Source organism: Armigeres subalbatus, chromosome 1 (assembly GCF_024139115.2).
Source record: "Armigeres subalbatus isolate Guangzhou_Male chromosome 1, GZ_Asu_2, whole genome shotgun sequence".
NCBI lineage: Eukaryota > Metazoa > Arthropoda > Insecta > Diptera > Culicidae > Armigeres > Armigeres subalbatus.
This window is the reverse complement of record NC_085139.1, coordinates 106,247,232-106,363,729: the sequence shown is the minus strand read 5'-3', so window position 1 is coordinate 106,363,729 and position 116,498 is coordinate 106,247,232. Positions and strand designations below refer to the sequence as shown.

General features: G+C 40.4%; 4 protein-coding genes across 4 annotated transcripts in view; 1 reads left to right on the top strand and 3 right to left on the bottom strand.

The window, feature by feature from the left end:
• Positions 1-23,954: 23,954 nt before the first annotated feature.
• Positions 23,955-82,410, bottom strand: LOC134204382 (unconventional myosin-Ia). Its single transcript, XM_062679200.1, has 20 exons — positions 81,998-82,410; positions 61,935-62,277; positions 61,254-61,369; positions 52,297-52,597; positions 51,665-52,237; positions 51,541-51,604; positions 51,450-51,463; positions 51,301-51,385; positions 51,145-51,239; positions 50,932-51,079; positions 50,527-50,870; positions 50,217-50,470; positions 30,752-31,084; positions 30,323-30,689; positions 30,174-30,260; positions 29,726-30,106; positions 29,514-29,666; positions 29,127-29,186; positions 25,178-25,305; positions 23,955-25,112 (listed from the first exon to the last, which is right to left on the bottom strand). The coding sequence occupies exons 2-20, from the start codon at positions 62,037-62,039 to the stop codon at positions 24,989-24,991; spliced, it is 3,732 nt and encodes a 1,243-aa protein (XP_062535184.1). The 5' UTR covers positions 62,040-62,277; positions 81,998-82,410; the 3' UTR covers positions 23,955-24,988.
• A 1,632-nt stretch (positions 82,411-84,042) lies between these two features.
• Positions 84,043-85,775, bottom strand: LOC134204371 (uncharacterized). The gene is made up of 2 exons (XM_062679193.1): positions 84,524-85,775; positions 84,043-84,395 (listed from the first exon to the last, which is right to left on the bottom strand). Exons 1-2 carry the CDS (start codon positions 85,641-85,643, stop codon positions 84,316-84,318), a joined length of 1,200 nt encoding a protein of 399 aa, XP_062535177.1. The 5' UTR covers positions 85,644-85,775; the 3' UTR covers positions 84,043-84,315.
• Positions 85,776-100,929: 15,154 nt separating this feature from the next.
• Positions 100,930-101,759, top strand: LOC134205032 (small ribosomal subunit protein uS3m). Its single transcript, XM_062679901.1, has 3 exons — positions 100,930-101,088; positions 101,162-101,342; positions 101,408-101,759. The coding sequence occupies exons 1-3, from the start codon at positions 101,062-101,064 to the stop codon at positions 101,695-101,697; spliced, it is 498 nt and encodes a 165-aa protein (XP_062535885.1). The 5' UTR covers positions 100,930-101,061; the 3' UTR covers positions 101,698-101,759.
• A 7,892-nt stretch (positions 101,760-109,651) lies between these two features.
• Positions 109,652-116,498, bottom strand: part of LOC134204348 (CCR4-NOT transcription complex subunit 6-like) — a 642,731-nt gene continuing 635,884 nt past the window's right edge. The window contains exons 5-7 of the mRNA XM_062679178.1: positions 111,995-112,101; positions 111,724-111,929; positions 109,652-111,660 (exon numbers count right to left, since the gene is read on the bottom strand). Of these exons, the coding sequence (XP_062535162.1) occupies positions 110,880-111,660; positions 111,724-111,929; positions 111,995-112,101 (1,094 nt within the window). The 3' untranslated portion in view covers positions 109,652-110,879. The remainder of the gene's footprint in view (positions 111,661-111,723; positions 111,930-111,994; positions 112,102-116,498) is intronic.

The following is a 116,498-nucleotide window of genomic DNA, read 5'->3' as shown; positions in this document are numbered from 1 at the left end:
TCTCTTCATTGAGTAGGATGCCGTATTCTGAAAATCTCTCAAGCAGGGCAGCCAGTCGTCGGTCATGCTCTTCAATCTTGCTGCTGTGAACAATTGCGTCGTCCCCAGATATACTATTGCCCCATCTAAACCCGCACCAACAGACTCATCCAATGCACAAACGAATTTCATCAGAGTCCTTCATCACTGGCACAAAAGGTGATACCCACGCGGATGGCCCTGGTGCCGGCTCAATGATGTCCATTCCAATAGGGAACGCAGCTTTTCCTCTATTTTTGATTCCCAAGCAATCGAAGGCCTTCTGTACACTGGTTGGATGATGTTAGCGATTCGTATCTCGATAACCACCACAAATAACAATTTCCATGCTTGTTGGATTTACTTAATTCTTATAGGAGATTTATGACAGCAGTCACCATAGCTAGTTGCTCAGTTTTATTGGCGATCTTATTGCTATCAATAAACCTCTAATAAATTTGCTGAAAAAGCTTTAAACGTCGATCTTGAAAACCATTCTGTCGTGACCCGACCGAGATTTCTATTCTCGACTGTTCGTCGTAACAATACTCAGCAAACTGATTGTCATTTCGCTCTCACACGATCATCCCGAAAAGTTTCTTGCTGGATGGAATCCAAATATCTTACACACCCGTTTCAAATCACTCAGAGACTGAGTGAAATTTTATTGCCGTCTTTTTTTTCTCACAGAAATCTTACTCAATTTTCGTAAAAAGTGGAACTACTCAAAACAACAACAACCGCATGATAAAATCCGTGTCATGAAAGCCTTGGTTGATTTGGCAGACCATTTGATTCAAACTCCAGGACAATTTGGAGATCTTACAACATATCATATGCCCATATTAGAGACGCAAGTGAAAGAACAGATACTCGGATAACATAATTGGGTTGATACCGCGGCCGTTGACATCTTAAGACAAATACTCGGAGGACATTAGCGGGTTTTTACCACGGCTAGGGAGATCAAGATCAAGTCATTGTTGATTCGGTAGACCATTTATTTTAAGCTCTAGAACAATTAGGAGATTTTACAACATCTCATATGCCTGGATTTGAGACGCGAGTGAAAGAAAAATACTCGAGGGGCATAATTGGGTTGATACCGCGGCTGGGAACATCATGAAAGCCTTGGTTAATTCGGCAGACCATTTGATTCAAACTCCAGAACCATTTGGAGACCTTCCAACATCTCATATGCCTGGATTTGAGACGCAAGTGAATGACAAATACTTGGAGGACATAATTGGGTTGTTGAGGTAGCCTCACACCTCGGGAATTTGGTCCGCGGATTTTTTCCCCATGTTTTTTTTTTACATATGCGATGTTTTCAGGATTTGGGCGCGGAAAATCAAAATCCCTGCCCCATTTAAAACACACGGGGCTCAAAATCCGCCGGAAAATTTTCCCTATGTTTGAGACTACTTTACCGCGGCTGGGAACATCAGGAAAGACTTGGTTGAATCGGTAAACCATTTGATACAAAACTCCAGGACAATTTGGAGATCTTAGAACAACTCATGTGCCTACATTTGAGACGCAAGTAGAAGACAAATACTCGGAGGACATATTTGGGATGAAACCGCGGCTGAGGAGTCTAGGGAATTCTTGGATGACCTGGAAAGGAATGGCTGCTTCATGCATATTGAGTTTGGTTTAATAGATCATATAGGGCATGAACCGTTTTTAAAAATAGATAACAGCCTTTTGGTTACGCAGGTAGATATCAAGACCTATACTCAAGGGAATTCTTGGATGACCTAAAACGGAATTTTGTTTAATATATCAAATAGGACATGAACCATATTAAAAAGAGATAACAGCTCTTTTGTTACGCTTGTAGACCCCAGGAAATTCTTGGATGACCTGGAATGGAACAATTGTTGAAGGCAAATGATGAATATACAAAGCATCTACTTCGTTCTTTGGGTTTCTAAGAGTGGCTTCTTATAGGCTTACGAAATGACGTATGAAAAACTGCCGTAAAAAGATGGTTGAGTGTACCACCTTTCGAATGCAACTTGTTGCGCGAAAATCGGTTAAGTATTACTATATGAAAAATTGTCTAATGTTTTACTTAGCTTTTGTGCACACACATACACACATACATACGCACGGACAGACAGACATGTGCTCAGTTCGTCAAGCTGAGTCGATTGGAATATAACACTATGGGTCTTCGAGGCTTCTATAGAAAGTTCATTTACAGAGTGAAATTATAACCTTTCTGTAAAACTTTGTTGCACGAGAAAGGCAAAAAGCAGTTCAAACTTCAAACTTTAAATTGCATTGCAGTTGAAAAAAAGCGGATTTTTTCATATTTCGCATATCGCTTTTTTCCATTTGAATTCGGTTGGTTCGATCTGTTGGGTGGACACTGGACAGTCAGAACATAGAAATTTGAAAAAGCGGAAGGCGAGCGGCTGGTAAAAACCAAAGCTGTGACATCACCAACGAGTTGGGAACCGGCTTCATAGTGCTGGGTAATTTGTGCTGCAATTGGCAGCCAATTGGCGCAAAAATGTGCTAGCTGAGGCTGATCGTCATGTCCCGGGATTTGGTCTCCCATGGGAATGGGATTTGCGTTTCCCGTGACAGTAGAAAGTGACTAATAAGAAGTGATAAATGAGTTGTGAGAAGTGAAGAAATGAATAGTGAGAAGTGAGCAGTGGGAATTGAGAATGAGAAGTAAAAAGAGTAAAGTGAGAAATGAGTAATAAGAAGTTAGAAGTTTTTTCCTCCTTTATTTAAGTGAGAAAAAAAGAAGTAGTGAGAAGTGAAAAGGGAAGATAAATTAATTACGTAACGCAAAAATTGCCCATTTTCGAGCCTTCCTCCCCCCCTATGTAACACTTTTTGTATGGAGCATCTGAAAATTTTGTATGGATCGTCACACATCAGGAAACCCCTCCCCCCTCTGAGTGTTACGTAATTTATGGATGCTCCCAAAAAAAGCGGTGAAATTGAAATTGAAATTGAAAAAAGTTTGAACGAGAAGTGAGAAATTATGAATAGACGGCCACCTGTCTCTCTCACTAACTCGCTCTACTGTACCAAACTGACTATCTGCAATACGCTCATTAGACGCGAGACCTGGACGAAGCTTGTGGATCACCAACACGCACATGAGTTTTTCGAAAGGAAAATGCTGCGTACCATCCATCGTTCACAATGTGTAAGTCGGACGACTACGGTGGACCGGACACCTACCCAGAATGTCGGACAGTAACCCGGGGAAAATGGATCTCGATAGAGATCTGACGAACATAAGGAGGAAGATGCATTGCGGACCCTCCGTAGACTGCCTGGAAGGCAACGTACAGCCACTGCGAAGGTCACTCCAGCCGTGGTCTGAGTGAACAATACCTTTGATAAACGAACCATTCCACCATCCCGGCTCCCCGTCGAACGATTGCAGTCCTTTCACCGTAACATGCATGACAGCGGCGGTAGCGTCAAGCTCCAGTTCCACATTCTATAACCCTCAACCTTCGTCCTGGATTTCATCTGCAGGGGGCGAACGAAATTCTCCCGGAAGAATCTGCTAAGAAGCAACCGATTTTCACGCAGCTCGCCAGTCGCCATCCGTCTAAGCAGTTTAATAACTGTCTGTCAAAGCTGATAGAGCGTTCATTCAAACAAAAATAGTCTTCTTCAAATGAAAAACTAACTTATTTAGCTTAAATTGTTTGTTGGGAGGTCGCGTTGGAGTTTTGTCACTAGCGCTCTGATCACTCTACCTTTGAAGACGAGGGAGGGGTTATCGGCGAACAGCGGCCGCATGCCGCCTTCGGGAGGTTCTGACATGTCGGAGGTGAACAGGTTGACCAGCAGGGACCCGAGGATACTGCCCTGGACGACATCGAGTAAGGCCGTGGCGACGGTTCTACGATACGCCCGTCAATGAAGTAAAGCTATATCGATAAAGGTAAGCACTACTAAGCACTGGGGCATTGGGATCAAAGTAAAACCAGATTTCGAAAGACTTCTTTTTAACTTATTTATTTGTGTCCTATACTGGATCAAATTTTACCCTAACAATCTTCTCTACTTTTGCGATAGTTTGTGGACTTCTCGTTTTGGTTTCTCCTCATAGTAATGCCATGAGCTGGTTTTTATTACTATTTTATATCTGTTTGTATGCGAATGAGATATGTATTGAATAACTGGAAAGGAAATATCGGCTTTGATGATCTGCTTTATTTTTAATTGGTGAAAAGTGTTTCTTTTGCTTGTGGTACTAGGAATGTTTGGAGATTTTATAAAAATAAAATAAAATATTTACTAGAATTTCGGTCCAACTCTTTTGCGTTATTGTATTGATGATTGTTAATCGTGATATCTATGTTTTTTTTTCGTTATTTAATGTGTTCATTTTTCTCGTTTCACGGTTGTTGAATTGATGATAGTGAAGCTCATTTTGATGAAGATACTGCTTCATTTTCAGTTTCCAAATGCGTTTTATGATTGATGTGTTTATTTGTATTCCGTATTCTTAGTAAAATCATGTATTTGAAAGGGTCTGATTTGAATCATGCATGATTATGTTTTGTTATAAGAAAAAAAAAATGTATCTACTTAAATGAAATAAAAATGAGTTGATCAATGGCCTGTGTTCGTATCCACATAACGTTGTTATATTGTGTATCCGGAATAAATTTATACCGCTTTTTATACCGAAGTTGGATTTTTCTCCAGATACAGGCAACTTTCTCAACTTCGGAAGTAATGCGCTGGATTCCCCTAAAGATGCGCTAAACAACGCATCCATTAGTTTGACAGATAAAACTTCGGAAGAAAGTTCGGTTCGGAAGTCCGGACTTCCGAATTCTAAGTTGGTGCTACGCCGACAATAGTTTCCGACAGGTTTATATGATATTTCCTCTGCATGCAAAAAAAACGTTAGTACAGTTGAGAAAATCACGAAAAACTAAAATAAAGATTCGTATGGGAATTTCGCATGGCCAGTTCACGACGCGCAATTTCGCTTACTATGCAGGACAATGTCTGCCGAGTCAACTAGTAACTTATAAAAATTTGTTGTAAAAACCAAAACTCACATTAAATAATTGAAAATTTATTAAAAATACAGTTTTATGATTGTAGATGACAATGGTACAAGTGTCTTAAAAAAAAACGATTTTTCTTGTACATATTTTTTTCAAACAAGCATAAGGTTGCCTTTTTATGCAAATCGTGCGTACAATATATGAATAATTTTATCTTAATTTTGTAGGCATACATGATTCAAAACAGACCCCCTCCCATAAACATACGAACAAAATTGAAATTATGCCAATCTAGTAGTACAGCACTAGCAGTATTAAAATATTCATCGTTTGATTTTCATACACAAATTTTCTTTCTTACCATAAATAACACACTGAGTAAAGAATAGTTTTAACATTCATTTCTATAAGTAGTGAGAAAACTATTACAAAGCCAGAACAAGATGATTATTGGCGTTGAAAAACGTCTTAGCCGAAGGTACATACTGGGTGTCAAATCAAAATCTAAAATTGGAAACTATCCCGAAATTAAGCGCCTTTTTGTTCCTTTCTGTGGATTTTTGAGATTTATATGTCAATCGACTCGGAAACTCTCCACCTGTTTGCCAATTTCATTGAGACTTTGTGCTTTGAGAGACTTTGATTTTTTACGTTAAACTTTTAAAAGTTTCAATTCTTGACCAGCCCAGTAAAAATTGAAAAAAAAACAGCTAATCCCGTTCATGCATTCTCAACACGAACATCGGATTTATGTAAGTTATGGGGCTTTTGGCCCATTCATTTTCTCTCAGCATAAAAATACCCGTGTCACGCGCGCGTGTCGTTTTCCACGGAAAACGCTGGCGTCGCGTCCGAGCTCGCGTCGGCAGAGCCGTAGCGTGGACTCCCAGCGCCCTTGGCGAAACCTTTTTTAGGCGCCCCTCACACAGATGTTTAAAAAAACGTGCTATGAGCAGGGAGATTTAATTTTTTTTTTTTGTGAGGAGGGTCTAATGAATTTTTGCTTTATGAATCCCCCAAACCTACATAACCTGCATATGTTCCAATAGGTAGAAAGTAAGGGTTATTAAAAGACCAGAACATTTCTAGAAATCCGCTGAAGTTTAACGATTTTCTGAAAGAATTAATAAACTAATGCAAGTAAAAAAAAGATCCAGAAGTGTGTGGATTCACGACAAAATAAAAAGGATTCAACTAGGAAAATAAAATAGCTCTCAATTTTCGCTTGCTATCTAACAAAGTCACATCAAGAAGAACCCTTATATGAAGTGGATGACCATTAGCCCTTTCGATGACGAAAAATTCAATTTCGGAGTGGCTTGGTTTGCAAAAACTACTGATCATTCAATGAACTTCAACTTTGAAGTGAATTGGTTGATTGTGAGAATAGCGATTGGTCCAAGTCGTATCAAGAACAAAACAATTCCGGAGTGGGTTGATTGATGGCCAGAATAACCAACGGGCTCTATTCAGATCAAGGTATATGAGTTTTTGGAGTGGGTCTGACGGTAGTTTGGTGGCACTGTTTGTTTTGGATGAACCAATAAATTTCTACTTTAAAGAAAGTCGGTTACTGATATCCCTCCCCACTCCCTAATCTGATTTAGCCATCGTTACTGAAATCCCTCGATGCATATTCTCATATCCAGCATACCATCATTTCGAATACTCTTTCCCGCTAGAAGCATTACCAGTTTAGAAAAATTACACTGGATCAAATGCGATCGCATAGTTGTCGGCATAAAATGAGCGAATTTATCTCAAATTCACACAAAGTACTTCCGTACATCTATTATCAGATAACGGTTTGAATTTTTAAGTCGCGAACAAAAACTATATGTATTTGATTTACGCTTCGCCTTTGGCTTATTGAAGTCCTTATCTGGGGCTCCTTCCCCAGAAGCTTGTTTCATGCTCCTTTCCATTTGCATTTCCTGTTCCTTCCTTTTCCTTCCACTTTCTATTCTATCAAGTAAATAATGAAAAAGACATTCCCAAATTAGGGGAGAACGTTGACATGCGTTCTGATACATTGAAATGTTATGACCCCGGGAGTTCCCAGTAAGGGACTAGCCTAGACCCCAAGCTGCTGGTCTGACCAATGGCAGCTTCCGGGGTGGGCGCAAAATGCCTCCTTCCTCCCAGGTCCCAATGACTTTATTCTTAACACTTTACCTTTTTGGCTTATTCAGCGGTATGGGCGGCAATGAGATACAGTGGCAATGGCTTGGTCAGTTAGCAGTGGCACTATCGCAGATGGCGTTAGGTACTGGCGCGACGTGTAGCTTGATGGTCGTTAATCAGATGGTCGTCGAATGACCCGGCGGCGTCCACGAGGTGTTGCTTCTCGACGATAACACTACGTTAGTTAGCATGGTACGCGAAAAAAGCTCGTTATCAGGACTTCGTATGACAAAATGGCGTTCGTGGCGTGGTAGGGGAAATGGGGGTAGCACGCCCATAGGGGTTAAAACGCGCCACCCCTGAATAAGGTTAAATATCCCCATTTTGATTATTTTCAATAGTCTATACGATAAAGCAATGAAAAATATTGCCATTGGATACATATATTTCACGATTTTTCTCTAGTTATACATGAAAAACTCGAAAAAACGATTTTTGCGTGTTTTGATGCAATTCTAGCTCGGTGGAATTTAGTCTTTCTGTCGCTGTTATACATTGATAAATTAATAATTGAGCCATGAGCCATGCTGCTTACTCGTGTTCTTTATGTTCTACACGAAATCGTCGTCAAAAATGGTTTTAAAACGATTTTATGGGCCTTCAAACTTCTGAGGTCGGTGTGGGGCATTACGCCCATGCTCATTTCGTATGACCGAAACAGCTGAAACATTCGGTTAATTGCCTTAATGTAGGCAATTAAAATGAAAATCAGTACGATAAGCACATGCGCGTTTTAACCCATCCACTGGCGCATCTCACCCCGCATGGTTTCAAAATCATTTTTTTTCGGGTGCTTTTTAAAAATCAAATTTCTGTGCAATAAAATGGACAATTAGATATCTGTTATCGGTAGTCAGTCGCAGATATGCTGTTCTTCAGTATGCGCTGATGAAAACTGGCTGAAATGGTGGTTTTCATTGATAAAAATGACATTTTCCTTAACGTGGGCGTCCTACCCCCAGTTCCCCTACCACCCGTCGGTCCGGGCGAGAAAGTACCTTCAGAAATACGAGTCCCGGCACCTCTGGGCAGAATGTTAACAACCTCGGTGATTCTCACTTGGCAAGTCTTGCCAAGCTCGGGGACGATCGGCTTCTTCACTACGCACCGCTCACTGGAAGTCCTCTGCCGACCGGATAGCTTTGGTCAACGGAAGTCGTCTCGCAGTACTAGGGCCAACAGTTGTCAACCCCGGAAACCAATAACCAAACGTTGGCCAGCCATGAGTAATTCCTCGCTCCGGAGGTGCACTTAGGCATGCGGAAAACTACCAGCAACAGGACGCCGATTTGCAAGATGGCGTTCTCGTGTCAATAATACCTACAGTTGGTGAGAGGCGTCAAAAAGGCGCAATCACCACACATGCACGTAGCTGGATTCCCACTTCCCGAACGTCAAACTATCGGACTGACTGTTTGGGCTGATTTACCACTTATCATCAAATTCCGAGTTTCACGAGGAATGAAATAAACTTCAAAGATGCGAGTTGGCTGTAGGTTCTTAGTATCTCGTACCTCGACCGATCACATTATTCCTTTCTTCAACGAAGACTCTGGAGCACATAATTTCGATAACCGTATTCATTTGCCACCCGCTTTGCCTGTTTTAAAATTACGATTAGACACTCACTTGACAAATTATTTCCCTGCATTCCAACACCATACACAAAGTGATACCATTCGGTAACAACATGTATCTGTTATTGACGGAACAGGGCCTTCCGGAAATACGTCAAATAATTGATTATATTATGTAGTCCCCGAGAGAATCGTAATAAAAGGTTAAATTTGTATCACTTTGAACCAGTAAATTTTTGAATAATTTTTAATCATTTCCTATAGCGGCATTCTGAATTTTGGCGCCCCCCTAAGGCCAGGCGCCCTTGGCGGGGGCCAACCCGGCCAACCACACGCTACGGCGCTGCGCGTCGGTATTGGCGGCGACAGAAGGTTGTTGGTGCCGGTAGCGAAATCGGAAGGAGACGCTGCGATATTTTTTTCGCATGGATGACATAGGTAGCAGTCAAGTGAAATTTTATCAATATTCTGATTTTGGTTTTGTTGCTGTTCGTGATTAGGGAATGAGATGGCGCATTATTGAAAATAAATCGGTTCTTTCCCGGACCACCATTTTACATAAAAGAAGGCTAGGGTAAAAGACCCAATAGTGGAGGAATTAAGCACGTTCCAACACTAATTTCTGAATTACTTCTAGTCTTTATTTCATTTTCCTTACCTTGAGAGTGCATCCGAAAGCTCATTATTTCAATTTTATACAGAACGTGCCATAATTGTATCAAAATCTTTTTTTGTTACCTGAAATCAATCCTCCAATTATTGGTGCAGTGTTCCAATATTTGCGGTATTCTGTTATTCGTGTTCCTATAATTGCGAATCCCATAGGTTTTATATGGGACTCGCAACTATTGGAACACTAACGCAACTATTGGCGCAAGGGAGAGAAAAAAATAAAGTATTTTAAAGATACTTCACCAGTTTAAATGGAATTCCAACGTTGTTTCTGTCTCTATCGTGTTATGACAGTTTAACTTGACGGGTAATGTGGGTTACTGCGTTAAATTTGTTGATTCCCTGCAAACCGCACTATCGCAACTATAGGAACACCCACGACTATCGGAACTTTTACCCTATACCGAATCAAATCTTAAAAATCTTAAATGTTTTCGCATGGATGACTTCTATCCGTTCCAGTGGCAAATCATCGAGTGAATGTCGTTGGCGTCACTAGATTCTGCTTTCGTTTTTTTTGCTATTAACCCCCAAAGCCAATTCTGCGAAACGGCGCACAGAGGGACGAATACTTAGAAAGAGGGTCAAAAGGTCATTTTCCAAAATAAGGTATTCTATTTTTTTAAATATTTTTCTCGCATTATACAGGTTATAAAACATTGTAACTTACTTTGGTTGAGTCAATTTGACGATATTGTGCCCATTGGGGTACCTTTGAAGTTGGCATGAAAACTGTTTTTAACACCATTGATAATATATAAAAATGAAGTATGATATCTTTGCAATATTTTTCAAATTTGTTATCCAATCATTTCAAACTCAATACATCTTCAAAGATAACATAATCAACTATCAATTGCATACATTGTATCACAAATTCATGAAATATTAACCCTTGGCTTATGGAGTTGAATTTGGGCTTATATCGAAATTTACTCATTTCGTGGTGTTTTCATGTGGTCAGAAAACAATTTACCCATCATTACCCAGCGCTGAAAATCGCATGGCTACTACTTTACATAATATATTTTCAAACTAAACGAAATTTAGGGCCCGCCAGGGCCCGCAGGTTTTTTCCGAGGCATTTGAAAATGACGTAAAATGCATGAAAATGTATGTATATGTACTGAATGCTACAATCACAACACTCGTTATGAATGTAGTTGAAAATGATAAAATTTCATCACAGTAAGTATAATAAACCCATTTGTTCTCATTTTAAGCCATATTTGTACTTTTGACCGTCTTTTTTTCAATCCGTCCCACTGTGCGGCGACGGAAATGACAAGATTGGACAGAATATATATGAACTAACTAACAGTCAAATCCTGCCGTTTCCGTCGCCGTTCCGCTGCATTGCGTAGGAAATTTTAGTGACCAGAGTTCTTGTATAATGGCGGGGTACCAGCATTTTTGCGTTAGGTATTGATTCATTTATAAATTGAACCGTTTGTTTGAGAAACTGCATATGTAACATTTTTCATCAAAATGAGACTTTTATTTATTTCGAATCCTCGTACAAAAATACGCATTCTGGTAAAAAATACAAAAAAAAAATGTTCAAGAATGTATGACATTTTTTTTCGTTTGTTTGAGAAACTACATATGTGCACCCACTTTGAAGAGCAATTATGGAGTACTGCTTGTAGTTTTCGAACTGGAAGTGCCCCAGGATGTTGAGCTTTTCCAAAAACTATTGAGGGGCTGTTCAAAAATTACGTCCGCGGTTTGACGGGGGGAGGGGGGCAGAGTTTTGTGACAGTTTGTGACAGGGGGAGGGAGGGGGGTTCGTCTTATGTAACGTCCATCCACAAGAAAAAATCCTGAAAGCATTTTAGGACCAACTTGCATTTTAAAAACATATTCGAACTGTTAGTAAGGGACACTCACTATGTTATTGTAAAAATAGTAAACGATAAAGAAAAATCAAAATAAACGCCAAAATAAAAATGACACGTTTACGTACAGGAAGAAATTTGTGAAAGTTTGTGACAGGAGGGGGAGAGGTTTTTTTAAGAATTCCTTATGGAATTTTTGAAGGTATTTCTAGATCTATTTGCGAAGGATTTTTGAAGAAATTCCTTCACAGAGTAATTCACGATGGAATTTCTGAAGGATTTTTCGAAGGTATAGGGGGAGATCCCCCAGTGCCGGACACATAAGCCTTTTAACGAAAAACTGGACAATGTATTTTGATGATGAATTTTGTTGAAAAGAGCTTATTTAATTATCCAGCTCATTTTCTTACATCCTTTTCAAAATTCTCTTCATTTCCAAAGACATCTTCAAGTTTTGTTTCTGCCTATTTCTGTGGCTTTCTGATACCTCAGCAAGAGAAAACAATTGAATTGAAGTAAGTTTAACAAAACAGGTGCAAAGAATGGCTATTAGATTTTTTTTAGAATTAGAATTAGAAAGAATACTATTATAAGGAATATCTAAAGAAATTTCTAGATTTATCTCCTGTACAATTTCCGGAGGATTTTCAGAAGAAATCCCAAGATATTCCAAAATAATTTTTGGAGGAATGTCCAAAGGAACTACTACAGAAATTAATTATGAATAATTAAATTTTACAGAATTTAATTTGGAAATTTCGTTCGGAATTTCCTCTACGAATTCGTTTAGACATTCCTTTGGAAAATTGTTTGGAAAATTGTTAGAAATATGGAAATTGTTTTAGGAACTGTATTAGGAGAAATCCTTTAAAAATTTCTTCAGGAAATCTTTGGAAAGTCCAAATTATTTTGGTAAATACTTTGTTCGAAAATTCCTTTAGAAATTTTCTCGGAAATTTTTCGAAGATTCATTAGAGAATTCGAAAAAAAAATCTTCTAAGAATTTCTTGCGAAAATCTTCTAGAAATTCCTTCGGTAATTCTTTAAGAAATTTGAAATTCCTAAGGAAACCTCTTCAGGAATTTTTGAATTTATTTATGCATTGTGTTTGACTATTATCGGCCTTTCAGTTTTATAAATCAGCTAGAACGTTGTTACGTCTATTTTTCGACGTTTCGATGTATATTTTTATATTTTTATTTATGAATTCCTATGAAAATTGCTTTCGAAATTCCTGCCGAAATTGAAGAAGAAACTCCTTCGATTTATTTAAAATGATTTTCATCAGCAACTATCCCAGGATTTTCACAAACAAATTCTTCCAGTAATTCCTTAAGAAACCCCTTCCAAAACTCTAGGAAGAAATTCTAGGAGTATCTTCATAATTTCACCCAGGAATTCTTGAGAAAATTGATTTAAAATTCCTCCGGAAAATTAATTAAAAATTCCTTAAGGCTTTCGAATAATCCTTCAGAAGTTCTTTTGGAAATCAAAAATTCATTCATGCATTCTTTTAGGAATCATTCAGAAATTACTACAAAAGTTCCATCGGAAGTTTTTTTAGAGCAATTTCTGTAAATATAATTAAATTTCAGTAAAAATATCCGATTTGGTGGGTCACGTGCCCCATCGTGCCTCAGCTTAGCTCCGCCAGTGGCTGTGATGGGTGGAAAGGCGCATAATCTAGAATAAATCGGTTATTTTCAATATCACCATTCTATACAAAAAGGAAGCTGACCCAAGAAAACTATTCTCCAGAGTATAAAACACATTCGCTTGCGGTCGTGTTGTGTATACAGTGCTTCTGTTTTTTTCTTCAAGAAATCTTCTCGTTTGGGGTTACATTCTCCCAAGCAGTGGCGCCGGGAGTGGGTAGGACAAGTAGAACATGTCCTACGTACGATTTTTTCTGGGTGGGACAATCAAGACATAGTCCTACCCATGATTCTGCTGAGAACATATCCTTTAGGTAATTATTTTAGTTGCAATACTGTCTGGTAGGTCTAATAATGCTAGTTCTACAAAAATATAATCAAATTTACGGAGTTCAACGTTATTTCCTTTAAATAGATTTTTTTTGTAGAAACCTGAAAGGATTAATATGACATCGAAAACATCCTAAAGCCCGCATGAAATCTGGCCCACTAGGGGTTTTGGTTCTGATCCCCAAAGGATTGATTGACGATCCTTCGATTTCCTGGGAGTGGATCCAAAGAATTTTTTGAAAGTTTCTGAAATAGAAAGGACATCAGTTCAAATGAACAAAATTTAAAAATCTATGATTTTATATACATGATGACTGGAACGACAATAATTTCAGAAACACATTCCCAAAGAAATATGTAGTTTGACCAGTTTCTCCTTCTTTATTTGACTAGCAGTTTTATAATGATTATACTGAGCATATGCAGCGTCCACCGAGCGAGTAATGTGTGGGTTATTTTTTCCTAAGTGACGAGACAGTACGCCCGGATAAAAGTGTACCATAGGCTCAACAGTGTAAACAATTGAATTACCATACTCTCTACGGTATACAATAGAATATATTGTTTCTTGAAGGTTGTCCATATTGTATCAACACCGTGGATATAATACGACAACATAGTTTTCTAATATAACAATACTTCCAATTGTTTTTACAACATTTAGTGCATAAATTTTAATTATTGATAACTCCTGAAAGTTTTGTTCAAATTGCATATAAGCAATATAACAATATTTATCCCATTGCCGCAAATATGCATTATTTTTCTTCAAATTTCATTGTTGAACGGTAAAGCCGTCATAATTAAGAAATCCAATATCGTATTGTTTTACTATAAAAATACAATTCAATCTAATGTAATTTGAACGGTTTTCTTTGGATATTTCAACAATATATTTACGATACACTCTATTGTTTGACAAAAAAAAGTGTATGAAAAAATCTCAGATTTTGTATAGTTACGATACTTAACAACCCGTACGTTCTAATGCGAAAACTTCATTTACAATTTAATGAATGATTCATAACAATACATTCTAATGTATTTCTATTATATCATCTACAATAAAATCTATTGTAAACTTATTGTGTTGTACAGTGATGTTACAATAAATTGTATTGTTTTTCTATAATATTTTTTATTCGGGCGTTCATGCCTGGCTATGCACTTCTAGAACGCGTCGTTTCTGTCAAAAAAGCGTGATTCTTTACATGCCGTTGGAGCGTGTGAAGTACACTAAAAAACGAGTTTTCTGTTTGTCCTACCCACGTCTTGGAACGTGGATGCGCCTCTGCTCCCAAGCATCATATAATTCATAACTCTGTGAAAAAAAAAACAGATTAATCCACCTAGCGTTGGTAATGCCTTTCTCGCATTAAGTTAAGACACCAACCTTATATGGGGTTCTTATGGTCCGATGTACCATTTTCTTCATAACTTTTTAACGCAATGACCGATCGTTATAAAATTCAAGATCAACAAGAATTTGTCCCCTGTCGAATGAAACTTGTTGCAAGAAAATCGGTTAAGGATTACTATACGAAAAGTCGTCTAATGTTTTTTGTAGCTTTTGTGCACATACATACACACACACATACACACATACATACACACGGACAGACAGACATGTGCTCAGCTCGTCGAGCTGAGTCGATTGGTATATAATACTATGGGTCTCAGAGGCTTCTATAAAAAGTTCGTTTTCGGAGTGAAATGATAGCCTTTCGGTACAACTTAGTTATATGAGAAAGGCAAAAACATCAAATCATCTTAAATGACTTCTGATTTGGTAGTCCTGAATACTTGAACTGAAGAAATCATTAAAAAAATAAAGGAATTATAAATTTTTCCGTTCATACCGTTGAAGACAGACAGACAGTTTTCCCGTTTTCATCTAGTAATTGGATTTTCCCCGAATGGTTGAATGTGAGTCTTATAAAAACCTTTGGTATGATGAAGAAAGGGGGCATTATTGGTGACGCCATTCTGCATGGGTTTTCGGTAAATTCGGTCGAACTGTCAAATTTTAACTAAAAGTTAAACGAATCGGTGGAATGGTTCACAGCCTAAAGCCCCAAACGCAATACAACGGAACGGCGACGGAAACGGAAAATTTGACAGTTAGCCCATATATTTTCTGCCAAATTTGCCGTTTCCGTCGCCGTTCCGTTATATTGCGTTTGGGGCTTAAGTCCTGGCGAAATAGCTCTATGAACTGTCAACCTACGTCATCATGCACTGGTCTATTGAAAGTGCCCTAAGTGTCACGTGTGTCCAAATTAGTGAACCTGAAAAGGAGGTTCATCAAGAACATGAGTAGCAACAAAGGACAATCAACGATATGGACAACTGAATAAGTGAACTCGTTTTTGTTTTTATCTAATTATTTTTTCTTTTGATTTAATACCTTTTGATGTACCTTAAGTAGAGGTGTGCGCCGCCGCCGCCGGCAGTTTTTGGCACGCCGCCGCAGCTGACAATCTTGCACCGGCGCGCCGCCGTTTAAAATTTCTCACGCCGCTAATCTACACTGAGAGCAGCTTTACAGTCGAAAATACTATATTGAGGGGTTAAATTAAATGCACAGCGCCACTAGATTTGTGCAGACTACATACCACATTTATATCGAATACATTGTGTGTTGATTTTTACTATGGCCACAAAGATGTGCAGGGCAGTAAGAATGACCACGGATTGCAATTATTTTAACAAAAAATTTGTATTTGATTATACTATGCAAATTTTTGAAATAAAAATAATTTGTAGTAAATTTCACTGGCTTCCAATGTTTTTGTTTGCATTCTAAAAAGCGAGATTTTATGCCAAAACTGCATTTATTTTCATAACTTTTTATTTACTGAAAATTATCATTATCAGACAAAGAAGAATGTCTGGGGGTATAGCTGAAAATTGGCCATTCATTAGCTGCTTAAAGTTTTAGCCGTTTCAACATCAGGATGACAAAGGTACTCAAATGGACCGGGTCCCTCGGAAGCCTGTTTCGTCGCCAATAGTTTACATTCCGTCAAATGAAACGAACCCCTCGGGAGCATCCTTCTCTCCGTCTTTACGGCAGCGGCAGCAGCTATTGAAGTGCCAAATACTAATTCCCCGATGCAATGTTGGTGCCCAGATTCTCAACGTTGATGTCCTACAGAGCGAACTTTCGGGTCAGTGTGAATCGATGTCGGCCTTGAAAATTTTCGAGAACTTCCTACGCAACCGCAGCACAACGAATCCGGCATTTCATGTCTGTAGGGCAATAGGGAACAAGAAAATTGCGGATTTTCATCCAGATATGTTGCCAATATAGAGCAGTAATGAATACTAACCTTTGATAAAGAATTTCCAATTCTAAACGAGCTAAAACCTAACTGAAACTTTTCAGCAAATCGAATGCAAACCTTGTTGCAAACTCAAGATGGCGATTCAAATATTGACAGCTTTGCAAATTTTCATCACTATAATTTGTTGTTGTTTTAATCGCACGTATGGTAAAATTATCAACATTAGTGTTCATTCAACAACATATTTATTTATCTCAAATACATTTTAAAATAGTAATTTTAAATGCTATCCTGTGGTTAGAAATACCTCAACATTGTTTTCAGTGTACAATTTTCCACGCCGATTCAATATTGAAGAAGTCCATAAAATTTTCTGTTTGATCTTTTCAACATCTCGTTGAAACACCAGAGAATTTTTTGAAGGGAATACCAATGATTATATTGAAAACTTAATACAATTTCTTATCCAGCTTTCCACGCTCGGTAATGGTGGCTTGTCGGTATGTAAAAACCAATCGCTCACTGTACTTTTTGACTCTAGCTGGAGGAAAAAGGCTTTTTTTCCCTTCCCCTCACCCAGGAACGCCTGTGAGTTTTCCTCCAGCTAGTGTTAAACAGTACAGTGACCGATTGATTTTTACACACCGAAAAGGCGCCGTTACCAAGCGTGGAAAGCTGGATTGAAATTTCTAAAAACTCTCTGTGAAAACTAAAAAAAAACTCGCGTTAAGCACCGAGATTTTTTTTATTTGAAGTCAGAAGTTGTTTTGTTTTACATGAGAATCTCATCAGGATATTGTTGTTGAAGTCAGAAGTTGTTCCAAATTTCTACAGAAACATATTATGAATATCCGCGGAAAGTTTTTGTTGAGTTTCTTTTGAGTACTCTTCAAAATTAGGTCGCAATCTATTATTTTTGTTGGGTGAATGAATTGACCAAAGTGCCCTAGCACTGCACGGACTGCTTTGTCTCTTTCTCGCTGCAAAGAAATTAGAAAACAACAAGGCCAGTAAACGTCAAAATTTATGAAGAACGAAAGTCCGTGCAGTGCCCTATTAAGAGCACAATCATTATCAAAATCAGAATCAATTAGGTCCATTTGAAAAAAGTTCCAAGTTCCTAGATATGGAAAAAAATGGCCACTCGTTGGCGAAATTGTCAAATGACAGTTGAACATAATTACGTAACCTTTCTATTTTTTAAGCCGATACTGGCCGTTAAGCCAAAAGTCATCTAACCAATTTCCATTTAGCCAAGCCGAAGTGAACGTTAATCTAAACTGATATCAGGTCGGAAATTGTTTGACCGGAAATGTAGTTTGGCCGAAAGTAACATACAGCCGAAAGGAACATTCGACTATAAATGCCGTTCGGCCGAAAAAGTCTTATGACCGAATAGATCATTTGACCAAAAATGCAATTTGGTAAGAATTAAATTTTGTAAGAAGTCGTTTAGCCGAGTAGGTCATTTGACGGAAAATTCCGTTTGGCCAAAAGGGTTGTTTTGCAGAAAGGACATTTTCGGGTCAAATGGGTTTTTCTGCCAAATGAGTATTCCTGTATGATAACTGTATTTTTTTTTTGTTGTCTTTATTAAGGAGACTTTCAGCCCGAGGCTGCTCGATAACTGTATTTGACCATAACTGTATTGTATAAATTTTGGAAGGACGCATACTCTCTCTATTCTCCATATTTCGTTCAATTGACATTACTACCTGATAGATCGCAATCAATTCTTTCTGTTGGGTGTATTAGTTGTGCAAAATATTTTGAATTCAGAGCCCAATCGCCATTTCAAAAATCAAGGACAGAATTAATTGGGCCTATTTGAAAAAAGTTCCTAGAAATGAACTATTAGGTCTAACGATTTTTTCGGCCAAACTACGTCGAATGTCCCTTTCAGCCATATGTCGTTTTCGGCCAAACAACATTTGCGGACAAACCATTTTTGACCTAAGTTTCAGCATTTTCAGATATCCGTTCAATTCGGCTTAATGCGATTTGGTTAGATATTTTTTGGCATAAATCAGCTTACAAAGTAGAGAGGTTGCGAAATTTCATTCAATGATCTTTTGACAATAAGGGCATTTCGCCGTAAATATCATTTGGCCTAATGGGTGGACATTTTTGACCATATTAACCGTTCAGTAATTGACATTTGGCCATGTGACTAGTTGGGCCAAACAACATTTTCGGCTAAACTCCCTATTCTGTCAAACGACCATTTCGTAGAAACGGCATTTCGGGCTGATGGCCTATTCGGTCAAATGACCATTTCGACCAAACGACCTGTTAGGGAAAACGACTTTTTTGATCAAATTACCAGTTCGGTCGTATTTTGCTTTCACCCTATGGAATTTCCCAAGAATTTCTTAGGGACAACATACTAGTCGTTAAACAACTGCAACATGTTTACGTTTATGTTATGTTTACGTTATGTCGTTCGATAACTGCAACGCATTCTAGACATCAAACGGTTGTCAGTCGACGTCAGATGCAATAGAAGTGCACCTGTTTGTGCAGCAAAATGCAGCTATCATCGACTTTGTTTGAAATCGTTTTGAAGTTCAGAGGTCCGAAAACTGCAAAACTGTTGCAACTATCGAATTGCAGTTGAAAAGACTTGGAATTATCGAACGTCTGCTGTGCAATGAATTTTCCTTGGAAATCCAACGAAATTCATTAAATATTTTATTATTGAAATCTCCATTTTGAACAACTTTGCGCGGAAATTTTAAAGAATTGTCCATTCAAATTCCGAAGAATTTCTTGTGAAAATTTTAGAGAATTTCCTATGAAAACTAGAGAGTCTCCCGCGGATATTCTGAAGAATTTTCTGTTTTAACGATGGCCATGCCAAATTAGCCGTCTTAATTTTTCTAGACTGAGCAAGCTAACGTTAAAACACACATTCTACTAGCCGCACTCTTCTACAATTATAAAGAATTTTCCAAGTAAATTTCGAGAAATATTCAACAGAAACTCAACAGGAACTTTCCGCGGATAATCCGAACATTTTCCTGTAGTAATTTGGAACAATTTCGTAAATTCCAAAGAATCTCCAGCTGAAATTCAAAACAATTTTCTTTAGGATTACCAAAAAGCTTCTGTTGGTAATTCCGAAAAATTCTCTAAGCTTTGAAGAATTTCCGTGAACAATCCGAAATTAATTTCCAAATGAATATTTTGGAAAAACTTAAAGAATTTTTTAAAGAAGTTCATCAGGTTTTTAGGCGAAAGGCGAAAGTCAAAAGATTTGTTCCGTTAATGTATTGAAAATATGTTCCCGAAAAAAAATAAAAAAAAAATCTCAAAGGAACGTATTAAAAAATCGCCACGCCGATGCACGCCGCCGTCGCCGCTGGCTAAAACGGCTTTCGGCGTGACGCCGAAAACGCCGCCGACCAAAATTCGGACCAACCCCGCCGCCGCTGAATATCGGACCGGCGCACACCTCTAACCTTAAGAACATGCAGAATTTGAATGGATTACTGCTGTCGGCATATATTTTTTCATTGTTTCCCACGCAGAGATATGTTTGAAGGGTTTTGCGTAGCCTTTTACCGTTTTATGTCAAGCAAAACATGCCATATTCCATGTTATTCTTACATTTGAAATTTGTCCATCTTTTTTCTGCATAGATATTTTTGGATCTGAGAATAACTTGCCTCGAACAAAATCGATTTTGTGGATTGAAATAAATTTGACATTTTGCATTCGAGTTTTACCTAGATATCTCGATCTTACAGCTGTAGGGGGAAGATTTTATTTCATTTTCAATTTGTGTCGGGTGTCACAATAAGTTTGAAGCAATAGGTAGATCCGATGTTTCGATGTAATAATCTCCGAGTGCAACTAACTTTGATTGAACCAAAGTATGAACTGTTATTGGTTTTCCTCGATATTTCTATTTTCCCAATAAAATTTTTCGTGATTGTACAGTTACATAATGATTTTCGCTTATTACTAAGGGCATATATTATTATGAATCAATAATTTCAATTGGGATCGCATAAGGGGAAGGAAAAATAATTATATTTTATATTATTTCTCGTTTCAGAGAGCGAACAATGGCGCTTAAACCTAGGCTAATTAGCCGAGCAGCACAAGTCAGATTAAAATGGTTGCAGCAACTTGATAGTGACGAAATCTAGCATATCCGTTGCAGTAATCTATGTGGGACATGTGTTACTGCAACCATACAACTCCTTGACATTTATGAGAGCGTCGGTGAGTCGCTGACCTCTCGTTAAGTAGATGTCATATCATCATTTCCTTCCCTTCCTTAGTAACAGAGAAGATGGGCGTGGCCGGCAATGGTAGCTTTCATGCTTTATCATTTCTGATCCCCAATTAGGTTGCTATTAAATCCCAAATAGTAATCCATAAGCAGTTCAATCAAAGTTAATTGCCTATTTCCGGGGATTAAACCACCCGACTTGGACGTTAATTTACAATGTTATGAAAACTCATATGTGAATATGCACGTTATGTGGAAGATATTGATTTGGAAAATGTATTGGAGGTAACCACTTTCCCTTCGATGGGACTCGAACCCGTGCGGTAAGATGCGCGGCTATAAAGCAAGACCATGCTGAGGGTGGCTGGGTTCGATTCCCGGTGCCGGTCTAGATAATTTTCGGATTGAAAATTGTCTCGACTTCCCTGGGCATAAAAGTATCATCGTGCTAGCCTCATGATATACGAATGCAGAAATGGTAACTTGGCTTAGAAACCTCGCGGTTAATAACTGTGGAAGTGCATAATGAACACTAAGCTGCGAGGCAGCAATGTCCCAGTGGGGGATGTAATGCCAACGAAGAAGAAGGGACTCGAACCCATGACCCTACAGTACGCTAGACTGGTGCTTTAACCAACTCCATAAGCGGTAATACCAATCCATTGCAGTTGGGGTAAGAAAGTTAAAGAAAATACATGACAGAAATTACATGAAAATACAATACATCAGTATGCAACCTACGAAACACTCTATTCCAAGTACAACGCAACGCAACAACAATGTCAGAAACGAATGCCTTATTCGATGAATCTATGTATATAGAAAAACTTGCATGTATGATAATCAGACAAAATATTTCGACATTGCTAGTTTACTTACTTTGTTTAAAACGTATCGGGTCAAAACTACAAAATGCAAACCGTGTATTTGGCACAACATTTCTTTACTTTCTCCTCACCATTTGCTCCACCATGTTGTTAACTGTAGTATTTTGAGTTTATTCCATATTTGTTTAGACTAATCAATTGAACGCTACTCCTCTACTTTATTAAGATACTTTCACTACTGCTATCGCGAACATATTACCGTAGTTCCAAGTGTACGTTTAATATCCAACAAAATTATACCGGATTTAAACACTTTCTCTCATCGTAGCGACGAAAAATTATTTTAGTTGGAAACTATATCGAGTTTCTATGAATGAAATATGAAGGTTTCCATTTTTTTCCTTCCGTACATATCAAGTTTAAAAAAGATATAAAGAACCCGCTCTGTGTGAATTGTTGTCTTTTTTAATTTTTTAATTTTTCTTGTATAAACTAATTTGTAATTAGCATGTTCTAATATCTCATATCCATTCGTTTCATTTTCTATATATTTTTGGCACATCATCCACGCGTTTTGTTTCAATTTAAATGCTCTGTTAGGATTCATTTTTATTTCATTCCGCCATTTTTTTTTTGTTATTTATTAGCCCCTACACACTTCAATAATACACTTCAGACGCCAAACAACATTGTTAGCTACGTAGAATGTCTTATTCTACGACCTGTATTGGTCACTCTTGTAATGAGGTGAAATTTTCAACTAAGGACAACATACTATTCGACAAAAAATAATCAAATGATTGTGTGCAGCTAAGAAAGCAAATGCTTTTTTGTGACAAACAAATCTTTTTTAATTAACTTTATTCCACTTATTTCCAACAAGGCTCTTATCCTGGCTCTAATGCAGGAATTTAACCTCATTTGTTGAAGCTGCCACACAATTATTCACTGAATAGACACTACACTACTATGGAAATAGATTTTTGACGTTAATACACATAATCGTTATGAAGATGAAAAAAATACACAAGATCACGCTGAAATCTAAGTAGGCGTTTCATGAAAACGTAAAATATTTTCAGTTTTGAAATTTAATGAAGTGCGACAGTGCGGCCAAACAAAATAAGCAAAACCTGATCAGTTTAGCGTTCATGTAAAGAAATTTTAAAATAATGAGAAAATTGTTATGGCAATGTGCATGAAAACGATTCGCGAGGTTTACAATCTAAAACCGAAGATTGATGTGATGTGTTTGGGGACAAAAAATAGGTTCTTCGTGCGCCTGAGGTATTCTATTTGTATTTTACTTACTTATGTGTAGTAATCGCTGCCGACTATTCATAAACGATTGAGGCGGTACATATCTACAGATTAACATGAGTGAGTGGGAAATTGATTCTTCATCTCTAGTTTCGTGTGTATGGTTTCGAGACGTTATAGTTTTATAATCCTAAATGGGGTTGTCCTAGAAATTTATGCATAATTTCATTGTTACATTTGTTCGCTAATTTTTCGTTTACTTCCAATCTATTCTTCTTGGTTTCCTCAATGAATATCGTTCATTGTAGTAAGCGTCTTCGAGTTATCATCATTTATCAGTTTTATTCACAACTGCAATGTTTAGTATCTTTTGTATGTGGTTTGTATTCTTTGTGGTAGTAAACACTAGTTAATTGGATTAATTGGGCCTATTCATGTCTTCCATATTTGCATAAAGATTAGACTACTTAAAAAAACAACATTTCCGTATGTCTATCGCGTATATAGGATTGATAATTTATTTATTCAAGAAAAATTGACTACCTAAAGGATTAAGTATTTTCATTATGCTTCGGTAGTCTGCGGAAGTCAATAAACTAACAAGGTATCTTCTTTTTTATTCTAAATTGTTTTGATTCGTTCAACGCAGACAAACCACAATGGCATATACACTTTGTTATATGTAGTCCCGTTTGTATTTTGATTTTCGTTTTTTTACTTCAAAATATCGAAAATCTTTACAATTTGAATGGATGATAATCTAATGCCTTCAACGCTGTTTGATGATCTCTCGAAAGAAGTTGATTGTTAAAATCAATATCAAAAATAAGTTCTAGGTTAAAATTCAATGTTGGCGTACGTCGAATCGCCCCTCACGTTAGGGAGAAAGTTATACGATTTGTTAGATTATTCAATTATTCAACTTAGATAGATTTATAAAATTCTTTCTATTATTAAATTCCAAGTTTTACTATTGCTAATAGGTTTCCGTAATTGATTCATTTTTATACCAAATCACCCCCATTATAAACAAGATAAATACAACATATCAGGAAGAACATAGTGAAAAATCCTACCAGATCATTAAAAGAAATTAGACTTCTATCGAAATTTGATCTTCAGCAACTGTTAAAACACCAATCTGTGGTTAGTTTGAATTGTGAGCGTTTTTGCCAACGGCAACCATGGTCGTCGTGGTTAACGTCAAGCAAACAATAGCAATCAAATATTTACTTCAAGAAATCTATTGGGCAATCCTCATGTAATCCAAATTTAAAAATACTCGCGCGTCGCAGCATGCGTGAAATAATAAAAATGACAGTTGTGCATTGCTTCCGTATTCAGTGGTGTGCCCTTGAAAACGCGAGAACTTTTAAATTTGGATTCCGTGAGGATTGTCCTTAAACGTTTGAATTTGTTAAAAGTTGTATCGTTGGATTACTGGCGAATTTTGGTAGAAAAGCTAAAACCGCAAAAACTGACTGATCGAAAAAACGAAACTGACAAAGACGGGTGGCGTTTTTGGGTCGGGCATCAGCGGAACGAACGTTTTGATAAATTCAAGTGGTTGTAAAAGTAAATATTGATCCATATTTAAGAGAACATAGTCAGCCATTGGTTCCAAAAGTAAGTAGTAGACGGCCTTTTTGTTCCAATGATCGCTTGAGGGTAGAAAAACGAATAAGCCAATGAACCACTAATAGAGACTCTTTATATTAGCTAAGCAGGTGCAATCAGTGTTATATAATGAGTGATGGATCATTTACAATGTCCCGTACCTATGTAAACTTCCTGATATGTTGTCTACAATCACCCAATACTATCCTGTTGTACTGAACTGATCCTTGAAACACTATTTTGCGTGCCTTGCGGCTGACTCCTAATCGTCCCGAATATTGTTTCAACAACAAACGAACTAATATGCGTACCCAACCACCCACGGTGAACATCCATCCCGCATGTACGAACCTAATCAAACTCCAACCCACGGACCCCGAATTCCAAATTGCCATCCTCATCGTCGTAGTCGAACAACGGTATCAATTCCATATTCCTACCAGCACCGGTAGCGCGCTCCGGTAAGGCCCTCTGTTACACAATCACCTCCATGCGGTTGCCCTTGCGCTGAACCCGGGTCTGGTTGTACGGGTTGTCCACCAGACCGCCGCACTTGAACGTGAACACCACCGTCTGTTGGCCGAAATTGGCCTCAAATCTGTTGGGCAGTCCGAACAAAGTTAGAAACTCTTAAATAAAACATAAATATACTCTTAGGCTTACTCTGTACTGATTACGATTTCGGGTGATTTGGCAGTGGCATTCTGGATCACCAGGAACAGCTTTGTCACAATCTCGATGGAATGGGCCGTCTGGAATACGAAGTCGCCCTTCTTCTTGCCAATTTCCGACTACATGGGAGAATGTGTGGTAAACATGAGTAACAATAAGAAAAATGTATACCAATGCTGAGCTTTTATCATATTTTTTAATTTGTATAAAAATTAGCCATGTCGTTGAAAACTTAGAACTTTAAACTATGAATGTGCAATCCTTTTCAATCTGGCGAAGACTTAACGCGGTATTAATATTAAAATGCTTTGTTATTATTTTTTTTAGATCTAGATCTAGGGTCCCCCAATAAAAGTTACCTGATATCTGAGTATGGTAACAGTAACTGGAGGGGCCCTCCTTAGTCGTGCGGTAAGATGCACGGCTACTAAGCAAGACTCGATTCCCGGTCCGGTCTAGGAACTTTTCAGGTTGGAAATTAGGACCAAAATGCATCTATTTTCCAAACTATGAATCATTCCCAAAATCGTTCAGACCATATCCCGTAGAACCAGCCTTTAACACTCTTTTTGATGGCGTATACGTCACTGTTGCAGATTATGGGGCGCCCCTTTGAAAAGCCTCTTAAAAGAAGGCTTCTGAGCATTTTGAAAGAAGGCTTCCGAGCCTTTTAAAAGGAGACTTCCGAGCCACTTGAAATTTGGCTTCATAGCCTCTTGAAAGGAAGCCTTTGAGGACTTGTGGAGGCTTCCGAGCCTATTGAATGGTATTTTCTGAACATCCTGAAAGTATGCTTCTAAGCCTTTTGAAAAGAGGCCGTCAAGGCTGAAAGAGCTTGAATTCCGAGCTTTTTGGAAAAAGGATTCGTAGCCTCTTAAAACGAGGCTTCGGAGCCTCCTGAAAGAAGACTCCCGAGACTTTTGAAAAGAGGCTTGCTTCTCAAAAAAAAAACCTCTCGAAGAAGGCTTCCGAGCCTCTTGAAATGAGACTTCCAAGTCACTCGAAAAGAGAGCCTCTTGAAAGGAGAATTCCGAACCTTTGAGGACTGTTGGAGGACAGGAACACAGTCTTCGACCAGAGGTCGTACAGACTGAACACTTAACTCCTAGCATGAAAAAACGGACGGGACACGTAACACCCAGTGGACCGACCAGTGGAGAAATTTTTCGATTGGAAAAATATTCCTCCTTACCGGAGCGGGAATCCAACCCACACTCAATAGCAATTACGTCTAGATGCTTGACGCACGGATCGGCCACGTAGCCCACGAAGAATCTTAAAAGAAGTATTCCGAGTCTTCTGGAAGAAGGCTTCGTAGCATTCTGAAACGAGGCTTCGGAGTTTCTTGAAAAACGGATTCTAAACCTTTTGAAAAGAGGTTTCCGAGCCTCTTGAAAGGAGGCTTCCGAACTTCAAAGAGCGATCCAAGCCTCGTGAAAAAAATTTCCGAATTTCTTAAAAGGAGGATTCCGAGTCTCTTGGAAGGATGCTTCTGAGCCTTTTTAAAGAATGCTTACAAGCCTTTTTAAAGGAGACTTCCGAGCTACTTGATAGGTGGCTTCCGAGCTTCCGAGCCTTTGAGGACTTGTGGAGGCTTCCGAGCCTATTGAATGGAGGTTTCTGAGCACTTTGAAAGGACGCTGCTAAGCCTTTTGAAAGGATGCTTCCAAGTTTCTTAAAAGAAGATTTTCGAGTCTTTTTAAAGGAAGTTTTGGAGCCTCCTGAAACGAAGCTTCGGAGGTTCTTGAAAGAAGGTTTCCGAGCCACTCGAAAAAAGGCTTCCGAGCCTCTTGAAAGAAGGATTCTGAGCTTTTGAGGGCTTGTGGAGACTTTCGAGCCTATTGAATGGGGGTTTCTGAACGCCTTGGAAGGACGCTTCAAAGGCTTTTGAAAGCAGGCTCCCGAGTCTCCTTAAGAAGACAGGAACACAGTCGTCGACCAGAGGTCGTACAGACTTAACACTTAACACCTAGCATGAAAAAACGGACAAAACACATAACACCCAGTGGACCAATGGAGAATTTTTCAATTAGGAAAATGTTCCTCCTTACCGGAGCGGGAATCAAACCCACATTCCATAGTACCTGCTTGACGTCCCCAAACGCACGGCCACAAAGCCCACCAAGAATCTTAAAAGAACTCCGAGACTTCTGAAGGGAGGCTTCGGAGCCTCCTGAAACGAGGCTTCAGAGTCTCTTGAAAGAAGTATTCCCAGCCTTTTGAATAGAGGACTCCACGTCGCTTGAGAAGAGGTTTCCGAGCCTCATGAAAAAAGCCTTCTAAGCCTCATGAAAGGAGGCTTCCGAGCTTCAAAAAGCGGTCCAAGTCTTCCGAACCTCTTCAAAGGAGGATTACAAGCCTCTTGAAAGGAGGCTTTTGAGCCTTTTGAAAGTAGGCCTCCTAGCCTCTTGAAAGGAGACTTCCGAGCCACTTGAAAAGGGGCTTCCGAGCCTTTTGAAAGGAGGCTTCCGAGCCTTTGAAGATTTCTGGAGGCTTCCGAGCCTATTGAATGGAGGTTTCTGAGCACCTTGAAAGGAGGCTTCCAAGTTTCTTAAAAGAAGAATTCCGAGTCTTTTGAAAGGAGGCTTCGGAGCCTTTTAAAAAGAGGATTTCGAGTCGCTTGAAAGGTGGCTTATTCCATGCCTCTTGGAAGAAGGGTTCCAAACAGGGTTCCAAATCCCTCGAAAGGAGGCTTCTGATCTATTTGAAAGAAGGCTTCCGAGCCTCTTGAAGGGGGTTTCCGAGCCACTTAAAAAGAGGCTTCCGAGCCTCTAGAAAGGAGGATTCTGAGCCTTTTGGACTTTTGGAGACTTCCGAGCCTATTGAATGAAGGTTTCCGCGCACCTTGAAAGAACACTTCTAAGCCTTTTGAAATGAGGCTTCCGAGTCTCTTTAAAAAGACAGGAACACATTCTTCACCAAGACGATCCAGTGCCATGAACTCAATCCTACATTCCATTAAAATTCCACATGAACTCGTGGTGCAGAGGTATACTCGGCTTGCACTGGACGAGTGACTGCATCATTGATTCTATTTCATTTCCGACAGACAGTGACGACGTGGTCAGCACCGTCATTGATCATTTAAAATAGTAGAGCTCGCGGACTGTGCACATTAAGGTTGGAAAGCAAAATCCCATCCCATCCCATGGTATCGGATTCCTTGTCATTGTGGCATTGAATGCAACGAACGAGCTGATATGCTGGCAAGACTTGTTTCATCTCGACAATACCTAGGTTCCGAACCTATTTACGGTGTATCTGCGTGCTCTCTTAGAATGGAACTAAAATTATTGGAACATTCTAAAATACAGGACACGGTAGTCCTCAACGGACACGAAACCTGGACGATGGTCGTGGAGGACCAAGGCACACTTGAAGTTTTCGATGGTGGGGTGCAGAGGGCGGACGGTACAAGGAGGAGGAGGGGAATGAACCACGAGTTGCATGAGCTTCTGGGAGAAGCAACCATTGTTTACACCGCGAAAATTGGACCACTGGGGTGGCCCGGGCACCTAGCCAGAATGTCGAACAGTAAACCGGTGAAAATGGTTCTCGACAACGTTCTGACGAACACAAGAAGGCGAGGTGCACAGCGGGCAAGGTGAATCGATCAGGTGGAAGATGACTTGCCGACCCTCCATAGACTGCGTGGTTGGCGACGTGTAGCCATGGACCGAGCCGAATGTAGAAGACTCTTATATACCGTACAGGCCACTTCGCCCTTAGTCTGAACAAATAATAATAATAATTGGTAAAACACATGTAGCACAGAAAGTTATAAATGCAAAATGTATTACGTAACTATACATTTGGGCGTTTAAAAGTTCAAGTTTTCAAACAATGGCCTTCATATGGTAGATAGTGAACAGTGCAATCAATTTATCATATAATACCTACTTTAAAGCTACTGAATTTTACTTTCGAAAATGTTAGTTACCTGAAACAGACACCCCGTGGGCGACTCCGATCGGTCCGACATGTTTGAGCTGTAATTATCCTACATAATGGGCGAGCGAGGGAGTCAAGGTTTTTGGCGGAGTTATGGCAAAAGCGGCATTCCAGGATCCAAAGGTTCGATGATCGTGGTGTGGTTGTGGGTGTGACGCAGAAGCATTTACACACGGTGGATGCATGGTAGATGAAGGGAAAAAAAGAAACCATTCGAGCACACCAAAAGAAGATACTACTGTTAGAATAATTGCTAGATTACAACTGATGATGATGGTGTCGATGTAGTTTGCTAGCATTTCATAAAATCTACTTTGCTTTGACGGTATCTACCTTTTTACATCGAATGGTGCAGAAAGCAAGATTCCTAACTTACCGCCCTGATGTGAATAACGGCAATATCGTCGAAGTACGGACTAAGGGACATTCGGTAGATCTCCGACGCTGGTATCCGATATTTAATTTGCATGGTTTTCTGGTCCAACAACAACATTGAGTTGGTTGATATCACCATCAGGATCGGAATGAACTATGGAATGTTAAAGGCTTATTTTTCCAGATTGGATTCACTAACAGCTAGATACAAACCTTCCCACTAGATCGAGCGATCTTGTTGATAATGTCTGCAAAAACAACATACTGGTCGTTGTGCTCGCAGCTGACACGTTTCCACTGGATGTTCTGTCGTAACCGAATGTAATCACCGTGGAAGGGATGCGCCACCGTTCGGGGGTAGGAGATCTTCCGATCCTTGAATATTATGCTGGCAGTGACTTTCTCGCGCATTCGATTCCGCGCCGGTTGGTCGAAGGATTTCCTGTATTTGTAGCATCGCCATCGATGGAATATGTTGCGCAACAGCTGCGATGTTTCCGTCAGAAAAGTCGGAGCCGTTGGCCAATCGTGACAGATAGGACTCATGTTGTCGTGTGGCAGTCGTAGCAGCAGAGTAACAAGAAATTCACGGGTCTGCGATTTATAAATTTTCTTCAGATATTGTGTAATGCAATTTGAGTATGCAAATAAGAAGGTGTACCTTGATAAGAATCAGGAACCGTCCAATGACCTGTACCGCCCAATGTGCTTGCTTCTTGAACTCAGTTATCCGCACCTTCTCTCGTTCCTGAAATGATTAAATTTTCTCATTTGAATTCATATCAAATGATAAGTTTTTTTTTACCATACCTTCCAACTTTTCCAGTGCATCGCTATGATCGTCTGACTTCTTCGCAAAGCAAGAAAATGTTTTCGTTTCGTGTAACTTCGGTACGTCTTCTGAATCAATACAGCTAATTCGTTCAGCCGCACTTTGCGAAACTCGTCCAGCTCATATACGGTCCGGGGACTCCGGATGAACACTTTTTTCCGTCCAATAGTGAACTCCGCTCCAGGCAGTGGCACGCTGCGGATAATGAGAGCTACACCGTCGATAGTCGATCCACTGAAATGCGGCCACGTGTACTGACAGAGAAGCTTATAGCGCTGCACGAAACGGGAGTGTAGCATGTTGAAGTAGTGACCGTTCCGCCATAGGTTGATCAACGGTATTAAACTGCGGTAAAAAAAAACCCAAAAAAATAAGTTAGAACAAGTTTGAACCCGAGCACATCTTACCACATGTATCGGACTTGGTGCTGTATCAAACCTAGCTCAAGCATCTTCGGTTGTTTCAGTTCGTTAGGTTTAATGCAGAAGATGTAATGATTGTAGCGTTGTTCCAGCTGCTTCAGCAGCGTTTGTAGCGAGGTACGTAGATTTGTACTAAGACTAGTCGGTTTTCGACCTGTGCTGTGCCGTTTTGGGTTACCCTCCGGGAAAAGGCTGGCCACGATCGGCAGTTCACAGTTTTGGTACAGGCAGGCGCTTATGTGCTTCGGTAGCAGGTCCAAGTTTTTCTCGATAAACCCAAGACTGTTGTATAGCACTGGTCCCTCAAAATGACGAATTCTAGAGAGAGAAAAACGATCGCATAGCTGTTAGTTTACAACTACTCGTAAATATAATCTAACGTATTTACATCAAATCCTATCCTCGAATAATAGGATACACATAATAGGATAAATAGAATAACACATTACAGAAGCTGAATTTCAAAATATGTTGTATGGTGGACTTCTAGTGCGAAGGTTTTTCTACAACTTTGCCTAATGGTTCGTTATTAGAATTCAACTAATAACGGAGCTAGAGCGCTAGTTGCAGTAACTTAAACTAAATGATTGGAATTTTGTTATCATTTAGTCTAAGTTACTAAAACTATAGCTATAACTCCGTTACTAGTGGAATTCAAACAACGAACCATTAGACAGAATTGTAGAAAAACCTTCGCACTAGAAGTCCACCATACAACATATTTTGAAATTCAGCTTCTGGAATGTGTTATTTACAAACTACTAAATGATCGAACGCAAATTACTGAATGATCATTAACATCCTTGAATAGGAACAAAGCGCCTCAAAAATGTATCAGATACAGATACCTTGTATATCTGGACAATCCCATAACCCATTAGTAGGTAATAGTTAGTTATTCTTATCTTAATTTTCACTTTGGTGAAAATCATATACCTACCCTATTCGTAGTAGGACATTCGGGCATAACATTCCAAAAAGAGCGATGAGAATTTGAAGAATGGCTGTTTTATCTTTAAGTAACCAGCCGTGACTCATAAATGGCACATAAGTTATCGGGAAATACTCATTATTGAGCGTAAGTGAAAAAGTGACTAAATAGGAAATATAATATTTAGAGGTTGTTCATAATTGAACTGTCATGGCCCATGAGTAAGCAGAAGTGGTTTCTAACAATCCATTTAAACGTACTTTATTCATCGAAACTTTAAGCATTGTTTATCAATCACATTTATCAATCAACTTTTTTTATTTAACTTGAAGACCAAGGATATTTTTGATCTTTTAGTAATTTAGTAGTTTATCAATTTATCAACTCATTCCAGAGGCTGACTTCTAAAATGTTTAGTATGGTATACTTCTAGTGTGAATTTTTTTTTTCTCCAACTCTGACTGCAGACTGCCTGGTTGGCGAGTTGAGAGTGGAGACGACTTCTGGCGAGAGAGCTGAGTGGAGATGACTTCTATACACTGCAAAAATAATAAAAATACTACAACTAGCACTTTAACTCCGTTATTAGTGAAATTCAAACAATGATTTGTTTGAAAGAGTTATAGAAAAAACTTCAGACAAGAAGTCCACCACACTACACGTTTTGTAATTCAGCCTCTGGAACAGGTTAATATTGATATACTTAGACATCTTTAGGGTTTCCGGGCTTATAAAGTGCCTAAAGTCTAAAGAACAATCAGTAGTCTATTCCTTAAGGATCACAGAAACCTCTATGATTATTCCAAAGACTCTGATTAACTTTGAAATCACCTTTTGATAACACAAAGAACCTTGTCAGCTAATGACTTCATATGCCGTGTGCAGTAAAATTTTTTTTTTTTTTTTTTTTTTTTTTTTAACTAATTTTATTTGCTAATTATCTAATACATGCATTCATCTCTTAGACTAGGTGTTCCGTGTTTTCTTAACACTATCATCCTTATTTGCTATGTTACGCTTTTAGTTATTATTAATACATTTCAATTGCCTCTGGCAGTTAGAATTTTTCCTCTGGTTGAATTGAACCATGTAGGAATTACAATGTTTTCAACTTAAACTAAACTTAACCTATTTTATACTAAGGGTACAAGGAGTTAATCGTTGCAATAGAAGATTGCAACGATTTTTGTCTAAAATTGGAAATTATTTTGTTGGACATTTGTTGCAATGTCTCAATATAAGAAATTCTATGAAGTTCATTGGTACTATACCACGGAGGCAACTTCAGAATCATTTTCAAAATTTTATTTTGAATCCTCTGGAGTGCCTTCTTTCTGGTATTGCAGCGACTAGCCCATATTGGCACAGCATACAACATGGCAGGTCTAAAAATTTGTTTGTAAATCAAAAGTTTGTTCTTGAGACAAAGTTTTGATTTTCTGTTTATAAGTGGATATAGGCACTTAATATATTTGTTACATTTGGCTTGAAGGCCTTCAATGTGATTTTTAAAAGTTAATTTTTGATCTAGCAGAAGTCCTAAATATTTAGCTTCGCTAGACCAATTAATTGGAACCCCATTCATAGTGACAATATGTCTGCTAGAAGGTTTCAAATAAGAAGCTCTCGGCTTATGTGGGAAAATTATAAGCTGAGTTTTGGAAGCATTCGGGGAAATTTTCCATTTTGCAACTAAGTGGAGAAAATATTTTGCAATCTACTACAAATGACACGAAGGCATCGCCCTTTGGCCGAGAGCCCTGTGTCATCTGCAAACAAAGATTTTTGACACCCTGGTGGTAAATCAGGTAAGTCAGAAGTAAAATGTTATACAATATGGGCCCCAGTATGCTGCCTTGGGGACACCAGCCCTTACAGGTAATCTATCAGATTTAGTATTCTGATAGTTTACCTGCAGTGAGCGATCTGATAAATAATTTTGGATCAGTTTAATGATGTACAGAGGAAAATTAAAATTCATCAATTTTACAATCAAACCTTCATGCCAAACACTGTCAAATGCTTTCTCTATATCAAGAAGAGCAACTCCAGTCGAATATCCTTCAGATTTGTTGAGCCGAATTAAGTTCGTAACTCTTAATAACTGATGAGTGGTTGAATGCCCATGGCGAAAACCAAATTGCTCATCAGCAAAAATAGAATTGTCATTAATATGAACCATCATTCTATTTAAAATAATCTTTTCAAACAGTTTGCTTATTGAAGAAAGCAAACTGATTGGGCGATAACTAGAAGCCTCAGCTGGATTTTTGTCCGGCTTCAAAATTGGAACAACTTTGGCGTTTTTCCATTTATCTGGGAAGTATGCCAATTGAAAACATTTGTTAAATAAATTAACCAAAAAGGATAAAGAGCTCTCAGGAAGTTTTTTGATAAGTATGTAGAAAATACCATCATCACCCGGGGCTTTCATATTTTTAAATTTTCTAGTAATAGATCTCACTTCATCCAAATTGGTTCCCAACGAAGGGTCAAACCATTCTCTTGATTGAGAATGTCTTCGAAGCTCCATGTAACCTGATCCTCAATTGGACTAGTGAGACCTAGACTAAAATTATGGGCACTCTCGAACTGCTGAGCAAGTTTTTGAGCTTTTTCGCCATTAAAAAAAAAATTCCCTCTTTAAGCGCTGGAATTGGCTTTTGAGGTTTTTAAGAATTTTGTTAATTTCAAAAGGGTTTCGAACTGGGGTTCAACTTCGAGACATTATTCTCAAAGTTGGTATTTCTCAGAATAGCGAAACGTTTTTTAATTTCATTTTGCAAGTCTCGCCAAATAACTTTCAACGCGGGATCGCGAGTTCTTTGGTATTGCCTTCGCCTCACATTTTTAAGACGGATCAGTAGCTGAAGATCGTCGTCAATAATAATGGAGTTGAATTTAATTTCACATTTAGGAATTGCAATGCCTCTGGCTTCGACAATTAAATTTGTCAAAGATACGAGAGCATTATCAATATCACTTTTGGTATCGAGAGGAATATCAACATCAAAATTCCTATCGATATACGTTTTATATAAATCCCAATCAGCTCTATGATAATTAAAAGTAGAGCTGATTGGATTATAAATGGCTTCTTGTGAGATTTCAAATGTCACAGGAAGGTGATCAGAGTCAAAGTCAGCATGAGTTACCAATTGACCACACAGCTGACTTGAATCCGTTAAAACTAAATCAATTGTAGAAGGATTTCGACTGGAAGAAAAACAAGTTGGTCCATTGGGATATTGAATAGTATAATATCCCGCAGAACAATCTTCAAATAAAATTTTACCATTGGAATTGCTTTGTGCATTATTCCATGAACGGTGTTTGGCATTGAAGTCACCAATTACGAAGAATTTTGATTTGTTGCGAGTCAGAATTTGAAGATCAGCTTTCAACAAATTCTTTTGCTGCCCATTGCATTGAAAAGGCAAGTAGGCTGCAATGAAGGAAAATTGTCCAAAATTTGTTTCAACAGAAACTCCCAAGGTTTCAAAAACTTTGGTTTCAAACGAAGAAAATAATTTATGTTTGATACGTCTATTAATGACAATGGCGACCCCACCACAGGCGCTGTCAAGACGATCATTTCTGTAGATAAAATAGTTTGGATCTCTTTTAATGGAGAGTCCTGGTTTTAAATACGTTTCAGTTATAATGGCAATATGCACATTATGAACTGAAAGGAAGTTGAATAATTCATCTTCCTTACCCTTTAGAGAGCGGGCATTCCAATTTAGAACTTTCACACAATTATTTGGATCCATTGAAACGGAGTCCGATAACAATTTTTGTGTGTACTTTATACCAACCTGAACAGCTTCAGGAATGGTATTTGCTTTGAACATTGCATCAATCATGTGATGCAATTGTTCAGTTAAAAATCAAAATCGGAAGCAGTCATGCTACCTGAATCGGCAACATGACCATTATTTTCCGTTGGGACATGGGTATAAACCTCATTTTGAGAAGAGAAATTTTGTCTACCAGCAGCGATGTTTGCATACGTAGGTACATTCGAAAAATTGGAATTTACTGAAGTGCTTGCTACCCGTTGACGAGCGGCAAAATTTGTTTGTGAATTGTGGTGGGTATGAATTGCTCGACCGGTAACCGGTTTCGAAATTTGAGCGTTTGAAAAATTTCTACCCGTCGAATCTGGGATCCGATTGGAATTTCCGTCATCAATTTTGCACGGGAATTCAAAACTTTTTGCGTGAAGGGCATTCCCAGAAATTGGATTTATGATTGCCCCCACAGTTTGCGCACTTAAATTTATTGGAATCTTCTCTCACAGGACATGCATCCTTGGCGTGAGAGGTTCCACCACAAATCATGCATTTAGCATCCATGTGACAATGTTTGGTTCCATGACCCCACTTTTGGCACTTACGGCACTGGGTAGGGTTTTGGAAATTTCCCCCAGGCCTGCGTAAATGTTCCCATGTAACACGGACATGAGACATAATACAGGCCTTTTCCAAGCTTTTCATATTATTTAGTTCACTTTTGTTAAAATGAACTAAATAAAATTCTTGAGAAATGCCCCTCTGGGAAGTACCAGAATGGGATTTCTTTTTCATCTTAATTACTTGGACTGGTGATAATCCAAGTAATTGAGAAATTTCAATTTTAATCTCATCCAGTGATTTGTCATCACTGGGGAGACCTTTCAAGACGACTTTGAACAATCGCTCAGTTTTGTCGTCGTATGTGAAGAATTTATGGCGCTTCTCAGTTAAATAGTGAAGAAGGCGTTTGCGATCGTCAAAGGATCCCGGCAAAACGCGGCAGTCACCCTTCCTAGCAATCTGAAATGAAACCTTGATCCCCTGAAGGTTACTCAAAATCTCATTCCGGAAGCCAGAAAACTCGGCAACAGATACCACAATTGGCGGAATCCTTTGCTTTTTCGCATGAATCGAATCACCTGGGCTAGAGGTAGATTCGATTTGCTCAAATTCATCATTAATCAAATCGAACTGATTGCTCAGTTCGATTGGAGAAGAATTATTTCCGATATTAGAGTTAGAAGGAATATCTGAATTCTCCAGCTTCCTTCTATTTTTTCCGCGCTTGGGCAGGACGGTCTTGAAACCTTGTTTCTTTGAAGGAAGTGGAGAATTCAGAGACTCCCCCTTCCTCTTGTTTTTGTCAATACTCATTGCTGAGCGTGGAGACGTGACCTTCTAAGAGGTTTTTTCCCAGAACGGTGTCCCTGCAGGATTACCACCGCTTGTCGGAATTTTACTTCCGCAAACGGGTCCAACGTAAAACGAAGGCACGGGTCCTTGCAAAGATCGTAACGGGATCAGTGGGTACAAATAGCGCTAAGAAGCACCGTTGAAATTAAAATAGCTTCGGGTAGTATTAAAAACTTCCTTCCGCAAAGAGAGAAAGAACCGCACAGCACGAAAGCACGATGCGGTCTGTGCAGTAAAATTTATAATGCCTTACACTCGCTTGTATTATTGAGACGGTGTACTCCCCAACATATCCGGATTCAACTGGTCAGGTCTCTTTTAGTTCCACTGTTTGATTATGGTGATATTTTGTTTGGCCTTGTAACTAAAAAACACGAAAAACTAAATCAAGTATTCAACGCTGCTACACGATATGCTTTTAATCTGAAAAAGTTTGATCATTTATCCAATTATAGAAAGGCCATTCTTGGAACTGATTTTACAAATCATTTAAAGTTTAGAACCTGTATCCAAACATTCAAAATTATTAACAACTCTCAATTTATCTTCGAGATTTTTTAGATATACTCGTTCTTCGCGAGGTTCGTTACTTATCGTTCCTAGATGTTTCACAAACAGTTTAAGAGACTCCTTCCGCCTACGAGCTATAAGAATTTGGAACGATTTACCTAGGAATCATAGGTGCGAAAGAAGTTTTTCTTTATTTAAGCGGAATCTAAATATCTTATTCAGTATGTAGTTATTGGTATTAGATGTTGCATAGTAGCATAAGCATTGAAAATCAATATGTGATTATTTATGTTGCTATACGGTAATTGTTAATAAATAAATAAAATAAATAAATAAATAAATAAATATGTTCTTACCACAGATCATGTAAAGGACAATACTTTAATTGTCACCTCCATGAAAATGGATTCGTAGGACATGTCCTACCTGTCCCACCCTCTCCCGGAGCCACTGGTCGGGAATATACGCTCGCTATCGGTACACTCAACCAGCAGGTGAGAGATTTCCTATTACAACTACTTTTCAAGTAAACTTAATTGATTGGTTTCTTGAACTTCATTAGTTGTTTTTGATTGTCCCGTGTTTCCCGGGATGTTCGGGATTTTAAGAAATAATTTCCGGGATTCGGAAAATCCCGAAATATCACAAATCCTGGGGTTGTTTGTCCCGGGATAAACTCTAATATCTTCTTGTTTCTTGACATTACAAAATATTATGTCTAGAGCCGTTCCTTTTTTCGTAAGAGCTGTGAAAGTAAACCAACGGATTGAGAAAAATAAAATTTTGGGATATACTGATTTCTCGTTACCGAAAATCATATCTATCCATCCAGTAATAATGGAAATATTGAAATAATATATGAAAGACATCACCTGGACTGGAACATGAGAACAAATTTAGTGTATCCCTATTGTGCATACGCGTGTTAAAGAACTTGGTCATGGATATCATAATCTTGTGAAAACGAGGCCTGGAAGTCTGACATTATAAATACCTCTTAGTATAGTCGGATGACACTGACTTGAAACGGTGAGTGGGCTAATGGCTAGGCTGTCTTCCGTCTTCTAAAACCGTGGCATTGCAGCACCAGAGTCTCCCCAGCAGTGATGGAGTATAGCCCTATCAGCACGTCCGGTGGGCCACTATCCGGGATGCGGGTGGTCGACGAGCAGGTCCTTGATATTATCGAATTCGTAAGCGAAAGGCTAACCATCTGAAACAGAACCTCAGCTCCGCCAGGCTTCGAGTCGCAAGACAAGAACAGGGGTGGCATTGCGCACCTCGACTCAAAACGAACAAGCCATGCAAATTTGCATACGAAAGAGCTCTCGAAAGAAGATGCGCAATGAGGTTGCAGGACGCTTTTACCAGGCGGGTGATGGGAAACTAGAAGGTCGACAAAGGTGCCCAAACCAATGCCTTCTCCTTCCTTGAATGAGCGACTATGGTCCTGACCTGACGGCCCTGAGGAAAAGGCTGCGTCTAACCGAAACGGCCCAGCCATCAATCCAGCGAAGGCGCTCAGAGCAAAGCCAAACGACGTGCGACTAAAAAGGTCAATATGTCTGGACGGAGCAGACCAAGGTCCCGGCCGGTGTCATTGACACAACGGATCGGAAATCCCTGGCAGCTGGTCAGTAGGGCAAAGCGGAAGTCAAACGCATCTCGACACGCAAAGAAAGCTAAGGACAGAGGCGAGGCCTTATTGGTGAAAACTGATAAGGATATGGATGCCGAAGTCCTTAGATCGATGCGGACGGCCAAAAAGCTTTAAGCGCCGGGTCAGGACGTACGAAGCGTCGGACGCATCAAGATTGGTGAAATGCTCTTCGTTCTGAAACGTAAAGCGCAAGTTAGCAGGACGGACTATAAGAAGCTGGCCCAAGAGGTTTGCACACTTAATTTTATTACCGGGATCTCAGCAATTTGTTCTACTTTTAACGAGATTCGCACAGCCGAGCCCCAGTAAACATGATTTTTGCCGAAATTTCTGTCAAAATTAATGAAAATCAGCAAATAATTTGTCGAGAATCAGCTAAAAAACGACATATTTGCCGGGATATCGGTTTATATTCTTCTGGGCACACGGCTGTGCTAGTTTTTGCCGAGCTGCAGAAATTAAAACTGAGTGTATAGGGTGACGGCGTCAAGGTAAGGTCGTTCAGGCGGAAGTTACCCTCTAGTGCAAGTAACTGTATAAGGCCACGAATGCTTTCGACGTCGACATTGCCTGTAGCGGCCGAACGTTAGAATCGTGGCGACTAGCTGTCTAGATTAAATCGCTTAAGTCTGAGGGAACCTTTATTCCTAGTCTGATTCTTTCTGCGTCACCTTCTCTGGGTCCGCGTTGTTTTTGACATCATCTACTCGTCTCTTCCTATGGGCGTTCAAGATAGTTCTGACTCCGAAGTTGGAAATGGGATTCCTTTTATTTTCAATGGCTCAACGAAGAAAAAAAGCAGAGCCAGCGAATCTCGAAAAAGCCAAGTGAAAGTGAGCCCTAATCAAATATGGTCAATTGCACAACGGGTGGAAATACTCAAAAATGTGCAGCTTTTGTGATTTCACATCAGGATGAACGAGATTTTTCTTACTCTTATGGGAATATATAAAATCCCAGATGCCCCATTTTTTCGATTTATTAGCTAGAAAGGGAGCATAAAGAGCAAACAGAACAACCTCCAAGCGCTCATGTGGAGCTCATCCTCAACTTCTTTAATGCTTTCGACACCGCTGTAAAAGCTGTTCTTCCTAAATCTGACTCCTCTCCTGAAGCAGTTTACTTCAAACATACACCTCCTGGAGTATTCTTCCAAAATTAGACTTTTTTAAATTTTTAGCTAACAAATTATAATGCAATGTTTTTGCTTTATGTGAAACATGGCGAACACCAGATGTAAACCTTAATTTTTCTGATTTCAAAATAATCCGCAACGATTGGACAAATCGATATGGAAGGGTGGTTTTCGGGATAAAAAACACCACTCCTTCTACAGAGTTTATGATTTTTGAAATCCCGAAAATCCCGGGATACCCGGGACAAAAAATCTTTTTTTACTTCAGGCTTACTAATAGTGTTTATACCGTTTATACTCACAATTTATATTTGCATTGAACGCCCAACGCCAAGGGGAATTTCTCACAAAGAAAACACAAGATTAGAGTTTTCTTTACCCTGTGGCGGTCTACTGACTGATACTTCTGCCAGCAACTGCAGCTCTCTTATATTTAAACAACAATTATCTACAATATATCGCTAGCTAACAATATTCCTTGATATTACAAAAGAGCAGATACATCTAACTGGTGCATTATTCCTACTTCAAGGTGCGTCTATGGGGAAACATTATTTTTCAAAAATCAGTATCTCTGAAACACCCACCACGTGAAAGTAGATGCTCTCCTCTTTCATATTGTAGTGGGTAAACTAAAATGTTCTATCGGGGAATCTAGAACAATTTTTATTTGTTTCACTATTTTTGGTGCAAATTCCATATAAATCTCAAATGATAGCCGATTTAACCCCCCCAAAAATGTATGGAAAAATGACCTCCGATAGAACATTTTAAAAATGCACCTACGTGAAAGAGGAAAACCTATACTTTCGCGTAGTGAGTGTTTTAGAGATACTGATTTTTTGAACATAAGCCTCTTCGGACAAACACATCGTGACTTATCTTCCGTCTACAACTAGGAGTCGCACACTATCCGATACATATTTCTGCAATTCTCTACACAGCCTGAAATATTTTGTAAATTTACATTCATTTTGATGCACATATCTGAAGCATAAAAAAGGTCTAAAAGTAAACATTTAATTTTAAATCTTATTTGATTTAATTTATTGATTGATGTGAAAATAGTTTTAATACATCAAATAAAGTTTGTATCTGTCTTTCTATTTTATTTTATTTTGCAATTTTATTTTACGCGTAATTTAATTTTCATTACATAGTGTGCACGCCTCCTTCATCTCCTCGGCCCTCCTAACACCAAGCTATTCATCCTGAGCTCTTTGTCCCCTATGTTTATGTTTTGGTCCGAGTTCCTTCAGGACTTCTGCTGACCAGCTTCTGAAAGTTTTGGATTAAAACTCTTCTTCTTCTTCTAGACTTCTAGACTTCTAGACTTTTGCTGACCTGCCCCGATAAATTCGGTACGACGCTACCTATGATTAACGCAGCCAATTCATGAATGGCACCACGCGACTTATACAACCGATTCATGGATCCCGTACTGCGATTACGTCAAAGATTAGTTATTGTCGTCGGGGGTGACAATGGGTCACTGTTTCAACTACATAGAATGCTTGTAGAATAGATTTAATATATCTGAGGACAAGAAAACCCTCCTTCGCCGTGCGGTAAGATGCGCGGCTACAAAGCAAGACCATGCTGAGGGTGGCTGGGTTCGATTCCCGGTGCCGGTCTAGGAAATTTTCGGATTGGAAATTGTCTCGACTTCCCTGGGCATAAAAGTATCATCGTGTTAGCCTCATGATATAAAGATGCAAAAATGGTAACTTGGCTTAGAAACCTCGCAATCAATAACAGTGGAAGAGCTTAATGATAACTACGCTGCGAGGCGGCTCTGTCCCAGTGTGGGGATGTAATGCCAATAAGAAGAAGAAAGAAGACAAGAAAACTTAATTATATGATTATAATTAAGTTTTCTTGTCCTCAGATATATTAACTCTATTCTACAAGCATTCTATGTAGTTGAAACAGTGACCCATTGCCACCCCCATTGTCACCCCCGACGACAATAACTAATCTTTGACGTAATCGCAGTACGGGTTCCGTGAATCGGTTGTATAAGTCGCGTGGTGCCAATCATGAATTGGCTGCGTTAATCATGGGTAGACCTTTTTGAACGATTTTGTCATCCGACCTCCAGACTGTCGGTGAAGGCTCTGACCCATTCTTACTCCCAGACCCATTGTCCCCCTGACGACGGTACTTTATTAGTTGGTCTTTGATTAAGTATTTGGGACTAGTTTATCGACAATAAGTTGTAGATCTGGAACCATTTCTGGGTCTATAACCCGTTGATGAATAGGGGGAGCTGTAACTGCTGGTAGAAGTATCGGTCAGTAACCTGCTATGAAGTATAGGGAACTCTACTATTGTGTTTTCGTGGTGACTCGTGAGCTTATGGTCCCAGTGCGATTCCACTGTGCATCTTCATTTTTGTAGAAAACCTACTTTCTGATACAAACGCAAATGCTATTTGCTTTTTGAAGTCAGACCAAGGATCGATTTAAATTGAAATTGAATTTAGTTTTAATTGGAATTATGTATCATCTAGCCTTCCTAAAATATGAACTTTATCCCTAATTTCGAAAAAAAAACTTTTTCAAAACAAAAGATAATGTTTTTAAAACATCGAAAATTCCTGGGATCCCGGGATATACAAGAATTTTCATCCCGAATCCCGGGATACACGCAGAAAAAACTATTTTAAAAACAATAATATTTGACATAAATTCAAAAAGAATTTCGCATTGTTTTGGCGGTAATAAGAATTATTGTTGTTTCAACAATCCATTATTGTTGTTTTCAAAAGAGCTCCGTAAGCTCGAACTTTATAAAGCTCTTATGAAAGCTTCGATTGATAAAAATAGTATTGTTGATTCAACAAGAGATCTGTTTGATTCAACAAGAGATTGATGTTTGATTCAAAAGTCATATTTTTTTGAATTAAACAGATTTTCTATTTGTTTATTTTGATAGATTTTAATAATCATTTATGTATTATGTTTATTTTTATATTTTCAAATATCTAGAGTCTATAAATTTTACAATATTTTTTCACTTTTTTTAGCTTTCAATTTCCACCTCAGTGCCAGAAGGGTAGGGATGGAACCAACATTCGCCAAGCTGAAAAAACAATTTTTGCATTTGTAATAAGGAACATAATACACATAATTAATTTGCTTGATTGTGAAGTTATTTCACTTACCTTTTTAACATGCATTGAACGATTTTTTATTTGTTAATTCCTCATGCATTTAGGGGTCTTGGCCTTGCGAGCAAAGGCGTAGAATTCCACCACTGCGGAAAGTAGTTTCTCTAGACCTTCAAATTGCTGCAATAGTAAAAGAAATAAGCAGATTTAAACATTTTCCTGCATTGCTAGAAAAATATACAAAACGTACCTTGATATAGGAAAATATCCCTCGCAATCACTATAAAAATTTCGAAATTTTTTCAAATTGTGTCACGCGATTGTTTACACTTACACTAAAATCAAGTCGAACATTTCAGAACGCCTATATTTTTTTTTCGAAACATATATATTTTATCATCTTATGTTTGACGGGAAATTGATTAGACTGCGGCCCTGCGGCTACAGAGCAAAAATATGTTCGATATTTCTGTAAGAACCATACCGCGAATCGCCACTGAATCTGTTGGCACCCCGCCCCAATATAGATCGTAAATCGAAACATATGACAGAAAATGTATTTTGCGCGGTAAAATCATTAATGTCAGTGATAATTTAGGATAATAAGGGGCCCTCCTTAGCCGGGCGGTGAGACGCGCGGCTATAAAGCAAGACCATGCTGAGGGTGGCTTGGTTCGATTCCCGGTGCCGGTCTAGGCAATTTTCGGATTGGAAATGGTCTCGACTTCCCTGGGCATAAAAGTATCATCGATCATCGTGTTAGTCTCATGATATACGAAAGCAAAAATGGTAACTTGGCTTAGAAACCTCGCAGTTAATAACTGTGGAAGTGCTTAATGAACACTAAGCTGCGAGGCGCCTCTGTCCCAGTATGGGGATGTAATGCCAATAAGAAGAAGAAAGAAGAAGAATTTTCACTGGCTAGGAAGTGCTTCTTCGTTTCCAATATGGCTATCATTAATCCCGTTAAGAGAAATGCTGCTCTTTCAAGTATCACTTTTAGTTTTATTACGGCGATGAAAACCATTATTTGCTCTACATGAATTTTATAAAACCAGCATAAAACTAAAATGCTACTGGGGTTATTAAACACCATTATAAACACTTTGCGAACCAAATATTATTATTGAGCTTATTGACACTTCCCACATAAAGGATACGAATCATTATAATTTTGGAAAAGATTATCTATTTTTTACACAAAAACGTACATGGCCAGCCGACATATAGAATTGTATTTTTTTCGATCAGTTGTCAAATCTCCTGTATATAATGCCAACTAACAACCTTTTTTTAAACTCAATTGATTTCAATTGACTGGCAAAAAGGTAAACATGTTCAACTTTCTTTTTATTCAATTGAGCTGTGAAAAGGCGTTTGAGCGTTCAATTCAAGCGACTTGTCTAATTCACTCGCCTTGTCTTAAATTAGCACTGTCGTCTAAAATGCATTACAAACGTTACAACCATTGAACGGTTAGTGCAATTTTATATCAAAGAAACCATGGTCAAAAACATCCACAAATAAATACCTACTGAGGATCTTTTCAAATGTGTGAATTGACATAACTTGAGCTTTCTCAAAAGCTCATTTCAAACAGTATTGTTGAAACAATAATATTTCGTTATTGATATTATGTTACCAAATCTTGTTAAAACAATAATATTTGTCATATTTTCAATTAAATGTTAACAGTTAAAGCAACAATCCCATTTTTTAATTCAATGTAAACAGTTTTCTGTCCGTGTATAAACCTCTATAAAAAGCTGCATGTATCCGCAAGTAGGCCCCACCAAAGCGACCGTGTGCCGCTCAAAGCGCACAAGCCCAAGTCCTGGTGTTAGGTGGGACACTAAACAGCCCTGACACGACGGCCCTCCGACGAGACAGGAGGTTTGCGCAGGCCCAATAAGCCGCCTAGAAAACCAATCATTACGAACAATATAAGAGATAATGCGACTCGATATAATCGGCAAAGACCTAGGCGACGAATAAAGGATCACGATTGGAAGCTTGGAACATGGAACTGCAAGTCGCTAGGTTTCGCAAGTTGCGACAGGATGATCTACGATGAATTACATCCCCGCAACTTCGACGTCGTGGCGCTGCAGGAGATTTGCTGGACAGGACAGAAAGTGTGGAAAAGCGGGCATCGAGCGGCTACCTTCTACCAAAGCTGTGGCACCACCAACGAGCTGGGAACCGGATTCATAGTGCTGGGTAAGATGCGCCAACGCGTGATTGGGTGGCAGCCAATCAACGCAAGGATGTGCAAGCTGAGGATTAAAGGCCGTTTCTTCAACTATAGCATCATCAACGTGCACTGCCCACATGAAGGGAGACCCGACGACGAGAAAGAAGCGTTCTACGCACAGCTGGAGCAGACATACGATGGATGCCCACTGCGGGACGTCAAAATCATCATCGGTGACATGAACGCTCAGGTAGGAAGGGAGGAAATGTATAGACCGGTCATCGGACCGGATAGTCTGCACACCGTATCGAATGACAACGGCCAACGATGCATAAACTTCGCAGCCTCCCGCGGAATGGTAGTCCGAAGCACCTTCTTTCCCCGCAAAAATATCCACAAGGCCACATGGAGATCACCTAACCAAGAAACGGAAAACCAAATCGACCACGTTCTAATCGACGGTAAATTCTTCTCCGACATCACGAACGTCCGCACTTACCGCAGTGCGAATATTGAATCCGACCACTACCTCGTTGCAGTATGCCTGCGCTCAAAACTCTCGACGGTGTACAACACGCGTCGAAGTCGGACGCCGCGGCGTAACATTGGGCGGCTACAAGACGGTAGACTAGCCCAAGAATACGTGCAGCAGCTGGAAGTGGCACTCCCAACGGAAGAGCAGCTAGGCGCAGCGTCTCTTGAAGATGGCTGGAGAGATATTCGATCGCCATTGGTAGCACCGCAACCGCTGCACTTGGCACGGTGCCCCCGGATCAGAGGAACGACTGGTATGACGGCGAATGTGAGCAGTTAGTAGAAGAGAAGAATGCAGCATGGGCGAGATTGCTGCAACACCGCACGAGGGTAAACGAGGCACGATATAAACAGGCGCGGAACAGACAAAACTCGATTTTCCGGAGGAAAAAGCGTCAGTAGGAAGATCGAGACCGTGAAGAGGCGGAGCAACTGTACCGCGCTAATAACACACGTAAGTTCTATGAGAAGTTGAACCGTTCACGTAAGGGCCACGTGCCACAGCCCGATATGTGTAAGGACATAAACGGGAACCTTCTTATGAACGAGCGTGAGGTGATCCAAAGGTGGCGGCAGCACTACGAAGAGCACCTGAATGGCGATGTAGCAGACGAAGATGGCGGTATGGTGATGGACCTGGGGGCACGCGCACAGGATATAATTCTACCGGCTCCGGATCTTTAGGAAATTCAGGAGGAGATTGGCCGGCTGAAGAACAACAAAGCCCCTGGAGTTGACCAACTACCAGGAGAGCTATTTAAACACGGTGGTGAGGCACTGGCTAGAGCGCTGCACTGGGTCATTACCAAGATTTGGGAGCAGGAAGTTTTGCCGCAGGAGTGGATGGAAGGTGTCGTGTGTCCCATCTACAAAAAGGGCGATAAGCTGGATTGTAGCAACTACCGTGCAATCACATTGCTGAACACCGCCTACAAGGTACTCTCCCAAATTTTATGCCGTCGACTAGCACCAATTGCTATGGAGTTCGTGGGGCAGTACCAGGCGGGTTTTATGGGCAAACGCTCCACCACGGACCAGGTGTTCGCCATTCGCCAAGTACTGCAGAAATGCCGCGAACACAACGTGCCCACACACCATCTATTCATCGACTTCAAAGCCGCATATGATACAATCGATCGGGACCAGCTATGGCAGCTAATGCACGAACACGGTTTTCCGGATAAACTGACACGGTTGATCAAAGCGACGATGGATCGGGTGATGTGCGTAGTTCGAGTTTCAGGGGCATTCTCGAGTCCCTTCGAAACCCGCAGAGGGTTACGGCAAGGTGATGGTCTTTCGTGTCTGCTATTCAACATCGCTTTGGAAGGGGTAATACGAAGAGCAGGGATTAACACGAGTGGCACAATTTTCAATAAGTCCGTCCAGCTATTTGGCTTCGCCGACGACATAGATATTATGGTACGTAACTTTGAGAAGATGGAGGAAGCCTACATCAGACTGAAGAGGGAAGCCAAGCGGATCGGACTAGTCATCAACACGTCGAAGACGAAGTACATGATAGGAAGAGGTTCAAGAGAAGACAATGTGAGCCACCCACCGTGAGTTTGCATCGGTGGTGACGAAATCGAGGTGGTAGAAGAATTTGTGTACTTGGGCTCACTGGTGACTGCCGAAAATGATACCAGCAGAGAAATTCGGAGACGCATAGTGGCTGGAAATCGTACATACTTTGGACTCTGCAAGACGGATCGAATAGAGTTCGCCGCCGTACCAAACTGACAATCTACAAAACGCTCAATAGACCGGTAGTCCTCTACGGACACGAGACCTGGACGATGCTCGTGGAGGACCAACGCGCACTTGGAGTTTTCGAAAGGAAAGTGCTGCGTACCATCTATGGTGGGGTGCAGATGGCGGACGGTACGTGGAGGAGGCGAATGAACCACGAGTTGCATCAGCTGTTGGGAGAACCATCCATCGTTCACACCGCGAAAATCGGACGACTGCGGTGGGCCGGGCACGTAGCCAGAATGTCGGACAGTAACCCGGTGAAAATGGTTCTCGACAACGATCCGACGGGCACAAGAAGGCGAGGTGCGCAGCGGGCAAGGTGGATCGATCAGGTGGAAGATGACTTGCGGACCCTCCGTAGACTGCGTGGTTGGCGACGTGTAGCCATGGACCGAGCCGAATGGAGAAGACTCTTATATACTGCACAGGCCACTTCGGCCTTAGTCTGAATAAATAAATAATAATGATAGCAACTTGTATACAAGTGCGAAAAAATAGAATCGGATAGGCAGCCATCACCAAGAAATGATGATATCTTGCTCGTTTTGCGTTAGCGACCATATTTTTATGCTCAGTTGTGTAAAGGAAGTTGAATTGCATCATCAGGATGAGTCCCCCTGCGTTTGGAGCTATAAAATAAATGTATCATGGGGTATAGCCTCCCGAATCAGTTCATCATCATGACAGCTCTCGAAAAAAGTCTCTCACGGTATGCTACGTATCATAAATGTATACAGAGATGATAAGTGAGAAATTTGCTCGTTCTCTTTTGGATTCAATCCCTGTGTCCATTTCAATTGGCGATTAAAGATTGCATGAAGAAGAAGAAGTCGAAGTATGATATTTGAAAAAAAATGCACGGGTAAGCATACGGGAATTTTTTTTAAACTCTTCTCAAAAATTCTAGAAGCAATTTAATTAAAAACGGAAAGCAGTACGGGGTTGGACTTTGCTTGTACTGTGTATCAAGGGTGATATCACGAAATAAAATTTGAAATCGAAAAATGGCGTTTATTATGCAGTAGAAGGAAAGTCCAACTCCGTACTGCTAACCGTTTTTAATTTAATTACTCCTAGAATTTTTGAGAAGAGTTTTAAAAAACTTTCCGTATGCTTCCCCGTGCAATTTTTTTCAAATATCATCCTTCGACTTCTTCTTTTTCGTGCAACCTTTATTTGCCAATAGTGCTGTCTAGTGAGCAGGCTGTAGTCGCTCAAAGTTTCTCCCATTTGCGACTACGAAGGTAAATTCTTCACGCACAGTCTGACAGTTCCTTATGGGATTTTACTGTGGAAGGACAAGAAGGGGTGATTGGCGGCCATGTTTCACGCACAGTCTGACAGATAGCAATGAGATTTTGCCATAAGAGTGAGTAGAGGCATTACTTTCGTATTCGCGAATTCTGCTCGTTTTGTTGTCAACAAATGGAAACGAGCAGGATGGGAGAAACTTTGAGCTCAGTCAACCTGCACGTTCTTCTTCGTCTTCTTCTTCTTCAATGGCTCTACATTCCAACTGGAACTTGGCCTGCTCTTCAACTATTAGCAACTATCAGTAACTTATTAGCATTTCCTCAGTTATTAATTCTAGACCGACACTTGAAAAGGGCGTAACAGCCAAAATGTATTCCTCCTTAATCAGAAGGAATAAATTTTGGCTGTTACGCCCTTTTCAAATGTTGGTCTAGAATTGAAAGCTTTTCTATGCCCACCATTGCATGAGTATATGTATTTTGTGTGGCAAGTATAATGGATACACTATGCTCAGGGAGTCGAGAAAGTTTCCCATCTGAAAACATCCTAGACCGGAACGAGAATCGAACTCGCCATTCGAACTCGTTAATTCCTTTCGAATGTCTTCCTCTCGTTGTTGTCTCCCAAGAAAATAGTTTTTGTCTCGTTATAGATGTGAAATATCACCAAGAATGTCAACATTATGTGAACATTAGCACGTACCTACAGCAATCATTTGCCAACTGGGCTAGGACATCAGTCCAGTTAACGAGCGCCGCTTTTTAAAGGTAGCCTCACACCTCGGGAATTTGGATCGCGGATTTTTTCCCCAAGTATTTTTGCATATGCGATGTTTTCGGGATTTGGGCACGGAAAATAAAAATCCCGGCCCCATTTAAAATGCACGGGGACCAAAATCCGGCGGAAAATTTTCCCGAGGTGTAAGGCAGCCTTAACTGGGATGACGAGGGCATTTAGGGAAAACTATATATAAGAATATATAGTTTATAAGAAAGAATCATGAAAAAATGTATTGAAAAACGTGACGCTTTCAGACAAATGAGCCTTCCAAATAAACGGTAGAATTAAAGAGAGATAATTCACTAAGACTCCATGTACAGCAACCAGCAACAATGTTTAAAATAAATTAAAAAAGGAAAAAGGGGTTGAACTTACTGAAAACAGTTGGCAGGTAACGTTGAATCGCGAGCCAGGAAGTTTGTGTGCCCTGCACAACACTGATGCAGCCGGGTGAGTAACATTCCATCGTTTGTTATCTGTGGTTCGTCCAACAAATGCAGAATTCCGAAACAGGGTTTGTCGATCAGTTCACAGATAGCCTGATTATCGAAGAAGTCAATTTTGACCCACTCGATACCTTCCGCTACGTAAAGATCTTGCTGGTATTTGAGCACGTTTTTCACGTAGTGCTAAAATCGTAACAATTTTGTAAGCAGCGTGTTCTTGTTGAAGAAGGTTCACTTACCTGCTGTAACCGTTCGTTGCAGTAATTGATAGCAAACTGTTCGAAAGAATTCTTCTCCAACACTTCAAATCCGTAGAAATCCAATAAACCGATAGTACGCCCACGTATCGCACTCAACGTCCCATGCTGTTTTAGTTTGAGCAGTTCGTTGATCCTTGCCGCTACCAACGTGAACAACCTCCCGTACAAAGTCCTACACAAAGCAAACCTGATTTTGGCCGCATAGGCGGCATCGATCTCCGATCCATCCGTTTCAATCTGTTCCCAGCTCTCGCCAACTCGTGTTAAACAATGAAACAGCAGATGACTATCCAACTGAAGTAGTTGCGCGATATCATCCAATTCTGGAGTTGATTGAAGGCACATGAGCATTGTTAGTTAAATTTCTGACCGCATTATACTTACCATATTCGTTGGAAATTTCGCAGCCCTCGCTGCCGTCGATGTTGGTCGTGGAAATGAACACAAGATTCCCCAGTTTCAGCACAACGGCTAGGATTGTAAAGATTGAGAATATTTCTTCCTGGTTGAAACCGATCACTTCTAGTGAGCGCTGTTGGATGGATAAGAAAAGTTGTGAATATTCTTATTCGAAGAAATCCTTCGACAAAAGAATACCTTAGTAAAGGCAAAATTAGTCCGGTCTTCTTCGTTGGTAAAGCTGTATTTGAGCAAATCGTACCGATCGATATTGCGCTGAAGTTTTAGAGACTCTGAAAATTGGATGTGATTATCTGATAATTATTCTCAAGAATTTGTGAAAGGCATACTTACTGAGTAAATGAATATCAGCACCACTTAATAACTGGTAGAAAATGTGAAAATTTCGTTCTCCTGAACTTCGGCTCGTTACACGGTTCTAAAACAGACAAATATTTAACTTAGAAAGATGACTCATATAGCGGTAAATTTCTTCAAAATACCTTTTCCAACATGTCTTTTGGTTCATAATGCGATATAATTAGATTAGATGGTTAGTATTTGGTTACGAACGTGGATAAATTTAATACTTACACAAAGTCAGGTGTCCTCCGATCGGATCACCTTTGTAGTCAAACTCGATGTCAAAAAATTTCCCCTAAAAAAGTGAGACCGAATTACCAACGGTTCAGGACATACCTCGATTAGGAATACTCACAAACCGACTAGAGTTCGCGTTCTTGACCGTGAATGCGTTACCCAAAGCTTCCAGAAATAGCTCAGCATGAGCCAACCTTTCACGCATCCTCGCCAATTCCAGATCCCTCAGGTACACTTCTTTTGTGATGGACTTCAGGATCTGCCGGCGGTGTATGGATGGCGACATCAAGCTGCTATTGTGATCGTACGTCAGTGCTATCGAGGAGGATGACTTGTGGATGGATCGAGTACTGCTCTGGTGACAACAGCGACTAAGGTTGCACCGCTTCTGCAACGACGGCGAGTATCCGCACATGCGGTGCAGATCCAAGTGACTACTCCCGGCACTGCCACAGTTGTGCTTCGGACAGGAGGATGAGGAAGAGGCAGCGAAAGCCGATTTGAGGGTCGACTTTGTGGGGAAGTCGTTTGCTTCCGTCGACCTGCTGATGGATTGGTTGGAATGCTTCAGGCACTTCGGGGTGCTTCCCATCACGCCAACTCCACCGCCACCCATCATCAGGGCTAAGTTCTCCGAGCTTTTGTGGTGCGATATCAGGTCGAACTCAACGGTTTTCTCGTGGGAACATTTCTGTAAGTGAGAGTATAAGTATGCAATGACTAGTGCCGACACGTCCAGTTCAAACTTACCCTAGATGTGTTATATTTCATGATACTATCTGGGCGACTAGAACCGGTGCCACTTTCGAAGGACGAGCCCACCCTCGCGATGCCACAGTGCTTCGGAGTGGTTTGTCGCGAGTTGGGATTCGATCCACGAAGTGAAAAGGTCGGCGTGCGGCTGCGACGCATTTCCGAAAGCTGTGTTAAAAAGTGGACAATCATGCGGGACGATTCGGTTTTGCCAGCACCACTTTCGCCAGACATGACAATGCACTGATCCTCATTGTAGTTGAGCAGGAACTGGTGTGCTGAGTTTGCGAGTGCAAACCTAGAAAGTTATGATAACAGAATTGTTTTTTAGGGTTTTTTTTAATCGAACAGGAAAAATGTAACTTATGTCATGTGTAAGGTTAGGAACTTTATATTTCAATGTTCAAATTAAATCTATTCATAACATAAATGACCTTGTCCTTGACCTTCAGTTGTGCGAGAATTACTCGGTATTGATCAATTATACGATATGAAACGAAGCATTAGCATTAGTTATCAGGACGAAAATGTAGTTTGGCCGAAAGCGACATACAGCCAAAATAAACATTTGGCCGAACTGGTAATTTGATTGAACAAGTTGTTTGCCCTAACAGGTCATTTAACTGAAAATCCCATTCGGCGGAGAAAGTCGTTTGACCTAATAGAACATTTGACCAAAAATGTTATTTGGTAAGAATGGTCATTTGGCAGAAAGAGTCATTTGGCCCAAAATGTCCTTTCTGCTAAACAACCATTTCGGCCAAATGGCATTTTCTGCGAAAAGGGTCGTTCGGCTGAATTGATCATTTTGCTGTGAAGTCATTTGGCAGAAAATGCCGTTTGGTCCAAAGAGTTATTTTGCAGAAAGAACATTTTCGGGCCAAATGGCTCTTTCTGTCAAATGAACATTCCTACCGAACGGCATTTTCGGTCAGATTAACTATACAGTCTAACGATTTTTTCAGTCAAATTACCAGTTCGATAGAATGGATATGGTGTTCGGTGGCTCATGCGCATGCACTGCGCTTTGCGCTCCGGTCCAAACAAGCGCGATCTTCAATAGTTTGCAGTAGCCATCGAGCGAGTGAGTACAGAGCCATCGCACTAAGGAGTATTTCAGCCCAAATCCTGGCCAAAAGTCAAAAACAATATTTTTAGATATCTCCGTATTATTTTTCGTTTTTGTACTCTCAAATAGTAATACAAAATTGCCCTGGGATTTTTGGATCAATATTGATTACTTGTGAGCAATGCTGGCTGCTAAAACTTCACCATAATTTACATGCTAGTTTTATCGCAACTGTCCATGAACAAATATTCATGTTTTATCGTGTTTTTCTGGGTTTTTATTGATTTTTAAGATGAAAATCAATATAGGCACCAATAATGAGGGTATGTAAAATCCTTTCCAAGCATGTTTCGATCTGAAATTGTTTTTAGGTGATCCAAAATGATTATATTAATTGCTAGCCTTTTTTTACCTTTTTTACAATAATATGCTTTACAAAATTAAACTTTTAATTAGGTTCCAAGTCCGATCAAGCAACAAAATTGTCAACGTTGGAAAGATTGGAGTTTCCTCAATAAGCTCCATGAAAAACATTTCACGCATCCTCACGCAATCGTGAGTTGTTTTTATTTGAATATAGTGAATTTTTCTAAGAGAAGCTAGGCGAAAAAAATAAATATTTATAATTTTAGCGACAAAGCTCATAAAATGGTTCGCTTTCAAAGAAGAGTTAGATTTTGATGAAAAGCATACGCATTTTTCGGATGTAAAAGGTTGTTAAGAAATAAAGCGGCTGAAGTGCAACGAATTTATCTGATCTGCTCCATTGATTGTAATATCAATACATTATCCAGGGACTTTAACATTATCCGATGACAAATTTATATGGTCGAAGTGAACAAACAAACAAATCTTCGGAAATCTTAGTAAGTAATAATTCAAAAATGAAAATTAACATAAAAATCATAATCAATGACAGAGTCAGAAGAGGACACCACTCGTCGCAAGCACGCTGTAGTTTCCAAAGGCAGCGTTCTTACGCCCAGTGGTGCTCTACCTAATAACAACAACTGACGCCGCCGGTGGTCATACTTCACTACTAGTTTAATACAAAGAGCACAAAAACAAAAAAATACGCTTTGGCTGTTAATTGAATGCATTTACAGCCGACAAAATGATTAGCATAGTTTTGGCCACGCTTTTACACTGCGTACTCCTATGTGCATCGGGTAAATAACTGCTGAGTGCTGCGTGTCGTTCCAATCGTTCAAAGCGCGATCCTCCATTATTTGGATATGCCACCGGGCATGGGTAATTGATTAATGCTTAGAGGATCGTGTGTTAGTGCTGCGCGTCGTTTCTGTCGTCCAAAACCAGCACCCTCAGCATGGTCTTGCTTTGTAGCCGTGCGTCTTACCGCACGGTTAAGGAGGGCCCCTTTGATACTGGACCGATAACGTGGTAGTACCGAGATAGTGCAGCAGTTTTTGTACGAGGAAGACTTCAGCTCTAGTCTCCGGACCAAGTCGGTTACCGAAACCGGAACGGCGTCGGTCGCCGTAGCCGCCATTATGATTGTACCCGTTCAGTCATCGCCCTACCAAATAGCCGTGCAGCCTACTCCGTCCTCCGCTCTCGAGCGGCCATTGCAAGCACGAACCAGCTACTCGTTTAGAGAGGTGACATCCCGTAATCGACCACTGAATCTTGGCCACCAGTTTTGGGTTCCCGTTTCGAGCGGCCACTGTAAGCCCAAACTAGCTACTCGTTGAGGAACGCCCTTCAATAACCTGCCAACGAACCTCGTTTACCAGCTGTAGTTCCCGTTTCGAGCGGCTATCCAGTTTTCCGCGATCGGTAATGGCCGCCAGCTTTCCTGCGGGTTAGTCTCTGATTTGACGTTTGAGGAGGTCAACTGCACCCACCGTTCGAGAATTTTGATCAATGTGGTACATAATATGGTACATAATATCACCTCCTTACACTGGAGAGCTTTTGCATACGGTACAGTATACGGCAAAAAAAATTGAAACGATGGAATCATGTCAACTATGCTCAAGTCCTCTAGATTCAAGTCGAGCAATTAATTGCGGATCATGCGGAAGGACATTCCATTTCGCTTGTGTGGGACTGTCCAAATCAAATTTTGCATCTTGATGTGCAAAAACTGGTCTGTTTTGGTTTTGCGATTCATGCCGCTTGAACTTTGAACCAGCCGTGTATGACCGTGAGAAAATCATCATGCGGGCATTACGATAATTGCTCATTCGCACAGATTCGATGGATACTTGCCTAGGGAACTATGGCAAAAATCTCCGAAAAATCAATCGATCAATGTTTGGAGCTCAACCACAATCTAGGCCGACCAATAACTCGTTACATCAGACCTCATTTTCGCGATGCATTGATGAGCTAAATTTAGACGACACTGCTGAAGACCCTATTAACCGCTCCAGGTTTTGTGACGACACGTCGTTTTTCGAAGTCTTGGATGAGGTAAACAGTTCTCTTGCACAAGTTCCGGATAAGTTTTTGGTGGGGTCAAACAAACGTGTGCAAATCGTCACAAATCGAATTGACTCCGGAAACAATAAAACCAACCCTTGCTTCAATATTTCAACACCGGCTGTATTTGACAAGGGCGCGAACACAGCAAGCAACAAAACATCTCGTCAACAGACCACTAGAAGATTAACACAATCCGACAAGAATGAAGACCAGTTAGCTAATCGTCGTGACAAACAAAGTTCAATCCCATTGAAAGTAGCAAACGTTTTGCAGTCTACCATAGATTTTGAATCCTTTTACGTGACACCTTTCTCGCCCGACCAAAATGAAGAAGAAGTTAAACAGTATGTAGCAGAAATATCGAACATCGACCCAACCATGGTGAAAGCTCCCCCGTGGCAAGAACGTTGATGACTTGTCCTTTGTATCCTTCAAAGTGACTGTCTGCAAAACTGTTTCAAATGTTGTTGGCGATTCCTTCTATTGGCTGGAAGGGATTACTGTACGAGAGTTTGAACCAAATCCAAAAAACGGCTCACTGGTACGACTCCCAGTAATCCAATAACCGTCTACAAAATAAGTCGAAATGCAAGTCTTTCGGAAAATGATTTTGCTCAACCTGTTCACCTCAAGTTGCTTCATACATGCCACTCGGCCGAACTTCCTGTTTCATCAGGTAAGTTTTACAGTGGTATATGTCTCGCCGAAGCCGCGGAAGATACTTCACCCACAGACAAACAGACATAACACATTAAACATTCACTCATCAAATTCATCGTCGTTTAAACACTAACGATATCTGTTGATTTCAGTTAGTTGGGCAAATCACGAACCAGATGGCGATAGTGAGCAAACGTCGAACTCGAGCGAATCCGATGTGCGCGCCACTAGTGATCGATTGGCCAAATAATAATTATTTGAATTGACCAGTAAATCAGTGAACGATGTAAATTTGACGAGTGTTATGTCTGTTTGTCTGTGCTTCACCGTTTTTGAATTGTAATTCCAACTCTCAGTGCAAACATGTTTCACATCTTTCGCCGGACGATCCGAATCAGCCCAATGTACATGTCATCGGACCCACTCAACACCCAGGACGCACAATAACACCTAGCACATTGGAAGCCCCGAAGCCCCCATCACGGTCGAGACCATGCATCCAGCGTTCATCAGTCGTCCTGGTCCTGTGTATGGGTTTGGTGTAGGGGTCTTCCAGCCTATGCATTCAGGCAAGTACCAACATTATTCGAACAACATCTGCTCTGATGAAATTACTGCCCAAAGCTCACAACAACCATCTGCCACTTTTCCAACACCGGGATGCACGCCTGTAAGCCGCATGGAAGCCCCATATTCCCTCGTCACAGTCGAGCCTTTCCAACCAGCGTCCGACAGTCATCCCGGTCCTGTGTTCGAGAAATGAAAAAGAGGCTTCCAAACTCAGCACACAGGCAAGTACACAAACAGTTCGAACAGCACTCTTGCAGTAAAAAATATTAATTCCAGTTGTCGTCGGAGCAATGATCCGAATGCAACATCGGCTGCAATCATCTCTTCGCCTGTCCTCATCTACTACCAAAATGTCGGAGGCATCAACAGCTCGATCGCGAATTATAAGTTGGCTGTTAGCGATGCTTCTTATGATGTCTATGCTTTTTCCGAAACATGGCTGAATGGAAATACTTCTTCCAGTCAGCTTTTCGACAACACTTTCACTGTGTATCGCCAAGATCGCTCATCTTCAAATAGTCGCAAAAGCACCGGTGGTGGCGTTTTACTTGCTGTTCGCTCTAGCATCAAATCTCGCATTTTGAATCCTCCAGAATGCTTTGCTGTTGAACAATTGTGGGTTGCAATTACTGGTCAAGACAACACAATCTACATGTGTGTGATCTATACTCCTCCAGACATGATGAGTAACGATGCACTAATTGACATGCATCTGGCCTCGTTGGACTGGATTGTATCTCAAATGGAAGCCTATGATAACATAATTATATTGGGTGATTTCAACCTTCGCGATATTGTCTGGCAATGTGACTCGAATGGCACTCATTTTCCGAATCCATCAAACAGCACAATGCCAATGTCATCTCGAACACTCATTGGTGCAAATGACACAGCGGGACTCAAACAACTAAATGCAGTGCTAAATTGCAACAATCGGGCGCTGGATTTGTGTTTTGCCAGTGAAGATCTGTGGCGCACTTGTGCCGTCATGCGTGCACCTTCCCCACTCGTGAAAGAATGCAGACATCATCCCCCTCTGCTTATATCACTGGATGCCAGTACTCAACTGCGGTTCAAGAACACCTTCAACAGTAGCTATCATGACTTCCGTAAGGCTGACTTCAATAGCATGAATGACTTTCTACAGAACTTGAACTGGACAGAGATGCTACACGGCGCGGATGCCAATCAAGCTGCTTCATCATTGTCGAACGTTCTAGTCTATGCTATTAATGAATTCATTCCGAAGATTATTCGCCGTGAACCAATGAATCCCATCTGAAAAGTTTGAAAAGGTTGAAAAGAGCCGCTCTTAAGAAACACAGCAAGTATCGCACCGACGAAACCAGAGTTGCAAATCTCGAAGCTAAGGAAAATTATTCCTGGCTCAATGATCAATTATATGCTGCCCATCAAATCAACATTCAAGATTGCCTTAAGTCCGACCCTAAAAGTTTTTGGAACTACGTGAACGACCAACGGAAGCAGACAGGTCTGCCATCGACAATCAAACGGTATTTTGGAAGCCAGTACTATCATGGCAATAGCTGATTTGTTTCATTCCCAGTTTAGTAGCGTGTTCTCCGATGAAGCAACTCCCGCTTCTGCAATCGATGCTGCCAAAATTAATGTTCCTCAACTGTCAAATCTCGGGCATAGCTTCAACGTTACACTGGACACGGTATCCGAGCGATTGAAATCATCTACCGGACCTGGTCCAGATTGTATTCCATCGCTTCTATTGAAAAGATTCTCATCAGCATTAGTGTTACCGTTAGCTACAGTCTTCAATAAGTCCCTGACAACCGGAGTTTTCCCGAACAGTTGGAAACAGTCATATGTGTTTCCCGTGCATAAGAAAGGCTGTGAACAGAGTGTCGATAATTACCGCAGGATCGTTGCACTGAATGCTGTATCTAAACTGTTTGAGCTCATCGTACTCGATGAACTTGTACATATTTGCGCACATTATGTTTCGCCCAATCAACATGGTTTTGTACCCAAACGTTCTACCACCGCCAACTTGTCATCGTACATTTCGTTCATCATACGTGAAATGGAAAAAGGTCAACAGGTAGACGCCATCTACACAGACTTGTCAGCAGCTTTCGACAAAATGAACCACGAAATAGCTATTGCTAAATTTGATAAATTAGGTTTAAATGACAGGGTACTTATTTCCAGGTAAGGCCCTTAATCGGTGAATGATTATCCCTCCCTACAAGACGCGATTGAGTGTTACTGGCGCAACTGCCACCTATTCATCGTCGTTACTGTCGCAGTGACCCGCTTCAACCGGTCTATCGCATCGCGCCACCCCACGTCGCCGACGAGCCGCCCTACCCGTTCGGCTCCAACCGACCGACTGCGTAACTGGTGCTGTTCATCCTTCTCCCTCTGCCGCCCGGCGGGATCGACTGACTGTTCAACTACAGATCCATGTCGTATGTGAATATAAATTCTAAAACTAACTCCGAATTTCTTTGTTGACCAAGTCCGAAAACCTCCTTATTACCTCTATCGATCCTGGGACTCGAGGAATAAAAGAGGCCTTGCGTGCCCACCCGTTGACTACTTTTGGCTATAGACCAGTAGTCTGGGATTTAGGACGGTTTCTCTTCTAGGACTTGTCGACGATTCCTCGAGGGCAAGAGGCCGTACCAGAAACGGTATCAATAATGGTGAGGAGTGTTCATGCTCGGTTCATCGACACTTCGAACGATCTGGATTCGTTGTGCTTTGTGGGGTCGAGAAGTAAATCAATGGATACGCATTTGATCGTGTTCCTGCTCAGTGTGCAGGTAGTTATTTTGTTCTGCTTTGTGTTAAAAAATTACATGGTCGCATCACTTATCAGAGTGAATCCAGATCCAACGTTGCTTACCGACTAACTGATAGTCCTTCCTTTGGTTTTTGTGGAGACGCAGAGGTAAACACGGTCTTCGAATAGCAAAAATCCCCTACTAATATTCCTTCCCTCTTCCTAACTGACTTTAAGGACGTGGCTGGCGTCGTTATTGATCATTGGAATATTTGAATCATTGAATCTTGTATAAACTACTTGTTTATACACCACGATGTTAGACCATAAATACATTACTAGACCTCAGGGGCTTTCTCTAAAGGCATGCGATGGCCATACTGGTGTCCACCAGTTGGGTCGCAAGAGAAAACAGTTTCTTTGAGTTGTCGAATGGCTTAAGGGTTGGACCCAGAAGCGTCGAGCTCAAAAGTCAGAATTGGTCTGACCTTCTTTATTGAATTACTGATATTTATATGTTTACAATGATAGGAGGTAACTTGTTGCGTCGTGTGAGACAACGGGAGTGACAAATAAACCCAAAGTGCTCATCCTTGCGCCCTCAGCAATATCGGTTATTGCCGTAGTCAATTTGGCTTGGCTTTGTAATTTGATTCCTTCGAACTACATGCTATCGGCTCCGGACCTCACAAGCGGAGGTAGAGAAAGAGGCGATAGAGCAATGTAGCTTGATGGTGAATGACTTCCATATGTGCCGTTTTAAATTGCATAGCATGCATCTCTATGCTCGATGATTGATTCGGTGCTAGGATGGCTTGGTATGTGATTGTTCTGTTTATGGTTATGGGGTTTATTAAAATAATGGTAATATGGTATGCTACACTTGCACACTGAGAATGCTTGAACAATCCCAATCTATAACTCAGTTGATTCTTTGTGCAATTTTACTGATTCTGGTCATTTGTGCACAAACCATTTTAGACCTGATAACAATTTCGGATATACGTTTAATTCGACTTAACGCGATTTGGCTTAAATCGACTTAGAAATTCCGTTCAATGATCTTTTAACAATAAGGCCATTTCGTCGTAAATGTTATTTGGCCAAACGGTTGGACATTTTTGACCATATTATCCGTTTAATAATTGACATTTGCCATATAACCCGTTGGACCAAACAACATTATCGGCCAAGTAACCCATTTTGTCAAACAACCATTTCGGCGAAACGGCATTTCGGGCTGATGACCTATTTGACTAAATTTCGGCCAAACGACCTGTTTGGGAAAATGCGTCTGCACCTAACACCCCTCTTTTACTCCCAGGAGCTCTCGAACATATAATAAATTAAATATTTGTATCGGCCAAATGGCAATGGAAAAAATCACAGATAAAAAAAATCATTGTGTTTTAATAAATTATTTCATAACGAATACGATATACTCACAAGTGTGGTGGCAGTTGGAACAGGCTTTTGTTGGCATACTTTCGAACCAGATCTGGTGTGTAGATAGTTAACGGTTTGAAAGGATTCAGTGCCACCAAAAAGGTCCCGATGTATGTCTGCAGACAGATTATAGACAAAGAAACAAAATATAAAAATCACAAGAATTATTGCGCGAAACAAAAATAAAGCTTACACAGATGTATTCGGATGGGGGAAGTCGGTCAACATTTAGCAGATGTATTTGAATAAGGCTTTCTACGACCTAGGCAAATTTGTTACACAATAATCGGGCCGTATTTGATCGCAATGGGTCAAACATTGACCATATTAAATCAATACCATGTAAAATCATAAATGCTGTACTTATAAAATATTGTGAGATATCAAATGATATCTAACGAACATGGTCATAGCTAATCTAGCGTGTCAAATAAGAAAGGGCTTATTCTAAGACGACCGCAATAGACAATATGCTTTTGAGCAATGAATCAATGAACAATGTCCAATTTGAAAACAAAAAAAGTTTTTTAAAAACCAACCAGACTGTAAAAAAAATTGCTGTTTCAAAGTCTGAAGCTTATCAATCGAATCTTAAACAATTGCTATCATTTTATAAAGATTTTACCAGAACCTGCCAAACTGTTGACTGCTTTCCCCTATGCCAAGTAGGGATAAACTCACATAGATCAGATCTCGTTTGTAGCGTTGGTGCAGATTGTTAATAAAACTATCCTCCGACAGGTTCTCCAACAGCACCGAGTCCCAGCTTCCGATTTCCTGTTCCATTGTTCTCCTGCGACGGTACCCGGCTCGATTCAATCCTCCTGCACTGTAACAATTAGCAATGGTGGTGGTGGCCTAGTTTCGATTCGATGTGCCGAAAAGTTTATCATCCACTCTACCACACGGGGGGTGGTCTCTGCCTATCTAACGAAGTTTACGACGTTACCACCCTTTGCCAATCATATTCCGTCTTGTGTTTTCCATATTGCAATCGATGGGGTGTGTAGTGACGGGGGAGGCCCTAGTGGAAACGGAAAAGTGATAACGGTATCAGATGCTGAATATAATAACGAGAATGTTGATTCTTTTTTGTTTTATAGATTATATCTCAATGTTGCAGTTAAGTCTCGGATTCAGAGAAGGATTCCCACTCTCCGCGTTATATCACTTGACTTGAAAAGGTGAGGCAATAACCACGTCTGTTAGGTAGCTTTAAAATGGATTTGTTTTGTCTTTATTAAAGAGACTTTCAGCCCAAGGCTGAAAATGGATTAGATCAATAATATAGTAGACTATTTATTCTATTAAGGTCTCACACAAGATACCAAAAAAGGGGTTTGCAGTTTGGAATTTATTTACGGGTTATGATTGCTTTGAAAAACATGCGCCACACACATATCACACCGCACCGGCGACAATGTGTAGTGTATGAATCTTAAAGCATTTACACAACTCACAAGTGGCACGGCAAATGTTGGGAAAAGCGTACCATTGGTACTTTGCATTCCTGAAGGAGTAAAATATAGCTCATCTCGCGGTCCTTAGCCTCTTACCCAGCAACTCCTATCCCTACCTCTTCGTGGCGCTGGCCGGGATACGAACAACCTTAGGGAAGCTCTGGTAACCAACCCCGGTGGGAACTATTGTCGTATGCTGACAGGGAAGGGGGAGTTTGCTCCTATCCGGAGGTGCAAATCTTACTGAGCGTCTGTTCTCAAGTTAGGAGCGGCTCACAACATCGTCTGTTCTCCATGTTAGGGGCGGCTGATCATCGTCCGAGTGCCAGCTAGGGACTATAAGTGAAACTGTGCACCATGGTCCACCGGAAATAAGGAGGAATGGTCCTCCGGAAAATTAGGGAGTTTAGTGTCAGGCCCTGCAAGCCAGCCTTAAAAAACTCTCGCAACGAATAACCAACAAGAGTGTACTGACCGGAACAATCGGCGAAGACCACTGCACTGCGACGAAGAGGGACTAGCGATTGGAAACTTGGTTCGTGGAACTGCAAATCTCACAACTTCATCGCGAGCACACGCATACTCGCCGAAGGATCTGCTGAAGGATCAATTATGGTGCAAACGTATAGAGGTAATCATGCTATCTACCAGAGCAGCGGCAACACACAAGAGATGGAAACAGCTTTCATAGTGATGAGCGATATGCAAAGGCACGTGATCGGGTGATGGCCGATCAATGAGAAGATAAAAGGCCAGTTCTTCAACTTCAGCATAATCAACGTCCATAGCCCTCACTCTGGAAGCACTGATGATGATAAGGACGCATTCTACGCGTAGCTGTAACGTGAGTACGACAGCTGCCCAAGCCACGACGTCAAAATTATCATTTAGAGTTTAGACCGACTATTGAGATGTTCAGCGCTCACCGGCTGACGAATGAAAACGGCCTACGACTAACTAACGCCGCCTCCAAGAATATAGCCATTTGAAGCACCTACTTCCAACACAGCCTTCCGTATCGGTACATCTGGAGATCACCACTGCAGATAGAATCACAAATCGACCACGTTCTGATTGATGGACGGCACTTCTCCGACATTATCGACGTCAGGACATATCATAGTGCTAACATCGACTCTGACCACTATCTGGTGATGGTTAAATTCCGCCCAAAACTATCCATCATCAACAATGTTCGATACCGACGACCACCGCGGTACGACCTAGAGCGACTGAAGCAACTTGACGTCGCCAATGCATACACGCAGCATCTCAAGGCAGCGTTGCCGGAAGAGTATGAGCTCGATGAAGCCCCTCTTGAGGACTGCTGGAATACTGTTCAAGTAGCCACTAAGCGCAGAACAACGTCGGGTATGTGGGACGAAGTCGACGAAACGATTGGTTAGACGAACAGTGAAGACTGATTCTGGAGGAGAAAAACGCAGCGCGGACGGTCGCGCTGCATCAAGGAACCCGGCAGAACGAGGAACGTTATAGTCGGAAGCAGAGACAGCAGACCCGCCTTTGTCAGTGAAAGTCAAGGCAGCGGAGGAGATGACTACGTCAGTAGGGAAGTTAAGGATGCCATCCAACAGCTAAAGACCAATAAAGCAGATGGAAAGGATGGCATCAGAATTGAGCTTACCAAGATGGGCCCGGTAAAGATGGCCACTTGCATGTGGCCGACTGCTAGTCAGAATCTGGGAAACTGAACAGCTACCGTAGGAGTGGAAGGAAGTTGTTATAGGCCCAGGTAGTGTGAGAACTTTCGAGCGATCTCCATTCTTAATGTCGTTATATCACAGATCATCTTCTGTCATCTGTCACCATTAGTGAATGAGTTCGTGGGCAGTTGATGGCCGCTCGACAACGGACCAGATCATATCAAAAATCCTTCAAAAATGTCTTGAATACCAGGTCCCAACGCACCACCTGTTCATTGATTTCAAGGCGGCATACGACAGTATAGACCGCTATGGAAAAGCTATGGACGAGAACAGCTTCCCTAGACAGCTTACCAGACTGATCAAAGCAACGGTGTATGAAGATTTCGGTGTGTGAAGATTTCGAGCGAACACTCCAGCTCGTTCGAAGCGCGCCGGGGACTAAGGCAAGGTGATGGCCTTCGTGCCTGTTGTTCAACATTGCGCTAGAAGGTGTCATGCGGAGAGCCGGGGTACGATTTTCAACAGATCCAGTCAATTTATTTTTTTCGCGGATGATATGGACATTGTCGGCCGAACATTTGAAAAGGCGGCAAAACTGTACACCCGCCTGAAACGTAAAGCAACAAAAGTTGAACTGGTGTTGAATGCGTCAAAGACAAAGTACATGCTTGTGGGCGGAACCGAGCGCGACAGGGCCCGCCTGGGAAGCAGTGTTACGATAGACGGGGATACCTTCGAGGTGGTCGAGGAATTCGTCTTCCTTGGACCCTTGCTAACGGCTGATAACAATGTTAGTCGTGAAATATGAAAACGCATCATCTGAAGGATTCACACCCGCACCAAATGTGTCATATACAAAACGCTCTCAAGACCGCTAGTCCTCTACGGATATGAAGCTTGGACCATGGCCGAGAAGGACTTGCACGCACTCGGAGTATTCAAGAAACGAGTGCTTAGGCCCATCTTTGGCGGTTTGCAGGAAGACGGTGTGTGGCGGCGAAGAATAAACCACGAGCTCGCCCAGCTCTACGGCGAACCCAGTATCCAGAAGGTAGCTAAAGCCGGAAGGGTACGATGGGCAGGGCATGTTACAAGAATGCCGGACAGCAATCCTGCAAATATGGTGTTCGCTTCCGATCCGGTAAAAAACATCTTGGCGAGCGTGAGGCGCATTCGAGGATGGAAAGATGTGGCCTCGAACCGTGTATTGTGGCGTCAAATGGTTGAATCAGTGTTATCTGTTTAGATGTTAACTAAATAAATGAAATGAATGCTTTCCGGTAGGCGGAAAGGCCTGCTGCAACTATTTATTTTTGACGCACTGCAGAACAATTTGGATTGCGCTGCCTTGCTACTGACATCTCGCTAAGCGTGTGTTACAGAACTATGGACTGCAACAATGAAGGCGGTTTCATTCTATGCGTAGAATTAGCCATGAACTTTTTATAGGACCAGCTAGAATTAAAACTTTTTTGGAATGGTAGGCTTGCTCATGATCATAATGGCTTAACTTATATTTTTTAAATTGTATAAATTACCACAAACACTACTAATGATTAGGACCAAAAATAAATATAATTTTCTTAAAAGATTTCAAATGCAGTCAACAAATTTGTGTACAACTTAAACTAATTATACTATCCTAATCGAAACTGTTTACATCCCGACATCCACCTAGTTCCGGACATGGGAGAATAGATAGAGAAAGTAAGAACCGGCAACAGGGGAGCACAACCAAAAATATGGAAGACGGGATCAAGTAGTGAGGATTAAACGATCGACGAGAACGCACGTATCCACGCAGCTCGTCTACTCGTCAAAAAGTACGACCAACTTTTCCACGCGATAAAGTGTAACACGCCGGTTTAAGTGCTAAGCCCAAAACGAGGACCGACATCGAAGTCCCAAACCCAATCGCCGGACGTTTTTCCCCGTGCATCGGAGTTGTTTATTCGGGCGAGTGAGCGAGTGCATATTGCGCCAACCTAGGCACAGGTTTGGTTCCTTCAGGCCAAGGGACTGTGTTCTACCCTCGTGTGTCTCGGAAGTGTTGCCCCTCACCAAGTGAACCCTCGTGAACGGCCACTCCGAGCAGTGCCAACGACGACCCACGCCGAAAAGGAAAGCCGCTTATCGAAAAGGGACACGAACACGTGGGTGGTGGCGAGTCCTTGTGCTGGTGGCCGGTGAGCCCCCAAGTCATTACCGCGCCACACGTGGCGAGAGAATAGCAGCCACAGTTTTGGAGGTGAGGGCTCCTGTGAGGTCCGGCGGGACTACCCCCGCTCACAGGAAAGGTATTTTTCGGTGAAAGCTCTCTCTCCCATGCATGTGAAGGGCCCACCGTATGCAGCACAGCCGCAACGTTCCCCTTTTACTCCCAACCTACCCACCCCTTGCCAATTCCTTCCCTTAATAAAAAAAATCAAATAAAAAAAAAACTATGAACTGAATTTGTAATTGTATTGTTCTTTTTACACTGATACTTAAGTGCATGCTTGTTCCGTCCTCTTCTGTTGGTTGCTTATGTCCGCTGGTCTAGTTGTGAGTTTTCCCGAGAACGTGTAATGCCGACCAGAGGTAAAAGTAGCCCTGAGCTAGCCGCAATTACACGTGCCACAACGTCAACTGCAACAGTCGGAATTTATTATCATTCCCCGACATTGAACTAATTGAGGGGGTTAGAAACAGAGGGGTGTAAGTGACATTTTGGTCAAAATTGAGTTGACTACAGCAAAAAATTCTTTGGTTCTTGTGATTTGCGGCAATTGGGCATATTCTACGAGTCGAGTGACGTGAGGTGAGTAGATTTTAGCAATTCTCCCGTGAGGTTACCATGTTATTCAAATAGGGCTATATGACTCTTCTCACGTCATTCGAGCAATCTCACGTCACTCCACTCGTAGAATAAGCCCAAATATGTTGATATAGTTACTATGTCAATTAAAAAATAAGAATAAACCAGAATAAGCCAACCTGTGCAATCCTATCGAAGACTAAATAAATAAATAAAACTACTATTAATTGCATATTATTAGAAAAGTCGGCAATACGAATTGCACAGCACTTGTTTCGAAATAGACAAATTGATATGAAATTTGATAAAAAGAATCCATGTGTCTTGGAGGGACTCGAACCCTCAACCTCCTACTCTCTAGATTGGCGTGATAATCCCTACACACCAAGACCACTTAAAGGGTTTGCGGAAAAGCCACAGAACTCTTCCCTAGTAACGGAGAAGATGGATGTAGCCGGCAATGGTAGCTTTCAAACTGTATCATTTTGGACCTCCAATTGGGTTGTTATTAAATCAAAAATAGTAATTATGTATTACTAGCAATTGGAGTAAGAAAGCTAAAGAATATCAGTATGCAATCTACGAAATACTTCGTTACAACGCAACGTTTGCGGAAAAGCCACAGAACACGAGTACCAAACTCCTCCGCGGTTAACTGGTTTTTGCAAATTGAATATCTTTCGGATGCTTGATCTGGTAGATCAATTGATCTGAGCTGCGGAACAGTTTGGATGACTTTGAACACCTGGTAGAGGCATGATTGAACAGCAAATTATACACAAAGGCTCTATGGACATGTGTGGGCTTGATGGGTTGACGTCGATGTATTACAGAACATAGTTGACCTGGTAGATCAATTGATCATAACTCCAAAACGATTTGGAATTTCGGTAGGAATGTTGTTAGTAAAATCACGTTATCTAAGTCCTCAGGAATAATTTTTGGACACATTTATGAAAAAATCCGGTTCAAGATCGTTTGAGAAATAGCCAACATAATAGCTGACATCAGCTAGAGTAAGAAGGTACGTCTCGAGCGTCTGTTCACCAGGAGGTGCGGCTCAAACAGCTTCTGCTTGGTACCCAGCGGCTGATTAACGAAATGCTGTATCGCGTCAGCTATACCTAAGGTAGCTTACTGAAGCCTCTCAAATACCACGAAAAATGGAGATAGAAGAAAAAGAGATCGTTATTTTTGGCAACGAAATAAGGACTGTGATTGGAAACTCGGTACCTGGAATGTCAGGACCCTAAATGAACCTGGACCAGTGAGTCTTCTGGCTAGTGAACTGCAGAAGGTTGGAGTGGACGTGGCCGCTATTCAAGAAGTCCGATGGTCTAGATCCGGAGAACATGAATTCCGAGCCGTGGACTCCACGACCAGCTCTGTATTCAAGTATAACATCTATCACAGCGGCTAATCTGTGTGTTGAGGATACGGGACAAATTCTTCAATTACAGCCTAATCAACGTTTACGCACCGACAAACGATAAATCCGACGACGTGAAGGACACATTTTATTTATGTCTTGTTAAAGCCTATGGAGAGTGCTGCGGACATTCAGAGGTCCGAACTTTGACGCTGATCACTACCTCGTTGTCAGTAATATTCGATCGCGGTTGTCAACTGTATCGAACGAAAGATCACAGCGAACGATGCGTTACAGTATCCAGCGATTGTCGGCGGAAGGAGTATCGGCTGAGTACCACCAGAAGCTCGACGAACGGATAAGTGCAATCAACGTTAGCGACAACATAATCGATCTATGGGAGTCGATCCATGGAGCGGTGAGCACAACAGCACGAGAAGTGGTAGGCACTGCACAGAGGCGACCCAGGACGGGTTGGTTCAATGTGGAGTGTCAGAGAGTGACAGACGAGAAGAACGTTGCTAGAAGCCGGACGTTGGCGTCGGGTGCCCGATCGAATGGAGACCGGTACAAGGAAGCAAGAGCAGCCGAAAAACGAACCCACCGCAGGAAGAAGAAAGCATATGAAGAACAAGTGATTAGCGAGGCGTAGCAAAAAAATGGAGCAGAATGATATGCGGAAGTTTTATGAGTCTGTCAATGGCGTGCGGAGAAAGCCATCTCCGCCATCTCCCATCATGTGCAAAGACCAAGAAGGGAATTTTCTGACAGATAAAACCGAAATGGCTGCCAGGGGGAAGCTACCACAGCACTTCGAGGCGTTTCTGAATAGTGAAAGTGACGGTGCATTGGTGAACAGAATAAATCTTAGCTGTGGAGTCGCCTACACTAGATGAGGTTAAAAAAGCTGAAAAACAATAAGGCTGCGGGGAAGGACCAGCTCCCGGCTGAACTTCTCGAACATGGCAGTGAGCAGCTTTATGAAGTTCTGCACCATATTATGTCGAAAATATGGGAACACGAGGAAATTCCTGCTAGCTGGTTGGACGGCCTCGTTTGCCCTCTCTATAAGAAAGGGCACAGACTGGAGTGCGCCAATTACCGAGGAATAACCCTCCTTAATTCGGTGTACAAAATTATGTCCCGTGTTAGTGTTTTGTTCAACAGATTGAGACTGCTTGAAGAGCCCTTTGTCGGCGAATACCAGGCAGGTTTTCGTGAGGGCCGATCAACGACGGATCAAATGTTAACCCTGAGATAAATCCTTGATAAATTCCGGGAGTACAACTTGCACACATTATCTGTTTATTGATTTCAAGGCGGCGTACGATTCAGTGAAACGGAATGAATTATGGAAAATTATGCTAGAATATGGTTTTTCGGCGAAACTGATACGGCTGATTCGTATAACGTTGGACGGATCGAAATCAAGTGTAAGGGTTGCGGATGAAATATCTACGTCATTTGTTACCTTAGATGGATTAAATCAGGGTGATGCACTTTCGAATCTTCTGTTCAATATAACGCTCGAGGGAGCGATTAGGAGAGCTGGTGTGCAAAGAAGCGGTACCATTATCACAAAATCGCATATGCTCCTGGGATTTGCGGATATCGATATTATCGGAATTGATCGCCATGCCGTGGAAGAGGCTTTTGTGTGAGGGAGACAGCGAGGATTGGACTCACGATCAATACCAGCAAAACAAAGTACATGGTCGCTGGCAATCAACGTGGGCTCATTACAAAATTGGAACAACGAATCTTAAAAAAGAACGCGTCGTTAAGGATCTGGGCGTACTATTAGATTCAAAACTATCTTTCAACGATCATGTCGCATTCGTGTCCTCCAAAGCTTCTAATATGCTTGGTTTCATTTTCCGCATATCTAAAGACTTCAAGAATATCCATTGTTTGAAAGCACTGTATTGTTCCTTGGTAAGATCGATTCTAGAATTCTCTTCTGTTGTTTGGGCACCGTTTTACCAAAACAGTATATGGGTCATTCCATACCAAGTGACCAAACCACTTGTAATCGACTTTCACAGATTTTAATCAAATTTCGTGGATTTGTTTATCTATCGATTATATGCAAAAATCCAAATTTATTTGATGATTGGACAACCCCTCGGCAAATGGGAGCACCCCCCGTTTTTGACGATTTGTAAAAACCATATTTTTGAACAACTCATATCTTGGACAGTTTTTAAGCTACAAATAAATTCTTTTTATGCATTTTGAAGATAATTCTTCAAACTTTTTGAGAAAAATATCGATTTTGAGTAGAAGTGTTGCCAACTCTATTGTTTTTGCGTTTTGAGTATAAAATCGTATTTTTCTGCCAATGAGTATATTTTTATTTGAAAAATAACACCAGCATCGTGTTCTCCAGGAAATTTTGTATAAGAAACACTCGAAACCCCAAGGTACTATGAGCCGTTCTCGAGTTATGGAGTTCTGAATATTATATGATTTATTTGGAACTTATCAATCATATAAGATTTTGTTATGCATACCGAACCTTTACCTTTTATGGAATTGCCAAGAATTCGAAGATATTGTTTTCTTCAAATAAATTGTAAAACATGTAACTTGAGCCTTTGAATAGAAAATAATGTAGTTGGCAACGTAGTCACTTTGGAAGGAACAGCTTTTCTGTATTGTTGTAGAGCGTACTATTAACTGTTACTTACATAGATACTATATTATTTCACCTGCTATGGAAAGATTTTTTTTTTAAATTTTATAGAACATTTATTAATTTCGAAAGCTCTCGGCTCATATGCCGTTGAGCGTTACGGAGCCGAAATCTTTATACTATTTTATTCTTACAAATTAACGTTAGATTAAGTGAACCGAAAGACTCGTGTTTCAATCTGGATTAGGGAATACAGTATCACAGTAGGGAAGGAGGAAACGAATAATACTAAATTTATGACGATGATGAAAACATTGATGAAGTTCTTGTTTCATTACTGTTACGGGACATAGAAATCACCGTGAAACAAACATTTTCTAAAAAACAACAAAGGAAGTATGTCTTTCCAATTACGACAAAAGAAACGATATGGTTATCTGAAAAACCCTGATTAATTAACCTAGCGGTAATGGTGCCTTTCTCGTTCATTATGGAAATAGTATTTTGACCATAACTTTCGAGCCCATAATCCCAACCAGTAAAATTTTAATAGTAAACAATGGGACAGGATTTCCCGTAAAATTGCAACATGGTGCGAACAAATCGGTTTAAAGCAAGCCCCTAAATAGTGGATGAGACTTTTTATGCACACACACATACATACACATACACGCACAGACATCACAGACATCAGCTGAGTCGATTGGTATACAACACTATGGGTCTCCCGCCTTCTATAAAAATAATTTTTTGGAGCGAACATAAAGCCTTTCGGTACACTTTGTGTACGAGGAAGGTAAAAATAAATTAGCTCATAAGGAAGTAGACATTCACTATGTTATTATGGAAAAATAATGTATGAAAAGGCAAATCATTATGTAAATGGTACTTGTACGTACAGAAGGAGAGGGTTAGTGATTTGTGACTATTTGTGACAGGTGGGAGGTAAGAGGGTTGAAAATGGCGAAAAACGTTGGATGCAATTTTTAAACGTATTTTGTAGCTATATAAAAGGGAGAAGAAGACCTTAATGTCAATACTAGACCACTCACTCACTAGGCCAGAGCAGAATTATCCACGAAAAGTTTTTATCTTACTACTACTTTATCAAACCCACACTTCACAGCACGCAAATGTGATTTGACGATAGCCATGAGCTCTCTCTCACTCACCATGTAATCAAAAATTGTTAACTGTGTGTGTATATTATCAAAGTATGAAAATAGTAGACCAATAACAAACATCATAAAAATGGTCTTCTTTGAGATAATGATTTTATTTGCTGTATTTTGAAAATAAATGGATAATGTTTGCTGTTTAACAGCCAATATACTTTCGCTATATTTTATGCATTTTTTACTCCTAGAGAATTCAGATTTTCGTAAACCATGTGACATATTGTTTTAATTTTTAATAGTTGACCCTAAGGATGCCGAAAATCTTTGAAGAAGAAGGAGCCTTGCTGGAACGACGACCAAAATTGTTTATTCTACCAGAACTACCAAACAACGTGTACCAATAATTCAACTCTGAGTGTTATTTCAAAAATTTTAATCTTTTAGTGCTGAGGAACAAATTGTAGTTATTCAGATTAATTTTTTATGGAAAATTCCGGAAAGAGAAATGGTTTTTCCGTCTAACAAGGACAGTGGGATCAAAGCCCACCGAAGGGGCGATTACCCTCCAATACCTTTTCCGAACTAAATCTATCACATGTTGTACATATGCATAATCGAGTTTCAGACATAGTAAGGACAGTTGACCAGATAGTGCTGGCAGAAACATTGATTTCTTGCATATGATTCCAACAATCAATCTTCAAAGCGTTGTAATATTTCCAGCAATGCTTATTCTTCAGCAAACTCTTTCAGCATCTATCAGTATTGAGTCAGATGATTGAATTAACGATAAAATAAAGCCGCTAGGAGCAAAAATGCAAAAAAATACATTTTTCCATACTAATCTCCATATAAATTTCAAACGCGATGCTGTAAGTGATGAAGCAGCCAATCGAGCTGTGTATGTGTGCTATGTATGTGTCAATGCGTATATGTGTGTATGTTCGGAAATCAGTAAAAAAACTACAATGTTCACAGTGAAAAAAGGACTTTTCATTTTTAAAATCCTGTATCTCAAAATCGGAACATAGTACCTCGGGGTTTTAAGCGTTTCCAATGTAAAAATGGTCAAAGAACACGTTGGTGAGGTTATTTCCTGAATAAAAATATACTCATTGGGTAAAAAATGCATTTTTCACACAAAAACATAAAAATTGTTCATTTGGCAACACTGCACATCAACAAATTATTTTTTTATAAATTCCTTGAAAAATCTTCTTTCGAATGGTTACCTTAGATTCATTATAGACCTCACAGTTCCAGAGATATGTACAAAACAATATGATGAGTTTCATACATTTGTCTGAAAAGGGGGATGGTCTTATTAATCGTGGGGAGGTCCAATCACCACGAAATTTTGGTTTTTGGGGTATAACCCATACATAAACAATTGGTCAAAATTTCATTCAATTCTAAGAAAGTCGATTGCACGTTTGCATTTTTTCTCGGTCACTTCATATGGAATGACCCATATTGCGTATCGAGGCAATCCAACGCAAATTTGTTCGTTTCGCGTTACGGCATCTCCACTGGCATGATCCAAACAACCTACCAAGTTACCATGACCGCTGTAAGCTCATTGGATTAGAGTTGTTGAGCGAGCGTCGGGATATATCAAGGGCTTTATTTATTTCCGATCTTCTTCAATCAAGAATTGATTCCTCCTATTTGCACTCTCTTTTGAACCTTAATGCGCCTTGTCGTCAGCTTAGGTTCAGTTCTTTTTTGTTCCTCCAGGGTGCTCGTACAAATTATGGACATAACGAGCCATTCACTAGTATGAGCCGTATCTTCAATCGATGTGCTACTGAATTTGACTTTCACCTTTCTCGTCCCAATCTTCGGAAAAAGTTTTGCCGAATACTTGCCGCTTCTAACACAAACACCCTTTGATAAATAGTTAGTCAGGATAGACATTAAGTATTCTTTAATTGTAAAATTGTAATAGTCTTAAGAAATATTGTATCTGTTGGAAATTGTAATTTCTGTTGATATAAAAGAAGAGGAGGTTTTGCGCCCGCTTGAGGAAGGGATTTTGCTCTACTCAAGCGGGCTTTTCCCTGCTCCAAATAAAGAATAAAGAATAAAGAATAAAGTGGTGGTGGTAGTGAAATGGTGCTGAATGGTGAAAAATTTGAAGTGGTGAAAGAATTTCTGTATCTTGGAGCATTATTAACGTGCGATAATGATGTTACTCGCGAGGTGAAAAGGCGTATTTCAGCTGAAAATAGGGCTTATTACGGACTTCGTAACCAGCTTAAGGTGGTTATACAACAAAGCCACAAATCGGCCATCTTGGAAACCACGTGCTTTTTCTAGTGATTTTTCAAGAGCACGAATTGAGAGAACAACAACGCCTATGGGGATCACAACATCTGTAGATCGTTTGATTACTCATGCTAAGCAATCGACTTTAATTTCAGCATTGTACAAAAAATATTACGCTGGTTTTGAACTTTTGATAAAAGGAGTAGAAAACCGTGTGGTGCATTTGAAATTCACCACATGGCTTGATTGTATAATAGAGTGGGGCGCAGTTGTATGGAAAAACGCAAACTTCATCCGATCAAGTGAGATCAAGGTTTTTCTGAATCGTTTTGGGACCCCAATCAACTGTGCAAAATATGGGATCGATAGGTTGCAACCTCGCATGCCGCATCGCGTTTTAAATTTACATGGAGATTAGTATGGGAAAACGTACTTTTTCACATTTTTGTTCTTAGCGGCTTCAATTTATCATCAATCACGTGACTCAAAACGTTAGCATATAGTCTGAAAGATGCAGAAAGACTTTGCCGAAGAAGGTATGTAGCTGGAAGGTCTACAACAAATGGTATTACGTTTCGAAAATTGATTGTTTAAACCAGTGATCCCCAAAGTGCGGCCCGCGGGCCGCATGCGGCCCTCCAAGCCTTTTCCTGCGGCCCGCGAAGGATTTCAGAGAATTCACTTCATGCGGCCCATTGTTAGGCGTTATATGTCCAAAAAAGCATTTCATTGCGCAATTTTTTTTCGTTGCATTCGGGTATTTTGTCAAGATTGCACCATTGTTGACAAATGAAGCATGAATCGTGTTATTATCATGATTAATTAAATTGATCACTACATCAATATTATGGAGGCCCAGCCCGACAGCAAATATGCTTCATTATTATTGTCCCGGGCTATAAGAATAGCAAATGTATGTTTTTTCTTCGCGCATTCCAACGAGCTTAGTATTGAACTTCATATAAAATTAATGTTGCCTTACACTGCTCCGAAAGAATAATGCTTTAATGAATGAAATAAGTCATGGTTCGGCAAAAATCAACTGAATTTTTTTTGGATTATTAACTCCAGAAAACACGCTGACTATCACTTGACACACCAACGTACTTGAAACTACGGAAAATATAGAACTTTTTTTTATTTTTTTTCCAGTCTCCGATATTGTTGAAGAGAAGGTTTCAGGAATTGATCAATCACGAAAGCAAGGCTCGGAATGAATATTTATTCGGTTTCTGTTCAACACTGCTAGCACGATTATCTGGCTTCAAAAACTTTTTTAAAACATGCTGTCGTTATTGGCAGCAAAATAAAATTTACATAAAGAATTTTCCTTAATCAAAATAGGAAATTGCCAAAATATTTATTTTGTTTAAAATTTTGTGATTGTTCAAATCTATGATTTCATAAACTTCTCAATTATTTGTGGAAAATGTATATTTATTTATTGCTCATACCCTGATTTCTTTATAGGCAATTATCTTATTGTTAATGGAAAATTTCTATTTTTTAGAGATTTTTTTTATTTTAGTCGTTGTCATTTGCCCGACAACTTATAGTGAACAATATATCCTTAAAAATAAATACATAAGATCATATAATCATTTGGAAACAAATAGCTCAGAATATTTTCTGCTAACTGAACCGAAAAGATGGTGTTGCAAAAGAATTTTCTCGTATATCAAGTCTGAATGGGCAGAAACGGTCAGTCAGCTACGGCGATAAAACCTGCAGAATTGAATGTCCTTCCAAGTATGTTAGTCGAAAAAGATTTACGGGAATAAAATATTTTGTTTAAAATTTTATTTTATTTATAAAAATCATGTTGCACTAAAATCAAATTTGAAATAAAAAAACAAATATTGCGAATACACTGCGGCCCGCTTCATCAGGTCGAAATTGCAATGCGGCCCTCGATAGTGAACATGCTGGGGACCACTGGTTTAAACCATATGCAAAAAATCAATGTTTCTGCAAGCACTACTGGACAACGTATGGCTATCGAAGGGCAAAGCCCATCTTCCTTCTCGCCGATTTTTTTTTCTTTGTAAAATGATTCCGGATAGCTCCCATTAGCTCTAAAGCCTTATAAGATCAATTATTTTGAAATAACACTCAGTTAAATTATTGGTCTACGTAGTTCGGCAGTGCTGGCAGAATAAACCATTTTTCGCATATGGTTTGAACACTCAATCTTCGAAGCGTTATATTTTTTTTCGTGGACGTTCCAGAAACGTGCTTTCTTCGGCAAAGTTTTTCGGCATCCTTTGGTATATACTTTAACGCAATGTGCCATTTGGTTTACGATGAACTGAAACTTCCAGAAGTTTCCCATACTAATTTCCCATATTAATTTCCATACAAACTTCAAATGCGATGCGGAAAGCGAGGAAGCAACCAATCGGTCCCAAATTCTGCACAGTTATTCAGGACCCGGAATGGCTTCGAAAAACCATTGATTTGAAAAAATGACCATGACGCCCCACTCTATTGTATAATCACCTTAAGTCCCGTAGTCTGCAAACGAAGACAAAATTCGCGCTGCATAAAAAGATATTTTAGTTACTAGATAAAGATTGTCGCTGTCGTCGCTGTCCGGAACATCTTTTGCTGGCGAGGATAGGGGAGCTAAATGTCAAAGAAGGAAAATCCATACGATTTGACAGGTATGTACCACACATGTTTCGGACAGCAGAACAAAGGGAACCGAAGCGACAATCTTTATCTAGTAACTAAAATATCTTTTGCTGCATACTATTGTCGGCGTAGCACCAAGTTAGAATTCGGAAGTAGGGACTTCCGAACCGAACTTTCTTCCGAAGTTTTATTTGTCGAACTAATTGATGCGTTGTTTAGCGCATCTTTAGGCGAATCCAGCGCACTACTTCCGAAGTCGGGAAATTTGCCTGTATCTGGAGAAAAATCCAACTTCGGTATAAAAAGCGGTATAAATTTATTCCGGATAGACAATACTCTGATTCTTCCGATGGCTTTATACGGCCATGCAGGCCTGGGAATTGTCGCGTTTGTCAGTGACACCTGACAAGATACATAAAAACATGGTCAGTCAAAAAAAACATGTCAACTTTCAGTTTTCCGTCGCACGACTGGATCCCCACGACCAGATGACAACTTTTTCAAATCGCGACAATTTGCTTTTGTTGTATGTCGTGTACTGCACACATCTGCGACAAAAGTGTGACAAGGCATACACTTCGGCTCTGTGCACGACACAACATTGTTCCCGAAAGTAAGTTATGTCGCATCTTCTGGTTGTCTTCTCGTGGAGCAGCAATAGCAGCGGACAGATTTAAAATATCATACCGAAAAGAGCACTTTATAATTAATCATTTCTTTGTTCTCTTGACAGATTTTCTGTTGAGAAATAAGAAAATTTATTCAACTTTTTTTATTTTGCATAGAGAAAGATCCCCCAGTGTCGAATAGCTGAGCCATTTAACGCAACGCAAGTTTGCTCGCTTTTAACGCGGGTTGTGGAATTTTCGCGCTTTCCAAGTTGGTTTTGGATTTATTTGTTCACGCGGTTTTTAAAAAGATTGGAGGATACGTATAAACGAAACAGGGATTTTGTTGTTTTTACGCGTTTTTTTGTGATTTGCGCGGTTTTGACTTGCGCAGTACAATCGTGCGGGTAAGTATCGACTTCAATGGATTATGACTGGTACACCGTTTGTAGCAATTGCCTGGTGGACGTTTTTTTAACTGCAATACATTATTTATAAGAGAAATACGGAATTTTCTCCATGCGTATAATCTATATTGGGGGCAATCAGGGAACATTCTTCGATAAATTCATGATTGATTGGAATTACTGCACGTTATTTTGGGCGGAGTATTAAATTTTAATCGTTCTGCACGGGCACTTGTGGGGGCCGTACACTAATTACGTAAGCATTTTTCTGTGTTTTTCGAAACCCCCTCTCTTTCCATGTGAGATTTTTTTCACACATTCTTTTTTATTTATATGGATCGTAAGAAAATAATAGTACTCCCCCCATAAGTGCCTACGTCTATTTGTATGACTATGAAACGCTCATGCGGGCTTGTTCATGCTATGTATAGCGAGCTATGTTTTTTGGTTCATGTTGTTCAAAATACAACAGCTTGTGTGCTCAAGTGTTAATGGCCCACTTAGAAGATTTCCTGTTGTCATTACAAACCATTCGTTATTTTTTACTCATGAATTTAAGATATGGTAATTTATTCAGTTACCAAAAAAAAACAATTATCTTCAAAATAAATTAATTTTTTGCCTTTACAGCTTAATGGTCGCATTTTTTTTATATATTCGTAGACTGAACTACGAGGTTTGAGATAATGTTTATATATTTCAAATATAACAAACTAAATGTTCAAGAGCATTGAATAACGAGTAAAGAGCTGGACTAGGTAAAATCACTAAAATTCAAAACATTATTTTTATGCCGTACATATTAGTCGTTTTTATAATGAGAGGCTTCAACTGCTGTAAAATCAAGAAACCACACCGTTTCAGCGGTTTCCCAGCATATTGTCGTCAATTCATAATGACAACATTTTGCTGACAACGACAACAATTTTTGTCGCGACAGAATTCGAAGGTGACATGACGAACTTTTTTGTCAATAACCATGACAACTATCTAAGACGAATTAAGTACTGTCCATTTAATTCCACCAGTTAATTTTCGTTATCTTTGCAGATACGTATTTCGACCACAACTGTGTGGTCGTCTTCAGTGTCTCGTACTTGACTCGACTTCCACTAAAAAGCTTTATATATTTTTCTGAACATGACAACTAGTTTTGTCCGTATGGTATGTGCAAAACTTTTGTCGTGGTGCAAAGCGTCACGTGACAAATATATCGTAACAAAATAAGTATGTGACAAGTTTAAAAATGTCGTGTCGGAGAGGGAGACCAGTAGTGTGCTGTATCGGGTGTCGTTGGTTAGATTGTGTTGTCAAGTTTGAGGTGACTGTTTTTTCTTTGGTTTTGTCGCATGGTTTTTCTGTGTGAAGGTGACAAATCCCAGGCCTGGCCATGAAACATGGACGTTAAAGGAGGCTGATCGGAGAGCTTTCGGAGTGTTTGAGCGTAAGGCAGCACCTCGGACAATACTCGGCGGTATCTGGCGGCGTCGCATGAATCACGAGTTGTACCAGGTATATAAAGGGCTGGATATTGTTAAGTTTATACAACACGGCAGACTACGGTGGGCTGGACACGTTGTTCGTATCTCGGAAGAACTCGGAAGATAATATTTAGTAGCGAACCTAGAAGAAGTCGTAAGATTCGTGGAAGGCCGCGTACACGATGGCTTTTTGCAGTTGAAGAGGACCTGAGGGCGCTCAACGTTCAGGGCGACTGGAAGCGATTGGAAACATCCTTCAGAAATCGAGTAGAAGTATTAAAACAGAAGATATTTTAGTTACAATATAAAGATTGTCGCTTCGGTTCCCTTTAATCTGCTGTCCGAAACATGTTGGATACCGAACTGTCAAATCGTATGTATTTTTCCTTCATTGACATTTAGCACCGTATCGTCGCCAGCAAAAGATATCCCAGACAGCGACAATCTTTATCTTGTAACTAAAATATCTTTTATTAAAACGGACGATAGAAACAAAATTTTACTCCTATTTTTCGTCATTTCAACGTCATCAACGTTTATTTTTTATGTTTCAACCGATTTCAACGTTTATTCCAATCAACAATCTGCACGCAAATTATTCAAAACTCTAAGAGCTTGTTTAGATAAGCAAATAATACATTGAAGCGGGGGCCCTCCTTAGCCGTGCGGTAAGCCGCGCCGCTACAAAGCAAGACCATGCTGAGGGTGGCTGGGTTCGATTCCCGGAGCCGGTCTAGGCAATTTTCGGATTGGAAATTGTCTCGACTTCCCTGGGCATAAAAGTATCATCGTGCTAGCCTCATGATATACGAATGCAAAAATGGTAACCTGGCTTAGAAACCTCGCAGTTAATAACTGTGGAAGCGCTTAATGAACACTAAGCTGCGAGGCGGCTCTGTCCCCAGTGTGGGGATGTAATGCCAATAAGAAGAAGAAGAAGAAGAAGACATTGAAGCGTAGATGAAGTCAAAATTAATAGGCCCCATCATTATATAAAGAGCTTGATGATAGTTCGAACACTTCTTAACTATAGAACCCATTATATTGGTACACAGGTGAAAAACATGATTGTGGCTCCGTATTTCAAAATAGAGAAAATGATGGAGAGGCTTTTGCACCTCCCCTTCCCTAGGTAGTTAAGACAATAATTGTACCCCACATGATTTCTATGGGATACAAGATCAATCGTTTACCTAAATCTTTTTTTTAAACCTCAGCACTTCAAAATCCTTGGAGTCTTGGAAAAAATATAGTGCTTAAAACTTTCAAGACAAAATTCTTCAAAAATCTTTTTTTTTTGTCCAAATCTCAAAAAAACAAAAGTTTAGATTCAAATTGTAAAAGCTCTGTCGAAATACGAAAACTCTTAAAATTTCATCGGACCCCCGAAAATGAATTTCAAAACTAAACTAAGAAATATTTCTGAATAACGAACAGTTTGGATATCTCTTTGGATTAAACCCAAGAGAAAAAAAATAGCCATGTTTGCCTTGTGATTTTAATGGTGTATTTTCATGACATTGTCTTCAAACGATTGAATTTTTCAATATGATGAAAAATACAATTAGAAGTTTCATATTTTGTGGGTTATAGTAACTACTGATGTCCGTCATAATTACAGATGGCTTTTACCGAAAATTTAAAATGTTTTCTATAATTTAAACGCACCACTAGTTGGAATTTATAAACGCTTGCTTCAACGGTACAAATACGGTTATTTACCATACTAAGAGCTCGTTATACTATTTGTCGATAAAGTAAATCATACGCACGATTCAATTCCAGCTTATGGATGCAATTTAGAACATCAAGAAATATTACGTTGATTTGGCAAACAAATGACGATAACAGTTATCTCACCAAGTATCAACAATCGTAACGTATTAGCTGCTGAATTTGCTACTAAGCAACTGAAAACCACTGTTCAATCTCGTTTATGTTCATTTTCCATCATTTTACAGATTCCTTCCACATCCTAACCCGTTTGACGGGACATTATTCTATCTGCCCAACTCTACACTTCGGGGTTCCTACTAACAAATCATCAAGGACGCGCGCGATACATAAAACATAAAAGTTTGCGTCTATTCTTCCTGTTCTTCTCTTTGCCTCTTCTCACGATTACATGATGCACACAATCAGCACATCCTTCACTGGGTCATATTTTTTGGCAGGTCTTTTTCGACGATATCGCACCGTACCGCACCCTCCAGCTCATGCGAGCGATTCCTGAGAATCGTTAATTAAATATTCTTATTCTTCACTTGCATCAAGTTCACCTTTTATTCTGAATTAATTACCTTTCTTGTTTCCTAAAGCATTTCTGTTATTCAGAGAAAACATTACCAAATGTGTAATCTAGCATGTAATGCATTCCATCACCAAACTCGCACACCCCCTTTTTTCACTGATTTTCCAAAGACACTTATCACTCGTGATTTATTCGCTTCGAGTTGACCTCCCGATTGCTGCACTCAGGAACTTGCCCCCTCGTCCGGCGGAAGAAACCTTGCTCTACATTCATGAAACACTCGCTAGAGCCATCGAAATCACATCCCTTATACTTGGCTAAGCAGATTCCATCACAAACCAATTATATCCTCGAGCATTTTATCCACTTTAGATCCACTCGAGGATAGATTTTCTTCGAAAACATAATCCCAATCAATCCATTGCGAATAATGTGCTACACTACCTCAGAACACTTATTCAATTTTCCTCATTTTCTGCACTTTGACCTGGCAGGCTACAATTATTCTTCCCGATCAGCTCACATCCGTGTGAAAACTCCGAGCCCAAAGTGAAAATTCGAACTTTGACAGTTGACGCAACCATCAATACATTAGCATAGCATCAGGGAAATCCAGCACAAAAAAGAATTCCGAAAGGTAAAAGAGGATGAAAAACAACAGTTTTCCAGGCTTTCCCGCACACATACACACGCGCGAGCGGTGCACGCTGTCACATAAATTTGGGGAAGATACAACACAACGCTCCTTCGGGGGGAGAAGCGCCTGATATATGCTATAGCAATGCTTTGGTAACAGTGGAGTGGGTGGGATCACAGCGACTATGGGTGGGAGTGTCAAATATGTGTTTTATTCCGAGCATACAATCGAGTCGTATATTCCTATATGTTTTTCGAAATGATTGTTTTGTGCGCTTTGAGCGGCGCATGAGTGCTGTCGAATGAGCAGCTCGAAGTAGCTCGAAATTGTTCCCGTCCTGCTCGTTCTTTTTTGTCAACAAATGGACATGAGAGGGATGGGAAGAACTTCGAGCTACTTCGAGCTGCTCATTGGAGAGCACTATGGTTATAAATGACCTCTGATTTTGGTTTTTCAAAAAAAAAGTCGGAAAACGCGAAAAAATAATGTTTGATGAAGTGGTTTTTACGCGGCTTTCTAAAAAATATGCCAAGTCTTTTTGAAATATAACTTATTTTCTTCTTCTTCTTATTGGCATTACATCCCCCACTGGGACAGAGCACATGTGCACTAAGCACTTCCACCGTTTTCTAACTGCAAGGTTTCTAAGCCATCTAAGTTAGGGCTCATTCACAAATTACATAACGCATCAAGGGGTGGGTGGGTACACAATATTGCATTACAAAATGTTACGGTTTGTCTAGGGGGTGGGTGGGTTTGTTTAGTTCTGTTACGGGTAACATTTATGATAATAAAATAATATAAAAAACGAAATTTTCTATTTAAATTCAAATTTGACAGTATTATGTACTATGAAGGAAATTAAGGAAGAGCTCACTAAAAATACCAATTTATCATTTTTGTGAAATTTTAGTAAGACGTTATGCGTCACGGATGGGGGTGGGTAGGTATAAAGGAAATGTTACAAACAAGTCACAGAGGGATAGGTGGGGGTTCAAATCTGTGTTTTTGCGTTATGTAATTTGTGAATGAGCCCTTATCATTCTTGCATTCGTATATCATGAGGCTTAACACGCTTAACACAATAATACTTTTATGCCCAGGGAAGTCGAGACAATTTCCAAATCCAAAATTTTCTAGACCGGCACCGGGGATCGAACCCTCCGTGAGCCATCCTCGGCATGGTCTTGCTTTGTAGCCGCGCGTCTTACCACACGGCTAAGGAGGGCCCCCAAAAGATTAACACCTTGAGCTAGATCAGCTAAATCAAATCGTTCGGGGCATTCATTTTGAAGATGAATCCTAATCATGCATTCTCCCAACAGCTGTTCTAAATTTTATAAAGAAAGAAATATATATATAATATATATATAAAGTTTAGAAATATCGATCAGTTCTATTTGCTGCAGATTTGAACCACGAATTAATCAAGAGATTCAAATATGTTTTTTTTTTTTTTTTTAACCATTTCATTTATTTGGTAGGCTCAGTCGTGTGTGACACTTTGCGGAGCCGCAATTCTTAAGTATGATATCTTTATAATTTGTATCATCTTATCATTAACAGTTAGTAGGGAAGGGACATAGACCATAATACTCGTGGTGACTCAAGGTTATATTTTACTTAATTTAGGATGGACGGGGTAAGGATTTGGATTTAGGTTATTCCAGCTGCTCATCCGGGCGTTTGCGTTGAAGACGGTTTTGCATGGCGTCGTGCTCGATTTTGATTCAGCAGGGAGCATCTTCCGGATGGCCAGGGCTTCGTGGTACACGGAACAGAAAAACAGAATCGAACAAGAGAAAAAAAACTGAGAAAGAGATAAACACGGGCATTAGACTTTGATATCAGCCGAGCAAAGAAAGGCATAGATGGACTGCATATAAACCACATCGCGATCTCCCAAAACACCTCTTATTTCCCTGTAGGGTTGTTTACCTCGGGCCACAAGGGTATCCAATAGTTGCTCTCTGGAGGCGTCATTCTCCGAGCAGAACCAAACTACGTGATCGATGTCATCGTAACCGGCTCCGCACCTACATAAGTTGCTATCGACAAGGTTTATTCTGTAGAGATGTGCGTTTAGTGAATAGTGATTGGACATAAGCCTTGACATCACGCGAATGAAGCCTCGACTCAAGTCCTCACCTCTGAACCACGCTCGCGCAGAAACTTTAGGAACTATAGAAAATAGCCACCGTCCAAGTTCGTTGTGTGACCAATTCATTTGCCAATTTTGAAGAGTACTCTGACGGACTAATGGGAAAAACTCGTTATTCGAGATTTGTCTATCATAAACTTCACCTTCCTGTGCGCCCACCTTTGCTAGCGTGTCCGCTTTCTCATTGCCATAGATTAGGCAATGGGATGGGACCCATACAAAGGTAATCTTGAATGATCTTTCGACCAAATTACGCATCTGCTCTCTTATTTTTGTAAGAAAGTAAGATGCGTGTTTAACTGGTTTCATCGACCGGAGTGCCTCGATAGAACTAAGACTATCCGAGAAGATGAAATAATGGTCTACGGGCTGATCGGAAATAATCCCCAAAGCGAAGTTAATTGCTGCCAGCTCAGCAACATAAACCGAACACGGTTCCTGAAGTTTTCGGAAGGTTGTTGAATTTACATTGAAGACACCGAAGCCAGTGGATCCGTTGATGCGAGAACCATCAGTGAAATATCTGTTGTTGCAATTGACATGTTCATATTTTTCAGAAAAAATGGAGGGAATAGATATTTGTCGAAGATGATCTGGTATTCCTTGAATAGCGTGTTTCATGGTCAGATCGTATTCAATGGAGGAACTGTCGTTGATGAAGTTAACTCGAGGTGGATTATAACATGGAAGACAAAGATCTGACGATATGTAGTTGAGGTAGACCCTCAGGAATCTTGACTGACGAATCAGTTCAAGCATATTATCGAAATTTTCTAAGACAAGTGTGTTACTTGTCCCACATTTGATCAGTATTCTAAGTGAGAGTTCCCAGTAACGGTGCTTTAAAGGAGTGACTCCAGCAAGCACCTCCAGGCTCATGTTATGCGTTGAATGCATACAGCCGAGAGCAATACGCAAACAACGATATTGAATACGTTCCAATTTAATTAGGTGGCAATCAGCTGCTGAGAGGAAGCAGAAAGAGCCGTACTCTAAAACAGAGAGAATAGTCGTTCTATAGAGTTTGATGAGGTCTTCCGGGTGAGCACCCACCACGTTCCAGATATAGAACGTAGAAAATGTATTCTTTTCCGGCATTTATCTATCAAATAATCAATATGGGTTTTCCAGGTACATTTGGAATCAAACCAGACCCCAAGGTATTTAGAAGATAAAGATTGGTTGATGTCATCATTCAACAGCTTGAGTTTCAGTTGAGCAGGATACCGCTTCTTAGTAAACACAACCAACTGAGTTTTTGCGGTGAAAACTCGATCCCTAAATGTCTGGCCCAAACAGTCAGATTATCCAGGGTACTTCGCAATGGTCCTTGCAAGACAGCTGCACATGGACCTCTTAGAGATCACGGCATCATCTGCAAGTTGTCTGAGCGTGCATTGTCCTTCCAAACAATTGTCAATATCTTTAACATAGAAATTATAAAGCAAGGGACTTAAACATGATCCTTGGGGAAGGCCCATGTAGCTATTTCTGGAAGTTGTCAGGGTGCCGAGAGTAAAATTCATATGTTTAACTGACAACAAATTGTACAAAAAATTATTTAAAATGACTGGTATTCCACTACTGTGCAGGTTTTCCGACAGTACTTCTATGGAAACTGAATCAAAAGCGCCCTTAATATCCAAGAATACTGAAGCCAGTTGTTCCTTGTGCGCATAGGCCAGCTGTATATCTGAAGAGAGCAACGCTAGGCAATCATTTGTTCCTTTACCTTTTCGAAAACCAAACTGAGTATTTGAAAGCAATGCATTTTTTTCGACCCAATGGTCGATTCTTGAAAGAATCATTTTCTCCAATAATTTTCTCATGCATGATAGCATGGCAATCGGTCGGTACGAATTGTGATCAGACGCTGGTTTCCCAGGCTTTTGAATAGCTATTACTTTCACCTGTCGCCATTCTGGGGGTACGATGTTGTACTCCATGAAACAGTTGTACAGGTCAAGTAATCGTCTTTTAGCGATATCAGGGAGGTTTTTCAGAAGGTTGAATTTAATGTTATCGCATCCCGGGGAAGAATTATTCGATGAAAGAAGAGACATAGATAGTTCCAGCATTGAAAATGGCCCACCCAAAGAACCGGGATCAGCTACTGATTCTCGAAATAGCGGTTCTGCTGGTACGGAATCTGGACAGACCTTTTTTGCGAAGTTGAATATCCATCGATTGGAGTATTCTTCACTCTCGTTGGTGGAAATGCGGTTCCGCATGTTGCGGGCCGTTTTCCAAAGTGTTGTCATTGAGGTTTCTCGTGATAGTCCCTCGACAAAACGTCGCCAGTAGCTACGTTTTTTAGCCTTGAGAAGATTTTTGAGCTTTCTTTCAAGCCTCAAATACTCTTCGAAAAGCTCAGACCTTCCGTGTTTACGGAAAGCCTTGAAGGCATCAGATTTCTCGGAATACAACTTAGTACATTCATCATCCCATCCAGGAGTGGCTGGTCTTTTTATGACAGATGTACTTGGAACGCGTCGTTTCTGAGCTTCTAGTGCGCTTTTATGAATCAATTCAGTAAGGAATCGATACTCATCCAGTGGAGGAAGAATATCAGTTGATTCAATACCAATTTTTACCGCCGATGCAAATTTTTGCCAGTCAATGTTTTTCGTGAGGTCGAAAGGAACATTTACTGGCACTGATCGTTGATAGCCACTTTTGATTGTGGTGACTATCGGCATGTGGTCACTACCATGGGGATCTTGGATTACCTTCCACGTGCAATCTAATGATAGTGAATTAGAGCATAAAGACAGATCTATTCGACTTTCCTGACCTTGAGGTCCTATTCGAGTTACTTCGCCTGTGTTCAAAATATTCAAGTTGAAATCGTCGCACAAATCATAGAAAATAGGCGCTCTGTTATCGTCTCTAGTTTCGCCCCATGCAATACCATGTGCATTCATATCACCCAGTATTAAAACTGGAGATGATAAAAGAGAGACTGCGCTCCAAAGATGCCGACGATTAAGTGAGGCATTTGGGGAATATACACTGAAGCTATGCAAAGGTCTTTATTCTTCACATTTACTTGGCAAGCGACGATTTCTAAACCATTAACAGTCGGAATGGGAATTCTGTAGAAAGTGTGACATTTTTTGATTCCCAAAAGAACGCCACCATAATGATCATTCCGATCTTGGCGAATAATGTTAAAATCGTGGAAGTTGATTTCATCTTCAGAAGAAAGCCATGTTTCACAGAGTGCAAATATATCGCAATCGGAGTTGCGAATTAAAAACTTAAACACGTCCAATTTATGTTTCAGACTATGACAGTTCCACTGCAGCACAGTGATTGTATCTTGTATGGTCGTATTATCCATCGAAAGATACAAGTCCTGCAAGAAGGGGCCATGAAACAGTCAATTGCTTCAGATAGCTTTCAACTGTTGGAATAAAGAGGTCAATGATTGGCCTCAATGAATTCGGAATATTGAATAAGTTCAAAATACGATCCACAAGGTCCTTAAAGGATATCAATCCTCGCTTGGACGAGTAGCAGTTTTCTGCTCAGAGATATTCCTTGACTGATGTTTCTTTGTAACATCAGTTTTAGGCAATGGCGGAATGTCTTACTGCAACATGGGTCAAAAGGAGCAGTATAGACAGGCTGCTTCGGAATTTTAAATAATCCCCATTACCATCAGATTTCGGCAAGCTTCTAGGGATGATTTTGTTTTCTTACGGCGCAATCCCGGGGAAGACAGTTTCTTCCTCTTTTCGGGTACGTGTACCTCCGCAGAATCATCCATATCGGCTACGTCAGAGTCCGATTCGTCAATGGAAATGACATCATAAAAATCACTAACTTGAACGGCAGCTGAAACGGCAGCCGTTGCGTTGGCAGTTGCGGATGTGTCTTGCGACTTTACCATTTCCGCATACGACTGCTTGGAGCGCTGTACCAACGAGCGCTTCACTTTTTGGGTGCGCTTTCTGTACACCGGGCATTCTTGCAAACCATGGGGAGGATCCAAACCACAATAAGCACATTTTGTTGCTTGTTGTTGGCAGGCATCCTCCCTATGCTTCTCAAAACATTTGCCACAACGGGGCTTGTTGTCGCAAAACTCGGCAGTGTGCCCCAACTGTTTGCAGTTGGTACAATTAAACACCCTTGGCACAAAAAGCCGCACCGGAAATAACATATTTTCAATATCTACATATTTTGGGAGAATCGAACCGGTGAACGTCACCCGAAGTGAACCAGACTTAGAAAATACTTTTTACCATCTACCATGGTAGCTGAATGCAACTCCTTGCAATCCAGAATATCCACAGTAGATAGCAGGGCATTCTTTAAACGACCTTTTCCTGCAAGTACATCCTTGCAAGTCAGGCTCGCTGCGTTTATGACACCTTCAATTTCGACTTCTCGCGAGGGCACATAAACTAAATATTCTACATTATACAGTTGGTCTTTTGCGATTGCATTTGCATCCTGATATGTAGGTGCGGTTACACGTAGTTTGTTCCGATTAATCTGATGAAAATCAGTTTTCGGAAAACGACGCGTCAAATCACGCTTGATGCCTAGAAAATCAAGGCTTTTCGCTTTCTGCCGGAAATAAACAACCCAGGGACCAGGTGATGTGGCCTGGTAAAATCGCGTGCGAACAACATTGTCTGTTGAAGGCGAATCGCCTCCACTCGCTTCGTCCATGTATGCGAAAAAAACTTAAATCAATTTATTTAAGGAAAAAAACAATTTTTGAACCAGGCTAATGCCCACTCTTTCTGCACTGCCCGATTTTTCTGTTCGAGAAAAAGTGTAGCCAACTCCACGCTGTGTGAACAGAAGCGTGGTATGATATGCGAACAATGAAAAGCGTTTAGGTACTTAGCCTTTTCGTCGCTGCTTCGCTGCTACCTACGACCGTCCTCGTATGGTGATAGAAGCCAATCCAATAATATTCACGGCACTGCACTGATCACCGGTTGGCGATTTACCAAATGCAGCCCGCTTCCTCTAGCCGGCAGGATTTCACCTTGCGAAACTCGGCAATAAAACACACCGCGCCGAATAACAAAAGCGCACTTTTTCGAGTGATTCGCGTGAAGAGATACAAACTTTAACTTTTTGCGTCTGACTCAGTCCAATGCCGCACTGGGAATGATTCAAATATGTTTGAATTGTTTTGGTGTGCGTCATTTTACAGCGCCTATCTTGGCGCAACATTCTTCATTTTCTTCTTCTTCGTTGGCTATACATCCAACTGGCCTGCTTTTCAGCTTGGTATTATACCAGCATTTCCTCAGTTACTAATTGAAACAGGGCTTGCAACCCAATGAAGATGAGCAAACCACGCATGCCTCATTCTCTTGCCTGCTTCACAAGCAGCCAGTGGTAGTGAGGAAACAAATTCGGCAAGCAACACGAAGCTTCGATGCTCTTGTCACACATAAGCTACTGAATCATAAATAAATGTATTTGAATGATGTCTATTGACGATTAAAGGTTGCATGAAGAAGAAGAAGTCGAAGGATGATATTTGAAAAATATTGCATGGGGAAGCATACGGGAAGTTTTTTAAAACTCTTCTCAAAAATTCTAGGAGCAATTTAATTAAAAACGGTTTGCAGTACGGGGTTGGACTATCCTTCTACTGCATAATAAACGCAATTTTTCGATTTCAAATTTTATTTTATGATATCATATCAAGGCAAAATTTTCAAAACGACTTATCTGCTTTTGTAAACAAAGATTCAAACGACGATTTGACGAATCTGATAGCTCTCCCACGCAAACCAACACCGTCAATAGGTAGGTGAGGGATTCCGCTAAAATTTTGTTTTGATATCTACTACACAGTATAAGAAAAGTCCAACTCCGTACTGCTTTCCGTTTTTAATTAAATCACTTCTAGAATTTTTGAGAAGAGTTTTAAAAAAAATTCCGTATGCTTCCCCGTGCAATATTTTTCTAATATCATCCTTCGTCTTCTTCTTCTTCATGCAACCTTTAATCGCCAATAGACGAGCCAATAGATATATCAACATGCACTTTATCAAGTGATAAAGTTCGAAGTATGAATTGGGTACTGAGGGGAAATGTCATCGGTTCCATACAAATTATATAATAAACTAAATAATAAAATACAAACGGTATATTATAATTGCGCGTATTTCTTACGTGTTACATTAAAAATCATTCACGGGTTCTGAATCCAAACATGGATCTAAAGCTTTTTAAAAATGGTCATCTTTAAAGGTTTTCATTGGGCGACCTCGTTTTTCAGGAACTATTTCCTTCAAAAGGGTTGCGTGATATGCCTTGTTAGATACGAATTCTATCAAATCTCGTAAATCTCTCAGTTTTTCATACAGATCCGGGAGCATCGGTGCTGTGCACGAACGCAAGATATTTCCTTGAACTTGATAAGTTCTCCTGTGTTATTCTTCTTGGGACGAGAGAAGAAGTTGTTTAAATTTTTTAGAGCTAAGAATTCACACTGATCGGAAAACGGAATTCGTTTTTGGCCTTCTCAGTAGCCGCATGTACCGAGTCCACCTCCATGTGGCTATGACCCACGGTCATGAATTTATGTGTAATTTTCATATTTCTTCCGGCATCTCTGTATTTCTCGATGAAAACAAGGAATGTCATACAAATCTGAATCTGAAAAAGTGACGTATGCGACATTTTACAACATACATGTTTTCCATTTTTCTGTTAAAGAGTACGATGAGTACTACTCGGTAACACCATTTTTTGGAAAATGGCGTATACGTAACTTTGCCAAATTGCGGCAGTATCTGACTAATACACCATATGGGTGACACACTCATCCATGGCATTAAGATCCTTCAGGAGGCACAATCCAATTTCCTGCGAACCACGCGGTGCAGATTCATCCAAGATATAACAGTTAACATTATTTGTACCATTGTGGGTACTAAATACGGTCAGATTTAGAGTATATAGCCAGGAACTAATAATTAGTTCCTGCTACTGGGTACCAAAAACCACGGCATACAAAAACAAAGCACTATTGACGCGTACGTAAACATAAATTTTTACTGTAAACAATTAACGTCACTGCTATCGCTGCTAGGGACCTGAGATGAGATAAGACATCTCACTGTCCTTTTTTGAAACCAATTGCCTGTCAGAAAAGGCCAGTTTTGATTGGCAGATTTGACAGACGCCGGCAAGCGCAGCGTTGCTTTATTTTGCTGGTCGGTGTTTTGTTATTACTTTCGCGGTGTTGCTAGTAGTCGGGGATTTTCCAACTTCAGTTTCTAAAGAAACAAGTAAACACAAATAAACTTTTCTTTGACACTCAGCGAACTGGACTATCGAAATTCATAACTGGCGCCTTATGAATCTTCGAGTGATTATTCCACCAACAGTGCTTTTTATACACTGAGATCAAAACTCCATTATATTTTATGTGCAGCAAGCATATAAAACTAATGCACCGTATTCCTTCGAGATTTTATGTGCAGCATTTAAACTGTATTATGTTTTATTTGCCTTAACTTCAAATTGTATTGGTACCACAGATAAAATTTCAATGTATCGACTAATAATAAAATTCTATCTGTTCTCGCATATATAATTCATAACCGCACAATGAACTGAAAATAAAAACAAATGCCAGAGAATCTGCTCGCACTCCCAGGTACATTGTTAAAGTTTGTCTTGGAAAACAGGATTTCATCTTATCCAATTTAATTTCCTTCTTTTATCAGCAACGAATAGATGGTAAATGTTTATTTGGTGGTACATCTATTCTACTTGGAAAGAAGATAATATTTCTACGTGGTTTTTTGGCTCGGAACATACGACAGTACGGGGGTCCGGATTCGGATACAGGCACATCAACAGTGAAGATGATTCCCCTAGCTAAAACTGAACCTACCAGGTAAAATTTCAATTTTTAAATTTCTGCTGAATCGCAAAGCTTACCAAGAATAGTGGTTCCCAATTAAATGTTTTTATTTTGATCTTACAGGAAGAAGAAATCCAGGAGGAGCGGTTACTTAGCCATTAAGTAAAGTGCAGGGCATCAAGTGAAGTGATGGCGTCCGTTTTACCGATGAGCAGGAAAGTCACGTACTACACCTTGAACTGCCTGCGTCGTTTTGTAACCGGAAGCCGTGGAAGTCAAGTCAATCCTTCATCATATTCAGCGAAAGAGAACCGCATGTTGTTGAAGTCTTCTTCTACAGCAGGAAAATTACCGGCGAATAGAAAGGCCTGCTCACAAATTACGTAACGAAATTTTATATCCCTTTCCTCTCCTGTGTATCATCTTTTGTATGGATAATTAAATTTATTCGATATGAAGCGTACAACAACTGTACTGACCACTACCGCGTTACGTAATTTGTGATCGGTCCTGAATGTTCACATGTCGTCGAACTTTGGCTAGAAAACGGGAAGTTTCCGAAAATGGTAGTAGGCAGTAGAGGCCTGAATTCAGGCCTCTAGTAGGCAGTAAGTCGTGTAAATGGTGAATTTAAATAAAATGAGAGTTTCTTCGCATTTATTGTTTTTTTTTTCATTTCAAGGAATTGAAATGCTAAATCAGCTTTAACGATTTTAAAAACCGGGTAAATGATTATTATTAGTTGTTGCACTTAAAACATATTGGAATGAACTAATAATAAATATTTCAAATGCATTTGAATTCTATTAATGAGTGCATATAAAATATAAGGGTAGCAGATTTTCTCATTCTATGTGCAAGACCAATAAAATATATTTGCAAAGCTTGATTGCAAAAATATATGTGCAGTGCACATATATTTTAGATGGGGAATTATCTCAGTGTACGCAGTTACCTTCCCGAGTATTCAAGCGTCGATGGGCGTGTGGTCTACATACCGGCCTCCCGACCTCGACGTCCATGGTTCGAACCCAGTCTGCCGCACTTTGCTTTTTTTTAAATGAAAATCATCATTCATAAGGGAACATATTGAAATTCATACCGATTCCTTGTGGCAAATTTTCATAAGGCGTTTGATTGAAAATCATACGTCCATTTTCCTCAGTGGATGGATTTGAACTTGGAATAGAATGAATAATGGAAATATTATTATCATATTCAGAACTGCAATCATGGAGTGCAAATGAACAGCTCAGCTTTCGGTAATTATTGATTATTGTTACTTCGTCTGTTAATTTTCGGTTAGTTAAAAAAATTTGGTCACACTGCTGCTGCCCGTTGCGTGCATGTGAGGGCATTCAGCTCGGAGATGTCTTCCCGCATAATAAAAAACAACATGTTATATGGTCAGAATCATTATTACGATGTAAGATATAGCATCACAGTTTACGTTGCGGTTATCGAATACTTTTCGATTGATTCAACCATAACTGCTCGACATCATTACTAAATGTCAACATATAACATGCTGTCTCTAAAATGTTCTTTATTTCCTGAATTATATGTAAACATTTTATCATACTGTTGAGCGAAAAATTTGCACGCGAAAACAGACGATTTTTTATGGTGACATAACTTAACAACCCATTCAACATATTGTTATTTGTCAAATAACCGTACCACAAACTGTTAAAACTTTATATGAGAATGTTCATTTACAGTTGTCAACAGTAAAAGATACTGTTGTCGACCGTACGGGAAAATATCCATGTACAGTTTGTAATTATGCGGGTTATCTCATCTCAGCTACACTGAGAAAAATTTTATAGTAGAAACTACCATTTTATGGGTAATATTGAGAACCAACCAACCAACCAATTTCAACCAAAGTGCCAATCGTCTTAAAATAACTAAAATATGCTCTATTTTACGATAAAAATAGTTTATTCAACCGCTTACATGGTTATTCTTACTTAAAATATAGTAAAAATGTGTGGTAAATGTCGTATTCCAGCCGAAAACGGCTGATTGGAATCCGCCGTTGAAGAGCGGTGCGACTGTTCGTTTTAAAATTCGACAACAAACTACCAGTGCAATCTTCGTTGTTGCTACTCAACCCGATGGCGCTTCCAACACCATCTCACACTGCGGTGGCAGCAATGCGCTAGCATTGCCATACCCCGCCGCGCAACCTCTCCCAGCCCCTCACAAGCTACCGATTCATTGGCACACGCTTAAATGAAGCAAAGTTCGTCAGAAAATTCAATATGTTGCTCTCCATACTCTCAAATGCTCAATCATGCACAGATTCTTTCACGATAGAGATCAGTATTAGCGCATATGCAAAATTGAGCATTCGAATCAAGTCTAATGTAAAACTTGCCACATTGTACTGTAAATTGGGGCACGCGAAATATGTGATTTCACGATTGGTATATTTGATTGCTGATGTTTAATGTACTATCCGCAATAGCAGAATCAATTCATAGTATACAATCACTTAAACAAACTAAAATCATTAGTCGCTTGCTCTGAATACTACATCTTTCTCCTTCCCTACTCCTTCAACTTTGTAAGAATATGATTTCAATTTTATAAATATTTCATTATAAAGAAAAATCATACCTAAATTGCTTCAATATAAATTAAAACAATTCATAATATTGTAATACCATCTAATGCAAAGAAGATCAAACTTGATATGTTAAGTACCGTCATATTTTTGCTAAAAACTAATAATGATTGTGGGTCCCATTTTAATTTTTTTTCGGAATTCTACTTGCTCCTGCACAATTCGGAATATACAAAAAAAATGCCTCGGAGTCCTGCTCGGTACTCGCAAAGAGCAATCCTCTATAGAACTTGCAAACGTAGTCCTACGTCAACATTCTTTGGAGTTCTACTCACTCTGGAATAAATAAAAAAACGCCTCGGAGTCCATTTGCAAAATGTATTCCTTCATAGAAGCCACAGTCGTAATCCTACGTCAACATGTCTCGGAGTTCTACTCGCTCCGGAACGAAATTGTCTCGGAGTCCTGCTCTGCATTCGTGTGGTCTTCTATAGAACATGTCTTGGAGTTGCATCGGAGTCCTGCTCTGCATTCGCAAAGTATACTCTTCTATAGAATACACAAACGATGTCCTACCTCAAAATGCCTTGGAGTTCTACTCGCTCCGGAATAACCAAAAATTCTTTGGAGTCCTTCACATTCGCAAAGTGTATTCTTCCATAGAATACACAGATGTATTCCTACGGCAAAATGCCTCGGATTTTTACTCGCTCCGGAATTAACAGAAAATGGAATAAACAAAAATTTTCACGGAGTCGTGCTCTGTATTTGCAGAGTGTGGTCCTCTATAGAATACCCAGACGTAGTCCTACGTCAACATGCCTCGGAAACACGCTCGTTCCGGAATAAATAAAAAAAAGTGCCTCGGAGTGCTTCACATTCACAAAGTGTACTCTTGTATAGAACACACAGACGTAGTCCTACGTCAATATGCTTCGGTGTTCTACTCGCTTCAGAATAAACACGAAAATGCCTCGAAGGTAGGCTCGCATTCACAAAGTGTACTCCACATAATACACAAACGTAGTCCAGCGTCAACATGTCTCGAAGTTCTACTCGCTCCGAAAAAGAAACAAAAAATGTCTCGAGATCTTGCAATGCATTCGCAAAGTGTACTCCTCTTTAGAATACCCAGATGCAGTCCTACGTCAAAATGTCTCTGATGTTTACTCGCTCCGGAATGAACACAAAATGCCTTGGAGTCCTGCTTTGCATTTTCAAAGTGTACTCTTCTTTTTAATACACAGACGAAGCCCTACTCCAACATGCCTCGGAGTTCTACTCGCTCCGGAATAAACACAAAAATGCCTCGGAGTCCTTCACATTCGCAAAGTGTACTCCTCTATAGAATACACAGCCGTAGTCCTACGTCTACGGAATGAACACAAAATGTCAAAATGTCTCACAGACATAGTTCGACGTCAACATGCCTCGGAGTAGAAACTCGCCTTCACAAAATAAAATGCCTCGGATTTTTACTCGCTCCGGAATGAACAGAAAATGGAATAAACAAAAATTTTCTCGGAGTCGTGCTCTGTATTCGCAGAGTGTGGTCCTCTATAGAATACCCAGACGTAGTCCTACGTCAACATGCCTCGGAAACACGCTCGTTCCGGAATAAACAAAAACAAATGCCTCGGAGTGCTTCACATTCACAAAGTGTACTCTTGTATAGAACACACAGACGTAGTCCTACGTCAATATGCTTCGGTGTTCTACTCGCTTCAGAATAAACACGAAAATGCCTCGAAGGTCGGCTCGCATTCACAAAGTGTACTCCACATAATACACAAACGTAGTCCAGCGTCAACATGTCTCGAAGTTCTACTCGCTCCGAAAAAGAAACAAAAAATGTCTCGAGATCTTGCAATGCATTCGCAAAGTGTACTCCTCTTTAGAATACCCAGATGCAGTCCTACGCCAAAATGTGTCTGATGTTTACTCGCTCCGGAATGAACACAAAATGCCTTGGAGTCCTGCTTTGCATTTTCAAAGTGTACTCTTCTTTTTAATACACAGACGAAGCCCTACTCCAACATGCCTCGGAGTTCTACTCGCTCCGGAATAAACACGAAAATGCCTCAGAGTCCTTCACATTCGCAAAGTGTACTCCTCTATAGAATACACAGCCGTAGTCCTACGTCTACGGAATGAACACAAAATGTCAAAATGTCTCACAGACGTAGTTCGACGTCAACATGCCTCGGAGTAGAAACTCGCATTCACAAAATAAAATGCCTCGGAGACCTGCTCGCTCCAGAATAAACAAAAAAAATACCTGGGAAACCCGCTCGTTCCGGAATAAACAAAAAAAATGCCTCGAAGGTCGGCTCGCATTCACAAAGTGTACTCCACATAATACACAAACGTAGGCCAGCGTCAACATGTCTCGAAGTTCTACTCGCTCCGAAAAAGAAACAAAAAATGTCTCGAGATCTTGCAATGCATTCGCAAAGTGTACTCCTCTTTAGAATACCCAGATGCAGTCCTACGCCAAAATGTGTCTGATGTTTACTCGCTCCGGAATGAACACAAAATGCCTTGGAGTCCTGCTTTGCATTTTCAAAGTGTACTCTTCTTTTTAATACACAGACGAAGCCCTACTCCAACATGCCTCAGTTCTACTCGCTCCGGAATAAACACGAAAATGCCTCAGAGTCCTTCACATTCGCAAAGTGTACTCCTCTATAGAATACACAGCCGTATTCCTACGTCTACGGAAGGAACACAAAATGTCAAAATGTCTCACAGACGTAGTTCGACGTCAACATGCCTCGGAGTAGAAACTCGCATTCACAAAATAAAATGCCTCGGAGACCTGCTCGCTCCAGAATAAACAAAAAAAAATACCTGGGAAACCCGCTCGTTCCGGAATAAACAAAAAAAATGCCTCGAAGGTCGGCTCGCATTCACAAAGTGTACTCCACATAATACACAAACGTAGGCCAGCGTCAACATGTCTCGAAGTTCTACTCGCTCCGAAAAAGAAACAAAAAATGTCTCGAGATCTTGCAATGCATTCGCAAAGTGTACTCCTCTTTAGAATACCCAGATGCAGTCCTACGCCAAAATGTGTCTGATGTTTACTCGCTCCGGAATGAACACAAAATGCCTTGGAGTCCTGCTTTGCATTTTCAAAGTGTACTCTTCTTTTTAATACACAGACGAAGCCCTACTCCAACATGCCTCGGAGTTCTACTCGCTCCGGAATAAACACGAAAATGCCTCAGAGTCCTTCACATTCGCAAAGTGTACTCCTCTATAGAATACACAGCCGTAGTCCTACGTCTACGGAATGAACACAAAATGTCAAAATGTCTCACAGACGTAGTTCGACGTCAACATGCCTCGGAGTAGAAACTCGCATTCACAAAATAAAATGCCTCGGAGACCTGCTCGCTCCAGAATAAACAAAAAAAAATACCTGGGAAACCCGCTCGTTCCGGAATAAACAAAAAAAATGCCTCGGAGACCTGCTCGCTCCGGAATAAACTAAAAAAAATGCCTCGGAGACCTGCTCGCTCCGGAATAAACAAAAAAAATGCCTCGGAGACCTGCTCGCTCCGGTATCTTTTATTTGATCCTCGGGAGACCTGCTCGCTCCGGGATCATGTTTTAAAACACTCGAAGACCTGCTCGCTTCGGTTTTTTTCTTTCTAGGATTTCGGAGACCTGCTCGCTCCGAAATCCACAACATAAAATGAGAGCATACTTACCATTTAGTAACTAGCACATTAATGGATGTGGCAAGCACCATTTTCATGCGCTAGTTACAAATATAAAACAAACACTATTTCTACCGACTGCGACATGTCGTATTCCAGCCGAAAACGGCTGATTGGAATCCGCCGTTGAAGAGCGGTGCGACTGTTCGTTTTAAAATTCGACAACAAACTACCAGTGCAATCTTCGTTGTTGCTACTCAACCCGATGGCGCTTCCAACACCATCTCACACTGCGGTGGCAGCAATGCGCTAGCATTGCCATACCCCGCCGCGCAACCTCTCCCAGCCCCTCACAAGCTACCGATTCATTGGCACACGCTTAAATGAAGCAAAGTTCGTCAGAAAATTCAATATGTTGCTCTCCATACTCTCAAATGCTCAATCATGCACAGATTCTTTCACGATAGAGATCAGTATTAGCGCATATGCAAAATTGAGCATTCGAATCAAGTCTAATGTAAAACTTGCCACATTGTACTGTAAATTGGGGCACGCGAAATATGTGATTTCACGATTGGTATATTTGATTGCTGATGTTTAATGTACTATCCGCAATAGCAGAATCAATTCATAGTATACAATCACTTAAACAAACTAAAATCATTAGTCGCTTGCTCTGAATACTACAGTAAAATCAACTATTTTGTTTGAGTCCTTGATAAATTTAACAATTTTTGTGGTAAAATTGAAAATAATATTAGTCAGATTTACTACATTTATGATGAAATTAAGCGATTTGTCCCTTCGGTTGAAAAACGTCGGTACTGTTCTTAATTTTGCTACAAAATTGTAATTTCTACTACAAAGTTTTTTCAGTGTGGGGACGAAGTAAGCCAACTCTACGATAAGGCATTTTATGAAACAGATCGAAACAGCTGTTTTTCTCGTGTTTATCTATTTTGACAATTAGTGGGAGCCCGTTTGTTTGGTATTTTCGGGCATAACATTCCGATGGGTCCCATCATCAATTCTACCTATTTTACTTTTCGGCTACCATGGCATTAGAACAAAGTTTTTCATATGATTCCTAAAAAGAGTCGTTATATTTTTCATACCATTGCATTCTAAGCATAAAAAGCTGAAGAAAACGCGAATGAAAAGTAAAACGTTTCAAACATTATTTTGTGTTCGGACCTAACGGAATGTTCACGCAGAATCATATCAAAACAAAACATCAAAAGTAAATAATCGGGCCACCGCGAAACGTCTCATAAAATACCTTATTGAGTTTGGCCTTCTTTTGCACTCGTTCATATACTGCGATAGCAATTACGTCACTTTTGAACTGTTATTTTCTTTACGAGCCTATCTTGATTCTGTATACCGTGCCAAAAACGATGTTGGGTTGAGTGCCATAGGGCACTGCACGGACTGCTTTGTCTCTTTCTCACTGTAAAGAAATTAGAAAACAACAAGGCCAGTAAACGTCAAAATTTATGAGGAACGAAAGAGAAAGAGATTCTTACGTGCAGTGCCCTATTGTACCGCGGATGACAGACGTTTCACTCTCCTGGTGTGGAAAACACACAACTCAACACATGAACTCGATAGCGAGTAGTTATTAACGCATACATAAAATTTATTTGTAAATTTCTTTTAGATTTTTTATAAAATAAAATAGCTTTTTTGTTTTTATCCGTGATTTTTTTGTTCGTGCATGCATATGAACCCCGTAGAAAATTTGACAGCTAGAATCGACCGATTTCGTCGGTTACAATCGGCCGATTGTTGCAACCTACGCTTATGAGATTTTAACACAGGCGTGGGTCAATTAATCACCCTATTTAATATCATCCCGACGAAATAGCTTGTTTAATAGTGAAATTTCGTGCACATTAATGTAAACGAATGACGAATTAACCGATTTGATCGGTAAAAATCGGGAGTACCGACTAAATATAGTTGTTAATCGGCCAATGCCTGTGTTAAATTCCCATAAGCGACGGTGCAACAATCGGTCGATTCGCACCCGATTCAGTCGGGTCAATTTTCTATGGGGAACATGTTGAAAATATAAGTCACAGGGGTCAAATCGCACAGCTCTACGAACGAACGCAAAAAAGAACTGAAAGCGACGAAAGATGGGTGAACAAAACAAAAAGTACGATAATCTGACAGTTCAACATCAGCGGAATAAAATTGGTGCACCATCTGGGGAACAACATGAGCCTATTACAAAACATTCGTTTGGTAAATTTTATAAAATAAAATAAAATTTATTCAATGTAAAACGAACAACTTAATTAACTTATTACTGTTACAGAATCCATTTTCAATGGCAACGCTAGCGGTGCGCCGTTCGCTTCATACAACAGCTGCTTGCGCCAAAGTACAATCCGGCCGATATAAAATTACCCCGAAAGGGGACCGCCCACTTACCTATGAAATGGCCAATCCTCCACATTACATTGCCCATCGGAAGGCATGGAACTCGTGGAATACCTGTAAGTTTGTGTTTTGCTTCCGCTACTAATGGACAGTGCCATTAAAATACGGTTTCGATTTACAGCCAATCTGGAAGGTGAGCTTCGCCCGTCGCAAACCATGCTGGAAGATGAATTTGTCCGCCGCTTCATGAACGGCACCTGGCACGGTCTAGTGCTGTCCGAGGTGATCATCAAACGGCAGCACAACCACGTCCGGATAGCGGCCATTCTCCGGCGCGGAATCACCCCTCGCAAGATGTACTTCCTGATTGGGTACTGCGAGGAACTGCTGGCCTACTGGCTGCAGTGTCCGGTCACGCTGGAACTGCAAACCACCGACGATCGGAAGGATGTTGTGTTTAAGTATATCTAGGCGCAGCGTGGTGGGAATGAGGGGTAGTGTTCCTTAATGCAATAAATGTTAATTTGTATCGATTCGAATCGTAGCATTATTTCCGCTTCCGAACCTGGGGCCTCATTACGCATCTCCTTGCGACAGCTTTTTCGTATGATAGTTTGCATGGTTTGCTCGTTTCGAGATCTCAGGTTTCGAGTTGAGGTGCGCAATGTCACCGCTGAGATTCGAACGAACGTCCAAATCTGTTCCTCTCCCATTGGATTTCGCTTTGTTGCACGACTGTGTAGACTGCACTGTATTTAGGTATTCTTTTTATTTAGTGGATTCAAGGGGCTGTCCGTATACCAAGTGGACAGATTTTGATTAGGTTTAGATACCCCCTTTCTTAACAATTGTGTCATGGCCGAGCGATTGCCTTAAACATCCTTCGAATATCTGAATTATCGTGGACTGTGTACTCACAAGCAAGAACATGTGACTCGTGATTCATAGGCAAAGTATATCAGCAATTCGTATCAGAATTGTCTTTTTTTGTTTATCCCGTTCTGTCAATCGAGCTCACATTTAGATAATGATGGCCGCATATGCATTCAGAAACCGATTGCTTTGATCAACAGTTTCATTTGGATTCAAATAACTCATGCTTTTCGCCGAAAATTTCAATTTTAATTTCATTACAATCTGCTACTACCACTACTACGGCATTCGCTCGGCCACGACATGGTGCAGTTAGTAGCTGGCCATAAGCAGGATGGAGGAAGCTTTGAGTAACTTCAAGCTGTTCATTGGACAGCAGTGACAACAGTACAGTTTTTAATTTCCTTCACGCTCATTTTGATTTTAATCTCCGGTGAGTAGTTTTTAATTGTCCTCTTTTTTTTTCCACAGAAATTTTACTAACTAAAAAAAAGTGGAACTACTCAAATTTTGAGAGCCTACTGTGATTGAATCGGTCTAATATCAGAAAACAAGCTACTTGATGTTATTTTTGAAAATAGTGTTAGACGGGACAAGATGGGTCAGTGCCGTTGTTAATTAAAAATGTATAAATTTTGTCTTTAAGAAAGCAAAACATAGACGGCTTGTTTTCATAAGAAATTGCAGACATTTTTAAATGTAGAGTCATTTCTTCAAAAGAAGCTTAAAATTCTTTTTTTATTCAATAAAATCATTGACAATAAACCTATCTATCTATATTGTGAATAAGAACAATAATTTGCAGAATTTGAAGGTGACCCATCTTGCCCTGCTGTTTAACCTATCTTACCCCGGTATTTTTTGATTGACAGAAAAATAGACTTCTACACTCTAAAAATCATCACGTCATATTTACGTGAAAATCACGTAACTCGTCTGTCTTGAACAAACGACGATTGTTACGTGACGTTAGTAATGCTCACCTGAAATTCACGTAACTTTTACTAAAAATCTTGGCGAATATGACTGTATACCCACGTAAACAATTTAAGTGAGATTGTGTTAGTGTGATTGCAGCTTCTTCATTTGCGTAAGACCTGCATTGTAAACAAGAATGACAGATACATAACCTAAACATAATGCTAGGCTTCACGGAGGTAAGTGATATTTCAGGTGCATCTTGGTGGATATTTTCCGTGCTTGCAATATTCCTCCTTGGAAAAAAAACAACGGAAGTTGGTTAAAATTTATTAGATTCGATAAATGATGTGGAAGAAAAGAAAGCTGCATGGAAGTCTAGAGCTACAGTTTTCCGATCGCGTTTGTATAAAATTTGTAGTCTTTGTTCCACTACTTTTTGGTTAATTAACAGCGGCAATATTAGCAATTTTCGAGCAAGAAACTGGTTTTAAAATTCTCAGCGATTTTCATTGACATCATTTCTCAACAAATCTGATAATTTCCATTCAACATCCGCCGATAACTTTTTTTTCTTCAAAAGTGTTTCTGCGGTAACTCCAAAGCGCAATGACCAAATGACTGCATTTCAATGTATCAACAACGCGAAAAAGATTCCCTTTTATGGGCAGTCCCTGTTCATTTTTGTATTCGTTCCAAAATCACTATATTGCAATGCATTTCAAAACATGTAGTGGTTTCCTGCTGTCTTGTAGCTTTCACTAAAATTTCACGTAGCCAGTACGTACAAATCACGTCAGGTTCACCTGATCAAATACGTAACTACTTTCAAGCTTCACGTCATTAGTACTAGAAGATCCAGTCAGAGTCACCGGATAAATCACGTAACTCAAGGAAACTAAAATTTGTTCAGGTTACTTGTCATTCAGGTCACTCTTACGAGGAAAGTATGGTGGATGAGAACCACATTCGTTTTCAGGTAAATATGACGTGAAGATTTTTCAGAGTGTACTTTAATGATTCAAAAAGAAATGAAAAGTGAATTTTTTGTTATTTCATATCCCAGGCTTACATATTATGAGCTATTTTTATAGATTCACGTTGAAAAGTTGAATTAAAATGTTTCTGTTTTGGGGCTGTCCACAAACCACGTAGACCGAAATTTCACTTTTTCGAACCCCCCCGTCCCCCCTAGTAGACTTTCGTAGACTTTTTCAAAACCGCTCCCTCCCCCAATGATGTCTACGTAGACTTAACCAAATTTTACAGAACATCATATGTGATTGGAAATATATGGAAATCAACCCCGTTTTAAACAATTCAGCTATTCAATTCTATTTTTGCCTTTCTCGTATACTAAGTATACGGTAAAGGCTATATGATCGCTCCAAAAACAAACTTTTTATAGAAGGCCCGGAGACCCATAGTGTTATATACCAATCGACTCAGTTCGACGAATTGAGGTGATGTCTGTGTGTGTGTGTGTGTGTGTGTGTGTGTGTGTATGTGTGTGTGTGTGTGCGCAAAACTACTCAAAAATGTCACTCATTTTTCGGGCACTTATCCTCAACCGATTTGCTCGCAACAAGTTGCATTCGACGCAGAATCCTGTCCCATTGTTTCCTATTTGAAATTGGCCAGATCGGACTATGGGATCAAAAGTTATGGCCAAAATACAAATTCATACGAAAAAATCGCGTAAAAAATGTCACTCATTTTTCGGGCACCGATTTCAACCGATTTGCTCGCAGCAAGTTGCATTCGACGCAGAATACTGTCCCATTGTTTCCTATTTGAAATTGGCCAGATCGGACTATGGGATCAAAAGTTATGGCCAAAATACAAATTCATTAAAAAAAATCGCATAAAAAATGTCACTCATTTTTCGGGCACTTATCCTCAACCGATTTGCTCGCAACAAGTTGCATTCGACGCAGAATCCTGTCCCATTGTTTCCTATTTGAAATTGGTTAGATCAGACTATGGGATCAAAAGTTATGGCCAAAATACAAATTCATACAAAAAAATCGCGTAAAAAATGTCACTCATTTTTCGGGCACTTATCCTCAACCGATTTGCTTGCAACAAATTGCATTCGACGCAGATTCCTGTCCCATTGTTTCCTATTTGAAATTGGCCAGATCAGACTATGGGATCAAAAGTTATGGCCAAAATACAAATTCATACAAAAAAATCGCATAAAAAATGTCACTCATTTTTCGGGCACTTATCTTCAACCGATTTGCTCGCAACAAGTTGCATTCGACGCAGAATCCTGTCCCATAATTTCCTATTTGAAATTGGCCAGATCGAACTATGGGATCGAAAGTTATGGCCAAAATACAAATTCATACGAAAAAATCGCGTAAAAAATGTCACTCATTTTTCGGGCACCGATTTCAACCGTTTGCTCGCAGCAAGTTGCATTCGACGCAGAATACTGTCCCATTGTTTCCTATTTGAAATTGGCCAGATCGGACTATGGGATCAAAAGTTATGGCCAAAATACAAATTCATTAAAAAAAATCGCGTAAAAAATGTCACTCATTTTTCGGGCACTTATCCTCAACCGATTTGCTCGCAACAAGTTGCATTCGACGCAGAATCCTGTCCCATTGTTTCCTATTTGAAATTGGTTAGATCAGACTATGGGATCAAAAGTTATGGCCAAAATACAAATTCATACAAAAAAATCGCGTAAAAATGTCACTCATTTTTCGGGCACTTATCCTCAACCGATTTGCTTGCAACAAATTGCATTCGACGCAGAATCCTGTCCCATTGTTTCCTATTTGAAATTGGCCAGATCAGACTATGGGATCAAAAGTTATGGCCAAAATACAAATTCATACAAAAAAATCGCATAAAAAATGTCACTCATTTTTCGGGCACTTATCTTCAACCGATTTGCTCGCAACAAGTTGCATTCGACGCAGAATCCTGTCCCATAATTTCCTATTTGAAATTGGCCAGATCGAACTATGGGATCGAAAGTTATGGCCAAAATACAAATTCATACGAAAAATCGCGTAAAAAATGTCACTCATTTTTCGGGCACATATTGTTGTATTTGACGTAGAACCCTGTCCCGTTGTTTCCTATTGAAAATTGGCCATATCGGACTATGGGATCGAAAATTATACCACTTTTTTTATGGAAAAATCGCTAAAAAAATGTCACTCATTTTTCAGGCAATTTTCCTCAACCAATTTGCTCGCATTTAATTGCATTCGACGCAGAATATCTCATATTTTCTTATTGAAAATTGGCCAGATCGGGCTATGGGTTTAGATGTTATGGTCAAATTACTATTTATTGTGAAAAAGAGTTCAAACAAGTCTAGCTCACTTTTTTAGCACTTAGACTTCATCTATTCCCCAAGCAACACAAGTTCAACACATCTGGTTGCAGTAACCATTGTGACTGAATCCGGTCATATATAAGTTACTGTGATTGATGTGCAATATGTGTGCTTCTCAGATCGCTCGCAACAGATTGCATTCGACGCAGAATCTTGTCTCATTGTTCCCTATAGAAACTTGGCCGGATCGAACAATTGGGTCAAAAGTTATGGCGAAAATACTAATTTTAAAACTACAAAATAAAATGCCAATTTTTGCTCTTATGCTCATCCGATTTGTTTGCAACAAATTGCGTTTGTCGAGAATTTTTTTTTATGCATAGGGACACGGCAGGTATTTCCGTCCATCGTCTTGGTGGCTAAAATCATCGAAAGGAAGGCCTTTTTGCTAGAGCTCCAATATAGCAGAACGTATCTCCTGAGTTTACGATTTGATACGGATGAGTTTGTCAAAAAAGTTTCTCTTTTATTGGTTTTCGAGACTACGACGAAAAGACGAAAATACCTGCCTTAACCCTATAAATAAATATGAAAAATAAGACCAATCCGCATATTGTCCACTAAATTAATGATTTTATGTGTGTTACTTCTACGTGAAGTTAAACGATTTACAATGATATGGAAATGCTAATATCATCTTCCAAACTTAGACGTACATGTTCATGATAGAACTAGAGGCGAAAGTATAGAATTGATAGTTCCGTTTAGCAACCATATAACCAGAGACCGGCGGAGTGAAAAACTGTCGAAATGGCAACGTATGAAAAGGTGTGATATCGTGGAAATAATACTGGCATCACTTGAACTTTTAGCTTGACTCTTATGGGTGAAAAAAGTAAACAAGTCGATTTGGAACCTCTTTTGACGGTTTGATTGGAAACAAGATGGCGTCTTTGCAGATCTCTTATTCTAGTATTTCTAGTTACGTTAGGATACGGCAGGCATGAAGCATGTTTTTATAGAAGTCGATTTGAAAGCGAGCGGAGGGCAATATTGGTGGAAGGCTGACATATCTCACTGACCTTCCTTCGCTCCCGTATGAAGAGCTTGGCAGGGAAGAATATCAGTGTGGAAGCTATGCACCATCACAAATATTGCCCTCCGCTCGCTTTCAAATCGACTTCTATAAAAACATTCTTCATGCCTGCCGTATCCTAACGGAACTATCAATTCTATACTTTCGCCTCTAATTCTATCATGAACATGTACGTCTAAGTTTGGAAGATGATATTAGCATTTCCCTATCATCACGTATTGGTGTTATTTGAGATTTTTCCAAACCTTTTGAACGAACGAGAAAGGCACCATCACCGCTAGGTGGATTAATCTGGGTTTTATGTAAACATTACAACATAATTCGAATTTCAAACTTAACAAAATCCAACAATACAAAAATTAAAATGAAACGAAATCAAGTTTAATCCTCTGTTCATAACACCTGAAATCAAATATCAAAGCCAATTAATTTAATTACTGTTGAATTCAATTCCTCCTAGAGGTGAGCACCACCATCGCCGACATTTTTGCATCGGCGCGCCACTGATAAAATCCGTCACGCATCTGACCTATAATTCTCAACGCCGGTTCATAATTGTGAATATCGTGAATTTTCAGAATTAAGAAAAATTCCGAGTTGAAATTTCGAGAATGTCAAGTCTACATTCCGATAAGTGTTGTGTGAAAATTTTGAAAAATTTCCCAATTGATAACCTTGAAATTTTCTGAATAATTTCCGGTGGCAATTATGGAGAATTTTTAGTTGAACTTTTTGTGAACTTCTCGTAAAAAAATCGAATAAATTTTCATGAAAATTAGATAGGCTTTTTTACAAAAATTGCAAATATTTTCTTTTGTGGAAATTCAAACTGTTTTTGGTGGGAAATTCAAATAATTTCTCGTGGAAGTTTTCAACAATTTATTTAGAAATTCCGAAAATTTTCCATCGATAATTCCAAAGAATTTTCATTAGAACTGCATTAGAAGAAATTTACGAAGGAGAATTTTCCACGGGCATTTCATATAATTTTGCTTATATTTGCAAAGAAATCCTCGCGAAAATTCCGAAGAAATTCCGAAATCAAGCAAAAAATTTTGGGGATTTCCTAGAAAATCTCCAATGAATATTCTGAAGGGTTCCTCGCGGAAATTTTGGAGAATTCCCTTTACAAGTTCCAAAGAATATCTTTTGCTCATTCCAAAGACTTTTTCTTAGATATTCCAAAATGCTTCCTTTGTAAATTCAAAAAAAGTTGAAGTACGACATAATTTCCATAGTTTGCAAAGAAGTTCCCGCCGAGAATCAAACGAAATTCTAGAAGAATCTGCAGTAAAAACCAAGTGAAGATTTTGAAAAAATCGAAAGTTTTTATAGAATTCTTTTAAGAATTTTCCTGCTCAACACAGAAAAATTTCCTGGTGAAATCCATGATAGTTTTAAGCCGTAGCTCAGACTTTTACTTTAGTGAAATTCATTAAATTTTCAAAGAGAAATACAAAAGATTATTTCGGTAAAGTCTTGCAAAAAAACCGCAACATCCTAAAAAATCAAACAAGTGTCGCACGAAGCTGCTGTATAAATCGCTTTTAAAAAACATAAAATCAAAAAGTCTACGTAGAGTTTTGGTATACCCCCCGTCCCCCTTCGTAGACTATCGTAGACTTTTTCGAAAAAACCTTCCCCCACCCCCTCAAGAGTCTACGTGGTTTGCCCCTTTGAGGCATTCAGGGTTCGCCTTAGGCGACCCATCTTGCTCCATCATACCCTATAATCAACACGTGGTGTATTTAGTCAATAAAAGAAAGACTAACTTGTCTTATGACACGTACATTAATTATCAATCTTCCATACAAAAAGCACCACGAGGAAAACAAATGCAACATACGATTTGATGCAATTTATCGTAATTTGATAAAACTGCTCATCATCAAATGTCAGAAATACATATGTGAGTGGATCCTTAAGTTAAGTCCAACAGCTCTCACACATCCGTTTTTCCAATGGGTATATATTTGTGTTACTGATCATTCATTAAATTTACTAGACAAAAAGTTTCATATCTTACAAACTAGAACTTACTTCCAGAGAGAGGCAATTCAATGCCCATTCCTACAGTAGTGGGAAAAGGTACGATAACTAAGACGGACCGACACTAACAGCTTCTTCTGCTTTCCGATTTCATCGGTTATGTATTAACAATTTCATGACTATCGATTAAAATTAATACTATATGATAAGTGATTTCTTTTCTCCGTCTTTTAAAACAAACAAGCAACGAGAAATAAAGTGCTTTTTTCATTACATCATTCCTTTCTCATATTTTCCTTCCTTTCTTCGTCTTTCCGATATTTTTTTAAATGGTGAATCTCAATGTTAATGATGACACTAACCACACATCTCTCTGATGGATACACCGGTCGTGAGCGTGAAGTACTAGATCAAAGCGCGCTGGCTGGAGTTTTGTGCTATTGTTCTTCAAGTCTCCCGGCTAGTCCGGTTCGCCAGAATCTCTTCGGGGTGGGTAAATCGATGAATGCGAACGTTTTATTTTTTACATCTGTGTTTGGTAGCAATTTTGTTGTGAGGTTTGGATTCATAATTTCTTTACAGCGTGAGTAAAAAGAACTAAGTAAAAAATAAATATCACAAAAACGACTTCATGCGCTGCGGAGGAGGACACAAACAGAAAAAAAAATCTACTACACAATGATCTACTACTATACAATCTGAGCGGTCTAGTACCGATTTATTGGTTGCACTTTTGGATTCCTATAAACAATTGACGAGTTGAACATGCGAATATGGAAGGAGAGTGATGATACTTTGGAAAATTTGCAAATTTCTTAAAACATCATCAAACTGATTCATTTTTTCCGCAACTCCAAACCGACAAATTACGCTTCTTCATCGCCCTTTGTTATTTTAAAATTTTCGTTCATCGATTGTTTCTTTAGCTGAGATTCAAATCTCTCTGTCTTTTGTGTTTAGTTTATCTTATTTGGTTTGATTGGGTGGGTTTTGGCTTTGGGGTGATTTTTCCTAACATGGTTGGCCGAAGCAGCGTTCTTGCCTTTGCGAAAACGATGGTGGGAGTGGGTGGACTGCGGATGTTGCTTGCCATGATCTGTTGCTCTACTGCCCTGGTTGTTTCGGTTGTTGATAGAGGTCACTGCCGTCGTAATCATTGTTGTCGTCAAGGTCAAATCGTTGGTGATGGTGGTTGTGGTGGTATTAGGAGAGGTGGTACTTCCTAGCTCGAGTGCAAGGCCCAGGGCCTCCCGCCGTGGCGTACGAGCGCTTACGGAATCGATTGAGTTACCGGCGGTACTATGGGTAGATTTGTTGGTTTTGTTGCATCTGATTCTAGGACTAATATTACTACTACAACTATTACGTCTGCTAGTTGCTGTTGTTGAGTGATGATGATTCTTATTGTTGTTGTTTGTTTGTTGTGGTTGCTCGTGTTGCTGTTTTGTGGGCGCTAAGTGAGCGTGAGTTTTATTGCTACCTCCGGCCAATGAGTCCGTTGGGGGGCTGAGTACTGCTCATGTGGATAAGCTCAAGCTCCACCAGCAGTGGGAAGTGGTCCGACGGTATATGTGGATGGGGACAGCCGACCACTTTGTTTTCCCGCAGCCAGTCGGCGGAAATGGGACCGAGCAGACCAAGCGGGATCATACCTTGCTTCGAGTAAAATACATAATCGATAATACCTTTAAAATCGAATGTATAATTTGTATATGGCATTATATCTTCACTGTACGCCGATGCTAGCTTAAAGGAATGAGTAAATTCATTCGGTGTATCACAATTTGATATACGCTGTAGGCAGGACTTATATCCCAGCTCCTTGAAATCTTGATGGTCCATTGATACACGCCCGGCACCGAGGAACTCGATCACACCGGAATCAGGCAGCGAGTTGAAGTCTCCGCACAGCACCAGCTGCACGTTGTTCACGTCAAACTTGTGCCCTGGCCGGAAGCTGTGGCCAACCTCGTCCAATATCGTTTTCAGCTCGTTGCTGAGCATCATCGTCTGGATGAGCTTGACATCGCAAAACTCCGGATCCCAGTGGATGTGCGCCGTACAGACCAGAATCGGCTGCGAAGAGGCAATCTGCTCTGGCGATACGCCCTCCCATGCGCTTTCCTTCACTTTAAGCAGGGCCGCCAAACCGATATTGTCCTTCGGCATCACCCGGTTCAGCATGTGGTCCGAACCTTCCGCATTCGCCATCGCCAGCTGGTTGAACTCAATTAGGTGCTCCTTGATGAGTGAGAACCTGCAATTTGAAAGTAATGTCATTACCCGAGCGAAGAATAAACGTAGAAATGCAAAATCGTACTTGGATGATCGGAAGAAGATTGCACACCCGTCGACATATTTCCGATCCGACTCGGACATGGTCTTGGCCCGGGATTTGGGCGAAAAAATCCCTTCGTATCCGTCGTTCTTCAGCTCCGGTTTGAAGAAGTTAAAGAACTGATCGGTTTCGACTTCCTGCAGGCTGATGATGTCCGCCGAATAATGCCGGATCTCGTCCAAAATTGCCTGCAAGAGTGGTCCATAGGTTAGCATTAATTGATAATCAACGATAATGTAACGAGCAGATTTACCTTTTTCCGATACTCCCAACTAAGAGCCCAACTTGGACAGTAGCCGTACATCTGTCTGGTGGCGTATTTGTCGCATAGTACGTTATAGCACATGACGGTGAATATGCCTGCAAAGAGAGATAGAAAATGATGTGTTGTATAAATTTTATGTAACAAGCTTTGGATTGCAGTATTTGTGGGATGCTTTTCTGTATTTTTCACCGCCAAAATAACTAGTCTGCTAATGGCACGGTAAATTTTTACCAGATATTTATCATTTAAGATAAGGTTGAGGGCAGCAGGCGCTATGTCCTTCCCAGGCCATCTGCGAGTCGTGGTGCCTGCCTACGACGTGGTGGGGTTTGACAGTGGGCTCTGTTAAACTTCTATAAAAAGCTGCATGTATCCACAAGTAGGCTCCGCCAAAGCGACTGTGCCGGTCCTGGTGTTAGGTGGGCCGCTAAACAGCCCTGACACGACGGCCCTCCGAAGAGACAGGAGGTTTGCGCAGGCCCAATAAGCCACCTTTCAAAACAACCATTACGAACGACATAGATGATAATACGACTCAATACAATCGGCAACGTCCTAGGCGACGAATAAAGGATCACTAGTCTTTGCAGGTTGAGACCAACGAGTTGAGAACCGGCATCATAGTGCTGGGCAAGATGCCCCAACGAGTAATTGGGTGGCAGCCAATCAACGCAAGGATATGCAAGCCGAGGATAAAAGGTCGCATCATCAACGTGCACTGCCCACACGAAGGGAGACCCGACGACGAGAAAGAAGCGTTCTATGTACAGCTGGAGCAGACATACGATGGATGCCCACTGCGGGACGTCAAAATCGTCATCGGCGACATGAATACTCAGGTAGGAAGGGAGGAAATGTATAGACCGGTCATCGGACCGGATAGTCTGCATACCGTATCGAACGACAACGGCCAACGATGCATTAACTTTACAGCCTTCTGCGGAAAGGTAGTCCGAAGCACTTTCTACCCCAGCAAGAATATCCACAAGGCCACATGGAAATCACCTAATCAAGCAACGAAAAACCAAATCGACCACGTTCTAACCGACGGTAAATTCCTCTCCGACATCACAAACGTACGCACTTACCGCAGTGCGAATATTGAATCCGACCACTACTTCGTTGCAGTATGTCTGCGCTGCGCTCCAAACTCTTGACGATGTACAACACGCGTCGGAGTCGTCCGTCGCGGCTAAACATTGGGCGGTTACAAAACGGTAGACTAGCCCAAGAATACGCGCAGCAGCTGAAAGTGGCACTCCCAACGGAAGAGCAGCTAGGCGCAGCGTCTCTTGAAGATGGCTGGAGAGATATTCGATCCGCCACTGGTAGCACCACAACCGCTGCACTTGGCACGGTGCCCCCGGATCAGAGAAACGACTGTTATGACGGCGAATGTGAGCAGTTAGTGGAAGGGAAGAATGCAGCCTGGGCGAGATTGCTGCAACACCGCACGAGGGCGTCCCAGGCACAATATAAACGGGCGCGGAACAGACAAAACTCGATTTTTCAGAGGAAAAAGCGACAGCAAGAAGATCGAGACCGTGAAAAGACGGAGCAACTGTACCGCGCAAATAACACACGAATGTTCTATGAGAAGTTAAACCGTTCACGTAAGGGCCACGTGCAACAGCCTGATATGTGTAAGGGCATAAACGGGAACCTTCTTACGAACGAGCGTGAGGTGATCCAAAGGTGGCGGCAGCACTACGAAGAACACCTGAATGGTGATGTGGCAGACGAAAATGGCGGTATGGTGATGGACCTGGGAGAACGCGCGCAGGACATAATTTTACCACTCCTTTACCGGCTCCGGATCTCCAGGAAATCCAGGAGGAGATTGGCCGGCTGAAGAACAACAAAGCCCCTGGGGTTGACCAACTACCAGGAGAGCTATTTAAACACGGTGGTGAGGCACTGGCTAGAGCGCTGCACTGGGTCATTACCAAGATTTGGGAGAAGGAAGTTTTGCCGCAGGAGTAGATGGAAGGTGTCGTGTGTCCCGTCTACAAAAAAGGCGATAAGCTGGATTGTAGCAACTACCGCGCAATCACATTGCTGAACGCCGCCTACAAGGTACTCTCCCAAATGTTATGCCGCCGACTAATACCAATTGCAAGAGAGTTCGTGGGGCAGTACCAGGCGGGATTTATGAGCGAACGCTCCACCACGGACCAGGTATTCGCCATTCGCCAAGTACTGCAGAAATGCCGCGAATACAACGTTCCCACACATCATCTATTCATCAACTTCAAAGCCGCATATGATACAATCGATCAGGACCAGCTATGGCAGCTAATGCACGAAAACGGATTTCCGGATAAACTGATACGGTTGATTAAGGCGACGATGGATCGGATGATGTGCGTAGTACGAGTTTCAGGGGCATTCTCGAGTCCCTTCGAAACCCGCAGAGGAAACCTGAAGAGGGAAGCTAAGCGGATCGAACTAGTTATCAACACGTCGAAGACGAAGTACATGATAGGAAGAGATTCAAAAGAAGACAATGTAAGCCACCCACCGCGAGTTTGCGTCGGTGATGACGAAATCGAGGTGGTAGAAGAAATTGTGTTTTTGGGCTCACTGGTGACAGCCGAAAATGATACCAGCAGAGAAATTCGGAGACGCATAGTGGCTGGAAATCGTACGTTTTTTCGACTCCGCATCGAATAGAGTTCGCCGCCGTACCAAACTGACAATCTACAAAACGCTTATTAGACTACCGCTCTACGGACACGAGACCTGAACGATGCTCGTGGAGGACCAATGCGCACTTGGAGTTTTAGAAAGGAAAGTGCTGCGTACAATCTATGGTGGTGGACGGTACGTGGAGGAGGCGAATGAACCACATGAACCAATGCATCAGCTGTTGGGAGAACCATCCATCGTTCACACCGAGAAAATCGGAAGACTGCGGTGGGCCGGGCACGTAGCCAGAATGTCGGACAGTAATCCGGTGAAAATGGTTCTCGACAACGATCCGACGGGAACAAGAAGGCGAGGTCAGGATCGATCAAGTGGAGGACGGTTTGCGGACCCTCCGCAGACTGCGTGGTTGGCGAAGTGCAGCCATGGACCGAGCTGAATGGAAAAGACTTTTATGTTGTTTAACAGAGATCATCTCCGCTTCTAATCTATAGATAAAATCTACTCCCATCACTTCTCTGCAGATCCCATCACAAAAGCAGAGAAGTGATGGGAGTAGATTTTCTCTATAGTATGGTCCGCTGATGATGACCGAACATATTTGTAGGTCGAAACCTTCGGTAATTTGCTTAGTTTGATTAATGTTCACCGAAAAAAGTCGATGAAAATAATCTCACAGAAGACTTTTATGTACTGCACAGGCCACTCCGTCCTTAGTCTGGAAATAAATGTAAAAAATTCGTCCAGATATTCCTCCGTATGTTCCTCAGGATATTCCTCCATATATTGCTCCGGAAATTCCTCAAGGAATTCGTCCAGATATTCCTTCTAAAATTCCTCCAAGAACTCCTCCGGATATTCCTCCAGGAGTTTGTTCATATTTTACTCCAGGAATTTCTCCGGATATTTCTCCAGGACTTCCTCTGGATGTTCATCCGAATATTCCTGAAGATATTCCTCCAGGAATTCGTCCAGATATTCCCCGAAGAGTTCCTCCGGGTATTCCTCCAGGAATTCGAGCGGATATTCATCCAGAAATCCATCCGGATATTACTCCTGGAAATCTGCCAGATATTCCTTCAGGAATACTTCCAGTTATTCTACAAAAAAAACACCCGGATGTTACTCCAGAAATTCCGCCTGATATTCCTCAAGAAATTTGTCTAGATATTACTCCAGGCATTTATCCGGATATTTTTCCAGGGATTCCTCCGAATGTTCTTTCAGAAGTTGCTTCAAATATTTTTCCAGAAATTCGACCAAATTTTCATCCAGGAATTCTTCCGGATATTCCACCAGAAATACTTCCGGATATTCCTAAAGATATTCCTCCAGGTATATCTTTCCTCCGGATATTCCTCCAGGGATTCATCCAGATATTCCTCCAGCAAGAATTCCTGGATAAATATCCAAAGGAATTCCTGGGAGAAAATCGGGAGGAACTACTGGAGGAATATCCAAAGGAATTCTTGAACGAATTTCCGGACGAATTCAAGAAGGAATATCCGGAGAAATATTTGGAGGAATATCCTGAGGAATTCTATGAGAAATATCTGGAGGAATTCCTGGAAGAATATCCGGAGGAAATTCAGGGAGAATATCAGGAGGAATTTCTGAAGGAACGTCGGGAGGAATTCCAGGGGGAATATCTGAAAGAATTCCTGGAAGAATATCGTGAAGACTTTCTGGAGAAATTTCCAGATGAATTTCTGATGGAATATCCGGAGAAGTTCGTGGAAGAATATTCGAAGGAATATCTGGAGGATTTATCAAAGAAATTCCTGGAGGAATATCTGGAAGAATACCAGGAGGAATATACGAAGGAATCCTGGACGAATATCCAGAA

What these genes read in the sequence shown, in the direction of transcription:
- LOC134204382 (XM_062679200.1), bottom strand. Translation starts at nt 62,039, where the DNA reads ATGGAACAGGAAATCGGAAGCTGGGACTCGGTGCTGTTGGAGAACCTG. An exon ending in GGTTCCTGATTCTTATCAAG is followed by an intron (nt 30,107 to 30,173) that starts GTACACCTTCTT and finishes TATAAATCGCAG; the next exon opens with ACCCGTGAATTTCTTGTTAC. An exon ending in CCACGGGGTGTCTGTTTCAG is followed by an intron (nt 25,306 to 29,126) that starts GTAACTAACATT and finishes TCTCCCATGTAG; the next exon opens with TCGGAAATTGGCAAGAAGAA.
- LOC134204371 (XM_062679193.1), bottom strand. Translation starts at nt 85,643, where the DNA reads ATGCATTCAACGCATAACATGAGCCTGGAGGTGCTTGCTGGAGTCACT. An exon ending in GGATACCCTTGTGGCCCGAG is followed by an intron (nt 84,396 to 84,523) that starts GTAAACAACCCT and finishes TCTCTTTCTCAG; the next exon opens with TTTTTTTTCTCTTGTTCGAT.
- LOC134205032 (XM_062679901.1), top strand. Translation starts at nt 101,062, where the DNA reads ATGAGCCTATTACAAAACATTCGTTTG. An exon ending in TATTACAAAACATTCGTTTG is followed by an intron (nt 101,089 to 101,161) that starts GTAAATTTTATA and finishes TTACTGTTACAG; the next exon opens with AATCCATTTTCAATGGCAAC. An exon ending in ATGGAACTCGTGGAATACCT is followed by an intron (nt 101,343 to 101,407) that starts GTAAGTTTGTGT and finishes TTCGATTTACAG; the next exon opens with CCAATCTGGAAGGTGAGCTT.